We start from the raw sequence: 144179 nt of genomic DNA on the forward strand, positions 1-144179 counted from the left end.
ACCAGACCACATCCCAATGAGGAAAAGGAAATAGGGCGAACAAGCCTTCCTAAGTCCTTTAAACGTTATTTATATAACTATAGAAGTACAAGCATGCATTTAACGACGTAGAAGCATTTAATGAAGTAGAAGCACTTAACGAAGTAGTAGCATTTAAAGAAGTAGAAACATCTAACGAAGTAGAAGCATAACCAAGTAGTAGCATCTAACGAAGTAGAAGCATTTAACGAAGCAGAAGTATAGAACCATAAAAGAAAACTTTAACGGAAACTTTGGAAAACCTTCACACTTAAGAAAATTGTGACTTGTTATCCTTTTGTAAAATAAGCTTGAAGACCTTTGGGAATCCTTTGAAAACCTTTCATAAACAGTTTTGAATGTAATTTTGATAAAACAATATAAGTAAAGAAAAACCTTTGTTTAAAATACCGCTGTAACCGGTTTTGAAGTAAAACATACAGCACGAGAGATAATTTGAGAAAAGATTTAAACAAGTAGAAACGTTTTGGAAAAACCATCTATGGTATTATATTTGGTAAACAACTGAAAGTGTAATGAATCCTTGTGCATGCGGGTTATCAATCACATATGATTGATATGATAACTGGCATGTTTTAACTTGTATTCCCCCCCCCCCCATAAAAGTATGTAAAAACATTTAAAAGGTTAATTCAGGGGTATGAACTCACCTGTTGTAAGTGGATCGAACGAAAGTGTCGGTTGGGTGCTCGGTGTCAAGTAAAGACTTGAACACACTTAGTGACCTATTAACATATGATGACATATGTTTACATACAATTAGTAAATTAAATACTAATTAAACATGTATACACATCCTAATGAGCGGAAAACACTTTGGTCAAGTGCTAGGAGTGTCCCGGGTAACATCTAAGGGAGTGTATAGCCTACTTAGGGAGTTTACTCTTCAAGAGTAAACTGTTTATAGAGTTTACGACCCTAAGACCATATCCCCATGAGTTGACGACCGTAAACTCATGGGTGGTGTGCTCTAGGATGCTTCAAGGTCTTATATCATTCATAGAATTCGGCTAGGCCCAAATATAAGGCATATGAAGGGGTTTAAGGCTCTAAATGGACCATCTAAGGAGTTTATGTCCCTAAAAAAGGAGTTTACGGTCGTAAGCTCCTATATACTCATTCCTTTGGTGTATTAAGGTCTTAAATGGTAGAGAATAAAGTTCTATGCATTTTTCCAAGCCATATAGGGGAGTTAGGGCATCATTTGGGCACTTTTTGGGAATTTACGGCCCGTGGACCAATCCTAGGGGGGTTTACAACCGTAAACTCCTATGTCCAATGATTCTTTGATGTTTAATGCCTTTACTTCAATGGTGGTTGTTTCTAGACATTTTCCAAGGCCATATGAGGTGTTTGAGGGCATTTCTAACACCTTAAAAGGTGTTCACAGCCCTTGAAGAGGGGTTTACGGTCCAAGAGTGTTCATGGGCCATAAACTCATGTTTACTCTCCAAAATGCAAGGTTTTAGTGTTCTAAGCTCGAAGGTGTAAGTCCACAAGTCATATCTAAGCCCTAGGGGTACTTTAGAGGGGTTTTGGGGCTTAAAAACCCCACTTAAGGGTGTTCACGGTCCAAGAATGTTCTTGGGCCATAAACACATGGATTTGCCCCTAATTGATGTCTTAAAAACTAATATGTATGTTAACTAAGCTACAAAACAAGTTAGGATAGATTACTTACTAGTTTGGGGCTCGGAATGGGCATTTTTGGCTCGAAAACAAGTTGTATAGAGATAGTGTAGAGAAAGAGTGGAAAGAGTGTGAATGGAGTCCACTCCCCCTTATATAGGGGTTGAGCTTGTGGCTCAGTGGAAATCTACCCGATACTGACGTTAAACGGGGATTTTGGTCACACCCGATTAAATGGTCGTATTTTGACTTGGTTGAAACTAAAACTTTTCAAGGGATTAATGAGGGTGTTTCTAATTTGTTTCAACCCTTACTAAGTCATTTAAAAAGTCCCAAATTAATTAACCAGTCCAAAAGGTTAACGGACAGTTTAATAAAGCGAGGCTTGTTAACGGAAGGAGGGGTTAAAAATGACGGAATAAATTTCGGGTTGTCACATCATCCCCCCGTTAAAGGGAATTTCGTCCCAAAATTCAAGTTTAGGCAAGAAAGTAATCATGAAAAATCAGGTAGAGGTATGAGGGCACTTCCTATTCGGTTGGTCCTCGCACTCCCAAGTGAACTCTGGCCTGTGCTTGTCATTCCAACAAACCTTCACTTACGGGATGCGAATTCCGTCTCGTGCAGTTATCGATTTCCTATAGGTTCGTCTACGAAGTTAGGGTTCTCGATGGTTTCTATCAAGATGAGTGGGATACCAAGAGTGGCGTCGAAAATCACTTGTCAAGTCCAAGAAGTGGATCGATTCAGGGTGAAACTTATGGAGTTTCCGAAAGTAGTAGTGGTCTGACGAGGGTTGGACCAATTTTTGTAAAGAATCTCGGATGGTCCTAAGCTCTCGGAAGGGTAGAGCTTTTCAGTACTTAGAACACAGTGTACTTTTATGGCGAGATCATCACTGGCGTGATCGCCATTCTGAAGTTCCAAACGTTCTCTCTCATACTGAAAGTGTAGTCCTTCAGGTTGGTTCTTAGAAAGCTCGGGTTGTCCTTGGATTCGTGTTTCCTGTCATTTGGCTTTCAGAGGTTTTCTAGATCATCGGATGGATTGTATGTCTACAGTTATCTATTTGTTGTAGAGTGTCTATCTCAATCTTGTGCAAAAATGGACCTGCACTTCTGATTCCGGAGTTGTTTTCAAAAGAAACTCTCACATTCGGGGAGATAGGGTTTCACCAGATGAGTGCTTATAAAGTTTTTAAACTTTACATTATCTTCTAGTTAGCGCTTTTACAATATGATCCTCAATGGGAACGGATCATGCTCTTACTTGCCTTGCTGTTTCATTGTGACAACCCGATATTTCGAGTCAATGTAATGTAAAACCGATCAAATTTAGGTCAAAATGTAACCTTCCTAAAATCTTATTCGGATTAAATAAAGTAATAGGAATCATATCAAGGTTTGCGTACATAAAAAGAACGTCCAAATCTGACCTCGGACGAGGAAGTTATGAATTTTTGAAGAAATTCCTTAATCACGTCATTTTAATAAATAAATAATAAAAATGATTTCGGAATTTGCCAGCGGAATCTAAACGAAAGTTGTAGATCATGGTCTCACCTTCGCGTGGATATAAAGAACGTCAAAAACGGAGTTCGTATGAGAGAGATATGAATTTTTGAAGTTTATTTAAAATAAATAAGAATTTAATTATACATTCCCGGTAATATCCGAAGAGGAGTCATCGGATTGGACCGAAGTACGCCCTGCGTACCTTCGTACGCCCCGCGTACTGAGATCGAGGGTCTCGGATCATCCACGTCGCACTATCCGAAGAGTTCTAAACCGTCCGACCCGTCCGAAGCTCCGACCCGTCCGACCCGCTGTCCCGTCCGACCCGCCGTCCCATCCGACCCGCGTACCCAGCAACCCGTCCCATCCGAACCAAGGCAGTCGAGGCTTCGGTCATGCATGACGTACGCGTACGCGCTGCGTACGAGCGTACGCCCCGCGTTCGGAGGCGGTTCAGCCTTCCTATAAATAGGATGCGAGGCTTTCCGAAAATGTTGCTCATTCCTCTCCTCTCTCTCACAACTTTGTCTCGTTTTCCGTGCCCGTTATAACCCGAAGCTCTGGTCTTTTTGCTCAAGTCCCGAGGGTCGATTTTACTCCCGAGATTCCCGAGAATCCCGAGAAAAATCCGTTTTCTGAGACGAGACTCTGCCCGGTTTTCCATCTCGCTTTCTTCAATCAATCAAGTGAGTTTCATACCCCTTAATCAACCTGTTAAATATTCTAAATGCTTTTATATGCTTTAAAAAGGGGGGGGGATACAAGTTAAATACTTATAGTTATTGTTTCAACCACACGTGCTTGTACTAAACAAATGTGATTAATAACTAGGGAAATCAGTGGTTTTATCACTATTCAAACTATCTATCAAACTGTTTTACTTCTAAATGTTTTCCAAACCCATTTACTTTTCGAATTTACACTGCAACTGTGATTTAAGCAAATGTTCCTTATACTCAAACTGTTTTAATCAAATCTACACCTTCAAATGGTTTTATAGATTGACATCAAGTCAATCTTTCGTTAAAAATAATACTTATGTTTCAAATGCCTTATAAATACTTATTTATGCTTTTATATTACAAATTGCATGCCCATATATGTATAGACGTATAAATAATGTTTAAAGGGCTTAGGAAGGCTATCCACCTTGTTTCCTTTTCCTCGATTTGGATGTGGTCTGATAGGATTTCGGGTGACCATCCGAAGGTCGTTTCCATATTAATTATATATCAAATATACATATATAGACATAAAAGTACTTCCATAACCATACGTACTAAACACACTGTTAACAAGTTACCATCGGGGTAACACAGAATCACACTATTACAACTGCTAGATCAATGAGTCAGTTCATTCATGAGTCTATAATAGGAAGAGAATATATACAACTATACTACGAGAACATATACAACTATACTAGAACAAGAAACATTTCATCACACATGCAAGAATACGATAACAAATGTGATCCACTGTATCGGAGCATGCTTTAAATGTCATGGCCCGAGTTGTAGCCAGAATTCTCTTGGAGGGAGAGCGTTGAGTTTGCGTATAGATCTATACTGGATTGACTATCCTACACCTTGCTGCTAGCTACAGCCGGACCTGCAGGTCTGCGGGTGCCAAACGTCATTCCGTTATTACGACCGTTCTTTATGTCGTTGTTATCAGTCGATAGTATGGTGCAATTATCACATTATACCTTAATATAAATCCGGTTTAAGGTAGTAGTAATTAGTACAACAGTAGTTCTTATTATACAAAACTACAGTACTACAATGATTTACCCATTACATATTTTGGTGATAATCTCACTTAAGCATTAATGTACACACTATATTTTATCAAATGATAATTATACTTGGGTAATCACACACTTTTACAACAGACGAGTTAGCAAAACAGTTAAGCCTTGGTAGAAGGTTACTTTTATAGAAAATATAGGATTTTCTGAGAGATTCAAACTTTTGCAAATACTTTTAAACATTTATTTACATTTTTACAAACTTATACATTGGGACAAGTTCAAACGTTTTTGACAATGATCATTGACACTAAAATACTTATGAACTCACCAGCTTAATGCTGATAAACTCTTTCAAAATAACTTGTATTCTCAGGTCATCAGTAGACAGGTACCGATGCCAGCTTTTGAGATGATGGAGCGTACTCAAGACTCATCATTTTATTATTTTGATTTACGTTATATTTTTGGTGTCTAAAACTGTACAGAACACGCATGTATTAAATTTATATATTTAATGCAATGGATGATGTTGTTTGCCTATTTACATTTACTGTGTTGTGATTACCTTACATGACGTCCTCCGCCCCAGAACGTTTCCGCCGTTCTTGGTTTTGGGGTGTGACAGATTGGTATCAGAGCATTGTTTATAGTGAATTGAGTATATCAACCCATAAAAGATATACTAAACTGTAAACCCATTAGGGATTAAACTCTGACCAAGAGTCTATACTTTAAATAATAAAATATTTAACTAAGTATACTAGTCTGCATTCATACTAAAATAAGTGTCACAATGACAAGAACGAAAGTATTACGATTGTTAAATATCACAAGTGAGCTCGGGGATGTATGGTCAGTCCTGGGAATGGCATAGCCTGATCAACTATGCTGATCCTAGGAGTGATTAGCACATGCCTTAGAATGGTTGTGATAGGTTAGCAAGTCTAAGAACTTACCAACAATACCACAAGAAGATCAATAGAACTTAAACTTAAAATACTATAGGAGTATTTTGCGCTACTAGTTACACGTATACTATATTTTTATACCTCTATTCTCGCGTAGATCTTGATGGCTAGATATCCATCATGGCGACCCGTACTTTCCCAATGAAGGCAATGCCGGGTGGATCGATGAAGAGCCCGAAGTTAATCATCCAATCCCTTTGAATGATCACCTCGCAGAAGGCTTTTCAGATGGGTCCGACTCCGAGCCTGAAGTCAACGACCTACCGATTGTAGGTCAAGCCCCGAACAACAACCCTCGACCAACGTTTCCAGGTCCCGCACCCATATGGGCAAGCAACCTGAACCGCTGGAGTAATGATCAGGGACAACCCTTACCATACTTTGGAGACCGAACCTTTTACAACGTCAGTGATGGTGGCTCTACTGACCGAGCTCTGCCTGTCATTATCCGCAGAATAGCTCGTATTGTCGAGCAAGGTGGAGCAGCCGTCGACCGGGTCATAGAGATTGATGTCGACTCAGGTGTCAACACAGTCAGCATCCGCCATCTTGAAGAAGACATGGAACGGACCCGGAGGACAAATAAAACCCTGCTGTAGCAGTTGGCTGCCTCACGAGCTGAAATATTGGAACTTCGAGCTCGTCAGAGGACTCAGGATCGACCCATTCAAGAGGTGTTTCGTCAAGTATCCGACCGCAGTACTCGCCCGGGATTTTCCCATCGCCGTTGGTTGATGTCTAGTACAGCTCCGTCTTTTAATTAAAGTATAGCCTTTAACATCTGTGCTCCAAGTAGTGCTAGTGTGTAAAATGTTTCTAACTTCCGTACTCAAATTTGAAATCTAAGGGCTGTCAAACTTTTCTTTATGGTATGATGTATGACCTACTGTTAGGTCGATTTTCCCTGAACTTATTGTTGGGTTTTGAGCATTCTAACACTTCTAAGTGTACATGCAACCCTAAATACCTTGGATCTATGTTTTCTCTATTATACATGCAAATAAGAACATACAAGGTATTATCCTAATCTAGCATACAAAAACTATGAATGTAACAAGATAGAATACATACCTCTTGATGTAGCTTGATGTCTTCAAGCTTTAAGAGCTTAGCCCCAATAGTGTGGAAGCCTCAAGTGGAATCACAAATCACCAAGACACCTTGGAATACTTTAGAGAATATGATTACTTGGTTCTCTCTAGTGAAATTGGCTAGCCCTTCTTTAGTGTATCCACACTAGTGCCAATTTCACCAACCAAAGACATCTTTATATAGTATGGAGGATTAGGGTTAAACCCTAATACCCATGACCTTTCATTTCCTAGGATCCATGGGTTAAACACTCCATGGACTATCCATGAAAGCTTAGCCCAACCTAAATGAACTTGGCCCATTCCATATATATAAGAGTCCATATTTAATTAGTTCCTTTTGATCACTTAATTAATTATAAATTAATTCTTGATCAATACTAATTAAATAATATGATTCCATATTAATATATTAGAACTTATAATATATTAATATTAATCATAAACATACTATTCTCAAAAGATTATCCATATAAATTGTGTCGGTGAAGTGCAACCCAAATGGACCATGCCGGGTCGGGTCAAGTATATACCAAATATAGTTATGGACTTAGACATTAATCCAACAGTCTCCCACTTGGATAAGTCTAAAACTATTATTGCGTATGACTTCAAACCTAACTGGCAATCGTAGCTCTCAAAAGCTTCTGTCGTACTCTGACCTTGTAGATGAACTCTGACCTTTGTCAGTGACTTGTCCATTAGATAAGGGATCATATATTCCTCCATTCTAGATATCATATGGACTGAGACATGGATTATAATCATTCTCTCTGTCCATTTGTTGTTTCCCGATTTGCGATTTATGACGACTGACTAATTGAACGAATCAAATCAGTCCTGGCCCGGCCGAGCACTTCCATTTGTCATCATCAAATCATCGAGGGGCCCACAGATATCGCTTTTATCCCGAAGGTAAAAGGAACGGATAAACTTCGACTCATATGGCTTGTTCTACTACTTGTTGAATCATACACAAAGGCACGTTTTATAGCACCGAGTTACCAAATGCGTTTTCGTGCAATCAATGTACTATCAACTCATAGTAACAACTCATATCTCTAGGTTTGAAGAATATAAGATATTATCGTCTCATGATCACTCGTGATAAAATCCATGAAGTGATTCCAATGAGCGCGGGTTGAATCCAATACTCAGAACTTATGAGTACTCATGAGTGTTGTAGCCCTTTGTCCAACACCTTAGACCTCTACAAGCCAACCCATGACAGTCTTAATTCATATCTACTTCCAACATATGACCGACTGTGGATGGTTTGAATAACTTAGTCATTCCGGAAGAATAACCCAGTTTATTCGGGAAGTCAAAACATGCAAAGTGAAACACAATAATAATTGAATCCAATATGGTATCAAAACCTATGAACATAAATAAAACACCTTTTATTTATCACCATATGATTGCACATTATTCATTGTATACTGTTTCAGCTATCCACTTTATTCTTGAATTTAAAACAATAGTTGTCCCATGCTCCAAGCATGTACACTATGTTTTTCTAAACACTAGTCATGCCACACACCAAGTATGCATACTATGTTTGTCTATGATCCTTACTTTGTGAACTAGATCAATTGAACATAACTTCAATGATTCTCTTTTCACACTCCCAAATCCTTACCGCAAATGCAAGAATTCCAAATTCATGCCATTTACTGAAATCTGTTAGATTCTAAACTTATATGCATTGATCCTCTTGTAACGATTATGCACAAAGTCAGAAAGACTTGACCACAATCATTACAGAGTATTCCAAAGGAGATCAGCTCCTTGGAAACATCCTTCTTGCATTAAGTTTCCTAATCTTAAACAGATTGAAAATTCTAACTTTGAAACATTTCCAGATTCCATTTTGACTATCACTTCTGAACAAGAGTTGCCTCCTTACAGACTATGTCAATATGGTCCTTCAAGAATTATCACTATACTTCCAATTGTCCTTGAGCAACCAATCTTTGGTAAACCTTAGATTGTCCTCGACAATTGTTTAATCCTTTTAGTCATATCCAGTTCTAAACCTTTTCCCTTCTTAATGCCCCAGGCATTTGGAAAATTTTAGAACGGATGAATATAGCACATGTAATCGATCCTATATCCGAAGCATATGGGACACGATTCATGATGTCTTACATAAAGACTAAACCAGTCTTTTGCTATAATATTTCCATTTCAATTTGCCAAGTTCTCATAATTCAGATTATGAAAAGGGATGCCGTAATCATAATCGAATTTTAGAACGCAAATAATGGACCCATATACAAAATTTCCTTATGTTGAGCCATTCCAACATGAAAATCATATATATCCTTGACTAAATGATTAAAACCTCACGATCTAAGCTTATAGATTTGAGATGAAGCATAATTTCCTCTCCCTTAATTATAGCAAAACAACTTTTTCCCAATTGAAACTTTTGTTTTCTATAATTAACATTGCTAACTTGCAATACTTATCATAATTATCATGCTCCCACTAACATGATGATTATTAGCATAACACTTATGCTCCCACTAGCTTTGACATGTACTCAGAAATCAGCTGGACAGTCTAAAATTTAGATTCATACACCCTTTCCGTAGATAGCTCACCTGTGTGTCTAAGCAATTTCAAGAACCATGAAAAGGGATACCGTAATCATGGTCTCAATTGCTTAGGCATTTGCCATTTCTCACAAGTCCATGTTAGTGTGCCGGTTAACCACACGCGCTCCACTAACGACTTTTGAAAATGCAAATAACACAATTGATATCTTCGTAAAATCTACTTAGTGAAAGCGTTTCCTCACCATCATTTTCATGAATCGGAGAGAAACCTTATGACACTTAGATTTATATGGTGTATGAGTTCCTACCCATATGAATTTGTCAAACCATAATCACAAGACAAAGATAATGACAAATCCAAAACCATATGGATTGAACTCAATCTTAACTTCTTGCCACCTGGCAGCTCAAGGGCCTGCCATTGCTTCCAAGTTGTAATGCAACAAACTGAGAACTCTAAGAACTCATATGCAAAGCCAACTTTAACTGGAATGGGCACAGATATGTCAACACGATAGGTTATAAACCTCAAGTCGTGTGCTAGTGATGAACTTCAGGTTTTATTCTTGATTATTTCTTGAGACTTTCAAGACCTTTAAGACTCCCACTGTCCTCTTGACATATAAGACTCCCTTGTCAAACATCCAAGAGATAGTGCGGATTCTTATCAAGAAACACACTTTACCCAATTGGCCTAAGTTATCACAACTTACCAATTTCAAATGTACAAGAGTAGAAAACTTTTACTCTTACATTTGACAAGTGTTTTAAACCTTCTTTAAGACATGTCACTCAAATGACAATCTTGGAGTATGACTCTAAGACTTGTATTGGAACGAAGTATGACTCATCTTCTTGATTTAACCATTTCAACAATTCAAGTTCCTCTTCTTAGTCATAAGAATGCACTAAGATTTCCTTAGAGAACTAATTTTGATATGGTTTCTTAATCATTAAGATGATCACAAAACTGATACTAAAGTACTCTCCCATCTTTTCAGATATGAGAAACTTTTATCCTTCTGCCTAATTTGATTCTTCTTATTCGCCCTGCCATACATTGGAACCTTTTCCAATGTCTCAGAGTTACACTTAAGCTTGTAAGTATAATCATATTTACTGAGCTTTAGTAAACTATGACGAATAGTCTTATCAATCTTTTGTGGTGGACTTAATCAGTGCACAAGAATGTGTACTCGATCCCTTAGTCCTTTACTTGACTCACACATCCATGTGGCCGAGTAATTAGTCTTAATTTTCCAAAACTTGAAAGTTCTCATTCATCATGCTATACAACTTGCATGATTCCAAGTCCCGGTCCAATTGAAACTTGGGTGATGAGAATCTTTCCTTTATTTGGTAAATTTAGACATTACCACAAATGAAATAATCAATTTCATACTTCCACTCTTGCTACTAATGGAATCTTATAAGCAACAAAAAATTTCCACAGATGCCATTGTAAGGATATTTTAAAATAAATAAAATCAAAAATTTCCTTTTATTTTAAAACTTTGCGGAAAAACTATCCTTACAATCCATATGAAAACTTGTTGTTATCTATTCCTAAGCAATATCTCATAACTCCTAAGAAGTAGCTCAAGAATCCGATTTTTCAAACTATGCGATAGAAATCCATCTATGCGATCAGATTCAGCATATTCTTCCTTTAAGTTTCTTCACTTTCCTTTGATTCTTAAACCATCACCATGCGACCCGGTCACATCATGTATCAAGAATCTCAGAATAGAAACTTAACAGAGTTAGATAATGGATTTTACCTGAAGTAGAGTCAAACTTATTGACTTTAACATCCTTAGGTAAATTTGGCAGCTTCGCAACCAATGCCCTTTCTTTGGCAATACAAACATATGGACCCTTTGATAATGGTACACAGGACTATCACAGACTTAGCTTTTCTCTTTACCATTTGGTCAACCGAGTTGACTATAGCCGATCCCTTTCCATTGGGAAGAGAATGCTTTACTGGATATCCAATGTCATCATTGTCAATGTCCATAAAGTTTTAGGAAGTTGATCTTAACAAATAGATAAGATCATTAAGGGTCTTGTCATAGTCTTTTTCATAGGTGTCCCAAAAGAACTCACTATGTGACTTAGAAAGTAGTTGAACCACCAACTTTCTCAAGATTTTGACACCCAACTCTCCCGGCTTGTCAATATGTGACTACATCTCCAAGATGTGACCACACCTAGACCTTGCCTTGCCAATAGGGCCTGAGTGACCTTAAACTTTTCAAGAACTTGTGGGTTAGGGAGAATAATTTGAAGATGTGAAGAAGTATGATATCCATGGGACATCATCTTCATTAGGAAACCTTGTTTCAAGAGATTTGGGAAGATCATACGTGTCTAAACCAGACATCTTTTGGGAGATATTCAAGATAGTTGATTTTAAAGTCCTTAATATGACACCCAATATGAAAATATTAAGGCTAGGACCCAACAAACTATTTTATAACTTAGAAGAGGTATGCCGTAATCCAAGCTATAAAATATTTGAAGGTAGGTGAATGACGATTCACCAATTTCCACCAAGATAAACGAAATGTATTATTAGGTTTTAATTGGTTTTGAAACTCCTAGATCTTTGAGATTCATTGAACTTTTCAAAGGCATGTTTCAATCTCGAGTGTGCCCTTCAGGTTTTGTGACTGGGATGCCGAGGATCACAAAACAAGGTGTGAAGTAACCATGCAAATCACTTGGTACCCTTAATAAATTACCCCTCAATCGATGTGCCGGTTAACCACACACGCTCCATCGATACTATGATAAATATTAAGTCACCCTTTACCTACCTTGTTAAGTCCAAGTTAGTGTGCCGGTTAACCACACACGCTCCACTAACGACTTAGACAAAGTGTAAAGTGTAATTTCATGGGTTAGCACCTTATTCACATTTTTCCTAAGTAACTAAGATTGGGTATTATTAAGAGTTTAGTTACTTAGTATTATCATTAATACTTTTAATGAAGGGAGAATTCTAGTCCTGTCAAACCCGTTCGGCTAACGACCCTCCACCAGTCAAGCAAGCGGTGGGTGAGAGTGGACACCCATTAAGTTGCCATTTTATAGGCAACAACCTTATACCCACCTTATAGACCGGCTTCGTGAATGAGGCGTACTAGCGGTAAGACTGACTTTACTCTTATACATATATATATTATTAACTTATAATATTATAAAGTATAAGGGTTGAATTTTAACTTTTAAAATTCTAAGGGCTAACTTGGAATTAAAGTATTCATTAGAGAAAACTTTACAAATTCCAAAACTTGAGGGCAAGTTTTGAAACTATTTTCAAAACTAATTAATTCCATAACTTATGTGTTTAAAGTAGTTTTAATCCAAAAACTCTTCAAGTTCCATAACTTGAGGACAAGTTATGGAAGACTTTAAACTAATAAAAGAATTGACTTTTCTTTATTTTATAACTTATGGAATTAATTAAGGTTACACTTTTTTTTTATTTTATTTTATTTTATTAAATGAAGAGACTCTTGGTCCTCCATAACTTGAGGACAAGTTATGGAGTCATAAAACCATTTAATTAGAACTAGACTCTTCATTTTTGTAACCTTTGCCAATTTTTATGAGTTTTATGATTCTTAAATGTGACTTTTCATATAACTTGAGGACAAGTTACAAAAACACATTTTAGAATCAATTCTTAGATTAATTTGGATTAAAACCAACTATCACATAATTTTATTCATTAATCTAAATTTACTCATAAAACAAGGTAACACAAAAAACTTTTGGTGATCCATAACTTATTCTTAAGTTATGGAATCCTTTAAAACATTAACACCAAATTTTGTAACTCCAAAAAAAAAACACTTTGAATCAATTTTTTTTTTTTTTAAAACCTTTTCAAATCCATAACTTATGGAGGTTTCAAAAAAATAAAACTTTTTAGATCAAACTTTTAAAACTAATAAAATAATCATATTATTTTATCTTTTATTAAATTTGACCTAATTCAACTCATAAAGCAAATTATTCAAATTTTACAAATAATTAGTTTTTCACAAGAACAAGTAATTATCTTAAAATTTGACAAACTTCATGGTTTTTTTTTTTTTTTTTTTTCAACTTTGAAAATAAAATATTTGCATCAATATAACAGAAAACAACCCGTGGCTCTGATACCACTGTTGGGTTTTGAGCATTCTAACACTTCTAAGTGTACATGCAACCCTAAATACCTTGGATCTATGTTTTCTCTATTATACATGCAAATAAGAACATACAAGGTATTATCCTAATCTAGCATACAAAAACTATGAATGTAACAAGATAGAATACATACCTCTTGATGTAGCTTGATGTCTTCAAGCTTTAAGAGCTTAGCCCCAATAGTGTGGAAGCCTCAAGTGGAATCACAAATCACCAAGACACCTTGGAATACTTTAGAGAATATGATTACTTGGTTCTCTCTAGTGAAATTGGCTAGCCCTTCTTTAGTGTATCCACACTAGTGCCAATTTCACCAACCAAAGACATCTTTATATAGTATGGAGGATTAGGGTTAAACCCTAATACCCATGACCTTTCATTTCCTAGGATCCATGGGTTAAACACTCCATGGACTATCCATGAAAGCTTAGCCCAACCTAAATGAACTTGGCCCATTCCATATATATAAGAGTCCATATTTAATTAGTTCCTTTTGATCACTTAATTAATTATAAATTAATTCTTGATCAATACTAATTAAATAATATGATTCCATATTAATATATTAGAACTTATAATATATTAATATTAATCATAAACATACTATTCTCAAAAGATTATCCATATAAATTGTGTCGGTGAAGTGCAACCCAAATGGACCATGCCGGGTCGGGTCAAGTATATACCAAATATAGTTATGGACTTAGACATTAATCCAACACTTATTACATCAGTAATACCAGTAAATTTTTGAGATCTATCTATCTGGGGAAAAATCTATACACTTGTGCTTTCCCGCTAATAATGCTTGTTGTGGTTTCAAGCACCCTTTCAACTGTTGGACTATGTTTAGTTAGTCCATGTGTCACTCTCGCGTTGCTTACAAATTGATTCTTACCATCTTTCTTATCTTTTTAAACTTTCAGCTGAAGGATGCCTCCTCGCAAGTCTCCCAGGAATAGGAATAATCCTGCACCTCCACCACCTCCTCCGCCTCCGGTCATCGATACTGTAGCCCTGAATGCTGTTGTAGCTGCAGCAGTGGCAACTGCCATGGCTCAGTATCACTCTTCTGATGCCAGCAAAGGTGGAACCCCTGTGGAATCTATTCCGATCGAAATCCCTGTGCGCTCAAGGGAGTGCTCTTACAAGGATTTTACAAACTGCAAGCCGAAGCCTTTCTATGGCACCGGCGGAGTCATTGCTCTCTCGCAGTGGTTCGAGAAGACTGAATCAGTCTTCGAAATCTGTTCATGCCCTGCTGCGTGCAAGTTGAAATATGCCGCCTGCACCTTTGAGGGTAAAGCCCTAACGTGGTGGAACGGCCACGTCAAAGCCCTAACTCTCGTCGTAGCCAACGACATGGGCTGGGAAACAATGAAAGACCTCATGACTGAGGAATACTGCCCGAGGGGCGAGATCCAGAAACTGGAGCAGGAACTCTGGAACCTGTCGATGAAGGGCACCAATGTGGTCGCTTATACAGCCCGATTCAGCGAGCTGGTGGCCCTCTGCCCCAATACGGTTCCCACCGAGGGGAAGAAGATCGAGAGGTACATATGGGGACTAGTGCCTCCGTATCAGGGGAATGTGCTAGCGTCAAACCCCGCTACCTTCGACAGTGCCAAACGATTGGCACAACGACTCATTGACCATGGAGTCAAAACCTCTGCAACCACAACCACCCTAGCCATCCCGGAACCCTCCAAACCCGCCGATACTAAGCGGAAATTCTGGGATGAAAGGAAGAAGCAGCAGGCTGCCAAAAAGCAGCAACTGGTGGCAATTCATGCCGCAGTGACCCCTACGGCTACTACTGCCCCGGTTAGTCGGTATGCTGGAAGTTCGCCCAAGTGCACCAAATGCAGCTACCACCACAACGGCCCCTGCCATGAATTGCAGTGCTCTAACTGCAACAGGAAAGGACACACCGTCCGATTCTGTAAGTTCCCGGCACAACCTATCAACCAAGTCCCTGGCTCTGGCGCGAGCCCAACCTGCTATGGATGTGGCGAAGCAGGCCACTTTAAGAGGGACTGCCCCAAAGCGAGGAATGCTGGAGGAGCAGGGAGGGTACTGGCTATAGGCCACGGGGAAGCAGTTGCTGACCCGACAGTAGTAACCGGTACGTTCCTCCTCGATAACTCCTATGCATGCATTCTATTCGATAGTGGAGCGGAGCGAAGCTTCGTAAACCATAAATTTGCTCGCATGCTTAATCAACCACCGCATGCACTCAAAGAACTATTTACAGTAGAAATGGCTAATGGAAAAACTGAAAACACGAGTAGCATATACTTAGGTTGTACCCTAACCCTAGACAACCATTCATTTCCAATCGACCTCATGCCAGTCTCAATAAAAAGTTTCGACGTCATCATTGGCATGGACTGGTTAAGCCTCCATCGTGCCGACATCATGTGCTTCGAGAAAGCAGTCCGTCTAAACCTCCCGTCTAACGAAACTCTTATAGTCTATGGCGACAAACCCGGTGCAAGTCTTCGCATCATATCAAGTATTCAAGCACAGAAATACCTGCGTAAGGAATACCACGCATTCCTTGCTCACGTCGTCGACACGAACCTAGAAACGAAAGAACTAAAGAACCTCCCAGTAGTGAGCGACTTCCCCGACATTTTCCCAGAAGAACTACCCGGATTACCTCCGCAACGACAAGTCGAGTTCAGAATCGACTTAGTCCCAGGAGCTACCCCAGTAGCCAAGTCGCCCTACCGTTTAGCACCAGCCGAGATGCAAGAACTCTCTAGTCAACTTAACGAACTGCTCAGCAAGGGCTTTATAAGGCCAAGTTTCTCACCTTGGGGAGCACCGGTCTTGTTTGTTAAGAAGAAGGACGGATCCTTCCGTATGTGTATTGACTACAGAGAACTCAACAAACTGACGGTCAAGAATCGTTATCCTCTACCACGCATAGATGATCTATTCGACCAACTGCAAGGGGCGAACTATTTTTCTAAGATTGATCTGAGATCCGGATATCACCAGTTACGAGTGCTAGAGGAGGATGTGCCGAAGACCGCCTTCCGAACTCGTTACGGACATTACGAGTTCGTGGTGATGCCATTCGGATTGACCAATGCGCCCGCAGTCTTCATGGATCTGATGAATAGAGTATGCCGACCCTACTTGGATCAGTTCGTCATCGTTTTCATTGATGACATCCTAATCTATTCCCGAAGTAAGAAAGAACATGGCGATCATCTGCGACAAGTTCTAGGGACATTACGAAAAGAGAAACTTTATGCGAAGTTCTCGAAATGTGAATTTTGGATCCGAAGAGTCGAATTCTTAGGACACGTGGTAAGCGAAGAGGGAATCCACGTGGACCCATCCAAAATTAAGGCCATTGAGAACTGGTCAGCACCGAAGACTCCTACAGAAATTCGTCAATTTCTAGGTCTCGCTGGCTACTACCGCAGGTTCATTCAGAACTTCTCACGAATAGCGAAGCCTCTTACAACCCTAACCCAGAAAGGTGTGGCCTTTGACTGGGAAGAGAAACAAGAAAGAGCGTTCCAAACGCTCAAACGAGCCTTGTGCACCGCACCAATACTATCCCTTCCGGAAGGAATAGAAGACTTCGTAGTTTATTGCGATGCATCGAATCAAGGGCTCGGATGTGTTCTGATGCAGCGAGGTAAGGTCATCGCCTACGCCTCGAGACAATTGAAGACACACGAGGTTAACTACACGACCCACGATCTTGAACTAGGAGCAGTAGTGTTTGCTCTGAAGATCTGGAGACATTACTTGTATGGAACGAAGAGCACTATCTTTACCGACCACAAGAGTTTACAACACATTTTCGATCAGAAGGAGCTCAACATGAGACAACGACGATGGGTCGAGCTACTCAGTGATTACGAATGCGATATTCGTTATCATCCGGGTAAAGCCAACGTAGTAGCAGACGCCCTAAGTCGGAAGGAATATTCTGGTCGCAAAGTCAAGTCATTATCGATAACCATCCATTCACACCTAACTAAGCAAATTCAGGCGGCTCAACTTGAGGCCATGAAATCTGAAAATGTGTCAAGTGAATCCCTTAGAGGAATGGACAAGAGTTTAGAAGCCAAGGGTGACGGAGCTTTATATTTCATGAACCGGATCTGGACACCGAAGCATGGTGGCTTCCGAGACTTGGTCATGACCGAGGCGCACAACACTCGGTATTCCGTCCACCCAGGTTCAGATAAGATGTATCTGGATCTTAAGAAGCTATACTGGTGGCCTAATATGAAAGCAGAGATTGCTACCTTCATAAGTAAATGCCTTACTTGCGCAAAGGTTAAGGTCGAGTACCAGAAGCCCTCTGGTTTATTGCAGCAACCAGAGATCCCGGAATGGAAGTGGGAGCGGATCACTATGGATTTCATAACCAAGTTGCCCAAGACAACGGGTGGACTTGACACCATATGGGTCATCGTTGATAGATTGACCAAGTCTGCACACTTCCTGCCTATCAAAGAAACCGACAAGATGGAGAAGCTTACGAGAACATACATTAGGGAAATCGTACGGCTACATGGTGTACCTATGTCCATTATCTCCGATAGAGAAAGTAGGTTCACCTCAAGATTTTGGCAATCACTACAACATTCCCTAGGAACGAGGCTGGACATGAGCACAGCCTACCATCCTCAGACCGACGGACAGAGTGTGAGGACCATCCAAACTCTAGAAGATATGTTGCGAGCCTGCGTGATTGACTTTGGGAAGGCATGGGATACTCATTTACCCCTTGTCGAGTTTTCCTATAATAACAGTTATCACACGAGCATCAAGGTTGCTCCATTTGAAGCTCTCTACGGCCGTAAGTGCAGATCCCCTCTGTGCTGGGCTGAGGTGGGTGATACCCAATTAGCCAGGGGGCAAACTTCCGACAGTACTCTCACCGGTCCGAAGATCATTCGGGAAACAACAGAGAAAATCGTTCAGATCCGTGAACGATTGAAAGCCTCTAGAGACCGACAGAAGAGCTACGCTGATAAACGAAGGAAACCTTTGGAATTTCAGGTGGGAGACCGAGTCCTCCTCAAAGTCTCACCCTGGAAGGGCTTGATACGCTTCGGCAAGCGTGGAAAGCTTAATCCGAGGTACATAGGGCCTTTCGAGATTCTTGCAAGAGTCGGCCCCGTAGCTTACAAACTCGAACTACCAGACGCACTTCGTAACGTACATTCTACATTCCACGTATCTAACTTGAAAAAGTGTCTATCCGACGAGACTCTTGTAATCCCACTCGACGAGATCGAAATCAACGAGAGCCTCAACTTCGTGGAAGAACCTATAGAGATCATGGACCGTGAGGTCAAGCAGACAAAGCAAAGCCGTGTCCCTATCGTGAAGGTTCGCTGGAATGCCAAGCGAGGACCGGAATTCACTTGGGAACGTGAGGATCAGATGAAACTGAAATACCCTCACCTTTTTGCTTAGTTATTTGTAAATTCTAGCTTGCATAAAATTCTAATTTCGGGACGAAATTCCTTCTAACGGGGGGATGATGTGACAACCCGATATTTCGAGTCAATGTAATGTAAAACCGATCAAATTTAGGTCAAAATGTAACCTTCCTAAAATCTTATTCGGATTAAATAAAGTAATAGGAATCATATCAAGGTTTGCGTACATAAAAAGAACGTCCAAATCTGACCTCGGACGAGGAAGTTATGAATTTTTGAAGAAATTCCTTAATCACGTCATTTTAATAAATAAATAATAAAAATGATTTCGGAATTTGCCAGCGGAATCTAAACGAAAGTTGTAGATCATGGTCTCACCTTCGCGTGGATATAAAGAACGTCAAAAACGGAGTTCGTATGAGAGAGATATGAATTTTTGAAGTTTATTTAAAATAAATAAGAATTTAATTATAAATTCCCGGTAATATCCGAAGAGGAGTCATCGGATTGGACCGAAGTACGCCCTGCGTACCTTCGTACGCCCCGCGTACTGAGATCGAGGGTCTCGGATCGTCCACGTCGCACTATCCGAAGAGTTCTAAACCGTCCGACCCGTCCGAAGCTCCGACCCGTCCGACCCGCTGTCCCGTCCGACCCGCCGTCCCATCCGACCCGCGTACCCAGCAACCCGTCCCATCCGAACCAAGGCAGTCGAGGCTTCGGTCATGCATGACGTACGCGTACGCGCTGCGTACGAGCGTACGCCCCGCGTTCGGAGGCGGTTCAGCCTTCCTATAAATAGGATGCGAGGCTTTCCGAAAATGTTGCTCATTCCTCTCCTCTCTCTCACAACTTTGTCTCGTTTTCCGTGCCCGTTATAACCCGAAGCTCTGGTCTTTTTGCTCAAGTCCCGAGGGTCGATTTTACTCCCGAGATTCCCGAGAATCCCGAGAAAAATCCGTTTTCTGAGACGAGACTCTGCCCGGTTTTCCATCTCGCTTTCTTCAATCAATCAAGTGAGTTTCATACCCCTTAATCAACCTGTTAAATATTCTAAATGCTTTTATATGCTTTAAAAAGGGGGGGGGGGATACAAGTTAAATACTTATAGTTATTGTTTCAACCACACGTGCTTGTACTAAACAAATGTGATTAATAACTAGGGAAATCAGTGGTTTTATCACTATTCAAACTATCTATCAAACTGTTTTACTTCTAAATGTTTTCCAAACCCATTTACTTTTCGAATTTACACTGCAACTGTGATTTAAGCAAATGTTCCTTATACTCAAACTGTTTTAATCAAATCTACACCTTCAAATGGTTTTATAGATTGACATCAAGTCAATCTTTCGTTAAAAATAATACTTATGTTTCAAATGCCTTATAAATACTTATTTATGCTTTTATATTACAAATTGCATGCCCATATATGTATAGACGTATCAATAATGTTTAAAGGGCTTAGGAAGGCTATCCACCTTGTTTCCTTTTCCTCGATTTGGATGTGGTCTGATAGGATTTCGGGTGACCATCCGAAGGTCGTTTCCATATTAATTATATATCAAATATACATATATAGACATAAAAGTACTTCCATAATCATACGTACTAAACACACTGTTAACAAGTTACCATCGGGGTAACATAGAATCACACTATTACAACTGCTAGATCAATGAGTCAGTTCATTCATGAGTCTATAATAGGAAGAGAATATATACAACTATACTACGAGAACATATACAACTATACTAGAACAAGAAACATTTCATCACACATGCAAGAATACGATAACAAATGTGATCCACTGTATCGGAGCATGCCTTAAATGTCATGGCCCGAGTTGTAGCCAGAATTCTCTTGGAGGGAGAGCGTTGAGTTTGCGTATAGATCTATACTAGATTGACTATCCTACACCTTGCTGCTAGCTACAGCTGGACCTGCAGGTCTGCGGGTGCCAAACGTCATTCCGTTATTACGACCGTTCTTTATGTCGTTGTTATCAGTCGATAGTATGGTGCAATTATCACATTATACCTTAATATAAATCCGGTTTAAGGTAGTAGTAATTAGTACAACAGTAGTTCTTATTATACAAAACTACAGTACTACAATGATTTACCCATTACATATTTTGGTGATAATCTCACTTAAGCATTAATGTACACACTATATTTTATCAAATGATAATTATACTTGGGTAATCACACACTTTTACAACAGACGAGTTAGCAAAACAGTTAAGCCTTGGTAGAAGGTTACTTTTATAGAAAATATAGGATTTTCTGAGAGATTCAAACTTTTGCAAATACTTTTAAACATTTATTTACATTTTTACAAACTTATACATTGGGACAAGTTCAAACGTTTTTGACAATGATCATTGACACTAAAATACTTATGAACTCACCAGCTTAATGCTGATAAACTCTTTCAAAATAACTTGTATTCTCAGGTCATCAGTAGACAGGTACCGATGCCAGCTTTTGAGATGATGGAGCGTACTCAAGACTCATCATTTTATTATTTTGATTTACGTTATATTTTTGGTGTCTAAAACTGTACAGAACACGCATGTATTAAATTTATATATTTAATGCAATGGATGATGTTGTTTGCCTATTTACATTTACTGTGTTGTGATTACCTTACATGACGTCCTCCGCCCCAGAACGTTTCCGCCGTTCTTGGTTTTGGGGTGTGACATTCATGAACAGCAGGCTCTGCTCCGGGCTAACTCAATCCTTAGATATTTTCTGAAGTGTTGGACTATCTCGGTAGGTGGTTCTACTATATCTGCACGAGATAGTATCCTTGGAACACCTAAAAGTCTATTGAATCTCTAAGACACGCCCAATTCTCTAATGTGATGGTTTATTCCAGTTGCAGAAAGCGCGTGCTCTTGCATAACCCATCGACTAACACCTAGACTGGTGTCAAATCTATAATTTCTTCGGAATCTTGGTTATAAGGCTTAACGCAACCTACTTTCGCACTTAAATCAAGTATTCTTGGCTGCGGAGGTTGTCCTGTGGTTCATGGCATTCTAGTGTTCATTTCGGAGAATGCAGTCTATCATCTATAGGGCGACAGTGACTTTCTCCACGTAAGGAGGCGGAGTGTCCTAGGCACTACTCGTTGGTAACGGGATAGACGAAGCGCCTGAGTAGTGCGGACATCTTCTGCCACTACTCTTCTGAAGGTTCTGAGTTTTCTCGATCTAGGTCAAATCTAGTGAGTATAGGGTTCCATCACTCGGAACTTTCAATCTCTTCATCCACTCTTATCAAGGGTTAACGTATCGCAGCTCCTGGATATCTGGGATATCTGCTGAGATGCTTAATTCGGGGGATTAAGCGTGAGTGGATGGTTGTAGTCAATGTCCTTGACTCTTATGACTCATATTTTTTTACCAGCTGAGGGTGTTAGCTACTATGTGATGGGTTTTAGCCACAAGAACATCCTATGTGCTCATACAAACCCTAATGCTTGGATCTAGGTTTCTCTATTGTACATGCAATTCATCCAAGGCTATAAACCCTAGTTCTAGCATACAAGTAATCATATTAACATAAGAATGGGTTTAAGATATTACCATGATTGTTATGTAGCAAAAGCAATCTCAAATCCTCCTTGTATTGACTTTAGAAAGCTTAGAGTCACAAATGTCACTCCTCTAATGGTTCACAAACACCAAGAGCAAGAGGATGAAGAGCAGAAGAAAAGGAGGCTGCCCAAAACGTGTGGAAACCCTAGAAGGAAAGTTTTCCACGTTTTTGGGGCATAAGGGCTCTATATATAGTGAGGCTATTAGGGTTATCTAACAAGGAAACCCTAATTTGGATGCTTAAGCCCTAAGCAACCCATGGACTCCTTTCCTTAAAGGCCTTGGACGATTTCTAATGGGTTTCCCCATAGAATTCGTCCACTCCTTAATATAAGGCAATCCATAGCCCAAATTGCAATTATCTTATAATTATAATTCCAGTCCCTTAAGTTTAATTAATCTCTTTTAGTCACAAAACTAATTACCAATTAATTCTTGACTAATATTAATTAAACAATATGATTTCTCCTTTAATATATTATTCTCATAATATATTAATAAATCATATTTAATCCTTTCTCTCCATAATTAATCCTATCAAGTTGCTTTGGTGAAGGAAACCCAAAAGGACGATGCACCATCGGGTCAAGTACATACCAAAATAGTTATGGACTTAGACACTAATCCAACAGTCTCCCAATTGGATAAGTCTAATAACTATTCTGTGTATGACTTCAGATCCTGATATGCAATCGTAGCTTTCCAAAGCCGCTGTCAACTCTGATCCTATCAGATACACGTGTCCTTTAGATAAGAGATCATATATTCCTCCATTCTAGAAATCGTAAGAAATGATTTCTAATCATTCTCTCTGTACTAGTTCTCGACTTCCGATTTATGACGACTAACTAATTGAACAAATCAAATTAGCCCTAGCCCAGCCGAGCATTTACGTTTGTCATCACTAAATCATCGAGGGGCCCAAAAGATATCGCTTTTATCCTACTTTGGATAAAAGGAACGGATAAACTTTGATTCAATGCTCGCTTGTACTCACTCACCGAATCACAAACAACAATATGTTTTATGACACCAAGTTACTAGTGCGTTTACATATTATCAATGTGCAACCGATTTGCAAGATACAACTCACACATCTCGGTTCCAAGAATATAAGATGTTATCGTCTCACCAATAACTCATGATACAATTAATGGAGTGATCCAAGTAAGCGTGGGTTTAATCCAATGCTCTAATCATATTCATAAGCACTCACGAACATTGCAGCAAACATTTGCTTATGTCTAATACTCTTTAGACAATCCACACACCAATTCATGACAGTCTTTATTCATACCTACTTCCAACATATGAACGACTGTGGCCCGTTCGAATAATTTTACTGTTCTAAACCAATTAAATTATTCTGGAAGTCAAAACATGCAATGTGAAACACAAGGATAATACTAATCCCATATGGCATTAAACCTTTGAGCATAAATAAAACACCTTTTATTTATCACCATATCGATTACTCATTATTTGTTGTTTCGGGTAATCAACTTCTTACTTGAATTATTACACTTGTCCCATGCTCTTATCATGCACACAATGTTTACCTATGGTTCTTACTTTGTGAAATGTATCAAATGAACACATTTCCAATCATACTCATTTCACAATTCCCAACCCTTTTTTCATAAATGAAAGAATATCAAATTCTTGCCATTTATAGAATATGCTAGATTCTAACATTTTATGCAATGATCCTTTCGCAATGTCATAGCAAAAAAGTCACAAAGACTATTGCCAACGATATTACAAAGTCCTCTATCGGAGATTGTTACAATACAATTCCTTAGATATGATGTCTCTCACTCAAAGTACATTCCTTTGAACATCCTTTTGCATAAAAGTTTCTAATCCAGACATAGATTTTTAATATTCAATTCCCAATATGGACACGTTTCCATATTTTCCATATGACAACTCATTCTCAATAGAATCTTATCTATTCATGATAATGTCGATATGGACCATCCAATATCATGCTTCTAACTACTCACAAGCGACCAATCCTCGACGAACTATGGATTGTCCTTTGATAGTTGTTTAATTATCTTAATCAAAACCAATTCTTGTCCTTTTTCCCTCTAAATGCGCTAGACATTTGGAAAATTTTAGAATGGTCAAATATTATAGCATTTGCAATCCATCCTATACTCGAAGCGTATGGGACACGATGCATAATGTCTTACATGAAGATTCAATACTTTATCAATCTTCTGCCATAATATTTTATGTGTTACGTTCTCAAACTTTGAACTATGGAGAGGAATGTCGTAATCATAATCGAAATTTTGAGAACATACTATGTTTCCTTGACTAAATTATTAACATTCCACAACCTAAGCCTTTAGATTTGAAATGAAGCATAATATTCTCTCCCTTAATTATAGCAAAACAACTTTACAACTATTGCGACTTTGCAAAGTATAACTCTTGTTTTCTATAATTAATATTGCTAACTTGCAATACTTTCCATAATAATCATACAATCATAACATTTATGCTCCCACTATCATGATGATTATTATAAACATAACAGTTATGCTCCCACTAGCTTTGACATGTATTCAGAAACAGCTTAACTTTCAGAAAAACAATACTTATTGAATTTCTTAAGTTCATGTTTCTAATACCTAATGCTTTGATAATCCTTTATCAAGGCTTCTTATATTTATACACCTTTGCCTTAGATATTTCATATGTGTGTCTAAATAATTCAGACCAATTGCCAAATCTTACAATTTGAATCATGGAAAGGGATACCGTAACCATAATCGAATTTGAGAATCTAATTTTCACAATCACTATCTCCTTAAAATCTCTATTAGTGAAAGCATTTCCTCACAGTCATTTTCATGAAGGAGAGAATCTTATGATACTTAGATTTTAATGTTGTATGTGTTCCTATCCATGTCAATTTGTCAAAACCAAAGTTCACGACAAATTCAAACTCATATGGACCGAACTTTCTTAATCTTGACTTCTTGCCTTATGGTAACACAGCTGCCCACTATGTCTTTTATGCAGCTCACCTTTTCCTATCAATGTACTTTTCATTGATCAAGGTGCCTACCTTTTATGCGTTCAAATGAGAACTCATAGAAGTCACATGCATAATTAACTCAATTGGAATGGCACAGAAACAAAATAGTGTCAATACGATAGGTTGTAAACCTCAACTCGTGTGCTAGTGATGATCGATAAGGTCTATTTTGATTTGTTCTTGAAACCTTCAAGACCATTAAGACTCCGACTGACTCCTTGACATATAAGATTCTCTTGTCAATAAACATTTCTTAACAACCAAATATTCAAGAGTTAGTGTAGTTTTTATCAAAACACTTCATAAATTGGTCCTAGTTGGTCTTTGTCTTATACAAGACATCACAACTTTCCACATTTGATGAATGTTATAAACCTTCTTAATACTTATCACTCAATATCACAATCTTAACTCTAAGACTTGTTTTGGAACGAAGTATGATTGACTTCTCGATTTAACCATTTCTTCAATTCTTGATTCCTCTTCTTAGACATACAATTGTACTAAGACTCACTTAGAGGATCGATTGGGATATGGTTCTTAATCGTTAAGACCTATCATAAAGCATAAAAGGTACTCTCCCTTCTTCTTAGAATGGAGAAACATTTATCATTCTGCCTACTTGATTCTTCTTATTCGTTCTACTATTGATTTAAACTTTTTCAATCAATTCAAAATTACACTTAATCTTCTATGTATAATCATATTTACCAAAACCTTTAGTAAATCATGACGAATATTTTTGTTACTCTTATGGTGGACTTGATCAACACACAACTTTGTGTACTTGATCTCCTATTCCTTCACTTGACACTTTGTCAATGAATTAGTCTAATTTCCAAATATGAAATTTCTCATTCATCGTGCAACCAAGTTGCATGATTCCAGGTTTCTGTCCAATTGAAACTTGGGCGATGAGAAACTCTCCCTATTTGGTAAATTCTCGACATTTCCACAAATAATTAAGAATCAAATCCATTAATGCTAATAACATAAACATTCAAACATCAATTTTTCATACATGCCATTGCAAGGATGAATAAATAATATAAAATCAAAATTTATTTTATTGTGGAAAAAATTTGTCCTTACAATGCAATTCTTTAAAAACTATGCTTATACATATTTCTTAGCAATCTTATTCTAACTCTAAGTAGTAGCTCAAGAATTTAAACTTCAAGTAATGCGATCGAAATCCATTTCTTCACGGTTAGATTCTGCTCACTTCTTCCCTTAAGCTTCCTTTCTTTCCTTCGATTCTTCAAAACAACAATTGTAATCTTATCACATTATGTTTCAAGAATCTAGAATAGAAGCTTAAAAGAGTTAGTCAATGGATTTTACCTAACGCAAAGCCGTACGTTTTGGCTCCCATCTCTTAGATCTCTTAGGTAAATAGGGCAGCTTCCTCTCCAATGCCCCTTCTCTTGGCAATAAAAGCAAATTCATTCTTTTGGAACAGGACATGGAACTACTTCAAACATTGCCTTTCTCTTATGATCAAACCTTTCGATCATAGCATGTCTTTCGTTGCCATTGCCTATATCCATAGAGGTCTTGAATGTGGATTCACCAATTAACTTTGCTTTTCTATTGCGCCAAACCATTGTTGATTCAGCAGCAATAAGCATATAGGTGAGATCTATAAGGGTCACGTCGCAGTTCATCATATAGTACTCTCTTACGAAGTTACTATATGAGTTAGGAAGTGACTGAAGAACCCAATCAACTACCATCTCCTCACAGACAACGGATCCCAACATTCTTAACCTATCAATGCGTGACTTCATCCCTAGGACATGTGCACACACCGACTTTCCTTCTTTATGTTTACTTGCCAAAAAGGCTTGAGTGAGCTTGAACCTTTCAAGCCTTCGAACTCGTGGGTTAGGGAGAATAATTGGAGGAAGTGGAGGAAGTGAAGCATGATCTCTTGTTCCTCGATCAAATCATGGAATATCATCTTCATGTGGAATGCTTGTTCCACAGGATTTGGGAAGACCATAGTTGTCAAACTTTGACATCTACAAAACGGAAGAAAACGAATTCAAGTTAGTTGATTGATTGAGTCCTTAGTAAATCACCCAAATGAGATACTAAGGCTAGGACCCAACACAATACGCTACAACCTTGAAAAGGGATGTCGTAATCTAGTTGCAGAATATTTGAAGGTAAGTGAATGACGATTCACTAATTTCCACCACGAAAAACGAAAAAGAAATTTAAGTTTTGAATCTATGAAAACTCCTAGATACTTTGAGATTCATTGAACATTTCCCTCTAGTTTGTGACTGGGATGCCGAGGTTCACAAAGCGGGTGTGAATAACCATGCAAACTTACTTGGTGCCCTCACATGTTACAGTCACCTATTCGATGTGCCGGTAAACAACACACGCTCCACCGAACTATGACAAACATTGAGTCACCCTTTGCTACCTTTGCTTAGAACCATTTAGTGTGTCGGTTAACCACACATGCTCCACTAATGTCTTTGCAAGGGCACAAAGTGTAATTTAATGGAATTGTATCAATTCACTTTTGCCTAAGTAACTATGATTGGGAATTTGTAAAACATTTAGTTACTTTTGTACTTCATTATACTTATAATAGAAGGTTTTTTCCTATCCTACCCGTTCGGCTAATGGCCCTCCACTTGTCAAGAGTGCGGTGGGTAAGAGTGGATACCCATTCAATCGCCATTTTATAGGCAATTTCCTTAAACACCCCTTATAGACCAGCTTCGTAAATGAGGCCTACTAACGGTAAGACTGACTTTTACTCATACATATATATAATGTTAGACTTTTAATGTTATATATAGTATAGGGTGTACTTTACACTTTTAAAATACTAGGAGGTCAAATTTAACAATTATACTTTTAATTCAATTAAATTGTAAACTTAAACTTTTATGGATTTATTAAACCTCTTTTAATTATACACCTTAATTAATTAATAAAACCATAAGGGGGTGATTTGAACTTTTCAAAACAATACTAGGGTTTTAGAATTTCACATTCCTAAATTAAACCTTTTAATCAACTTTTAAATTCCAAAACTTGAGGGCAAGTTTTGAATCATTTCAAAACATTTAGGTTTAGAATTTAAATATACATCAAAATTAAACTTTTAATCAAAATTTAAATTCCAAAACTTGAGGGCAAGTTTTGAAACCTTTTCAAAACATTAGGGTTTCAACTATTTAAATTTCAAAACTAAACTTTTGAGTTTAAATTTAAACTATAAAACCTAAAGGGGAAAAATTGAAACTTTTCATAACACAAGGATCAAATAACAAATAATATAAATTAAACAATTAGTTTTGTCATTATCTATATTTGACCTAATTTCAATTTCATGCAAAATAAGTTAACCAATTAATACAAATAATTAACTTTAATCATATAAGGAAGTAAATACTTTATTAATTGATAAATATCTTCAATTAGATCAAGAATATACTCATATATATCATAAAATCGGATTTATAATGATCTAATATGATAAAGGCAAGCATCTCAAAGATAAACAGCAAGAAATCCCGAAATCCCCTCTTTCTGACGCTCAAACTCGCCGAGTACCCATATAGACTCGCCGAGTAGGGGCCTACTCGCCGAGTCCACAATGGGACTCGCCGAGTTCATGAGGCAGTTTCACAAAAATCGAATTTTTGAACTTGAACAAACATACAAGGCATCAATACAATAGAAACCAATCAAGGCTCTGATACCACTGATGGGTTTTAGCTATAAGAACATCCTATGTGATCATACAAACCCTAATGCTTGGATCTAGGTTTCTCTATTGTACATGCAATTCATCCAAGACTATAAACCCTAGTTCTAGCATACAAGTAATCATATTAACATAAGAATGGGTTTAAGATATTATCTTGATTGTTATGTAGCAATAACAATCTCAAATCCTCCTTGTATTGACTTTAGAAAGCTTAGAGTCACAAATGTCACTCCTCTAATGGTTCACAAACACCAAGAGCAAGAGGATGAAGAGAAGAAGAGAAGGAGGCTGACCAAAACGTGTGGAAACCCTAGAAGGAAGCTTGTCCACGTTTTTGGGGCATAAGGGCTCTATATGTAGTGAGGCTATTAGGGTTATCTAACAAGGAAACCCTAATTTGGATGCGTAAGCCCTAAGCAACCCATGGACTCCTTTCCTTAAAGGCCTTGGACGATTTCTAATGGGTTTCCCCATAGAATTTGTCCACTCCATAATATAAGGCAATCCATAGCCCAAATTGCAATTATCTTATAATTACAATTCCAGTCCCTTAAGTTTAATTAATCTCTTTTAGTCACAAAACTAATTACCATTTAATTCTTGACTAGCTAATATTAATTAAACAATATGAATTCTCCTTTAATATATTATTCTCATAATATATTAATAAATCATATTTAATCCTTTCTCTCCATAATTCATCCTATCAAGTTGCTTTGGTGAAGGAAACCCAAGAGGACCATGCACCATCGGGTCAAGTACATACCAAAATAGTTATGGACTTAGACACTAATCCAACACTATGTTGGCTTAACCGGGATGGCAACAAATTTCGGATGTGTGGTCATTATAGTAGCTCAACCCGCAGGGGTTCTCTTGACTCTAACTCCTATTCTAAGGAATAGGAAGAAGGGTTTTACTATGAGGTTCGTGGTAGAGCTCATACCTGGCTTAACCACTACTACTTGGTGTATGTAGGCCGTATATAATTGAGGTCGGCAGGATGTTCAGTTGTGCGACTCCACCCCAGACCCACAACCCAACGAGGAACAGGGAGTAGGGAGGAAGCACACATCTTAAATCTTTTTGATCTCAATTATATACCACCCTTATGCATATACTCAGTTATAGTGGTCAGTCCTATGAGTTCTATCCTCTTGATTCACGAACCTGATTGCGAGGTGCGAATGGTCTTTCAGGGGGATCTACGGAGTACGTTTCGGGTGGTTATCATCTTCTGGAATGCCTGCAGTGTCTTTCGCTTCGGTTCCAATCTGCCTAGGAAGGGTTTGGTTAACAGCGCGCGGTACCCTTTGATGGGTTTTGGCCATATGAACATTCCTATGTGCACATGCAAACCCTAATGCTTGAATCTAGGTTTCTCTAATTAAACATGCTTTGAATCCAAGACTTCTAATGACTAATTAGGTATAAGAACAATACAAAAACAGATCTAGAAGTTTACCTTTGAATCTCTTGTTTGATCTTGTTGTCTTGGAGATCTAGAGTCACAATTGCCACTCCTCTAATGGCTTACAAACACCAACTAGCAAGGAGGATGATTTGAGAGAGAGGAGAGGGATTAGAAATCGGACAGGGTTTCTTTGCTTTAGCAGAGGTGCCGATTTCCCTTGCCCTAGGGTCTATTTATACTTGTAAGGCTCCTAGGGTATCACCCTTAAACCCTAGTTAGATAATCTTTCCTTAAAGCAATCCAAATCCTTTCCAAGATAATGCCTTGAACGATTTGTGGCTTATCCCAAGCCCTAGAAATCGTCCAACCCTTATCCCTTAAGGATTTACAGCCGAAAGTGCAACTATCAAACAATTGACAATTTATACCCTCTTATTTAATTAATACTAATTCATCTACGACTTATATTAATCAAATAACAATATTATTATTCCTTATATTATTCTCATAATATATTAATAATATTTATTCTCTCATAATAAATCATCCTATCAAGTTGCTATGGTGAAGGCAACCCAAAAGACCATGCACAATCGGGTCACATACTTGCCTAATATAGTTGCAGCCTTAGACACTATTCCAACAGTCTCCCACTTGGATAAGTGTAGTAACTATATGCACAAGTACAATCCGATTCACAATCGTAGCTCTCAAAGACGCTGTCAAACTCTGATCTAATCAATCTTGTCCTTTAGATAAGGGATCGTACAGTCCTCTGTTAGATATCATGCTGACAATTTCTATGGAATGATTAGTCAAGCATTTAGGTTTCTCGATCTCTGATTTATTTTATATAGAACTTAATCAAACACATCAACTCAGTTCAGACCGGGCCCGGCATATAAGTCAAATAAAATCATCGAGCGGCCGAGATATCGCTTTGATCCTCTTGGGATAAAAGTAACAGATAAACTTCGACTTATGTGCATTTAATTATTCAATAATCAACTATACACAACAATGCGTTTTATAACACCGACTTACTGATGCGTTTTCGCATTATCAATGTACAACCAATTAACAAATAGCAAACCATATATCTAGGTTTTAAGACTATATGATATTATCGTCTTGCGATCACCCTTTTATATCATATTCCATAAGGTGATTCCAGCAAGCGCGGGTTTGTTCCAATGCTCAAAACCAGTTCCTAAGCACTCATGAACGTCGCAACAACCTTTTTCTATGTCTAATACCATTTAGACAATCTACACACCAGTTCACGACAATCTTCATTCATATCTACTTCCAACATATGAACGATTGTGGACAATTTGAATAATTCGATTATTCTTGATAAATTCAATTATTCTGGAACTCAAAACATGCAAAGAGAAACAATTGTTAAACAATTAACATAAGACAGTAACATTACTCATAAATAAAACTCTTTTATTTAATCATCAAATGTTAATTACATTTATCTATTACACGTTTCTAATACTATCTAATCTATGCTAATATCATCCTTCAGCCCAATACTCCTAGCATGCTGCAAGTGCTTAACCCTACTCAGTCCCTTCGTAAGCGGATCTGCCGGGTTATCTTCTTATGATATCCTCTTCACTACGAGTTGTCCTTCTTCTACATGATGTCTAATGAAGTGATATTTTCTGTCGATATGTCTTGATCTACCATGATCCCTCGGTTCCTTGGTCAAGGCAACCGCTCCTTTGTTATCACAGAAAATCTCCATGGGCTCCTTTATGGCAGGTACAACTCCAAGATCACTGATGAAGTTCTTCAGCCATATTGCCTCCTTCGACGCTTCGCTCGCTGCAATGTACTCTGATTCGCACGTTGAATCAGCTACGGTTTCCTGCTTGGAACTCTTCCATGTCACTGCTCCTCCATTCAGGGTAAAGACCCAGCCCGACTGCGAACGGTAGTCGTCCCTGTCGGTCTGAAAACTGGCGTCACTAGACCCTCGCACCTTCAAGTCATCACTCCCTCCGAGGACTAAGAACCATTCCTTCGTCCTCCGAAGGTATTTAAGGATATTCTTCACCGCAATCCAATGTGCTCTGCCAGGATTCCCTTGATATCTGCTAACCATGCTCAAAGCGAAGGCTACATCAGGGCGAGTACAAGTCATAGCGTACATGATTGAGCCAACTGCAGAAGCGTATGGTACTCGGCTCATTTTTATTATCTCAGCTTTGGTACTCGGACTTTGAGTCTTACTCAACTTGGCATTACTTTGTATCGATAATTCTCCCTTCTTCGAGTTTTCCATACTAAAACTTTTTAGTACTTTCTCTAAGTAAGTGTTCTGACTAACTCCTATTAGTCTCTTACTCCTTTCTCTTACTATCCTTATTCCCAAAATGTAAGAAGCGTCTCCGAGGTCCTTCATAGCGAAGCACTTCCCGAGCCAGGACTTAACCTCCTACATCGTTGGGATGCGTTTCCTATGAGAAGTATGTCATCGACATACAAAACGAGAAAGCTAACTATGCTCCCACTGGCTTTGACATATACACACGATTCATCTTCGCTTCGTACAAATCCAAACTCTTTGACTTTCTCATCAAAGCAAAGATTCCATCTGCGAGACGCTTGCTTAAGTCCATAAATGGACTTCTGAAGCTTACACACACTATTCAGATGCTTCGGATCCACAAACCCCTCTGGATGAGCCATGTAAACATCCTCAGCCAACTTCCTATTAAGGAAAGCGGTCTTGACATCCATTTGCCAAATCTCATAATCATGAAATGCAGCAATAGCTAGCATCACTCTAATAGATTTTATCTTCGCGACTGGTGATAAGGTCTCGTCATAGTCAACTCTGAGAGTTTGAGTAAATCCTTTGTGACAAATCGCGCTTTATATGTGTGTACGTTTCCATCCACGTCGGTCTTCTTCTTGAAGATCCATTTGTTGGGTTTTGAGCATTCTAACACTCCTAAGTGTACATGCAACCCTAAATACCTTGGATCTATGTTTTATCTATTATACATGCAAATAAGAACTTCCAAGGTATTACTCTAATCTAGCATACAAAACAATAACTATAGCAAGATAGAATACATACCTCTTTGGTGTAGACAATCTTCATGTAGCTTGAGTGCCTAGTGCCCCAAGTGTGACACCTCCAATGGAATCACAATCATCAAAACACTTGGAATGACTTGAGAGAATTCTACACTCTTCAAAATCGGCTAGCCCTTTCTTCACTATCTCTAGTGACCGATTTTTCCTCAATAATAAGATGCTTATATAGTTACACAATTAGGGTAAACTCTTAATTGTCATGGCTTTCCATTTCCTTGGATCCATGGGTACAAATACACCATGGAGCATCCATGGACCATCCTATGGGTTTTAGCCCAACTTGATTATCCATGGAGCATTAGCCCACTATACAAGTATGGATGATTTACACAATCAACCCATATATTTAATTAGTCTTCTTTTGATCACTTAATTAATCCTAGATTAATTCTTGATCAATACTAATTAAATAATCTTATTATTCTTATTATTAATATACTAGAACTTATAATATATTAATAACCATAAGTGTCTTATTTCTCTCATTCAAGTGCATGATGGTATGCAACCCAAATGGACCATGCCGGGTCGGGTCAAGTCTTACCAAATATAGTTATGGACTTAGACATTAATCCAACAGTCTCCCACTTGGATAAGTCTAAAACTATTATTGTGTATGACTTCAGGAACCAACTGGCAATCGTAGCTCTCAAAAGCTTCTGTCGAACTCTGACCTTGTAGATGAACTCTGACCTTTGTCAGTGACTTGTCCATTAGATAAGGGATCATATATTCCTCCATTCTAGATATCATATGGACTGAGACATGGATTATAATCATTCTCTCTGTCCATTTGTTGTTTCCCGATTTCCGATTTATGACGACTGACTAATTGAACAAATCAAATTAGTCCTGGCCCGGCCGAGCACTTCCATTTGTCATCATCAAATCATCGAGGGGCCCACAGATATCGCTTTTATCCCGAAGGTAAAAGGAACGGATAAACTTCGACTCATATGGCTTGTTCTACTACTTGTTGAATCATACACAAAAGCACGTTTTATAGCACAGAGTTACCAAATGCGGTTTCGTGCAATCAATGTACTATCAACTCATAGTAACAACTCATATCTCTAGGTTTGAAGAATATAAGATATTATCGTCTCATGATCACTCGTGATAAAATCCATGAAGTGATTCCAATGAGCGCGGGTTGAATCCAATACTCAGAACTTATGAGCACTCATGATTGTTGTAGCCTTGTCCAACACCTTAGACCTCTACAACCCATCATGACAGTCTTAATTCATATCTACTTCCAACATATGACCGACTGTGGATGGTTTGAATAACTTAGTCATTCCGGAAGAATAACCCAGTTTATTCGGGAAGTCAAAACCTGCAAAGTGAAACACAATAATAATTGAATCTAATATGGTATCAACCCTTTGAACATAAATAAAACACCTTTTATTTATCACCATATGATTACACATTATTCATTGTATACTGTTTCAGCTATCAACTTTATTCTTGAATTTAAAACAATAGTTGTCCCATGCTCCAAGCATGTACACTATGTTTTCTTAAACACTAGTCATGCCACACACCAAGTATGCATACTATGTTTGTCTATGATCTTTACTTTGTGAACTAGATCAATTGAACATAACTTCAATGATTCTCTTTTCACACTCCCAAATCCTTACTGCAAATGCAAGAATTCCAAATTCATGCCATTTACTGAAATCTGTTAGATTCGAAACTTATATGCATTGATCCTCTTGTAATGATTATGCACAAAGTCAGAAAGACTTGACAACAATCACTACAGAGTATTCCAAAAGAGATCAGCTCCTTGGAAACTTCCTTCTTGCATTAAGTTTCTTAATCTTAAACAGATTGAAAATTCTAACTTTGAAACATTTCCAGATTCCATTTTGACTATCACTTCTGAACAAGAGTTGCCTCCTTACAGATTATGTCAATATGGTCCTTCTAGAATTATCACTATACTTCCAACTGTCCTTGAGCAACCAATCTTTGGTAAACCTTAGATTGTTCTCGACAATTGTTTAATCCTTTTAGTCATATCCAGTTCTAAACCTTTTTCCCTTCTTAATGCCTTGGGCATTTGGAAAATTTTAGAACGGATGATTATAGCACATGTAATCGATCCTATATCCGAAGCATATGGGACACGATTCATGATGTCTCACATAAAGACTAAACCAGTCTTTTGCTATAATATGTCCATTTCTATTTGCCAAGTTCTCATAATTCAGATTATGAAAAGGGATGCCGTAATCATAATCGAATTTTAGAACGCAAATAATGGACCCGTATACAGAATTTCCTTATGTTGAGCCATTCCAACATGAAATTCATATATATCCTTGACTAAATGATTAAAACCTCACGATCTAAGCTTATAGATTTGAGATGAAGTATAATTTCCTCTCCCTTAATTATAGCAAAACAACTCTTTCCCAATTGAAACTTTTGTTTTCTATAATTAACATTGCTAACTTGCAATACTTATCATAATTATCATGCTCCCACTAACATGATGATTATTAGCATAAGACTTATGCTCCCACTAGCTTTGACATGTACTCAGAAATCAGCTGGACTTCTAGAAATCAATACTTCATTGACTTTCTTACCAAAGTTCAGATTTCTGATACTAGATTGTTTTGATAAGACTTTATCAAAATCATACACCTTCCCTTAGATAGCACACTTGTGTATCTAAACAATTATGAAGAGGGATGCCGTAATCATAATGTTTAGACCTTTTTGCCACTTCTCACAAGTCCATATTAGTGTGCCGGTTAACCACACGCGCTCCACTAACGACTTTGAGAATGCAAATATCACAATTGCTATCTAGCTAAAATCTACTTAGTGAAAGTGTTTCCTCACCATCATTTTCATGAATCAGAGAGAAACCTTATGACACTTAGATTTAATGGTGTATGAGTTCCTACCCATATGAACTGTCAAAATCATAATCATAAGACAAAGATAATGACAAATCCAAAACCATATGGATTGAACTCAATCTTAACTTCTTGCCACCTGGCAGCTCAAGGGCCTACCATTGCTTCCAAGTTGTTATGCAACAAATTGAGAACTCTAAGAACTCATATGCAAAGCCAACTTTAACTGGAATGGGCACAGATATGTCAACACGATAGGTTATAAACCTCAAGTCGTGTGCTAGTGAAGAACTTCAGGTTTTACTCTTGATTAGTTCTTAAGACTCCCACTGTCCTCTTGACATATAAGACTCCCTTGTCAAACATCCAAGAGATAGTGCGGATTCTAATCAAGAAAAACACTTCACACAATTGGCCTAAGTTGGTCTTTGTTTTATCCAAAACATCACAACTTACCAATTTCAAATGTACAAGAGTAGAAAACTTTTACTCTTACATTTGACAAGTGTTTTAAACCTTCTTTAAGACATGTCACTCAAATGACAATCTTGGAGTATGACTCTAAGACTTGTATTGGAACGAAGTATGACTCATCTTCTTGATTTAACCATTTCAACAATTCAAGTTCCTCTTCTTAGTCATAAGAATGCACTAAGATTTCCTTAGAGAACTAATTGTGATATGGTTTCTTAATCATTAAGATGATCACAAAACTGATACTAAAGTACTCTCCCATCTTTTCAGATTTGAGAAACTTTTATCCTTCTGCCTAATTTGATTCTTCTTATCGATCTTTTGTGGTGGACTTAATCAGTGCACAAGAATGTGTACTCGATCCCTTAGTCCTTTACTTGACTCACACATCCATGTGGCCGAGTAATTAGTCTTAATTTTCCAAAACTTGAAAGTTCTCATTCATCATGCTATACAACTTGCATGATTCCAAGTTCCGGTCCACTTGAAACTTGGGTGATGAGAATCTTTCCTTATTTGGTAAATTTAGACATTACCACAAATGAAAGAATCAATTTCATGTTTCCACTCTTGCTGTTAATGGAATCTTATAAGCAACAATTTTCTTTCCAAATGCCATTGTAAGGATATTTTAAAATAAATAAAATCAAAAATTTCCTTTTATTTTAAAACTTTGCGGAAAAACTTATCCTTACAATCCATATGAAAACTTGTTGTTATCTATTCCTAAGCAATATCTCATAACTCCTGAGAAGTAGCTCACGAATCCGATTTTTCAAACTATGCGATAGAAATCCATCTACGCCATCAGATTCATCATATTCTTTCTTTAAGTTTCTTCACTTTTCTTTGATTCTTAAAACATCACCATGTGACCCAGTCACATCATGTATCAGGAATCTCAGAATAGAAACTTAACAGAGTTAGATAGTGGTCTTTACCTGAAGTAGAGTCAAACTTATTGACTTTAACATCCTTAGGTAAATTTGGCAGCTTCGCAACCAATGCCCCTTCCTTTGGCAATATAAACATATGGACCCTTTGATAATGGTACAAGGGACTATCACAGACTTAGCTTTTCTCTTTACCATTTGGTCAACCGAGTTGACTATGGCCGATCCCTTTACCATTGGGAAGAGAATGCTTTTCTGGATTTCCTGTGTCACTATTGTCAATGTCCATCAAGTTTTAAGGAATTTGATCTTAACAAATAGATAAGATCATTAAGGGTCTTGTCATAGTCTGTTTCATAGGTGTCCCAAAGGAACTCACTATGTGACTTAGAAAGTGATTGAACCACCAACTTTCTCAAGACTTTGACACCCAACTCTCCCGTCTTGTCAATATGTGACTACATCTCCAAGATGTGTTCACACCTAGACCTTGCCTTGCCAATAGGGCTTGAGTGACCTTAAAATTTTCAAGAACTTGTGGGTTGGGGAGAATAATTGGAGGAGGAGAAAGAAGTATGATATCCATGGGACATTATCTTCGTTAGGAAACCTTGTTTCAAGAGATTTGGGAAGATCATAAGTGTCTAAACCAGACATCTTTTGGGAGATATTCAAGATAGTTGATCTTAAGTCCTTAATATGACACCCAATATGAAATATTAAGTCTAGGACCCAACAAACTATTTTATAACTTAGAAGAGGTATGCCGTAATCCAAGCTATAAAATATTTGAAGGTAGGTGAATGACGATTCACCAATTTCCACCAAGATAAACGAAATGTATTATTAGGTTTTAATTGGTTTTGAAACTCCTAGATCTTTGATATTCATTGAACTTTTCAAAGGCATGTTTCAATCTCGAGTGTGCCCTTCAGGTTTTGTGACTGGGATGCCGAGGATCACAAAACAAGGTGTGAAGTAACCATGCAAATCACTTGGTACCCTTAATAAATTACCCCTCAATCGATGTGCCGGTTAACCACACACGCTCCATCGATACTATGATAAATATTAAGTCACCCTTTACCTACCTTGTTAAGTCCAAGTTAGTGTGCCGGTTAACCACACACGCTCCACTAACGACTTAGACAAAGTGTAAAGTGTAATTTCATGGATTAGCACCTTATTCACATTTTTCCTAAGTAACTAAGATTGGGTATTATTAAGAGTTTAGTTACTTAGTATTTTTCATTAATACTTTTAATGAAGGGAGAATTCTAGTCCTGTCAAACCCGTTCGGCTAACGACCCTCCACCAGTCAAGCAAGCGGTGGGTGAGAGTGGACACCCATTAAGTTGCCATTTTATAGGCAACAACCTTATACCCACCTTATAGACCGGCTTCGTGAATGAGGCGTACTAGCGGTAAGACTGACTTTACTCTTATACATATATATATTATTAACTTATAATATTATAAAGTATAAGGGTTGAATTTTAACTTTTAAAATTCTAAGGGCTAACTTGGAATTAAAGTATTCATAAGTGAAAACTTTACAAATTCCAAAACTTGAGGGCAAGTTTTGAAACTATTCAAAACTAATTAATTCCATAACTTATGTGTTTAAAGTAGTTTTAATCCAAAAACTCTTCAAGTTCCATAACTTGAGGACAAGTTATGGAAGACTTTAAACTAATAAAAGAATTAACTTTTCTTTATTTTATAACTTATGGAATTAATTAAGGTTACACTTTTTTTTATTTTATTTTATTTTATTAAATGAAGAGACTCTTGGTACTCCATAACTTGATTATGGAGTCATAAAACCATTTAATTAGAACTAGACTCTTCATTTTTGTAACCTTTGCCAACTTTTATGAGTTTTAAGATTCATAAATGTGACTTATAAGTTACATAAACACATTTTATGAACTTCTTTTAGATTAATTTGGATTAAAACCAACTATCACATAATTTTATTCATTAATCTAAATTCACTCATAAAATAAGGTAACACAAAAAAACTTTTGGTGATCCATAACTTATTCTTAAGTTATGGAATCCTTTAAAACATTAACACCAAATTTTTTGTAACTCCATAAAACTTTGAATCAAAACTTTTTTTAAAACCTTTTCATATCCATAACTTATGGAGGTTTCAAAAAATAAAACTCTTTAGATCAAACTTTTAAAACTAATAAAATAATCATATTATTTTATCTTTTATTAAATTTGACCTAATTCAACTCATAAAGCAAATTATTCAAATTTTACAAATAATTAGTTTTTCACAAGAACAAGTAATTATCTTAAAATTTGACAAACTTCATGGTTTTTTTCCTTTTTTTCAACTTGGAAAATAAAATATTTGCATCAATATAACAGAAAACAACCCGTGGCTCTGATACCACTGTTGGGTTTTGAGCATTCTAACACTCCTAAGTGTACATGCAACCCTAAATACCTTGGATCTATGTTTTCTCTATTATACATGCAAATAAGAACTTCCAAGGTATTATTCTAATCTAGCATACAAAACAATAACTATAGCAAGATAGAATACATACCTCTTTGGTGTAGACAATCTTCATGTAGCTTGAGTGCCTAGTGCCCCAAGTGTGACACCTCAAATGGAATCACAATCATCAAAACACTTGGAATGACTTGAGAGAATTCTACACTCTTCAAAATCGGCTAGCCCTTTCTTCACTATCTCTAGTGACCGATTTTTCCTCAATAATAAGATGCTTATATAGTTACACAATTAGGGTAAACTCTTAATTGTCATGGCTTTCCATTTCCTTGGATCCATGGGTACAAATACACCATGGAGCATCCATGGACCATCCTATGGGTTTTAGCCCAACTTGATTATCCATGGAGCATTAGCCCACTATACAAGTATGGATGATTTACACAATCAACCCATATATTTAATTAGTCTTCTTTTGATCACTTAATTAATCCTAGATTAATTCTTGATCAATACTAATTAAATAATCTTATTATTCTTATTATTAATATACTAGAACTTATATTATATTAATAACCATAAGTGTCTTATTTCTCTCATTCAAGTGCATGATGGTATGCAACCCAAATGGACCATGCCGGGTCGGGTCAAGTCTTACCAAATATAGTTACGGACTTAGACATTAATCCAACACCATTTGCACCCAATGGTCTTACGTCCGGGCACATTTTCAACCAAATTCCAAACTTGGTTATCATACATGGATTGGATCTCACTATCCATTGCCTCTTTCCATTTCATAGACACCGGGCCTGCCATGGCTTCCTTATAGCTATTAGGTTCATCAAGGTTTATTAGTGTAGCATCACTAATATAAGTGTCCCCTTCGGTAGTAATATGAAAACCATAAAACTGGGGTTGAACTCTAACTCTTTCAGAACGTCTAAGAGGTAAGGACTCGTCAATCGGTTCAACCGGAGTTTCCTCCTCGGGTTGAGTGTCAGCGGTATAGGTTCCTTCATCTATCGACTCTTGAATCTCTTCAAGATCGATTTTCCTCCCACTGTCTCCTTGGCCTATGAGTTCTCGCTCTTGGAAAACTCCTCTCCTCATAACAAAGACAACATTGTCCTTCGGTCTATAGAAGAGATATCCAAAGGATTTCTACGAGTAGCCGATGAAAATATATCGCTCACTACGAGGTTCGATCTTGTCGTGAGTATCTCGTCTTACGAAAGCCTTGCAACCCCAAACCTTGATATGTGCTAACGAGGAAGCTTTCCATGTCCACATCTCATGAGGTGTTTTTGCAACCTTCTTAGTAGGGACTCGGTTAAGGATATGGGCGGCAATCTCTAAGGCATACCCCCAAAAAGAGATAGGTAGTGAAGCACGACTCATCATAGAGCAAACCATATCCAATAAGGTTCGATTACGCCTTTCTGCCACACCATTCAATTGTGGTGTCCTAGGAGGCATCAATTGTGAATCTATTCCACACTCCTTGAGATAATCGTGGAATTCAAGACTTAGGTACTCTCCTCCTCGATCGGATCTAAGCATCTTGATTTTCCTGCCCAATTGATTCTCCACTTCATTCTTGAACTCTTTGAACTTTTCAAAAGTTTCTGACTTTTTCTTGGTTCAATAGATATACCCATACCTACTATAGTCACCGGTAAAAGTCACGTAGAAGCGGTTCCCATCCTTCGTGGTTTATCTAAATGGTCCACATACATCGGTATGTATTAGGTCCAATAGACCCTCACCGCTTTCGCAAGAACCAGCGAATGGTTACTTAGTCATCTTTCCAAGCAAACAAGACTTGCATGTGTCATCTTCCCTAAGGTCGAATGACTCCAACACTCCATCCTTTTGGAGTTGGGCTATGCGTTTCTTGTTGACATGTCCAAGACGACAATGCCACAAGGATGCTTTATCCATACTATTGGAAGAATCTATGTTCAAAACATCATTTCCTAAGTTATCAACAATCATAACAGTTTCATAAATTCCATTACACGGTATTGCTTCAAAATAGAAGACACCATTTTGATAAGCCAAAATAGAACCATTCTCATTATTAAAAGAAAATCTAAAACCTTGTCTAAACAAACCTTGAAATGAAATGATGTTTCTAGCCATTTCTGGCGAATAACAACAATTGTTCAAATCTAAACTTAAACCATTCCTAAGCACTAAAGAATATACTCCAATCTTGGTCACAGGCGACGATCTTCTGTTCCCCATGATTAGATTAATCCTTCCATGCTCCACATCCCTATTTCTTCTTAGTCCCTGCACATTAGAACAAATGTGGTAACCACAAACGGTATCAAGAACCCAAGAAATAGCATGAGATGAATCATTAGATTTAATTTTGTATATACCTGTGAAAGATGGCTTGATCTTTCCTTCCTTGATGGCTTGCAGGTACTCTGGGCAGCTTCTCTTCCAATGTCCTATCTTTGTGGTAGTGGTGGCACTCTGCCTCCTTAGGGTTAGGGCAGGGCTTAGCAGGATCAACTTTGGTCCCACTAGAAGAGGCGCCATCTCGGGCTTTAACCTTGCGATAGTTCTTAGACGAAGCCTTCCTCTTCTTTCCCTTTCCTTGTCCAATAGCCAAACCAGGAGCAACGGGTGGATTGGGAGTTGGTGCCACAGACTTGTCCTTGAAGTTGCTCTCAGCGACGCTCAAGAGACCTTGCAGTTTGATTAGGGTGACCTCCTATTTGTTCATGTGGTAGGTCATCATAAATTGATTGTAGCTTGGAGGCAAAGAGTGAAGCACCATGACGATTTCCAAGTCTTCCCCAAAGTCAACATTCAACTTGCGAAGACGGTTGACATACCTTTGCATCTTTTGCAGGTGCACGGTAAGAGACTCTCCATGACCCATCTTAGCGGAAATCATGTTAGTGAAAATCTCATAACACTCTTGTCTCGCATTTTGGTGGTATCTCTCCAATAAGTCTTGGTGCATCTCGTACGGGTACATGTCCTCATAGGACTTTTGGAATTCGGAGTTCATAGTGGCTATCATGATGCAATGTACCTTCGTTGCATCACGCTCGTGAGCTTCAAAAGCGGTCATTTCAGCCTGGGTAGCGATTTCAAGGTTGATCTTTTCAAGCTTCTCATCGAGGACATACTCTTTGTCCTCATAGCAAGCAATAGTGCGAATGTATCTTATCCATTCGCTAAAGTTCGTCCCATCGAAAGTGACCTTTTGACAAAGGCTCATCAATGTGAATGAACTAGCAGCAGCGTTGTTTGCGTTCGACATCTACAAATAGAAAGGACAAAGATATATTAGAATATGAATCCCTAATTATCACCCAATAAGAAAAATTAGGGCTAGGATCCAACAACAATATTTACATATTAGAAAAGGGATGCCGTAATCTAATATGCAAACAATTTGAAGGTAAGTGAATGACAATTCACTAATTCTCCACCATGAAAACCTAACTTTAAGTTCTAAATGAATTTGAGAATTCCTAGGTTTAGATGAGATTCATTGAAACATTTCAATGGCATGTTTAAATCTCGATATGCCCCTCTTGTTTGTGACTGGGATACCGAGGATCACAAAGCGGGTGTGAATTACCATGCAAATTTACATGGCGCTTTCATTGTAACGATCACCTATTCGATGTGTCGGTAAACCACACACGCTCCATCGAACTATGATAAACAATGAATCACCCTTTGCCACCTTCGCTTAGAACCAATTAGTGTGCCGGTAAACCACACACACTCCATTAACTTCTTAGCAAGGTGCAAAGTGTAATTTCATGCGATTGCATCAATTCAATTTTCCTAAAGTAACTAAGATTGGGAAATTTTTTTAAAAAACATGTAGTTACTTTGTATTTCATATTATACTTTTAATGAGAGGATGAGGTTGCCCTATCCTACCCGTTCAGCTAACGACCCTCCACTGATCAAGCAAGCGGTATGTGTGAGTGTACACCCATTAAGCGCCATTTTATAGGCCGCAACCTTATACCCACCTTATAGATCGGCTTCGTGAATGAGGCCCACTAACGGTAAGACTAGCATTTTAGTTATATATATATATATATATATATATATATATATATATATATATATATATATATATATATATATATTAATCTTGTAATATTACATTAGTATAGGGTTGTATTTTTGTCACACCCCGAAAACCAAAGGCGGAAACGTTCCCGGGGTTGACTCCACGTTGAGTATCAAATCCAATGTACATAGTAATCACAGTAAACAACCATTACATTACATATATATGAAAGTTTACATTTGGTTCAAAAGTAAATTGTACAAAAGTTATACATATATCGTATGAACAAAAGAGACGAGTCTTCAGAGCACTCCGTCTTCACCAAAAGATATCGTCGGGTACCTGTCTAACTTGGACCTGAGAATACAAGCAGTTTGAAAATCAGCATAAAGCTGGTGAGTTCATAAGCGGTTTTGTTTTGTGAAAACGTTTCGGTTTCCTTTAGTTTTCTGAAAAAGATTTGATATCCAAGAAAATCCCATATTTTCTTATGTAAAGTAGTTAAGTGATCTTTCGTTACAGTTCTTGTTTCAAGATATATAAGTTAACCCCAGGAAAATCCCATATTTTCCTAAATGCAAGATTTATTGAATAACACATAGTATAGTTTAATATACAAAACTATATTTTAGACGAACTATAAATAGAAAGTATTTTGAAAACCTTGGGACTAACATCCCGAACCAGTTATAAGATAATTCGATAAAGACCATGGGATCACTATCCCGAAAGTAGATATAAGATAGCTTGATGAACCATGGGATCACTATCCCGAAATTAGATATATAGTAGTTTGATAAAATCATGGGATTATCATCCCGTATAAGATTTAGTTTTAACACCATGGATTTCCATCCCGAACGAGATATAGGCACAAGATCATGGGATTATCATCCCGAACGAAATATAGACATAAAACCATGGGATTATCATCCCAAACGAGATATAGATATAAAACCATGGGATTTCCATCCCGAACAAGATATAGATATAAAACAAACCCTAGCTGTGAATAAGTTTATATTAATACGTATTGTGAGTCGGGTAACCATACTGATACGACAACGAGACCTCCTTGACGTTAGTCAGACGTCGGACGATATACAGAATTTGTCACCCCAGGCGTGCCCGCCTAACTGTAGCTAGCAGTTAAGGTGTGGGATTGTCAGTCCCGAATAGATCTATTCACAAATTCCTCGCTCTCCCTCCAGGAGACTCTGGTTACACTTCCGGAGAGGATTTACTTGATCATCCATAAAGGGTAGTGACTATCTCACAAGCTAGTATTAAACTATTCACAGGATTCTCATACGATACCAAACATACAAAGATTTCAAGACATGATATAGTGAAAAATAGATACATACAATGAGACTATCTGGCAAAACATTCGAATGATATAGAGATAAACTGAATCAGACATAGTTTATCTAATAATTTAATACAGATATCAGTACGTGATAAAAAAGAGAAACATAGAACCCTAAATTATTCCCATAATAATTTGATTAGTTTGGTTATTTTCTTAACTAAAATCCATTTAGTTGAAATCGATAAATCATTCCTTATGCTCAACATAATACATAAGGAGTAAAAGATTTTATAAGTTTGCCAGATATTATTTGAAACACATAAACGTTATGATTTGAAAACAGTTATGGTTTGCTTGTATTCCCCCCCTGAAAACAGTTAAAAACAGTGAAAAAGGCGTAGGGGTATGAACTCACCGGACGAGAAATGTGACGATTTGGATGCTAAGAGTTGATCCGGGGCTTGTAAATACACGAGGTTCCTAATTATAATGTAAAGATACACATTTGTATCTAATTAGGACTTAGTTTATTCATATGTTAGGGACACTTGCTTCAAGTCGCGAAAACACTCCGATACGAGTGTTTGGAGGGACCCGGGTGGCGTTTAGGGAAGTGAAATGACACTAGGGACTTGGGACTTGAGTTTACTCCCCATGAGTAAACTAATATAAGAGTTTTGATCTAAAAACACCCATTCCCCATGATTTTACGGCCGTAAACTCATGGTGGGTGTGGTTTATGGTGCTAAATGACTTCATACACTTAGGGAATAATTTCTAGACTTGGCTTAAGGACTTGAAAGGATTTTAAAACATAAAATAGACCCTTTTATGGGAGTTTACGGCCTAGTATGGCTCCATGGCCGTAAACTCCTATTTTTCCAAGAAAATGATGTTAAATGGTTCCAAAACAAATCACATGTGATTTTAAAAATTCTCACAAGCCTAGAAATGAGTTTTTATGGGACGTATGAGGGATTTATGGAGTTTACGACCCATGAGACCCCTCTCATGGCCGTAAACTCTATTATATGATGCTACAAGGTGTTTCAAGGTCTAAAACTTGCATAGAAGGGCTTCTAAAATTCATCTAAAGGCTTTAGGGGTGTTTAGTTTGCATTCTAACACCAAAAATTTTGGAGTTTACGGCCCAAGAACAAGCCTTGGCCATAAACTCTTAAAAATCCCATAAATATTGTGTTTAAGGCTCTCAAACTATTTTTGGTCGGTCCCTTGATTTATTCCAAGGCTTTTGGTGGTGTTGGATGGCTTTCTAACACCTTAGAATTGGATTTATGCCAAGTTTTGAGGAGTTTACGGCCCAAGCATATGCCTTGGCCATAAACTCATCTAAATCCCTCAAAAATCATGTTTCAAGTGTCCAAATGCTAAAACCAAGGTCCTATAATTCATATCTAAGTCATAGAAGTGATTTGGGAGGGTTTAAGGGCATGAAAAACCCCATTTACATGAGTTTACGGCCTAAGCTTATGCCTTGGCCGTAAACTCCTTCAAATGACTCAAAATCAAAGTTTTAAATGTTCTAAGTCCATATCTTGAAGTCCCTTAGCCATATCTAAAGTCCAATTGAGTTTAGGAAGGAGTTTAAGGGCTAAAAAACTCTTCAAAATGGTGTTTACGGCCTAGGCAGCCTCCTGGGCCGTAAACTCACATATGAGGTCCAATTTCATGATTAAATGTCAAACTTGGAAGCTAAACATGCTATAGATTAAGGCTAGGAAGGTACCTTAAGGATTTGAGGCCTTAAAATTGAGTTTTGGACCCTTAATCTTTGGATTTAGGAGAGAGAGTAGAGAGAGAGTAGAGAGAGAAGGAAAAAGCTTCAAATGAGTGCTTAAACATGTTTATATAGTTCCTATAACTTGGACACGGTGGAATTCTACCCGATACTGGCCTTAAACGATGCTTTGGGTCGCACCCGATTGAGTTTCCGTCACCCGACGAGGATATTTTTAAAACTTAAGAAATAAATGTTTTGGGCTAAATACATGAGTTCCTAAATGATTTGGACCCTCATTGAATAATAATAAACATAAAATTTTAGTTAACTAAGCCCAAAAACGATATCAGGACATTTAAATTTCCGACGAGTTATATGGGCGGAACGGGGTTTCGGCGATGAACAACTTCGGGTTGTTACATTATCCCCCCGTTAGAGGGAATTTCGTCCCGAAATTCAAAGAATAAGATAAAGGTCATGGATTGGAATGAAACACGAATGGATTTGTTGCTTCGGATCTTCACTTTCTCGAGTGGAATTAGGTCTCTACTGGGCGTTCTAACAATTTCTCATTATCGGGACATGTCTTGGTTTCGTACTTTGACTCTCTCTCAATCTACGATAGCAAACTGCTTTCTCGTGGAAGTTCCAACTCTGAACGACTTCGGTTTCCTCAAAGGAATCACTAGGGTTTCGTTGGGTAGACGCTTCTAAAGATTCGAGACGTGATGGTCTAGATAGATATTACCAAATTCTAAGGGCATCCAAGACTTGAAGGTTGCAGAATTGATCTCTACGAAGATCTCGAAAGATCTGATGTGAGACTAAACTAGACGCTCGAAAGAAACTCCCGGGAATCCTTCGGGATAGGCATGCTAACTTCTCGTTTCTCAATAATCACAGAAATGAGGGATGCGTGATAATTCACATTGGGAAAACTTTTGAGTTCTAAGGTATAGAATGATACGAAAGTTTGATGCCGAAGATCACGAGAACAGGATCGAGGAAAAATCTAGACGAGCGACCCTTTCGAAAGTAAAGATAACCACATGAATGAGACTCGGTCATTTCATGTTAAACATAGCATCAAAGTATTTTCATGGAAAGTTTTCCCCTTTTTTAATTGAATGGAGCAAAATAGTCTTCCGAACTGAGGATTCAATCTATAGGTATGAAGTTAATGTTCTCTATCTCACTAGTTAGTCATCTCGACGATACACATTTCGATTACATACGAAGGATTGAGTTTAGAAAACGTTCAAATAGATAGATAACAGGTTTCCCTTTTGCACCCAAAATCGAAAAGAGTTGCAAGTATAAGAATTATCAAAGAGAAATATACCTGCGGCAGCAGAGGGATTTGTGGTTGTAGCTGTCTTGGGACAATTCCTTTTGAAGTGCCCAGCTTCACCACAATTGTAGCAGGCCGGACTGATTCCCGTTCCGGATGATTGATTCGTTGGCTTGGCTGGTTTTCTGCAGGTTCGTGCAGGATGGCCCTTATTGCCACAGTTGTCGCAGATCTTTTCGCGACATGGTCCAGGAATGCGGTGGTGGTAGTTGCACTTACCACACCAAGGAAGGGTACCAGTGTATCCACTGGCGGGAGTTTGGGCTGTGGAACCTACAGCTGAAACAGCGACAGGGGCAGTAGCAGCATGGACTGCTACCGTTTGCTGTTTCTTAGAAGACCCTTGCGTACTCTGGGCCTTCCGCTTGTTCCAGGATTTCTTTTTACTTCCACCTCCACTAGTGACTGGCTCGGGGGTAGTAGCTTCTTCATCAGAGTTGTCTTCGTGATCTATCAGGATTTTCGCAAGACATTTGGCACTGTCATATGTGTCTGGCTTCGCAGCCAAGACATTCCCCTTTGTTGGCTGGGTCAACCCCCAGATGAACCTCTCTATCTTTTTACTTTCCGGGGTAACCATTCCCGGACAAAGTAGCGCCAGATCATCAAATCTTGAGGTATAAGCAACTATGTCGGAACCCTTCATCTTAAGGTTCCAAAGTTCGTGTTCTAGCTTCTGAAGTTCGCCCCGAGGGAAGTACTCTGCGAGAAGAAGCTCCTTCATAGCTTCCCAGCCCATAGCATTGGCTACAAGTAAAGTTAAGGATTTGACTCGGCTATTCCACCAAGTCAAGGCTTTGTCTAGGAAAGTACAGGCAGCAAACTTGACTCTATCAGACTCCGAACAGCCACATATTTCAAAGATTGATTCGATTCTCTCGAACCATCGGGTTAAAGCAATGACACCCCCTGTGCCATCAAAGAATGTCGGTTTTGCGTTCATGAAGTCTTTATAAGAACCCCCTTTTTGGTGTCCTTGGCTATCATCTGGGTTTTGGGTTTCACTTCCCGAACCCCTAGAGTTCAGTTGAGGTAAGAGAGCTGATATAGTAGCAGAAATAGTTGCCTGAAGTGTTTCCAAATCAATTTGAATAGGAGGTGGTGGCGGAGGAGGATTGTTGTTGTTCGTTGAGCTGGGTCTCTTTCTTGGAGGCATCTTGATCTAAAAAGATCAGGAAAGAGAGGATCATAAGTCCGCTGAATTGAATCAAGAGATATGGGACAGGAGATATCTCATCAAGGCAAATATAGCATCATACAAAGCGATAAAGCAGAAAGGAGTTATCATGATAGAACATTTTATCACTAGAGAAATAATCAAGGAATAACGCGTATACGAGGATTTCGACAAAGGATCGGCTCGAGAAATACTCCCATAGTATTTCATGGTTCGCTGCAGCGACGATTCGTTGTTTGGGATATTGGGTAAGTTTTAGGTATGCCGCATACTACCGTCACTCCCAAGAACATGTTGGCCGTGTCTCGAATGAATATAGTTGGCCAGGCTATATTGACCCTAGACACGACTACATAACTGCCCAGGTTTAACCGCAGTGTACAACACCCATTTACTTATGTTTTGTTCTACTTGTAGTTACGGATTTCGACGGCTCGGCATACTTAAATACTTTTGAAAATACTTATATTTTGTAGGATACTTTTAGTTCAGAGCACTTAGGCCCCTTAATGTTTATAGTCTTATACCATGTAAGGTTTGGTATACTCTATTCACTATAAACAAGGGCTCTGATACCAATCTGTCACACCCCGAAAACCAAAGGCGGAAACGTTCCCGGGGTTGACTCCATGTTGAGTATCAAATCCAATGTACATAGTAATCACAGTAAACAACCATTACATTACATATATATGAAAGTTTACATTTGGTTCAAAAGTAAATTGTACAAAAGTTATACATATATCGTATGAACAAAAGAGATGAGTCTTCAGAGCACTCCGTCTTCACCAAAAGATATCGCCGGGTACCTGTCTAACTTGGACCTGAGAATACAAGCAGTTTGAAAATCAGCATAAAGCTGGTGAGTTCATAAGCGGTTTTGTTTTGTGAAAACGTTTCGGTTTCCTTTAGTTTTCTGAAAAGATTTGATATCCAAGAAAATCCCATATTTTCTTATGTAAAGTAGTTAAGTGATCTTTCGTTACAGTTCTTGTTTCAAGATATAAGTTAACCCCAGGAAAATCCCATATTTTCCTAAATGCAAGATTTATTGAATAACACATAGTATAGTTTAATATACAAAACTATATTTTAGACGAACTGTAAATAGAAAGTATTTTGAAAACCTTGGGACTAACTGTTGGATAAGGTGTCTAAGTCCATAACTATTTCGGGCTTGTACTTGACCCGACCCGGCATGGTCCATTTGGGTTGCATGGCACCATGCAATTGGATAGACTAAATGAGAGAAATAACACTTGGAGATTATTAATATATTATAAGTTCTAATATATTAATAATATTATTTGATTAGTTGATCAAAGAATTAATTTGGAATTAATTAAGTGATCAAAGGATAACTAATTAAATATATGGGTTGATTATGTAAATCATCCATATCTTGTATAGTGGGCTAAGAGGCTCCATGGATTATCAAGTTAGGTTCTACCCATAGGATGCTCCATGGGAGTTACAAACCCATGGGTCATGGAAATGAAGAGTCATGACACATTAGGGTTTACATGGTGTAACCCTAGAAGTGTCAACACTATATAAGAAGCATATTCTCCACCAAAATTGGCTAGTGAAAGGAAACTAGAGGGCTTGGCCGATTTTGAGAAAGTGTGTGTTATCTCAAGAGTCTTTCCAAGAGCATTTGGTGTTGTGTGAAGCATTTGAGGCATCACACTTGGGGTGCTAGGCTCACAAGGTTTCAAGGAACACAAGCAACAACAAGGTAAGTTATTCTATCTATGATTCAAGTTAAAATTGTTCCCCATGTATGCTAGATAGGAATATAACCTTGGAATTCAACTTTGCATGATAATTAGACAAACATAGATCCAAGGTTATTAGGGTTGCATGTACACTTAGGAAGTGTTAGAATGCTCAAAACCCATCAGTGGTATCAGAGCCTAGGCTTGTTTGTTTGTTATTTGTGCTTAAAAGTTGAAGAAAGTCGAAAATCTTGTTGTCTGACTGATGGACTCGGCGAGTCCATGGGGAGGACTCGACGAGTTCACGTGTATCTTCAACCTACTCGGCGAGTAGGTTTATGCACTCGGCGAGTAGGGTCGACAGAGTGCAGAATTTCGACTTGTGTTGCTGGAAATGGATTAGAATCATTACCCTAAAATGTTTTGGTACTTGAAAACTTATTTTAGAAGGTGTAATGTCTTTTCTAACTCATTTACAACAACAAATTACCAAAATTACAAAGATTAAATGTGATTTTGATTCTTGAAAGTGTTCATATTCATATTCTTGTTCTTATGATGTTTAGATGATCATAGGAATTATTTGTAACCTATGTGGTAGATTAATTCATGATCATAATGTGTTTTAATGGAGTCCATAACTTGTCCTCAAGTTATGGAAAACCAAAAGTCTCTTGGATTAAAAAACCACTAAAAGAACACAAGAGTTAGAAAAATGAAAAGTTCTCATTTTATTACTCTATTAAACTCATAAGTTACAAGAAATGAAAAGTTTTGAAAGATTACAAAACTTGCCCTCAAGTTTTGGAACAAGTAAAGTTAAGTTAAAACTTTAGTTCCAACCCCTAGAATTTTAAAAGTTAAAATTCAACCCTTATACTTATATTATTATGATTTAATAATTATATATATATGTATAAGAACAAAGTCGTCTTACCGCTAGTACGCCTCATTCACGAAGCCGGTCTATAAGGTGGGTATAAGGTTGTTGCCTATAAAATGGTGACTTAATGGGTGTCCACTCTCACCCACCGCTTGCTTGATCGGTGGAGGGTCGTTAGCCGAACGGGTAAGACAAGGACTTATTAATTCTCATTCAAAGTATGATGAATATTATAAAGTAACTAAATGTTTTATTAAATTCCCAATCTTAGTTACTTTAGGAAAAATGTGAATAAGGTGCTATTCCATGAAATTACACTTTACACTTTGATTAAGTCGTTGGTGGAGCGTGTGTGGTTAACCGGCACACTAACTTGGACTTAACAAGGTAGGTAAAGGGTGACTTAGGGTTTATTATAGTATCGATGGAGCGTGTGTGGTTAACCGGCACATCGATTGAGTGATAAACTTTAAGGGTACCAAGTGATTTGCATGGTTACTTCACACCTCGTTTTGTGATCCTCGGTATCCCAGTCACAAAACTTGGAGGGCACACTCGAGATTGAAACATGCCTTTGAAAAGTTCATTGAATCTCAAAGAATCTAGGAATTTCTAAGAACCATTCAAAAACCTAATACTAAAATATTGCGGTTTTCGTGGTGGAAATTGGTGAATCGTCATTCACCTACCTTTCAAATATGATATAGCTTAGATTACGGCATACCTCTTCTAAGTTATATTATATTGTGATTGGATCCTAGCCTTAATATTACATTTGGGTGTTTTATTAAGGACTCTCTTATATCTAAACTAATCTTGTCTTCTTTCCTTCAGATGTCTTTCAACAATGCTTCTGGCTCTAATCCTAATGGCTCCTTTTCCCTTATGAACTTGTGTGGGAAAGTCACCTTTGATGGATCCAACTTCAATGAGTGGATCAGAAACATCAGGATGATTACCCGCTACGAGGACAAAGAATATGTCCTTGACAAGGAGCTTAAGGAGATTGATGAGTCCACTGCAACTCCTTAGGAGATCGCTGAATTTCGGGCACATGAAAGGGATGCTACGAAAGTGGCTTGCATCATGATGGCCACGATGACAGCGGAACTCCAAAAGTCTTATGAGGATTTCTACCCTTATGAAATGCACCAAGATTTGATGGAAAGATACCATCAAAGTGCACGACAAGAGAGGTATGAAATCATCTGCTCCATGATAACAACCATGATGAAGGACGGGGAATCCGTCACGAGCCACATGCAGAAAATGCAAAGGTATGTGGATCGTTTGCTGAAGCTTAATGTGAACTTCCCGGAGGATCTTGCAATAGATATTATTTTGCATTCCTTACCATCGTGCTATGATCAATTCCACATGACATATCACATGAACAAGGAAGAAGTCACCCTCAGCAAACTTCAGGGACTTCTCAAGACCGCAGAAACAGGTCTTAAGGGGAAGTCGGTTGCTATCACTCCTACTCAAAACTCTACTCCGGTTTTGGCAATCGGGAAAAGTCGAGGGAGGAAGAGAAAGAGCTCTTCTAAGGGTACCAAGGCTCGGATCCTTGATGGCTCTTCTTCAAGTGGAACCAAGAACGGTTTCGTTACTCCTTCTTCTGACCCAAAAGAGGCTGAATGCTTCTATTGCCATGAAAAAGCTCATTGGAAGCGGAACTGCCCAAAATACCAGCAAGATGTGAAGGATGGGAAAGTTAAACCCAACCATGCAGGTATTTACACTATCATTTCTAATAACTCACCCCATTCTAATTCTTGGGTCCTTGATACCGGGTGTGGTATTCACATTTGTTGTGACTTGCAGGGACTAAGAAGAAGTGAGGATGTGGAGCAAGGAAGGATAAACTTGATCATGGGGAATAGGAAAGCTATACCTGTTACCAAGATTGGAGTTTATACTTTATCGCTAAGTAGTGGGTTTAGTTTAGATTTGAATAAGTGTTGTTATTCGCCAGGAATGGCAAGAAATATTATTTCCTTTCATGCTTTGTACAAACAAGGGTTTACCTTTTCATTTAATAATGAAGTTGGTTCTATAGATGTTTTCTATAATAATGTCTTTTATTTTAAAGCATTACCTTGTGATGGTGTGTATGAAGCTGTATCTGTTGTAGATAACTTGGGAAATAATGTTTTGTGTATTGATTCTACTAATAATAACTTGGATAAAGCATCTTTATGGCATTGTCGTCTTGGACATATAAGCAAGAAACGCATAGGCCAACTCCAAAAGGATGGAGTCTTGGAGTCGTTTGACCTAAAGTCAGATGATAGTTGCGAATCATGCTTACTTGGAAAAATGACAAAGTCACCCTTCACAGGATCGTGTGAAAGGGGTGAAGGTTTGTTGGACCTTATACACACGGATGTGTGTGGACCATTCAAACATGCCACAAGGGATGCTAATCGTTATTATTTGACTTTTACTGATGATTATAGTAGATATGGATATGTCTACTTGATCAAGCATAAGTCAGAGACTTTCGAGAGGTTTAAAGAATTTAAACAGGAAGTCGAGAATCAATTGGGCAGGAACATTAAGATGCTTCGATCCGATCGTGGTGGTGAGTATCTTAGTTCAGAGTTCCTCGACTATCTAAGGGAATGTGGGATAGTCTCACAATTGACACCTCCCAGGACACCACAGTTGAATGGTGTGGCTGAGAGGCGTAATCGAACCTTGTTAGATATGGTTCGTTCCATGATGAGTCGAGCTTCGCTACCAATCTCATTCTAGGGGTATGCCTTAGAGACTGCCGCCCATATTCTTAATCTAGTCCCTACAAAGAAAGTTGCCAAAACTCCTCACGAGATGTGGACTGGTAAAGTACCTAAACTAGACCACATCAAGATTTGGGGTTGCGAGGCTTTCGTGAGACGCGAGACTCATGATAAGCTCGAACCTCGAAGCGAGAGGTGTATTTTCATCGGTTACCCACAGCGATCCTTTGGTTACCTCTTCTACAGACCTAGTGACAATGTGGTCTTTGTAGCAAGAAGAGGAGTCTTTCAAGAAAGAGAGTTTATAAGCCAAGGAGACAGTGGGAGGCAAATTGATCTTGAAGAAATTCAAGAATCAAGCAGTGAAGGAACTTCAAACTCTAGCCCTCAACTTGAGGAGGAAACTCCTGTTGAGCCAATTGACAAATCTGTACCTCTGAGACGTTCCACGAGAGTTAGGAGTGCACCTGAGCATTACAATGGATTCCATATTACTGCAGAAGGTGAGACACTTATTAGTGATGAGACACTAGTAAGTCAAGATGACCCTAACAGCTACGAGGAAGCCATGGCAGGCCCCGAGTCTGCTAAATGGAAAGAGGCTATGGATAGCGAGATACAATCCATGTATGACAATCAAGTTTGGAACTTGGTTGAAAATGTACCAGGTCGTAAGACAGTAGGGTGCAAATGGGTCTTCAAGAAGAAGACCGACATGGATGGTAAAGTACACACTTATAAGGCTAGACTGGTTGCAAAGGGCTTCTCTCAAATTCCTGGAGTGGATTATGACGAGACCTTTTCTCCAGTAGCCAAGATTAAGTCTATTCGGGTTCTGTTAGCCATAGCTGCATTTCATGATTATGAAATATGGCAGATGGATGTCAAAACCGCTTTCCTTAATGGGAAGTTGGCTGAAGATGTTTACATGAGTCAGCCAGAGGGTTTTGTCAGCAACGAGTACCCTAATAGAGTGTGTAAGCTTGAGAAATCCATTTATGGATTGAAGCAAGCACCTCGCAGATGGAATCTTTGCTTTGATGAAAAGGTCAAGGAATTTGGCTTTTCTAGGAGTGAAGATGAATCTTGTGTGTATGTCAAGGCTAGTGGGAGTATAGTTAGCTTTTTGGTATTGTATGTGGATGACATACTACTCATAGGAAACGACATTCCAACCCTGCAGGAAGTAAAGTCCTGGCTTGGGAAGTTTTTCTCTATGAAGGACCTTGGTGAAGCTGCCTATATTCTAGGGATAAGAATCTTGAGAGATCGGAGTAAAAGACTAATTGGACTTAGTCAGAGTACCTACTTGGATAAGGTGCTGAAGAGATTCAGCATGCAGGATTCCAAGAAAGGAGAGTTACCCATCCAGAGTAACACCAGATTGAGTAAGACACAAAGCCCTAGCACTGAGGCTGAGATAGCAGAAATGAGTCGAACACCTTACGCTTCGGCTGTAGGATCGATCATGTATGCTATGACGTGTACTCGACCCGATGTAGCTTTTGCCTTGAGCATGGTTAGCAGGTATCAGGCGAACCCTGGCAAGGCACACTGGACCGCGGTAAAGAATATCCTCAAGTACCTACGGAGGACTAAGGACTGGGTCCTTACCCTCGGTGGGAGTGATGACTTGAGAGTTGTAGGGTATAGCGATGCTAGCTTCCAGACTGATAGGGATAATTTCCGCTCTCAGTCGGGCTGGGTCTTTACCCTAAACGGAGGAGCAATTTCTTGGAAGAGTTCCAAGCAAGAGACAGTGGCAGATTCTACTTGTGAATCAGAGTATATTGCAGCTAGCGAAGCAGCAAAGGAAGCGATATGGCTGAAGAACTTCATTGGAGACCTTGGAGTTGTACCAGCTATTAAAGAGCCAATGGAAATTTTCTGTGATAGTGAAAGTGCTGTTGCCTTAGCCAAGGAACCAAGGGATCACGGGAGATCCAGACACATCGACAGAAAATACCATTTCATCAGACATCGGATCGAAGAAGGACTCCTCGTGGCAAAGAGGGTATCATCGGATGAGAACCCAGCAGATCCCCTCACGAAGGGACTGAGTAGGGTTAAGCATCCCCAGCATGCTCGGAGCATAGGGCTGAAGGATGATATAAGTTTTAGTAGTTAGATAACCCAGAAATTTGTAAAGTGTAATTGACATTTGATGATGAATAAAAGGTGTTTTATTTATGAGTAAAGTGTTGCTATCTCTTGTCAATCGTTTACTATATTTCTTTTGCATGTTTTGACTTCCAGAATAATTTTGTTTGGTATAACATATTATTCAAACCTCCACAGTCGGTCATATGTTGGAAGTAGATATGAATCAAGACTGTCATGTTTGGTTGTAGAGGTCTTGGACAAGGCTACAACAATCATGAGTGCTCATAAGTTCTGAGCATTGGACTCAACCCACGCTCACTGGAATCACTTCATGGAATTTTATCTCGAGTGATCGTGAGACGGTAATATCATATAAGTCTTCAAACCTAGAGATATGATTTGTTACTTACGAGTTGGTTATGCATTGATCGTACGAAAACGCATTGGTAACTCGATGTTATAAAACGTACTTTTGTGTGTAATTCAATGAGTGGTAGAACAAACATATGAGTCGAAGTTTATCTGTTCCTTCTTGGATTAGAAGCTGATATCTGGGCCCCTCGATGATTTTGTTTTGACCCATGTACCGGGCCCGGTCAGAACTAAGTTGATGTGTTCAATTAAGTTCTATGTCAAGCAAATCGGAAATCGGGAAACAAACTGCTGGACAATAAGTAAGACATTGTTCCATGTATTTGTCCGGCTGATATCTAGAATGGAGGATTATATGATCACTTATCTTAAATGGCGTACCATCATCTTCTCAGTTCCGAGAGACCTTGAAAGAGCTACGATTGCCGGTCGGTTCCTGAAGTACTAGAGATATAGTTATTAGACTTATCCAAGTGGGAGACTGTTGGATAAGGTGTCTAAGTCCATAACTATTTCGGGCTTGTACTTGACCCGACCCGACCCGGCATGGTCCATTTGGGTTGCATGGCACCATGCAATTGGATAGACTAAATGAGAGAAATAACACTTGGAGATTATTAATATATTATAAGTTCTAATATATTAATAATATTATTTGATTAGTTGATCAAAGAATTAATTTGGAATTAATTAAGTGATCAAAGGATAACTAATTAAATATATGGGTTGATTATGTAAATCATCCATATCTTGTATAGTGGGCTAAGAGGCTCCATGGATTATCAAGTTGGGTTCTACCCATAGGATGCTCCATGGATGCTCCATGGGAGTTACAAACCCATGGGTCATGGAAATGAAGAGTCATGACACATTAGGGTTTACATGGTGTAACCCTAGAAGTGTCAACACTATATAAGAAGCATATTCTCCACCAAAATTGGCTAGTGAAAGGAAACTAGAGGGCTTGGCCGATTTTGAGAAAGTGTGTGTTATCTCAAGAGTCTTTCCAAGAGCATTTGGTGTTGTGTGAAGCATTTGAGGCATCACACTTGGGGTGCTAGGCTCACAAGGTTTCAAGGAACACAAGCAACAACAAGGTAAGTTATTCTATCTATGATTCAAGTTAAAATTGTTCCCCATGTATGCTAGATAGGAATATAACCTTGGAATTCAACTTTGCATGATAATTAGACAAACATAGATCCAAGGTTATTAGGGTTGCATGTACACTTAGGAAGTGTTAGAATGCTCAAAACCCATCACTAACATCCCGAACCAGTTATAAGATAATTCGATAAAGACCATGGGATCACTATCACGAAAGTAGATATAAGATAGCTTGATGAACCATGGGATCACTATCCCGAAATTAGATATATAGTAGTTTGATAAAATCATGGGATTATCATCCCGTATAAGATTTAGTTTTAACACCATGGGATTTCCATCCCGAATGAGATATAGGCACAAGATCATGGGATTATCATCCCGAACGAAATATAGACATAAAACCATGGGATTACCATCCCGAACGAGATATAGATATAAAACCATGGGATTTCAAACCCGAACAAGATATAGATATAAAACAAACCCTAGCTGTGAATAAGTTTATATTAATACGTATTGTGAGTCGGGTAACCATACTGATACGACAACCAGACCTCCTTGACGTTAGTCAAACCCTATGTGCACATGCAAACCCTAATGCTTGGATCTAGGTTTATCTAATTAAACATGCTTTGAATCCAAGACTTCAAATGACTAATTAGGTATAAGAACAATACAAAAACAGATCTAGAAGTTTACCTTTGAATCTCTTGTTTGATCTTGTCTTCTTGGAGCTCTAGAGTCACAATTGTCACTCCTCTAATGGCTTACAAATACCAACTAGCAAGGAGGATGATTTGAGAGAGAGGAGAGGGATTACAAATCGGCCAGGGTTTCTTTTCTTTAGCAGAGGTGCCGATTTCCCTTGCCCTAGGGGTTTATTTATACTTGTAAGGCTCCTAGGGTTTCACCCTTAAACCCTAGTTGGACAATATTTCCTTAAAGCAATCCAAATCCTTTCCAAGATAATGGTTTGAACAATTTGTGGCTTATCCCAAGCCCTAGAAATCGTCCAACCCTTATCCCTTAAGGATTTACAGCCCAAAGTGCAACTATCAAGCAATTGACAGTTTATACCCTCTTATTTAATTAATACTAATTAATCTATGACTTATATTAATCAAATAACAATATTATTATTCCTTATATTATTCTCATAATATATTAATAATATTTATTCTCTCATAATAAATCATCCTATCAAGTTGCTATGGTGAAGGCAACCCAAAAGGACCATGCACAATCGGGTCAAATACTTGCCTAATATAGTTGCAGCCTTAGACACTATTCCAACACCCTTCTCCTGGGTACTTCGAATGGTTTGAAATAAGCATGACGACTTATGGATCACATTAGTCTTTATTATTTTTATTTTGTTTAGGTTCGGAAGAACCTTTATTTGCCGAAATGGCTACAGTGAAAGTTCTTTTCACACAACACTAAGGATTTACACATGGTTGCACGAAGTCGAACCATGATTGATAGGGGCGTCGTAGTTGGCATACTTGGACATGACATAGAATGAGGATCGATAGGGTCATGTGCTGAACGGACACACAAGTTCTAGGCGTCTCGGGTTCGTCCCGTGTATCACTGTCGCGGATACTTGGACCGATAGAGTGGACGTGGAACTGTAGAGGGTCCTGAGTGTTTCTGAGTAGAGTACCTTTTCATGAATGGATTTTCATGAGCCCTTTCTATAATCGCCTAACATATACAAGTCATGTATAATTTAAGATGGGGAGGACTGTTGTCTGAGAGACTCCGCCCTAAATCGACAACCAAACGAGGAACAGGAAATGAGGCGGCATTCACCCACTCTAGGTCTATCCATCTCAATTATACATGGCCGTAAGGTATATATCTAGCCATTATAGTTTTACCTGATGAAATTTTAAATTTTATAACCATGCTGCGACTTTCACCTTAACAGGGAAGTAATTACATTTAGAATTAGCCTTGTAATGTTTTCGGTTAGTTATCTAAGATTGAGAGACGTACCAAAATCTACCGGGTTCCTTGATGCTTCTCCGTAAGCATTAGAGTTAGACTCCTCCTATGCCCTTGTCTTTTCTTTTAGTTGGATAGTCCTTCTTGAAGTGTCCAATCTCCCCACATAGACGGCAAACAGTATTGGTCGCCACATTGGTGGTTGATGTAATAAACTCTATCGGGGTTCTGCAGACGCGAGTAGTATGCCCCTTCATGTTGCACCTAGCACAAAAGAGTTCCTGGCATATACCATGATGATGGTAGCTACACTTGCTACAGTGGGGAAGGTTTCCTAGGTATGGTCTTCTTGAAGTCGGGATGGAAGGGCTGGCAGGGGTATTGACTGTCTCAGCTCGTTGCCCTTCGAAAGGTCCTTGAGCCGAGGTACTTCGTTCCTCATTCTTGAGCTTTCTCTTTAGTGGAGTTGGCTGAGGTTCTTGGGTGGTTGGGTATGCAAGTGTTGGTTGCCACTGTCCATTGCTAGGATCGGAAGTCTCGATAGGGCTCTTGCTAACATTGGAGTTGTTAGCATTCAGTTAAGCCATGACAGCTGCTATGGCTGCCGAGACTGCAGCCTGGAACGTAGCTTCATCGAATAGGAGAGTCGGTTTCTTGCCAGTGGATTGGTTACGCTTCTTCGGAGGCATGGTTTTCCTACACGGAAAGGAACACAGCTGGTGAGAGACGATGGTTACCCCTTAGACGTATCTATCCTTACTATATTAGGCATAAATTTTCCCGCGCCTTGGATATTGGTTGTCTGAGTGTCGACCTACATCCCTATGATATAGTCCGGGTATTCAAGGTAGGAGTATGAGTATCGGAAAAATGCATAAGATGGGTGTCGTTCCTACTAAGTTACCTTTATGCTAGGAAAGGTTCACCTTCCGGCTTGGAAAGATCTGAGAACAGTTCAGAATGAAGACCGCGGGAAGAAAGGCTCATGAAGACTTATGGCTAAATACTCTCAATAAAGGTGTGGGGATCCGCTTTAATCGTAGTACTTGCAACGGGAAAAGGCGATTTACCTAACACATAGTGTGAGTAGTGTAATCACTAACTCACTAAATTGTATTATTTTATGGGTGTATTAGCGTGACGAAAACGAGGAAAAGACACTTCTCGGGTTCCATGTACTAGCTCCCTCTGTCTACCTCATATCCTTGACTGGGACCGGTGTTGGTTTCCTTCGGGTAGTTACCTAGGGTTCTCTTCTCCTATAGACATATTGAATTTCTACTCCGTCTTACTTCCGATTCCGACTCTGGGTGTCATCACTTCATGATGAATGACTGGAAATCTCAGAAGTTTAGGCGAATTTCCCACCATGTCCGTAAAAAGGTATATGCACTTGGTGATTTCAATAGTCTCGATCTAGTTCATTTATTTCCGAACTGGAAATCTTCTCAATGAACCTCCTCTGGGTCTGAATCAACTCTTTTGCCGAGTACTGAAGTGGATAGGGTTTTCTACAGGGTTCGTTCGAGAATGGAAATGTCTAAAGAATCCTAAGAGATTATTAACATTTCACTGGGTGATCCATATCGAGTCCTGCTACAATTGAATAGGGTACACAAATTATATATAGCTTAGATCCGATAGGCCTTCGAATATGTGATACTACTCTATATCCACATCCCAAAGAGGAAAAGGAAGTAGAGCGAAACCACACATGATTAGTCTATGGGATCCTTATTATATATAACCTTGGGAGTATACTGTCTGTAATTGTAGGTATATCAATAAGGATCTTTTTAGTTCTTCACACAAGGTTATCTATGGATCCTAAAATACTTTTAATTTCTTGTTTGTTTCATATCTTCTGAATATGATTTTGGGATTAATGTGAGTCTTTTAGTATTCCAAAATACTCCCATAGTATTTTAAACTTTATGCTTGGCTCTAGCATTCCTAGTTGGTAAGTTTCAGACTCGTTGCAACACCACTATCACTCCTAAGCACACGTTCATCGCATCTCGAATAAATGTAGTTGATCAGGTTACATTTATTCCACCTTACGATTACATAACTGCCCAGGTTTGACGGTAATGCTCAACATCTGAAGACTTTTATTCTTGTTCTTCTTGTGATACTTGTGTTCGAGTGTTTAGATTCTAGATGTTCTTATACTTTGGTAAAATATGGTTATATTTTAAAGTATAATTTTTGGTCAGAGTTTTTTATCCCTATGTATTTATAGGCTGTATATCTTTTATGAATTGTTATACTTAGCTCACTATAAACAATGCTCTGATACCAATCTGTCACACCTCAAAAACGGAACGGCGGAAACGTTCTAGGTGGCTGACGTCATGTCAAGTATCACAACATATGCGGTATAGTAATCAAAGTACAATAACCATTGCATTAATAGTAATAGTTTTACATAAGTTACATTACATAGAGACATCAAAGTAATACAGAAACTAGTATAGATGCAGCTCGGTCCTGGGTGTACCTGTCTATTGTTGACCTGAGAATACAAGTTATTTTGAAAGCGAGTATCAGCATTTTTATAAATGCTGGTGAGTTCAAAAGTATTTAGTGTCATTTGTGTAAGTAAGCATTTTATCCAAAATAACTTTATATAAAGTAGTAGTTTAGAGTCTACAGTGTATTAGAGTCCTTTCCAGAAAATCCTATATTTTCTAAATAAAAGCAGTCTTCTACCAAGACTCGACAAAGTTATGTTTTAAAGAATAATTTTCCCGAAATACTATCATTACCCAAAATATGGTATATGACTTTAAAGAAAGTAGGAGAATATCACTAGTAAAAATACTAGGGGAAAATAACATATGCCTCAGCAGAAAATACTACTGACTAAGGCAAAAGAAATCATAGACTCCAGGAGAGTATCGAATGAATGATACGCCTGGCTCAGTCTAACTAAAGTAAACACAGACCCCAGACGGTATCAAATGATCGATACGGCTAGCAAGGTCTAAAACAAAGGGTGAATGTGAACTCGTATGTAACCATGCTGATCGACGTTAGAGTATCCGGTGACCCTCCAGTCACGCGTAGAGGTAGTGGCAGTAGTAGTAGTGGCTTTATGTCGCCCATAGGCCTTACCGGCACAGACTGTAGCTAGTAGTCAGGGTGTGGGAGTGTCAGTCCCGTATAGATCTATACACATGATGTTGGCTCTCCTTCCCGGAGACTCTGGTTACACAGCGTTGGCGCAATGAAGCGCCGTAGAGGGAAATAGTGTGTCACATTCTAAAGTAAGAGAGATAGAGAGAGATAAAGAGAGAGAGAGAGAGAGAGATAGAGTGAGAGATAGAGTCACCTAACTATTCCTATAATAGTTACTAGTGTCTTTGATCTATGAGTGACGAGTGGGAGGATGCCCTTGCTACCCAAGGGAAAGGAACTGATCGATGTAAACCTTTATGTCTATACATGTATACATAATATATAATTAATGTTTAAACGACCTTCGGACGGATATCCGATACCCACCAGACCACATCCCAACGAGCAAACAGAAATAGGGCGAACAAGCCTTCCTAAGTCCTTTAAACATTATTTATATAACTATACAAGTACATGCATGCATTTAACGACGTAGAAGCATTTAACGAAGTAGAAGCACTTAATGAAGTAGTAGCATTTAAAGAAGAAGAAACATCTAACGAAGTAGAAGCATAATGAAGTAGTAGCATCTAACGAAGTAGAAGCATTTAACGAAGCAGAAGTATAGAAGAATAGAAGAAAACTTTAACGAAAACTTTGGAAAACCTTCACACTTAGGAAAATTGTGACTTGTTATCCTTTTGGAAAATAAGCTAGAAGACCTTTGGGAATCCTTTGAAAACCATTCATAAACAGTTTTGAATGTAATTTTGATAAAACAATATAAATAAAGAAACACCTTTGTTTAAAATACCGTTGTAACTGGTTTTGAAGTAAAACATACAACATGAGAGATAATTTGAGAAAAGATTTAAACAAGTAAAAACGTTTTGGAAAAACCATCTATGGTATTATACTTGGTAAAAAACTAAAAGTGTAATGAATCCTTGTGCATACGGGTTATCAATCAGATATGATTGATATGATAACTGGCATGTTTTAACTTGTATTCCCCACATAAAAGTATGTAAAAACTTTTAAAAGGTTAATTCAGGGGTATGAACTCACCTGTTGTAAGTGGATCGAACGAAAGTGTCGGTTGGGTGCTTGGTGCCTAGTAAAAACTTGAACACACTTAGTGACCTATTAACATATGATGACATATGTTTACATACAATTAGTAAATAAAATACTAATTAAACACGTATACGCATCCTAATGAGCGGAAAACACTTTGGTCAAGTGCTAGGAGTGTCCCGGGTAATATCTAAGGGAGTGTATGGCCTACTTAGGGAGTTTACTCTTCAACAGTGAACTCTTTATAGAGTTTACAGCCCTAAGACCAAATACCCATGAGTTTATGACCGTAAACTCATGGGTGGTGTGTTCTAGGATGCTTCAAGGTCTTATATCATTCATAGAATTAGGCTAGGTCCAAATATAAGGCATATGAAGGGGTTTAAGGCTCTAAATGGACCATTTGAGGAGTTTAAGGCCCTAAACAAGGAGTTTACGGCTGTAAGCTCCTATATACTCATTCCTTTGGTGTATTAAGGTCTTAAATGGTAGAGAATAAAGTTTTATGCATTTTTCCAAGCCATATAGGGGAGTTAGGGCATCATTTGGGCACTTTTTGGGAGTTTACGGCCCATGGACCAATCCTAGGGGGGTTTATGACCGTAAACTCCTATGTCCAATGATTCTTTGATGTTTAATGCCTTTATTTCAATGGTGGTTGCTTCTAGACATTTTCCAAGGCCATAGGAGGTGTTTGAGGGCATTTTTAACACCTTAAAAGGTGTTCACGGCCCTTGAAGAGGGGTTTACGGTCCAAGAGTGTTCTTGGGCCGTAAACTCATATCTACTCTCGAAAATGCAAGGTTTTAGTGTTCTAATCTCGAAGGTGTAAGTGTTGGGTTTTGAGCATTCTAACACTTCCTAAGTGTACATGCAACCATAAATACCTTGGATCTATGTTTTCTCTATTATACATGCAAATAAGAACTTCCAAGGTATTATCCTAATCTAGCATACAAAACAATGACTATAGCAAGATAGAATACATACCTCTTTGATGTAGAAAGTCTTCATGAAGCTTGAGTGCCTAGTGCCCCAAGTGTGACACCTCAAATGGAATCACAATCATCAAAACACTTAGAATAACTTGAGAGAATTCTACACTCTTCAAAATCGGCTAGCCCTTTCTTCACTATCTCTAGTGGCCGATTTTTCCTCAATAATAAGATGCTTATATAGTTCCACAATTAGGGTAAACTCTTAATTGTCATGGCTTTCCATTTCCTTGGATCCATGGGTTCAAATACACCATGGAGCATCCATGGACCATCCTATGGGTTTTAGCCCAACTTGATTATCCATGGAGCATTAGCCCACTATACAAGTATGGATGATTTACACAATCAACCCATATATTTAATTAGTCTTCTTTTGATCACTTAATTAATCCTAGATTAATTCTTGATCAATACTAATTAAATAATCTTATTATTCTTATTATTAATATACTAGAACTTATAATATATTAATAACCATAAGTGTCTTATTTCTCTCATTATAGTCTATCCAAGTGCATGATGGTATGCAACCCAAATGGACCATGCCGGGTCGGGTCAAGTCTTACCAATTATAGTTATGGACTTAGACATTAATCCAACAATCTCCCACTTGGATAAGTCTAAAAATATTATTGCGTATGACTTCAGGAACCAACTGGCAATCGTAGCTCTCAAAAGCTTCTGTCGAACTCTGACCTTGTAGATGAACTCTGACCTTTGTCAGTGACTTGTCCATTAGATAAGGGATCATATATTCCTCCATTCTAGATATCATATGGACTGAGACATGGATTATAATCATTCTCTCTGTCCATTTGTTGTTTCCCGATTTCCGATTTATGACAACTGACTAATTGAACAAATCAAATCAGTCCTGGCCCGGCCGAGCACTTCCATTTGTCATCATCAAATCATCGAGGGGCCCACAGATATCGCTTTTATCCCGAAGGTAAAAGGAACGGATAAACTTCGACTCATATGGCTTGTTCTACTACTTGTTAAATCATACACAAAGGCACGTTTTATAGCACCGAGTTACCAAATGCGTTTTCGTGCTATCAATGTACTATCAACTCATAGTAACAACTCATATCTCTAGGTTTGAAGAATATAAGATATTATCGTCTCATGATCACTCGTGATAAAATCCATGAAGTGATTCCAATGAGCGCGGGTTGAATCCAATACTCAGAACTTATGAGCACTCATGATTGTTGTAGCCTTGTCCAACACCTTAGACCTCTACAACCCATCATGACAGTCTTAATTCATATCTACTTCCAAAATATGACCGACTGTGGATGGTTTGAATAACTTAGTCATTCCAGAAGAATAACCCAGTTTATTCATGAAGTCAAAACATGCAAAGTGAAACACAATAATAATTGAATCTAATATGGTATCAACCCTTTGAACAAAAATAAAACACCTTTTATTTATCACCATATGATTACACATTATTCATTGTATACTGTTTCAGCTATCAACTTTATTCTTGAATTTAAAACAATAGTTGTCCCATGCTCCAAGCATGTACACTATGTTTTCTAAACACTAGTCATGCCATACACCAAGTATGCATACTATGTTTGTCTATGATCTTTACTTTGTGAACTAGATCAATTGAACATTACTTCAAATGATTCTCTTTTTCACACTCCCAAATGCTTACTGCAAATGCAAGAATTCCAAATTCATGCCATTTACTGAAATCTGTTAGATTCTAAACTTATATGCATTGATCCTCTTGTAATTATTATGCACAAAGTCATAAAGACTTGACAACAAACATTACAGAGCATTCCAAAGGAGATCAGTTCCTTGGAAATATCCTTCTTGCATTAAGTTTCCTTAATCTTACACAGATTGAAAAATTCTAACTTTGAAACATTTCCAGATTCCATTTTGACTATCACTTCTGAACAAGAGTTGCCTCCTTACAGATTATGTCAATATGGTCCTTCTAGAATTATCACTATACTTCCAATTGTCCTTGAGCAACCAATCTTTGGTAAACCTTAGATTGTCCTCGACAATTGTTTAATCCTTTTAGTCATATCCAGTTCTAAACCTTTTCCCTTCTTAATGCCCCAGGCATTTGGAAAATTTTTAGAAAGGATGAATATAGCACATGTAATCGATCCTATATCCGAAGCATATGGGACACGATTCATGATGTCTCACATAAAGACTAAACCAGTCTTTTGCTATAACATTTCCATTTCTATTTGCCAAGTTCTCATATTTCAGATTATGAAAAGGGATGCCGTAATCATAATCGAATTTTAGAACGCAAATAATGGACCCGTATACAGAATTTCTTTATGTTGAGCCATTCCAACATGAAATTCATATATATCCTTGACTAAATGATTAAAACCTCACGATCTAAGCTTATAGATTTGAGATGAAGTATAATTTCCTCTCCTTTAATTATAGCAAAACAACTCTTTCCCAATTGAAACTTTTTGTTTTCTATAATTAACATTGCTAACTTGCAATACTTATCATAATTATCGTGCTCCCACTAACATGATGATTATTAGCATAACACTTATGCTCCCACTAGCTTTGACATGTACTCAGAAATCAGCTGGACTTCTAGAAATCAATACTTCATTGACTTTCTTACCAAAGTTCAGATTTCTGATGCTAGATTGTTTTGATAAAGCTGTATCAAAATCATACACCTTCCCTTAGATAGCACACTTGTGAGTCTAAACAATTATGAAGAGGTATGCCGTAATCATAATGGTTAGACCTTTTTGCCACTTCTCACAAGTCCAGGTTAGTGTGCCGGTTAACCACACGCGCTCCACTAACGACTTTGAGAATGCAAATATCACAATTGCTATCTAGATAAATCTACTTAGTGAAAGTGTTTCCTCACCATCATTTTCATGAATCGGAGAGAAACCTTATGACACTTAGATTTATATGGTGTATGTGTTCTTATCCATGTGAATTGTCAAAACCATAATCACAAGACAAAGATAATGACAAATCCAAACTCATATGGACCGAACTCAATCTTAACTTCTTGCCACCTGGCAGCTCAAGGGCCTGCCATTGCTTCCAAGTTGTTGTGCAACAAATTGAGAACTCTAAGAACTCATATGCAAAGCCAACTTTAACTGGAATGGGCACAGATATGTCAACACGATAGGTTATAAACCTCAAGTCGTGTGCTAGTGAAGAATTTCAGGTTCTATTCTTGATTAGTTCTTGAGACTTTCAAGACCTTTAAGACTCCCACTGTCCTCTTGACATATAAGACTCCCTTGTCAAACATCCAAGAGATAGTGCGGATTCTAATCAAGAAAAACACTTTACCCAATTGGCCTAAGTTGGTCTTTGTTTTATCCAAAACATCACAACTTACCAATTTCAAATGTACAAGAGTAGAAAAATTTTACTCTTACATTTGACAAGTGTTTTAAACCTTCTTTAAGACATGTCACTCAAATGACAATCTTGGAGTATGACTCTAAGACTTGTATTGGAACGAAGTATGACTCATCTTCTTGATTTAACCATTTCAACAATTCAAGTTCCTCTTCTTAGTCATAAGAATGCACTAAGATTTCCTTAGAGAACTAATTTTGATATGGTTTCTTAATCATTAAGATGATCACAAAACTGATACTAAAGTACTCTCCCATCTTTTCAGATATGAGAAACTTTTATCCTTCTGCCTAACTTGATTCTTCTTATTCGCCCTACCATACATTGGAACCTTTTCCAATGTCTCAGAGTTACACTTAAGCTTGTAAGTATAATCATATTTACTGAGCTTTAGTAAACTATGACGAATAGTCTTATCAATCTTTTGTGGTGGACTTAATCAGTGCACAAGAATGTGTACTCGATCCCTTAGTCCTTTACTTGACTCACACATCCATGTGGACGAGTAATTAGTCTTAATTTTCCAAAACTTGAAAGTTCTCATTCATCATGCTATACAACTTGTATGATTCCAAGTTCCGGTCCAATTGAAACTCGGGTGATGAGAATCTTTCCTTATTTGGTAAATTTAGACATTACCACAAATGAAAGAATCAATTTCATATTTCCACTCTTGCTCTTAATGGAATCTTATAAGCAACAATTTTTCCTCAAATGCCGTTGTAAGGATATTTTAAAATAAATAAAATAAAAAAATTTTCTTTTATTTTAAAACTTTTGCGGAAAACTTATCCTTACAATCCATATGAAAACTTGTTGTTATCTATTCGTTAAGCAATATCTCATAACTCCTAAGAAGTAGCTCAAGAATCCAATTTTTCAAACTATGCGATAGAAATCCATCTATGCCATCAGATTCAGCATATTCTTTCTTTAAGTTTCTTCACTTTTTCTTTGATTCTTAAAACATCACCATGTGACCCAGTCACATCATGTATCAAGAATCTCAGAATAGAAACTTAGCAGAGTTAGATAGTGGAATTTACCTGAAGTAGAGTCAAACTTATTGACTTTAACATCCTTAGGTAAATTTGGCAGCTTCGCAACCAATGCCCCTTCCTTTGGCAATCTAAACATATGGACCCTTTGATAATGCTACACGAGACTATCCAGACTTAGCTTTTCTCTTTACCATTTGGTCAACCGAGTTGACTATGGCCGATCCCTTTCCATTGGGAAGAGAGAGCTTTACTAGATATCCAATGTCATCATTGTCAATGTCCATAAAGTTTTAGGAAGTTGATCTTAACAAACAGATAAGATCATTAAGGGTCTTGTCATAGTCTGTTTCATAGGTGTTCCAAAGGAACTCACTATGTAACTTAGAAAGTGATTGAACCACCAACTTTCTCAAGACTTTGACACCCAACTCTCCCGGCTTGTCAATATGTGACTACATCTCCAAGATGTGACCACACCTAGACCTTGCCTTGCCAATAGGGCCTGAGTGACCTTAAACTTTTCAAGAACTTGTGGGTTGGGGAGAATAATTGGAGGAGGAGAAAGAAGTGTGATATCCATGGGACATCATCTTCATTAGGAAAGCTTGTTTCAAGAGATTTGGGAAGATCATAGGTGTCTATTACAGACATCTTTTGGGAGATATTCAAGATAGTTGATTTAAAGTCCTTAATATGACACCCAATATGAAATATTAAGGCTAGGACCCAACAAACTATTTTATAACTTAGAAGAGGTATGCCGTAATCCAAGCTATAAAATATTTGAAGGTAGGTGAATGACGATTCACCAATTTCCACCAAGATAAACGAAATGTATTATTAGGTTTTAATTGGTTTTGAAACTCCTAGATCTTTGAGATTCATTGAACTTTTCAAAGGCATGTTTCAATCTCGAGTGTGCCCTTCAGGTTTTGTGACTGGGATGCCGAGGATCACAAAACAAGGTGTGAAGTAACCATGCAAATCACTTGGTACCCTTAATAAATTACCCCTCAATCGATGTGCCGGTTAACCACACACGCTCCATCGATACTATGATAAATATTAAGTCACCCTTTACCTACCTTGTTAAGTCCAAGTTAGTGTGCCGGTTAACCACACACGCTCCACTAACGACTTAGACAAAGTGTAAAGTGTAATTTCATGGATTAGCACCTTATTCACATTTTTCCTAAGTAACTAAGATTGGGTATTATTAAGAGTTTAGTTACTTAGTATTTTTATTAATACTTTTAATGAAGGGAGAATTCTAGTCCTGTCAAACCCGTTCGGCTAACGACCCTCCACCAGTCAAGCAAGCGGTGGGTGAGAGTGGACACCCATTAAGTTGCCATTTTATAGGCAACAACCTTATACCCACCTTATAGACCGGCTTCGTGAATGAGGCGTACTAGCGGTAAGACTGACTTTACTCTTATACATATATATATTATTAACTTATAATATTATAAAGTATAAGGGTTGAATTTTAACTTTTAAAATTCTAAGGGCTAACTTGGAATTAAAGTATTCATACTTGAAAACTTTTAAAATTCCAAAACTTGAGGGCAAGTTTTGAAACTATTCAAAACTAATTAATTCCATAACTTATGTGTTTAAAGTAGTTTTAATCCAAAAACTCTTCAAGTTCCATAACTTGAGGACAAGTTATGGAAGACTTTAAACTAATAAAAGAATTAACTTTTCTTTATTTTATAACTTATGGAATTAATTAAGGTTACACTTTTTTTATTTTATTTTATTTTATTAAATGAAGAGACTCTTGGTCCTCCATAACTTGAGGACAAGTTATGGAGTCATAAAACCATTTAATTAGAACTAGACTCTTCATTTTTGTAACCTTTGCCAACTTTTATGAGTTTTAAGATTCATAAATGTGACTTATAAGTTACATAAACACATTTTATGAACTTCTTTTAGATTAATTTGGATTAAAACCAACTATCACATAATTTTATTCATTAATCTAAATTCACTCATAAAATAAGGTAACACAAAAAAACTTTTGGTGATCCATAACTTATTCTTAAGTTATGGAATCCTTTAAAACATTAACACCAAATTTTTTGTAACTCCATAAAACTTTGAATCAATTTTTTTAAAAACCTTTTCATATCCATAACTTATGGAGGTTTCAAAAAATAAAACTCTTTAGATCAAACTTTTAAAACTAATAAAATAATCATATTATTTTATCTTTTATTAAATTTGACCTAATTCAACTCATAAAGCAAATTATTCAAATTTTACAAATAATTAGTTTTTCACAAGAACAAGTAATTATTTTAAAATTTGACAAACTTCATGCTTTTTTTTCCTTTTTTTTCAACTTTGAAAATAAAATATTTGCATCAATATAACAGAAAACAACCCGTGGCTCTGATACCACTGTTGGGTTTTGAGCATTCTAACACTTCCTAAGTGTACATGCAACCCTAAATACCTTGGATCTATGTTTTCTCTATTATACATGCAAATAAGAACTTCCAAGGTATTATCCTAATCTAGCATACAAAACAATGACTATAGCAAGATAGAATACATACCTCTTTGATGTAGAAAGTCTTCATGAAGCTTGAGTGCCTAGTGCCCCAAGTGTGACACCTCAAATGGAATCACAATCATCAAAACACTTCGAATAACTTGAGAGAATTCTACACTCTTCAAAATCGGCTAGCCCTTTCTTCACTATCTCTAGTGGCCGATTTTTCCTCAATAATAAGATGCTTATATAGTTCCACAATTAGGGTAAACTCTTAATTGTCATGGCTTTCCATTTCCTTGGATCCATGGGTTCAAATACACCATGGAGCATCCATGGACCATCCTATGGGTTTTAGCCCAACTTGATTATCCATGGAGCATTAGCCCACTATACAAGTATGGATGATTTACACAATCAACCCATATATTTAATTAGTCTTCTTTTGATCACTTAATTAATCCTAGATTAATTCTTGATCAATACTAATTAAATAATCTTATTATTCTTATTATTAATATACTAGAACTTATAATATATTAATAACCATAAGTGTCTTATTTCTCTCATTATAGTCTATCCAAGTGCATGATGGTATGCAACCCAAATGGACCATGCCGGGTCGAGTCAAGTCTTACCAATTATAGTTATGGACTTAGACATTAATCCAACAGTAAGTCCACAAGTCATATCTAAGCCCTAGGGGGTAGTTTAGAGGGGTTTTGGGGCTTAAAAACCCCACTTGAGGGTGTTCACGGTCCAAGAATGTTCTTGGGCCATAAAAACTTGGATTTGCCCGTATTTGATGTCTTAAACACTATTTTGTATGTTAACTAAGCTACACAACAAGTTAGGATAGATTACTTACTAGTTTGGGGCTCGGAATAGGCGTTTTTGGCTCGAAAACAAGTTGTAGAGAGAGAGTGGAAAGAGTGTGACTGGATTCCACTCCCCCTTATATAGGGGTTGAGCTTGTGGTTCAGTGGAAATCTACCCGATACTAACATTAAACGGGGCTTTTGGTCGCACCCGATTAAATGGTCGTATCTTGACTTGGTTGAAACTAAAAAATTTCAAGGGATTAATGAGGGTGTTTCTAATTTGTTTCAACCCTTATTAAGTCATTTAAAAATTCCCAAATTAATTAACCAGTCCAAAAGGTTAACGGACAGTTTAGTAAAGCGAGGCTTATTAACGGAAGGAGGGGTTAAAAATGCCGAAATAAATTTCGGGTTATCACAAAAGGGTAGCCTATGCCAGTGAGATATAGAGTACTTGTGATCTAGGATCCAAGGAGGAGGACTTAGGGTGAATATTGATGCGGTGTAGGCGGTAGTATAAGGGCCCGTACTACCGAAGACATCGGAGCAGTGCGCACTCTAAGTAAGAATCCTTTGGCTACTAAGGAACAAGTAGGGTCGAGTTATCGAGTGCGAGCATGTTCGAATGAGTCTTTGATATTATTATGTTATATTTCAGAGACATCATGGTTGGGACACGCCACAGACCTGAGGCGAGCAGTGTGAGTGACGAGGAGCTACGTCAGATGATCCACGATGAGATGTCTACGGCGATCAGGGCCGAGATTCCGGAGATGTTTGGGTCTATCAGGACGACACTGATCGAGATTTGCGATGAGCGGTTTGTTGCGGTGACTGAGGCTGCATCTACAGCAGCAGTGGCTGCTGCCAGGCCTCAGGGAGGTGACTCATTGTTGTTCCGGCAGTTCAGCAACACGAAGCCACCTTAGTTTGATGGGACACAGGATCCGATCACTGCGTTGAGATGGATTGCTGATATTGAGGGATGCTTCTATACGTGTTCATGTCCGGAGCATCTGAGGGTACGGTTCGCTTTGAACCAGCTTCGCTTGGGAGCGAAGGATTCGTCGAAGTTCATGATGGCGAGCTTCACTCTTGCAGAGATTTTAGCGGTGACCTGGGAGAGGTTCACCAACATGTTTAGAGACAAGTATGTTCCCCCGGTGAAGAGGGAACGGTTGGTTCAGGAGTTCTTGACCCTCAAGCAGGGTAATGATTCGGTTACTATGGCCACACATAAGTTTCATGAGAGGGCGATGTTCTGCCCTAAGAAGGTGTCTACTAAGCAGGCATGGATGAGCCGGTATTTGGGCATTCTGAGGAGGGACATTCGAGAGTTCGTGTCGAACTCGACGTACCGGACATTTGCTGAGCTCCAGGAAAATGGCCGGAAGAGGGAGATTGAGTTGGAGACTCCGGCCAGGGAGGAGGCCGAATCTCAGAGGATGGATCGGCGGACGACTCAGTCTCAGCCAGCAGCCAAGCAGACCAAGTCCGCTGATTCGAGGACTGGAGGCCAGAAGGTCCGCACTTGCAGGAAGTGCGGCAAGGGTCATGAGGGGGCCTTTCAATCGGGTGCTTGCTACAAATGTGGCAAGGAGGGCCATATTGCCAAGGATTGCTGCAAGGGATTTATGGTTTGCTTTCATTGCAACCAGATTGGCCACCGGAAGGCCGAGTGTCCACAGTTGCATTAGGGGTCAACCCAGTGATCTGCACCTGCTGCTAGGGTTACCGACGTTCGCTCAGTGAATGCTGAGGCTCCAAAGGCTCATTGGAGAGCTTTCTAGTTGACTGCGGAGGAGGTTCGCGTAGCGCCTAATGTTGTGGCTGGTATGTATTCTGTATTTATCTTTTTTGTTGACATATTGTGCTTATATGATGATATGCGTAGGTACTTTTCTTGTGAGTTCTTTACTTGCTTTGGTGTTATTTGACTCGGGTGCGAGTCTGTCATTTGTTTCCTTGGGATTTAGTCAGCACATTAGTATCTGTCGAGAGGCGTTGAGTCAACCTCTGCGAGTTTCCATAGCTGAAAAGCGAGCAGTGTATGCTACGGATGTGATTCGAGGATGTATCCTTGAGATCTGCGGTGTGGAGTTCCCGATAGATCTGGTTCCGATTGCGTTGGGGGACGTGTGTGTTATAGTGGTCATGGATTGGATGACACGATTTGGAGCTGTTATAGACTGCGAGCGTTAGTTGGTGACGATACGAGACCCTAGTGGGGGAGTACTTACGGTGTATGGCGAAGGGAACCCGATGTGGATCAGCGTTTTGCTCAGCTTCCAGGGCGAGACATAGTTTGTAGCAGGGATGCAATGGATTCGTAGCCTATGTAATGGACACGCGAGTGACTACTGGGAGGCCAGGTTCGATTGATGAGGTTCTGATAGTGTGCGAGTTGCCGGATGTTTTTCCCGAGGAATTGTCGGGTGTTCCTCCCGAGAGGCAAGTGGAGTTCCGTATCGATTTGGTTCCGGGAGCAACACCTATCGCCAAGGCGCCTTATCGCCTCGTGCCGCCAGAGATGCAGGAGTTATGCTCGCAGCTTCAGGAGCTGCTGGGGAAGGGTTTTATTCGACTGAGAAGCTCGCCTTGGGGAGCATCGATCCTTTTTGTCAATAAAAAAGATGGTTCACTCCGAATGTGCATTGATTACCGTGAGTTGAACAAGTTGACGGTCAAGAACCATTATCCGTTGTCGAGGATCGATGATCGGTTCGATTAGTTGCGGGGGGCGTCTTGGTTCTCCAAGATAGACTTGAGCTCGGGTTATCATCAGATTAGGGTTCGGGATAAAGATATCCAGAAGACAACGTTCATAACTTGTTATGGGCATTACGAGCTCGTGGTGATGCCTTTTGGGCTCACCAATGCACCAGCCGCGTTCATGGATCTCATGAACAGGGTGTGCAGACCGATGCTGGATCGGTTGGTGATCGTATTCATTGATGATATTTTGGTGTATTCGAGGTATAGAGAACAACATGAGGATCATTTGAAGGAGATCCTTGGAGTTTTGAGATCGGAGAGGCTTTATGCCAAATTCTCCAATGCGAGTTCTGGTTACGAGAGGTCCAGTTCTGGGGACATCTCATCAACCAGAATGGGATATTGGTCGATCCATCCAAGATTGAGGCGGTCATGAGGTGGGAGGTGTTGAGATTGCCCACTAAGATCAGGAGCTTTCTAGGATTGGCCGACTATTATCGGAGATTTATTAAGGATTTCTCCAAGATCGCCGTGCCACTCACCAAGTTGACCCGGAAGGGTGTCGCTTTTTCATGGGGTCCGCAGCAGCAGACCTCATTTGAGACAATTCGCCAGAAGTTTTGAGATGCCCCCGGTGCTCTCACTCCCAGAAGGGATGGAGGATTTTGTGGTGTATTGTGATGCATCGATATCCGGGTTGGGAGCAGTGCTTATGCAGAGGGGGCATGTGATAGCATATGCATCGAGGCAGCTGAAGCCTCATGACTAGAGGTATCCCACCCACGACCTAGAGCTGGGGGCTGTGGTGTTCGCCCTCAAGATCTGGCGTCACTATCTGTATGGGGTTCGGTGTACCATATACACAGACCACAAAAGTTTGAAGTACTTGACGGATCAACCCAACCTGAATATGCGCCAGAGGAGATGGTTGGATGTGGTAAAGGATTATGATTGTGAGATCATGTACCATCCGGAAAAGGCTAATGTTGTAGCCAATGCCTTGAGCCGTAGGGCGGAGAGCGCCCTGATACAAGACGTTTGTATGAGGTTGACAGTGATGACTCCGGTGTTGGACACCATTCGAGGAGCCCAGGAGGAGGCCGTGAGACCGGAGAATTGCAAAAGGGAGCGGGTGATTGGGCAGGTATCGGAGTTCGTTACCGATTGTCGAGGACTTATGACTTTTCAGGGTCGGATTTGTGTATCGTTTTTGGGCGGAACGCATACCATCTTGATGGAGGAGGCCCATAGATTGAGGTTCTCGATCCATCACGGGGCCACTAAGATGTTTTCGGACCTGAAAAGGGAATATTGGTGGCCCTGTATGACGAGAGATGTCGCATGGTTCGTGGAGAGGTGCTTGACCTGTCCCAAGGTTAAGGCCGAGCACCAGCGTCCACATGGTAAGTTGCAGCCGTTGGAGATTCCTGAGTGGAAGTGGGAACAGATTGCCATGGATTTTATCACCAAATTGCCAACGACTGCAAGAGGTGTCGATGCGATTTGGGTGATTGTGGATAGGTTGACGAAGAGCGCTCACTTTCTTGCTATCAGTGAGAGCTCTTCTACTGAGAGGCTGGCAGAGTTGTACGCGAGGGAGGTGGTATCGCGACATGGAGTTCCAATCTCGATTGTTTCAGACCGAGATGTGCGTTTTACTTCCAGATTTTGGAAGAAGTTTCACGAGGAGTTGGGTACGAGGCTGCATTTCAGTACCGCATACCACCCACAGACGGACGGACAGAGTGAGCGGACGATTCAGACGCTCGAGGACATGCTTCGGTCATGCGTATTGGATTTCGGAGGGTGTTGGGACACGTATTTGCCCTTGGCTGAGTTTTCCTATAACAACAGCCATCATTCGAGCATTGGTATGCCACCCTTTGATCTGTTGTATGGGAGGAAGTGTCGGGCCCCCATTTGCTGGGGTGAAGTAGGGAAACATGTGATGGGTAGTACGGAGATAGTGCTTCGGACGACAGAGCAGATACAGCAGGTCAGACAGAGGTTGTTGACCGCTCAAAGTCACCAGAAAAGTTATGCAGATAGGAGACAATCCGAGCTCGAGTTTCAGATTGGGGATTTTGTACTCCTGAAGGTGTCTCCTTGGAAAGGAGTGATTCGATTCAAGAAGAGAGGCAAACTGGGGCCCCGGTATATTGGGCTGTTTAGAGTGATTGCGAGGGTAGGCAGAGTAGCATATCGATTGGAGCTACCTGCGGAGTTGAGCCAGATTCATGATACCTTCCACGTGTCTCAGTGGAGGAAGTGTATAGCCGATGAGTCGGAGGTAGTGCCACTTGAGGATATTCAAGTGGATGCGGGCCTGAATTATGCCAAGAGACCAATTGCGATTCGGGATCGGAAGATAAAGGTTCTGAGGAACAAGGAGGTACCGTTGGTGCAGGTTCAGTGGTAGCATCGGAAGGGGTCCGATCTGACATGGGAGTCAGAGTCAGAGATGCGGGAACAGCATCCGAAGTTGTTTTCGATATAAGACTTCGAGGGTGAAGTCTGGTTCTAGTGGGGAGAATTGTAACATCCTGAAATTCAGGTTCAACCATTTAACCCTTCTTCTTTTCCAATTTGTCATGTTAGGTCCCTTTATGTAAATGCTAAGCTTTTGAGTACGTTGGGCGTACTAAGGAGTACGTTGCGCGTACTCGCGCACTTATTTTGTACGCAGATTCATCCGGGTACGCTGGGCGTACATAAGGTTACGTCGGGCATAACCGACCCAGATGGAAAACCCTAATATGACTTGAGGGCTATAAAAGGAATGAGATGGTCTTGTCTCTCAGCCACCATCTCACAGAAAGAAACCCTAAGAGAGTTTTCCCTTTGTCCTTAGCTTGTGTGTGAGTGTTCTAAGCTTCAATGTGCCATTTCAAGGTGGTGAAAGAGAAGAGGAAGTCATTGTAGGAGCTAGAAGTTGGTGCACAAGAGTAGATCTGAGGTCTACAAAGGTTGGATCTTCTTCCTGAGGTATAAAGTTCAAAACTTGCCTTGTTATTTGTGTTGTGTGCTTCTTGGACCAAATTCTAGGGTTTTTGGTCTCAAGATGGAGACTTTATGAGCAAATAGTCTCCATTGGCCTAGATCTATCATATTTCTGGACTATATGAGTTGTATGTGTTGGATTAATGTCTAAGTCCATAACTATATTTGGTATGTACTTGACCCGACCCGGCATGGTCCATTTGGGTTGCACTTCACCGACACAATTTATATGGATAATCTTTTGAGAATAGTATGTTTATGATTAATATTAATATATTATAAGTTCTAATATATTAATATGGAATCATATTATTTAATTAGTATTGATCAAGAATTAATTTATAATTAATTAAGTGATCAAAAGGAACTAATTAAATATGGACTCTTATATATATGGAATGGGCCAAGTTCATTTAGGTTGGGCTAAGCTTTCATGGATAGTCCATGGAGTGTTTAACCCATGGATCCTAGGAAATGAAAGGTCATGGGTATTAGGGTTTAACCCTAATCCTCCATACTATATAAAGATGTCCTTGGTTGGTGAAATTGGCACTAGTGTGAATACACTAAAGAAGGGCTAGCCAATTTCACTAGAGAGAACCAAGTAATCATATTCTCTAAAGTATTCCAAGGTGTCTTGGTGATTTGTGATTCCACTTGAGGCTTCCACACTATTGGGGCTAAGATCTTAAAGCTTGAAGACATCAAGCTACATCAAGAGGTATGTATTCTATCTTGTTACATTCATAGTTTTTGTATGCTAGATTAGGATAATACCTTGGATGTTCTTATTTGCATGTATAATAGAGAAAACATAGATCCAAGGTATTTAGGGTTGCATGTACACTTAGGAAGTGTTAGAATGCTCAAAACCAACAGTGGTATCAGAGCCACGGGTTGTTTTCTATTATATTGATGCAAATATTTTATTTTCAAAGTTGAAAAAAAAACATGAAGTTTGTCAAATTTTAAGATAATTACTTGTTCTTGTGAAAAACTAATTATTTGTAAAATTTAAATAATTTGCTTTATGAGTTGAATTAGGTCAAATTTAATAAAAGATAAAATAATATGATTATTTTATTAGTTTTAAAAGTTTGATCTAAAGAGTTTTATTTTTTGAAACCTCCATAAGTTATGGATATGAAAAGGTTTTAAAAAAAAAAAAAAAATTGATTCAAAGTTTTCTTTTTGGAGTTACAAAATTTGGTGTTAATGTTTTAAAGGATTCCATAACTTAAGAATAAGTTATGGATCACCAAAAGTTTTTTGTGTTACCTTGTTTTATGAGTGAATTTAGATTAATGAATAAAATTATGTGATAGTTGGTTTTAATCCAAATTAATCTAAGAATTGATTCTAAAATGTGTTTTTGTAACTTGTCCTCAAGTTATATGAAAAGTCACATTTAAGAATCATAAAACTCATAAAAATTGGCAAAGGTTACAAAAATGAAGAGTCTAGTTCTAATTAAATGGTTTTATGACTCCATAACTTGTCCTCAAGTTATGGAGGACCAAGAGTCTCTTCATTTAATAAAATAAAATAAAATAAAATAAATGTGTAACCTTAATTAATTCCATAAGTTATAAAATAAAGAAAAGTTAATTCTTTTATTAGTTTAAAGTCTTCCATAACTTGTCCTCAAGTTATGGAACTTGAAGAGTTTTTGGATTAAAACTACTTTAAACACATAAGTTATGGAATTAATTAGTTTTGAATAGTTTCAAAACTTGCCCTCAAGTTTTGGATTTTTAAAGTTTTCACTTATGAATACTTTAATTCCAAGTTAGCCCTTAGAATTTTAAAAGTTAAAATTCAACCCTTATACTTTATAATATTATAAGTTAATAATATATATATATGTATAAGAGTAAAGTCAGTCTTACCGCTAGTACGCCTCATTCACGAAGCCGGTCTATAAGGTGGGTATAAGGTTGTTGCCTATAAAATGGCAACTTAATGGGTGTCCACTCTCACCCACCGCTTGCTTGACTGGTGGAGGGTCGTTAGCCGAACGGGTTTGACAGGACTAGAATTCTCCCTTCATTAAAAGTATTAATGATAATACTAAGTAACTAAACTCTTAATAATACCCAATCTTAGTTACTTAGGAAAAATGTGAATAAGGTGCTAACCCATGAAATTACACTTTACACTTTGTCTAAGTCGTTAGTGGAGCGTGTGTGGTTAACCGGCACACTAACTTGGACTTAACAAGGTAGGTAAAGGGTGACTTAATATTTATCATAGTATCGATGGAGCGTGTGTGGTTAACCGGCACATCGATTGAGGGGTAATTTATTAAGGGTACCAAGTGATTTGCATGGTTACTTCACACCTTGTTTGTGATCCTCGGCATCCCAGTCACAAAACCTGAAGGGCACACTCGAGATTGAAACATGCCTTTGAAAAGTTCAATGAATCTCAAAGATCTAGGAGTTTCAAAACCAATTAAAACCTAATAATTCATTTCGTTTATCTTGGTGGAAATTAGTGAATCGTCATTCACCTACCTTCAAATATTTTATAGCTTGGATTACGGCATACCTCTTCTAAGTTATAAAATAGTTTGTTGGGTCCTAGCCTTAATATTTCATATTAGGTGTCATATTAAGGACTTTAAATCAACTATCTTGAATATCTCCCAAAAGATGTCTGTAATAGACACCTATGATCTTCCCAAATCTAGTGAAACAAGGTTTCCTAAATGAAGATGATGTCCTTTGGAAATCATACTTCTTTCACCTCCTCCAATTGTTCTCCCCAACCCACAAGTTCTTGAAAAGTTTAAGGCCACTCAAGCCCTATTGGCAAGGCAAGGTCTAGGTGTGAACACATCTTGGAGATGTAGTCACATATTGACAAGCCGGGAGAGTTGGGTGTCAAAGTCTTGAGAAAGTTGGTGGTTCAATCACTTTCTAAGTCACATAGTGAGTTCCTTTGGGACACCTATGAAACAGACTATGACAAGACCCTTAATGATCTTATCTATTTGCTAAGATCAACTTCCTAAAACTTTATGGACATTGACAATGATGACATTGGATATCCAGTAAAGCATTCTCTTCCCAATAGAAAGGGATCGGCCATAGTCAACTCGGTTGACCAAATGGTAAAGAGAAAAGCTAAGTCTGTGATAGTCTCGTGTACCATTATCAAAGGGTCCATATGTTTATATTGCCAAGGGAAGGGGCATTGGTTGCGAAGCTGCCAAATTTACCTAAGGATGTTAAAGTCAATAAGTTTGACTCTACTTCAGGTAAAGACCACTATCTAACTCTGTTAAGTTTCTATTCTGAGATTCCTGATACATGATGTGACTGGGTCACATGTTGATGTTTTAAGAATCAAAGAAACGTGAAGATACTTAAAGAAAGAATATGCTGAATCTGATCGTGTAGATGGGTTTCTATCGCGTAGTTTGAAGATCGGATTCTTGAGCTACTTCTTAGGAGTTATGAGATATTGCTTAGGAATAGATAACAACAAGTTTTCATATGGATTGTAAGGATAAGTTTTTCCGCAAAGTTTTAAAATAAAAGAAAAATTTTTGATTTTATTTATTTTAAAATATCCTTACAATGGCTTTTGAGGAAAAATTGTTGCTTATATGATTCCATTAAGAGCAAGAGTGGAAATATGAAGTTGATTCTTTCATTTGTGGTAATGTCTATATTTACCAAATAAGGAAAGATTCTCATCAAGTGAAGGACTAAAGGATCGAGTACACAGTCTTGTGCACTGATTAAGTCCACCACAAAAGATCGATAAGATTATTCGTCATAGTTTACTAAAGCTCAGTAAATATGATTATAGTTACATGCTTAAGTGTAACTCTGAGACATTGGAAAAGGTTCCAATGTAAGGCAGAGCGAATAAGAAGAATCAAATTAGGCAGAAGGATAAAAGTTTCTCAAATCTGAAAAGATGGGAGAGTACTTTAGTATCAGTTTTTGTGATCATCTTAATGATTAAGAAACCATATCAAAATTTGTTCTCTAAGGAAATCTTAGTGCATTCTTATGACTAAGAAGAGGAACTTGAATTGTTGAAATGGTTAAATCAAGAAGATGAGTCATACTTCGTTCCAATACAAGTCTTAGAGTCATACTCCAAGATGGTCATTTGAGTGACATGTCTTAAAGAAGGTTTAAAACACTTGTCAAATGTAAGAGTAAAAGTTTTCTACTCTTGTACATTTGAAATTGGTAAGTTGTGATGTTTTGGATAAAACAAAGACCAACTTAGGCCAATTGGGTAAAGTGTTTTTCTTGATTAGAATCCGCACTATCTCTTGGATATTTGACAAGGGAGTCTTATATGTCAAGAGGACAGTGGGAGTCTTAAAGGTCTTGAAAGTCTCAAGAACTAATCAAGAATAAACCTGAAGTTCTTCACTAGCACACGACTTGAGGTTTATAACCTATCGTGTTGACATATTCTGTACTCATTCCAATTAAAGTTGGCTTTGCATATGAGTTCTTAGAGTTCTCAATTTGTTGCACAACTACTTGGAAGAAATGGCAGGCCCTTGAGCTGCCAGGTGGCAAGAAATTAAGATTGAGTTCAGTCCATATGAGTTTGGATTTATCATTATCCTTGTCTTGTGACTATGGTTTTGATAATTCACATGGATAAGAACACATACACCATTAAATCTAAGTGTCATAAGGTTTCTCTCTGATTCATGAAAATGATGGTGAGGAAACACTTTCACTAAGTAGATTTTAGCTAGATAGCAATTGTGATATTTGCATTCTCAAAGTCGTTAGTGGAGCGCGTGTGGTTAACCGGCACACTAATATGGACTTGTGAGAAGTGGCAAAAAAGGTCTAGCCATTATGATTACGGCATACCTCTTCATAATTGTTTAGACCCACAAGTGTGCTATCTAAGGGAAGGTGTATGATTTTGATAAAGTTTTATCAAAATAATCTAGTACCAGAAATATGAACTTTGGTAAGGAAGTCAGTTGATTTCTGAGTACATGTCAAAGCTAGTGGGAGCATAAGTGTTATGCTAATAATCATCATGTTAGTGGGAGCATGATAATTATGATAAGTATTGCAAGTTAGCAATGTTAATTATAGAAAACAAAAGGTTTCAATTGGGAAAAGTTGTTTTGCTATAATTAAGGGAGAGGAAATTATGCTTCATCTCAAATCTATAAGCTTAGATCGTGAGGTTTTAATCATTTAGTCAAGGATATATATGAATTTCATGTTGGAATGGCTCAACATAAGGAAATTCTGTATATGGGTCCATTATTTGCGTTCTAAAATTCGATTATGATTACGGCATCCCTTTTCATAATCTAAATTATGAGAACTTGGCAAATTGAAATGGAAATATTATAGCAAAAGACTGGTTTAGTCTTTATGTAAGACATCATGAATCGTGTCCCATATGCTTCGGATATAGGATCGATTACATGTGCTATATTCATCCGTTCTAAAATTTTCCAAATGCCTGGGGCATTAAGAAGGGAAAAGGTTTAGAACTGGATATGACTAAAAGGATTAAACAATTGTCGAGGACAATCTAAGGTTTACCAAAGATTGGTTACTCAAGGACAATTGAAAGTATAGTGATAATTCTGGAAGGACCATATTGACATAATCTGTAAGGAGGCAACTCTTGTTCAGAAGTGATAGTCAAAATGGAATCTGGAAATGTTTCAAAGTTAGAATTTTTCAATCTGTTTAAGATTAGGAAACTTAATGCAAGAAGGATGTTCCCAAGGACCTGATCTCCTTTGGAATGGTCTGTAATGGTTGTTGTCAAGTCCTTCTGACTTTGTGCATAATCATTACAAGAGGTTCAATGCATATAAGTTTAGAATCTAACACATTTCAGTAAATGGCATGAATTTGGAATTCTTGCATTTGCAGTAAGGATTTGGGAGTGTGAAATGAGAATCATTGAAGTTATGTTCAATTGATCTAGTTCACAAAGTAAAGATCATAGACAAACATAGTATGCATACTTGGTGTGTGGAATGACTAGTGTTTAGAAAAACATAGTGTACATGCTTGGAGCATGGGACAACTATTGTTTTAAATTCAAGAATAAAGTTGATAGCTGAAACAGTATACAATGAATAATGTGTAATCATATGGTGATAAATAAAAGGTGTTTTATTTATGTCCAAAGGGTTGATACCATATTGGATTCAATTATTATTGTGTTTCACTTTGCATGTTTTGACTTCCCGAATAAACTAGGTTATTCTTCCGGAATGACTAAGTTATTCAAACCATCCACAATCGGTCATATGTTGGAAGTAGATATGAATTAAGACTGTCATGGGTTGGCTTGTAGAGGTCTAAGTGATGGGTTTTGAGCATTATAACACTTCCTAAGTGTACATGCAACCCTAATAACCTTGGATCTATGTTTGTCTAATTATCATGCAAAGTTGAATTCCAAGGTTATATTCCTATCTAGCATACATGGGGAACAATTTTAACTTGAATCATAGATAGAATAACTTACCTTTTTGTTGCTTGTGTTCCTTGAAACCTTGTGAGCCTAGCACCCCAAGTGTGATGCCTCAAATGCTTCACACAACACCAAATGCTCTTGGAAAGACTCTTGAGATAACACACACTTTCTCAAAATCGGCCAAGCCCTCTAGTTTCCTTTCACTAGCCAATTTTGGTGGAGAATATGCTTCTTATATAGTGTTGACACTTCTAGGGTTACACCATGTAAACCCTAATGTGTCATGACTCTTCATTTCCATGACCCATGGGTTTGTAACTCCCATGGAGCATCCATGGAGCATCCTATGGGTAGAACCCAACTTGATAATCCATGGAGCCTCTTAGCCCACTATACAAGATATGGATGATTTACATAATCAACCCATATATTTAATTAGTTATCCTTTGATCACTTAATTAATTCCAAATTAATTCTTTGATCAACTAATCAAATAATATTATTAATATATTAGAACTTATAATATATTAATAATCTCCAAGTGTTATTTCTCTCATTTAGTCTATCCAATTGCATGGTGCCATGCAACCCAAATGGACCATGCCGGGTCGGGTCAAGTACAAGCCCGAAATAGTTATGGACTTAGACACCTTATCCAACAGTCTCCCACTTGGATAAGTCTAATAACTATATTTCTAGTACTTCAGGAACCGACCGGCAATCGTAGCTCTTTCAAGGTCTCTCGGAACTGAGAAGATGATGGTACGCCATTTAAGATAAGTGATCATATAATCCTCCGTTCTAGATATCAGCCGGACAAATACATGGAACAATGTCTTACTTATTGTCCAGCAGTTTGTTTCCCGATTTCCGATTTGCTTGACATAGAACTTAATTGAACACATCAACTTAGTTCTGACCGGGCCCGGTACATGGGTCAAAACAAAATCATCGAGGGGCCCAGATATCTGCTTCTAATCCAAGAAGGAATAGATAAACTTCGACTCATATGTTTGTTCTACCACTCATTGAATTACACACAAAAGTACGTTTTATAACATCGAGTTACCAATGCGTTTTCGTACGATCAATGCATAACCAACTCGTAAGTAACAAATCATATCTCTAGGTTTGAAGAATTATATGATATTACCGTCTCACGATCACTCGAGATAAAATTCCATGAAGTGATTCCAGTGAGCGTGGGTTGAGTCCAATGCTCAGAACTTATGAGCACTCATGATTGTTGTAGCCTTGTCCAAGACCTCTACAACCAAACATGACAGTCTTGATTCATATCTACTTCCAACATATGACCGACTGTGGAGGTTTGAATAATATGTTATACCAAACAAAATTATTCTGGAAGTCAAAACATGCAAAAGAAATATAGTAAACGATTGACAAGAGATAGCAACACTTTACTCATAAATAAAACACCTTTTATTCATCATCAAATGTCAATTACACTTTACAAATTTCTGGCTTATCTAACTACTAAAACTTATATCATCCTTCAGCCCTATGCTCCGAGCATGCTGGGGATGCTTAACCCTACTCAGTCCCTTCGTGAGGGGATCTGCTGGGTTCTCATCCGATGATACCCTCTTTGCCACGAGGAGTCCTTCTTCGATCCGATGTCGGATGAAATGGTATTTTCTGTCGATGTGTCTGGATCTCCCGTGATCCCTTGGTTCCTTGGCTAAGGCAACAACACTTTCACTATCACAGAAAATTTCCATTGGCTCTTTAATAGCTGGTACAACTCCAAGGTCTCCAATGAAGTTCTTCAGCCATATCGCTTCCTTTGCTGCTTCGCTAGCTGCAATATACTCTGATTCACAAGTAGAATCTGCCACTGTCTCTTGCTTGGAACTCTTCCAAGAAATTGCTCCTCCGTTTAGGGTAAAGACCCAGCCCGACTGAGAGCGGAAATTATCCCTATCAGTCTGGAAGCTAGCATCGCTATACCCTACAACTCTCAAGTCATCACTCCCACCGAGGGTAAGGACCCAGTCCTTAGTCCTCCGTAGGTACTTGAGGATATTCTTTACCGCAGTCCAGTGTGCCTTGCCAGGGTTCGCCTGATACCTGCTAACCATGCTCAAGGCAAAAGCTACATCGGGTCGAGTACACGTCATAGCATACATGATCGATCCTACAGCCGAAGCGTAAGGTGTTCGACTCATTTCTGCTATCTCAGCCTCAGTGCTAGGGCTTTGTGTCTTACTCAATCTGGTGTTACTCTGGATGGGTAACTCTCCTTTCTTGGAATCCTGCATGCTGAATCTCTTCAGCACCTTATCCAAGTAGGTACTCTGACTAAGTCCAATTAGTCTTTTACTCCGATCTCTCAAGATTCTTATCCCTAGAATATAGGCAGCTTCACCAAGGTCCTTCATAGCGAAACACTTCCCAAGCCAGGACTTTACTTCCTGCAGGGTTGGAATGTCGTTTCCTATGAGTAGTATGTCATCCACATACAATACCAAAAAGCTAACTATACTCCCACTAGCCTTGACATACACACAAGATTCATCTTCACTCCTAGAAAAGCCAAATTCCTTGACCTTTTCATCAAAGCAAAGATTCCATCTGCGAGGTGCTTGCTTCAATCCATAAATGGATTTCTCAAGCTTACACACTCTATTAGGGTACTCGTTGTTGACAAAACCCTCTGGCTGACTCATGTAAACATCTTCAGCCAACTTCCCATTAAGGAAAGCGGTTTTGACATCCATCTGCCATATTTCATAATCATGAAATGCAGCTATGGCTAACAGAACCCGAATAGACTTAATCTTGGCTACTGGAGAAAAGGTCTCATCATAATCCACTCCAGGAATTTGAGAGAAGCCCTTTGCAACCAGTCTAGCCTTATAAGTGTGTACTTTACCATCCATGTCGGTCTTCTTCTTGAAGACCCATTTGCACCCTACTGTCTTACGACCTGGTACATTTTCAACCAAGTTCCAAACTTGATTGTCATACATGGATTGTATCTCGCTATCCATAGCCTCTTTCCATTTAGCAGACTCGGGGCCTGCCATGGCTTCCTCGTAGCTGTTAGGGTCATCTTGACTTACTAGTGTCTCATCACTAATAAGTGTCTCACCTTCTGCAGTAATATGGAATCCATAGTAATGCTCAGGTGCACTCCTAACTCTCGTGGAACGTCTCAGAGGTACAGATTTGTCAATTGGCTCAACAGGAGTTTCCTCCTCAAGTTGAGGGCTAGAGTTTGAAGTTCCTTCACCGCTTGATTCTTGAATTTCTTCAAGATCAATTTGCCTCCCACTGTCTCCTTGGCTTATAAACTCTCTTTCTCGAAAGACTCCTCTTCTTGCTACAAAGACCACATTGTCACTAGGTCTGTAGAAGAGGTAACCAAAGGATCGCTGTGGGTAACCGATGAAAATACACCTCTCGCTTCAAGGTTCGAGCTTATCATGAGTCTCGTGTCTCACGAAAGCCTCGCAACCCCAAATCTTGATGTGGTCTAGTTTAGGTACTTTACCAGTCCACATCTCGTGAGAAGTTTTGGCAACTTTCTTTGTAGGGACTAGATTAAGAATATGGGCGGCAGTCTCTAAGGCATACCCCCAGAATGAGATTGGTAGCGAAGCTCGACTCATCATGGAACGAACCATATCTAACAAGGTTCGATTACGCCTCTCAGCCACACCATTCAACTGTGGTGTCCTGGGAGGTGTCAATTGTGAGACTATCCCACATTCCCTTAGATAGTCGAGGAACTCTGAACTAAGATACTCACCACCACGATCGGATCGAAGCATCTTAATGTTCCTGCCCAATTGATTCTCGACTTCCTGTTTAAATTCTTTAAACCTCTCGAAAGTCTTTGACTTATGCTTGATCAAGTAGACATATCCATATCTACTATAATCATCAGTAAAAGTCAAATAATAACGATTAGCATCCCTTGTGGCATGTTTGAATGGTCCACACACATCCGTGTGTATAAGGTCCAACAAACCTTCACCCCTTTCACACGATCCTGTGAAGGGTGACTTTGTCATTTTTCCAAGTAAGCATGATTCGCAACTATCATCTGACTTTAGGTCAAACGACTCCAAGACTTCATCCTTTTGGAGTTGGCCTATGCGTTTCTTGCTTATATGTCCAAGACGACAATGCCATAAAGATGCTTTATCCAAGTTATTATTAGTAGAATCAATACACAAAACATTATTTCCCAAGTTATCTACAACAGATACAGCTTCATACACACCATCACAAGGTAATGCTTTAAAATAAAAGACATTATTATAGAAAACATCTATAGAACCAACTTCATTATTAAATGAAAAGGTAAACCCTTGTTTGTACAAAGCATGAAAGGAAATAATATTTCTTGCCATTCCTGGCGAATAACAACACTTATTCAAATCTAAACTAAACCCACTACTTAGCGATAAAGTATAAACTCCAATCTTGGTAACAGGTATAGCTTTCCTATTCCCCATGATCAAGTTTATCCTTCCTTGCTCCACATCCTCACTTCTTCTTAGTCCCTGCAAGTCACAACAAATGTGAATACCACACCCGGTATCAAGGACCCAAGAATTAGAATGGGGTGAGTTATTAGAAATGATAGTGTAAATACCTGCATGGTTGGGTTTAACTTTCCCATCCTTCACATCTTGCTGGTATTTTGGGCAGTTCCGCTTCCAATGAGCTTTTTCATGGCAATAGAAGCATTCAGCCTCTTTTGGGTCAGAAGAAGGAGTAACGAAACCTTTCTTGGTTCCACTTGAAGAAGAGCCATCAAGGATCCGAGCCTTGGTACCCTTAGAAGAGCTCTTTCTCTTCCTCCCTCGACTTTTCCCGATTGCCAAAACCGGAGTAGAGTTTTGAGTAGGAGTGATAGCAACCGACTTCCCCTTAAGACCTGTTTCTGCGGTCTTGAGAAGTCCCTGAAGTTTGCTGAGGGTGACTTCTTCCTTGTTCATGTGATATGTCATGCGGAATTGATCATAGCACGATGGTAAGGAATGCAAAATAATATCTATTGCAAGATCCTCCGGGAAGTTCACATTAAGCTTCAGCAAACGATCCACATACCTTTGCATTTTCTGCATGTGGCTCGTGACGGATTCCCCGTCCTTCATCATGGTTGTTATCATGGAGCAGATGATTTCATACCTCTCTTGTCGTGCACTTTGATGGTATCTTTCCATCAAATCTTGGTGCATTTCATAAGGGTAGAAATCCTCATAAGACTTTTGGAGTTCCGCTGTCATCGTGGCCATCATGATGCAAGCCACTTTCGTAGCATCCCTTTCATGTGCCCGAAATTCAGCGATCTCCTGAGGAGTTGCAGTGGACTCATCAATCTCCTTAAGCTCCTTGTCAAGGACATATTCTTTGTCCTCGTAGCGGGTAATCATCCTGATGTTTCTGATCCACTCATTGAAGTTGGATCCATCAAAGGTGACTTTCCCACACAAGTTCATAAGGGAAAAGGAGCCATTAGGATTAGAGCCAGAAGCATTGTTGAAAGACATCTGAAAGAAAGAGGACAAGATTAGTTTAGATATAAGAGAGTCCTTAATAAAACACCCAAATGTAATATTAAGGCTAGGATCCAATCACAATATAATATAACTTAGAAGAGGTATGCCGTAATCTAAGCTATATCATATTTGAAAGGTAGGTGAATGACGATTCACCAATTTCCACCACGAAAACCGCAATATTTTAGTATTAGGTTTTTGAATGGTTCTTAGAAATTCCTAGATTCTTTGAGATTCAATGAACTTTTCAAAGGCATGTTTCAATCTCGAGTGTGCCCTCCAAGTTTTGTGACTGGGATACCGAGGATCACAAAACGAGGTGTGAAGTAACCATGCAAATCACTTGGTACCCTTAAAGTTTATCACTCAATCGATGTGCCGGTTAACCACACACGCTCCATCGATACTATAATAAACCCTAAGTCACCCTTTACCTACCTTGTTAAGTCCAAGTTAGTGTGCCGGTTAACCACACACGCTCCACCAACGACTTAATCAAAGTGTAAAGTGTAATTTCATGGAATAGCACCTTATTCACATTTTTCCTAAAGTAACTAAGATTGGGAATTTAATAAAACATTTAGTTACTTTATAATATTCATCATACTTTGAATGAGAATTAATAAGTCCTTGTCTTACCCGTTCGGCTAACGACCCTCCACCGATCAAGCAAGCGGTGGGTGAGAGTGGACACCCATTAAGTCACCATTTTATAGGCAACAACCTTATACCCACCTTATAGACCGGCTTCGTGAATGAGGCGTACTAGCGGTAAGACGACTTTGTTCTTATACATATATATATAATTATTAAATCATAATAATATAAGTATAAGGGTTGAATTTTAACTTTTAAAATTCTAGGGGTTGGAACTAAAGTTTTAACTTAACTTTACTTGTTCCAAAACTTGAGGGCAGGTTTTGTAATCTTTCAAAACTTTTCATTTCTTGTAACTTATGAGTTTAATAGAGTAATAAAATGAGAACTTTTCATTTTTCTAACTCTTGTGTTCTTTTAATGGTTTTTTAATCCAAGAGACTTTTGGTTTTCCATAACTTGAGGACAAGTTATGGACTCCATTAAAACACATTATGATCATGAATTAATCTACCACATAGGTTACAAATAATTCCTATGATCATCTAAACATCATAAGAACAAGAATATGAATATGAACACTTTCAAGAATCAAAATCACATTTAATCTTTGTAATTTTGATAATTTGTTGTTGTAAATGAGTTAGAAAAGACATTACACCTTCTAAAATAAGTTTTCAAGTACCAAAACATTTTAGGGTAATGATTCTAATCCATTTCCAGCAACACAAGTCGAAATTCTGCACTCTGTCGACCCTACTCGCCGAGTGCATAAACCTACTCGCCGAGTAGGTTGAAGATACATGTGAACTCGTCGAGTCCTCCCCATGGACTCGCCGAGTCCATCAGTCAGACAGCAAGATTTTCGACTTTCTTCAACTTTTAAGCACAAATAACAAACAAACAAGCCTAGGCTCTGATACCACTGATGGGTTTTGAGCATTCTAACACTTCCTAAGTGTACATGCAACCCTAATAACCTTGGATCTATGTTTGTCTAATTATCATGCAAAGTTGAATTCCAAGGTTATATTCCTATCTAGCATACATGGGGAACAATTTTAACTTGAATCATAGATAGAATAACTTACCTTGTTGTTGCTTGTGTTCCTTGAAACCTTGTGAGCCTAGCACCCCAAGTGTGATGCCTCAAATGCTTCACACAACACCAAATGCTCTTGGAAAGACTCTTGAGATAACACACACTTTCTCAAAATCGGCCAAGCCCTCTAGTTTCCTTTCACTAGCCAATTTTGGTGGAGAATATGCTTCTTATATAGTGTTGACACTTCTAGGGTTACACCATGTAAACCCTAATGTGTCATGACTCTTCATTTCCATGACCCATGGGTTTGTAACTCCCATGGAGCATCCATGGAGCATCCTATGGGTAGAACCCAACTTGATAATCCATGGAGCCTCTTAGCCCACTATACAAGATATGGATGATTTACATAATCAACCCATATATTTAATTAGTTATCCTTTGATCACTTAATTAATTCCAAATTAATTCTTTGATCAACTAATCAAATAATATTATTAATATATTAGAACTTATAATATATTAATAATCTCCAAGTGTTATTTCTCTCATTTAGTATATCCAATTGCATGGTGCCATGCAACCCAAATGGACCATGCCGGGTCGGGTCAAGTACAAGCCCGAAATAGTTATGGACTTAGACACCTTATCCAACACTAAGGTGTTGGACAAAGGGCTACAACACTCATGAGTGCTCATAAGTTCTGAGTATTGGATTCAACCCGCGCTCATTGGAATCACTTCATGGATTTTATCACGAGTGATCATGAGATGATAATATCTTATATTCTTCAAACCTAGAGATATGAGTTGTTACTATGAGTTGATAGTACATTGATTGCACGTAAACGCATTTGGTAACTCGGTGCTATAAAACGTGCCTTTGTGTATGATTCAACAAGTAGTAGAACAAGCCATATGAGTCGAAGTTTATCCATTCCTTTTACCTTCGGGATAAAAGCGATATCTGTGGGCCCCTCGATGATTTGATGATGACAAATGGAAGTGCTCGGCCGGGCCAGGACTGATTTGATTTGTTCAATTAGTCAGTCTTCATAAATCGGAAATCGGGAAACAACAAATGGACAGAGAGAATGATTATAATCCATGTCTCAGTCCATATGATATCTAGAATGGAGGCATATATGATCCCTTATCTAATGGACAAGTTCGTTGACAAGATCAGAGTTCGACAGCAACTTTAAGAGCTACGATTGCCAGTTAGGTTTGAAGTCATACGCAATAATAGTTTTAGACTTATCCAAGTGGGAGACTGTTGGATTAATGTCTAAGTCCATAACTATATTTGGTATGTACTTGACCCGACCCGGCATGGTCCATTTGGGTTGCACTTCACCGACACAATTTATATGGATAATCTTTTGAGAATAGTATGTTTATGATTAATATTAATATATTATAAGTTCTAATATATTAATATGGAATCATATTATTTAATTAGTATTGATCAAGAATTAATTTATAATTAATTAAGTGATCAAAAGGAGCTAATTAAATATGGACTCTTATATATATGGAATGGGCCAAGTTCATTTAGGTTGGGCTAAGCTTTCATGGATAGTCCATGGAGTGTTTAACCCATGGATCCTAGGAAATGAAAGGTCATGGGTATTAGGGTTTAACCCTAATCCTCCATACTATATAAAGATGTCCTTGGTTGGTGAAATTGGCACTAGTGTGAATACACTAAAGAAGGGCTAGCCAATTTCACTAGAGAGAACCAAGTAATCATATTCTCTAAAGTATTCCAAGGTGTCTTGGTGATTTGTGATTCCACTTGAGGCTTCCACACTATTGGGGCTAAGCTCTTAAAGCTTGAAGACATCAAGCTACATCAAGAGGTATGTATTCTATCTTGTTACATTCATAGTTTTTGTATGCTAGATTAGGATAATACCTTGGATGTTCTTATTTGCATGTATAATAGAGAAAACATAGATCCAAGGTATTTAGGGTTGCATGTACACTTAGGAAGTGTTAGAATGCTCAAAACCAACAGTATGTTCATAAAAATGCAATCTTGGACGTGAATGTTGAGCCATGCATGAGATCTAGACTTTTGGAGGAGAAAGGAAAGGTGTTAGAAGGTGTGGGAACCTTTATAGCCATGAAAAGGCTTAAAGGTTTCGACTTTATGGATTAAGAGGTATTAGAATGGCCAGATCTGGAATGTGAGGTTATGTCTTAACTGTTTAAGACACTAAAATGAAGAAACTAAGACATTGGGATTACGCTGTAATCCCAGTACGCGCCGCGTAGGGGGTCGCGTTCCCCGATTCTGGAGTGCAAGCGTATGCCTCGCGTACTGCTTGCGATTGACTTTTGTTGACTTTTAGGGTTTTGGTCAACATGTGGACTTTTGAGTCAGGGAGGGGTAAAATGGTCTTTTATCCTTCTGTGGGATTGTAGAAAGGGGTGTAGTATAGCCTTGAGAGCCGTTAATGATTTGGAATGATTATTTGTTGTGATTAGGCGAGGCTAGGTCGTTGTTTCGAGATTCAGAGATATCGAGCACGTGAGACGCTAGACATCATACGAGGTGAGTCTTCTCAATATACTGTACCTGGAAGGGTACCTATGTGTTACCGGAAGATCTGGTATGCTATGAGATATATGCATTGTATGCTATGAGTTGCCTGTTTCGTATGCGCTATGTATGTGATATGTATGATATGCTTGATATGGGCTAGAAGGAATTATGATATGGGCCGGAAGGCATTATGATGTGGACCGGAAGGTCAAGGAGTTATGGACCGGAAGGTCGACATGGGTAGGACCGAAAGGTTTACCGGGTTGGGACGGAAGTCCCCTGAGACACATGGACCGGGAGGTCGTGTGCAGTATGGCCTGGAAAGGCGTATGTGTGTAAGTGGTATATTGGGGAACTCACAAAGCTTCTTGCTTATAGTGTTTATGCGTAATGTGTTTCAGGTACTAGTAAAGACCGTGGGAAAGCGCCGGCATGACTCGTACACAAACATGCGGATTTGGATATGTTTGATCTTGGGATTGATATGTTTTGTATTATGACCATGTTACATTGGATTTTATGGTTTGTCTTGTATGAAATTATGTTTTAAAGAAATGAAAAATTGTTTTGAAAATTTACGTTGTTACATGGAAGTTAAAAGATCTTTCATAACAACTGGAAGAACATTATTTGATAAAACAATACGACCAGTTAAACAACAAAACTCATATGTTTCTGTATAAAATTTAATAGCACAACAATGAGGACAATCACTAACAATAGTCAACCAGGTAGTAGCCGAAGGAATAAGCTATAACAAATCTCTACCTGATGTATTAGAACAAATTTTCCTTTTGCTTCTATTATTTTTAGTTTCCAAAACAAAATATGGATTGTAACGTTGGCGCATCTTAATTTTTTTTCTTTCCACGTTAGGATAGCACGCTTTCTATACTCTTTCTTATTAATAACATTATTAAAATCCGTAGTCTCCCAATGGAAAACTAAATTTCCTATGCCATACACCAAATTTATTTAACCTCCATATAGTAACCTTTTACACCATATATACCTACAGAGAAAAAACAAACAATTTTACAGTTAAAAAAATAAGGATCATGTAAGATAGAAACAATTGAAGAGGAAGGAAAGAAAGCTGTCAAATTGATTATGCAATAGTAGATTTGATAGAAAACTACACCCTTTTACATTTACCTATAATGACCAGAAAACAAACAACATTGTCATTAAACCAAAAAACTGATCACTTGTTAGTGCAAGGCATATGTGATTCTTGTTTTAATATGAAACTGTTGGCATAATAGTTTGTTGGATTAACGTCTAAGTCCATAACTATATTTGGTAAGACTTGACCCGACCCGGCATGGTCCATTTGGGTTGCATACCATCATGCACTTGAATGAGAGAAATAAGACACTTATGGTTATTAATATATTATAAGTTCTAGTATATTAATAATAAGAATAATAAGATTATTTAATTAGTATTGATCAAGAATTAATCTAGGATTAATTAAGTGATCAAAAGAAGACTAATTAAATATATGGGTTGATTGTGTAAATCATCCATACTTGTATAGTGGGCTAATGCTCCATGGATAATCAAGTTGGGCTAAAACCCATAGGATGGTCCATGGATGCTCCATGGTGTATTTGTACCCATGGATCCAAGGAAATGGAAAGCCATGACAATTAAGAGTTTACCCTAATTGTGTAACTATATAAGCATCTTATTATTGAGGAAAAATCGGCCACTAGTAGTATTCAAGAAAGGGCTAGCCGATTTTGGTGAGTGTAGAATTCTCTCAAGTCATTCTAAGTGTTTTGATGATTGTGATTCCATTTGAGGTGTCACACTTGGGGCACTAAGCACTCAAGCTTCATGAAGACTTCCTACATCAAGAGGTATGTATTCTATCTTGTTACATTCATTGTTTTGTATGCTAGATTAGGATAATACCTTGGAAGTTCTTATTTGCATGTATAATAGAGAAAACATAGATCCAAGGTATTTAGGGTTGCATGTACACTTAGGAGTGTTAGAATGCTCAAAACCCAACATAGTTACCAATCCCAAAATGTTAAAATCAATTGCCATTAGTTAGCATATGTATAGTTGAAGACATTGAGAGAGACAAAACATAGTATCTGTACAGTAATAATGAATTGCAACAATGGTAAGTTTTAGTTTACTTTTCTACTTTACCAGTAAGATGTAGAGAAAATTGGGTGTGCAATGGATTCCAAGATTGAAGTAACGTAATGATTATAGTATATATTTTGCATCAAACATTTAGTCAAACACTTGGTGTGCATAAAAAAATCAGATGCTTATGTCACAAAATTTTAATAATTCCATGAAAATATATGAGAGAGGGTAGAAGGTCACATAAAATCGTCCAAAAAGAAGGACCAGTGGTACATGAAACATGTAACTATGGTTGAAAAAAGAAGAATTACCTTTGAAATATGTCTACTATGCAAATGAACTACACTCATTTAATTTTGAAGTCGCCAGCATGGCGTGAGGTGACCTGAAGATAGAAGGAAACTATCATACCACATGACCAAGGCGTGTAGAGGTGGAATTGATTTTCCAAAGAAGATGATGAAGCATGCAAAAAGGGAAGTTTCTCAATTGGAAGTGTAAAAGAGGCTACCAAACTGGAAAGAAAAACACTTATTTCATTTACCTGACAATCAGCTAAATTCGCCCTCAATTGGAAAAATTCTTTGTGTGTGTGGTTACCCTGTTCATCTATGGTCCTAAACCCAACCCCCAACAGATCATCTTCAATAACAAACCCAACAAAATGTAATTTGATAAGGGAAGTATACCTTTACCTGGCCACCAAAAGTCTTAGATGCAACCGACATTTTATAACACAAAATCGTTTGCACTTCACAACCATACCAAATCGGATGACGATCCCCAAACAATTCAACTTGGAATAAAACCCAATAACACATTAAAAGGAAGAAAGAAACTGAAATTATTGAAAAGAAACTTACTAGTTGGATAACAGACGACAATCCCTGGAAGTACGAAAGACACGTTTAGCAATTTAGACGCAATTATATGGGTACCTGATATTGATTTAGGGTTGTTGGAATTCGATGGAGAAATCAGACTGATACCTAATTGACATTAGTTTAAATCCTAAAAACCAATTAACCAGAGACGTGAAATTATACAAACCTTAACTAAAGAATGAAGATAAAATCGGCTTGAAGAGGATGTCAAATAAAGTCGGACGTGAAGAGGAAGTCAAGAGGGTGACTCACCCACAATCAAGGGGAGGTGGCAGTAAAAGGAACTCCAAGAATGGAAATCAACTTTGGAAACAACATTGTCAAGAAGAAAAATCCGCCTGCAAGTCTTCTACGTCATCGTGAGATTAGGCTGACCAGAAGCAAGCAGGCAAGATGCTTTCATCAGCAACCAAAAGATGTCGTTTCTGTAATCCCAATGTGATTTTATACTGATGTAGGGCTAAGAGGAGTTTAAGCAGCCAAGCAGCTTACTACCAAATGACCGAGACATGAGGAGTATTTGATGGGGAAGTTTCTCAGAGACGTGGATAGCTTAATGTTGTAGAAAAGGGTTTCACATATAAGTATATGATATATATGATATATATATATATATATATATATATATATATATATATATACATGTACATACATGTATATATATATAGGGAGTGGTTCAAATGAGAACCAAAAAAGGTTAAGAACCGTAAGAACCTCTAACTTTAGATGTTTATAAAGGGTTTAGGGTAACCCTAAACCCTAAACCCTAAACCCTTTATAAATATCTAAAATTATAGGTTCTTACGGTTCTTAACCATTTTTGGTTCTCATTTGAACCTTTTATATATATATATATATATATATATATATATATATATATATATATATATATATATATATATAATATGGTTTGATTACATTGTTGATTTGAATATTATAGGATTGGATGTTGAAATTTATTACATCATAAAAAATACATTGATCATATTGTCTAACTAGTGGACCAACGATATTTATTTTTTCACTTTAAATACTTATCATATTTTTTGTATTCACTATTATAATAATAATAATAATAATAATAATAATAATAATAATAATAATAATAATTCATTATATTATTTGATTTATTGTTCGTTATGGGTAGCTGTTGAAAATTTTGAATCATTTACAAAAAACTTCATCATCTTCTAACAATTGGAAATAATATATGTTTATTACTTTCAAGAACTTGATCATATTTTTTATAGTTTAATTTTATATTATGTATATTACTTATGCTTTTAGATGCATCTGTTGTCCTACCTGTATGTTATTTATATGTACTTCATGTAATTTCAGACAGATCGTAGTTACTGGATTTATCGAATTAAACGTTCAGATGATAAATACTTGTAATTTCTCCATTGTCTTGATGTTATGCATATCGAAAAAATTTTTTGTGAAAGTTTGATAGTCTTATTGTTGAACATCAAGGGAAAATCAAAAGACGAGGTTAGTGTTCGAGAATATAATGTTGATGCCATCAATTACTTACGGTCAGATCACAATGAAGGATTATGAATATCATACCCTAACGATAAGACTAGATGGTTTGGTCAGGCATATCAAATGTGGAGGGTAGCAAAAAGGCTAAGAAATAAAATAGTAAAGTGATTTTGGATATTTTATTTAAATATATTGATTTGTTATCTGTTTAAACAATGATAATTATTCCTAATTTATAAGATCTTGTCTAGGGTTGTTTTAAACTATGATGCTTATTCCTAATTTATAAGATCTTGCTTAGGGTTGTTTAGTTCATTATAAATATGGTGCACCATTTATTCTTATTTTTGAGCAATTAATAAAGTTGGTCAAAGAATACTTTGGAGATTACATGTTCTTGAATGCAGGCGTATCCGTTCTAACCCTATGGACCAAATTTGGTACCTATTAGCCACATACTTAGAAAATTAAAACAAACTATTTAATATGAAACATGAAAGATGATCCCAAATAGATTTTTTGTGAATATTCTTTTTTAGATGACTTAATTTAATTTTAATGGATTTGTAAGATGATGATAAACTTCTTAGAATATTTCAATTCTTATAATTTAACTAGATTGGGATCCAAAATGTCTCGACTTTTATATTCATAATAATATCGTTTTCTTTGTCATCCATGATTCTAATGAAATCGATATATGTTTTTTACAATCATGATTCTAATAGTACTGTTTTCTTTCTCATCCATGATGTATCTAATGAAATAGATACATCAGTGTCAACCATTAGTAAGCAACATGTGCATCCCATGAGAATTAAACAAAACAAAATTCATAACCTACTTGGCGTTATGGTTTTGGACTCTGATATCCCTACAAAAAAGAAGGTTTTCACTTCACTACCCTTCACTAACATCTTATTTTCGACATATTTTCTAATAATTAAAAAACGATTAATAATATTAAATGTAACTGTAACGACGTGAAAATTTAAAACAATTTTTCTTTCATTTTTCAACCATAACATATCTCATATAAATCATTTCAAAACACAAGTGTATCAAATGTTATCACGATAAAACATATCCCAGAATCTCAAATACAAAAATCCTCTATCAGTGTGTACTAATCATGTCGACGCCTTCCCGCGATCCTTGCTAGTACCTGAAACTCGTATCACATAACACTGTAAGCATAAATGCTTAGTGAGTTCCCCAAAATACAACATACAACGCATAAGCCACACGAGGCTATAGCTCTACGAGACCTTCCGATCAATGTGTTTAAGGGGCCTTCCAGTCCCACAATTTGAGTAGACCTTCCGGTCCTACTCCGTCGACCTTCCGGTCCATACCATATTGACCTTCCGGTCCATCTACTACTGACCTTCTGGTCCATACCATACTACTCATAACATACATAACATATACATATCACATGGAAATATATATATCACATACTCGTCATAGCACATAAGACCTTCCCGTCACACATAATTACCATTCAAGGTAAGGTTTAGTGAAAAGACTCACCTCGTATGACGTTTAGTATACTCTCGTTCTCGATATCCCCAATCTAGCCTCCTCCTATCAAAATGATAATATCTCAAATCAATACTCTCTTTATGTTCTCATCTCTTAAGAATGGGTAAAAGACCATTCTACCCTTCCACGACCTCTCTTGAATCAGTTTGACCAAAACCATAAGGTCAACGAAAGTCAACTCCAGTCAACGGTCCAACTTTGACCAGACTCGTCGAGTACACTCGGGTGACTCGGCGAGTCCACGTGTCCTCTGAATCCTCCTAAGGCCTCACTCAACTCGTCTAGTTAACCTTTCACTCAATGGGTTACCACTGATCACGAATCGCGGCGCAACCTGATCCGACTCGTCGAGTCCTCTAATGAACTCGGCGACTTTCCTCCATGGCAATTCTCAATTGACCTTCTAAGGTAAGCTCTATTTCTCTAACTTATAGATCTGACCTTCTAGCACCCAAAAGTTACGTAAAGGTTCAATCTTTATGTCCATGCACCACACATATAGCTTTATTTGATAAAATAACCCTTATAATGGTGTCTTAGGCTCAATACTCTTATGTGACTGCATAAAGCCAGGTTGTTGGGACTCTCTGGACCTCTCTAGGTCCAGATTTAATGTCTACGCCACAAAGGGACTCCACATATTCCATAACTCAACTAAAAAGGGGCAAGAAAACCCTAGATTCATGAGATCCACTATATAGATGAAAATAGGCATGGATTCATACCTCAAACATCAATCTTTGATGAGGTGATAGTAGATCTGAGCTCCCCAATTAGCCTAGCTTGAATCCCTTCCTTCCTTCTTGCAAGAATGCACTAAAGGTGATGAAATTAGCTCCTTCCCTCACACTTTATGTTCTCTGGTTGGTTTAGGGCATCTCAAGGGTGTGTGGCCGCAAATGAAGGCCATAAGGACCATTAAATAGGGCGCATGCCCAAAGATTTAGGGTTTCTGTCCACGGCGCGGATTCGTCCAGTCGACTTGCCGACTCGTCGAGTCCATTCATTGATCCGTGTCATCAGTCGCGTTTCTACTCGACGATTTTAGGCGTCAACTCATCGAGTCCCTCTTCTTAACTAAAATATAAATACTTAAAGTATGATACCCTCTCCGATGTTGCCACTGGACCTGAACTAGGGGCACCTCCTTATTCCTCATAACCTTGATCTTTCGATCCAAGATCGCAATCGACCTCTTAATGTAATTCAGGATTGCATCCACCTGAACATCCTCTAGCGGCACTACTTCTGTCTTGTCAGCTATACACTTCCTCAATTGGGATACATGGAAGGTATCATGGATCTGACTCAACTGCTCGGGTAGCTCTAAACGGTATGCTACCTTGCCCACTTTGGTGATCACCCTGAAAGGACCAATGTATCGGGGCCCCAACTTGCCCCTCTTCCTGTAAATGGAAAGTAGTTTGAAAACCTTGGGACTAACATCCCGTACTACATGTAGACTTAATACCATGGGACTATCATCCCGGACTATATACAAGATAATTTGATATACTTGAAAATATAGAATGAAAACCATGGGACTACCATCACGGACTAGATACAAGATAGTTTGTTAAAACCATTGTTAAAACCATGGGATTACTATCCCGAACTAGATATAAGATAGTTTGATAAAACCATGGGATTACTATCCCGAACTAGGTATAAGATAGTTTGATAAAACCATGGGATCACTATCCCGAACTAGATATAGACTCTAACCATAGCAATAACATCCTGCAATAGATATGAACCCTATAGACTAAAAACCATGGGATTACCATCCCGTACTAGATATAAGATCTAAAGATAGAAGATTTATATAAAATCAAATCGAAAACCAAAGCCGTGAATAAACTTATATTAATATGTATTGTGAGTCGGGTAACCATGCTGATATGACAACGAGACCTCCTTGACGCTTGTCAAACGTCGGACGATATCCAGAATTTGTCACCCCAGGCGTGCCCACCTAACTGTAGCTAACAGTTAAGGTGTGGGATTGTCAGTCCCGAATAGATCTATTCACAAATTCCTCGCTCTCCCTCCAGGAGACTCTGGTTACACTTCCGGGGAGGATTTACTGATCGTCCATAGAGGGTAGTGACGAACTCACAAGCTAGTACTAAACTATTCACAGGTTTCTCATACGATATCAACCATATAAAAGATTATGAAACATAATACAGTGAATACAGATACATACAATGAAACTATCTGGCAATACATTCAAATGATGCGGAGATAAACTGAATCAGACATAGTTTATCTAATAACTTTATACACATATCAATACATGATAAAACGAAAACTAAAGAACCCCAAATTATTCCCATAATAATTTGATTAGTTTGGTTATTTCCTTAACTAAAATTCATTTAGTTGTAGTTAGTAAATCATCCCTTATGCTCAGCATAATACATAAGGGGTAAAAGTGTTTATAAGTTTGCCAGATATTATTTGAAACATATCAATGTTATAATTCGAAAACAATTATAGTTTGCTTGTATTCCCCCCTGAAAACATTGAAAAACACGGAAAAAGCGTAGGGGTATGAACTCACCGGACGAGAAATGTGACGATTTCGGATGTTAAACGTTGGTTCGGGACTTGCAAACACACGAGGTTCCAATGTATAATGAAAAGATACACATTTGTATCTAATTAGAACTTAGATTATTTATTTGGTAGAGACAAACACTTCTAGTTGCGAAAACACTCCCTTACAAGTTTTTGGAGGGACCCGGGTGGCGTTTAAGGACTTGTATGACCGGGAAATGGAGTTTACTCTTCAAGAGTAAACTCATACAAGAGTTTTCGGCCCATAACACCCATTCCCCATGAGTTTACGGCCGTAAACTCATGGTGGGGTGGTTTATGGTGCAAAATGGCTTGAAACAATTAAGAGGGAATTTCTAGGGTTTGATTTAAGGCTTGGAATTAATTTAAAACACCAATGACAACACTTAAGGGAGTTTACGGCCCTAGCATGGAGCTTACGGCTGTAAACTCCTATACCCCCTTGAATAAGTGTTTTAATGTCTCCAAATTAATCACATGTGATTCTAATGATTTTTCCTAGCCATGTAGGGATTTTTGAGGGACTTTGGACAAGGTTTTTGGAGTTTACGGCCCATGAACCCCCCTCATGGCCGTGAACTCCCTTGATGTGTGTTTTATTATGTTTTAAGGTCCAATACTTGTTTGTAGACACTTCTAGAATTTATACCAAGTCTTTAGGTGTGTTAAAGTGGCATTTTAACACTTTTAGAGGAGTTTACTCCCCATGTTTGAAGGGTTTACGGTCCAAGCATAAGCCTTGGCCGTAAACTCTCATTTGTCCCTCAAAATTTATGTTGAAAGTGTTCTAAGGCTAAAACCAATATTCTAGAAGTCATATCTATGTCTTGTTGGGGTCTAGGAAGGGTTTTAGGGCTTAAAAACCCTCTAATTATGTGTTTACGGCCTAAGCTCCTTCCAGGGCCGTAAACTCATATACAAGGCCTTAATTAATGTTTTAATCCCGAATTTGAAGGTCAAATATGATATACAATGAGTTAAGGAAGGTACCTTAGGGATTTGAAGCCTTAAATTTGAGATTTGAAACCTTAAACTTGGATTTAGGAGAGAGGTTAGAGAGAGAGTAGAGAGAGGAAGCAAAAGCTTCAAATGAATGTTTAAACATGTTTAAATAGGTCCCAAATCTTGGACACGGAGGAATTCTACCCGATACCGGCATTAAACGGGGCTTTTGGTCGCACCCGATTAAGTTTCCGTTACTAGGTGGGGGCGTTTCTAAAATTTCTAAAATAAACATTTTGGGCTAATTTCGTGAGTTCCTAAAGGGTTTGGACACCCATTAGTATTAAATAAACACATAAGTTTAAATAATTTAGCCCAAAAATGAAATCGGAATGAATCGATAAACGGCGAGTTTACGGGTAGAACGGGTTTTCGGCGATGAACAACTTCAGGTTGTTACACTATCCGAGATACCGAGGTGAGTCTTCTCACTATACTATACCAGGAAGGGTACCTATGTGTGACCGGAAGGTCTTGTATGCTATGAGATGTATGTGTTATATGTTATGTGATATGTATGTGCTATGTATGTTATGTATGGTATGGACCGAAAGGTCAAGATGATATAGACCGGAAGGTCAAGAGGCTACGGACCGGAAGGTCGATACGGGTAGGACCGGAAGGTTTATCGGAGTTCAGGACAGAAGTCCCCTGAGACACTCGGATCGGAAGATCCCATAGAGTTTTGGCCTGGAAAGGCGTATGTGTGGTATGTGGTGTTTTGGGGAACTCACTAGGCATTTATGCTTATAGTGTTGTGTGATGTGTTTCAGGTACTATTGACGACTGCGGGAAGGCGCCGACATGATCAGTACACACACGAGGAGTTTTACATGTCATGATCTTGGGATGTAATGTTAAGGGTTGTTATGTGATACAATGATATTTTTATAACTATTATGAATGAAAGTATGTTTTTAAAATGTGAAAAATTGTTTCAAAAATTTATGTCGTTATAGGCTACTATGTGCTGTGTGTGGTATTTTGGGGAATTCACTAAGCATTTATGCTTACAGTGTTGTGTTATGTGTTTCAGGTACCAGTGAGGATCGCGGGAATGCGCCGACTTGATTAGTACACACACGAGGAGTTTTTACATATTATGATCTTGGGATGTGATGTTATGGATTGTTGTGATACAATGATATTTTTATAACAATTATGAAAGAAAGTGTGTTTTTAAATTGTGAAAAAGTTATTTGAAAATTTTGTGTGTTACACTTATACCCCCCTTTATAGACCGACTTCGTGAATGAGGCCTACTAACGGTAAAACGACTTGTTCTTATACACACACACACACACACACACACACACATATATATATATATATATATATATATATATATATATATATATATATATATATTATTTAATTATAATATTATAGAGTATAACGGTTGAATTTTATGTTTTAAAATTCTAGGGGTTGGAACTAAATTTTTAAAGTGACTTTACATGTTCCAAAACTTGAGGGTATGTTTTGTAACTTTCAAAACTTTTCATCTTTCATAACTTATGAGTTAATGGTTTATTAAAATGAGAGACTTTTCATTTTTTGTAACTTATGTGTTTTTTAATGGACTTTTGGTAATCCATAACTTGAGGACAAATTATGGATTCCATTAAAACATATCAAGATCGTGAATTAAACTAACAAACTATTTGCAAATAATTCCTATGATCTTCTGAACTCATAAGTTGATGAACATTCATATCAACAATTTCAAGAATCATAAATAAACCATAAAAAACTTGAAATTTTGATAATAACCTTTGAAAATGGATTAGCATAACCATTACACCATCTAAAACAAGTTTTATAAGACCAAAACACTTTAGGGTAATGTTTCTAGTCCATTTCCAGCAGCAAAACTCAAAAAACTACAAACTGGAAGACAAACTCATCGAGTTCTATAAGGAACTCATCAAGTTCATGTATTAACTCATGAACTCGGCGTGTTTTTGGCCAGAACTCGATGATTTTTCCAGTCTGGACAGATGTTGGTTTTGAAAAACAAGTTTGCATCAAGTATTCAGAAAACAAGCCTAGGCTCTGATACCACTGAAAGGGTTTTGAGCATTCTAACACTCATATGGTGTACATGCAACCCTAGAAACCTAGGATCTATGTTTTCTCTAAGATACATGCAAATAATAACTTTCCAAGGTTTACTTCCTAACTAACATGTTATGGGATACTTGAATCATAAAACACTAGTAGAATTACATACCTTTCAGTAGTCGTTGATTGCTTGGAGTTTGAGAGCCTAGCACCAAGAATGTGGATGCCTCAAATGGAAGTCACAAATCACCACAAACCTTGGAAACCTTTTGGGAGAGTATGAATACTTTTAGAAATCGGCCACCTTTTCTCACACACAACTAGTGTCATTTCAAGTGCCAAGGACTCCTTTATATAGTGTGGTGGATTAGGGTTACATCCATGTAAACCCTAATACCCATGACCTTTCATTTCCATGAGATCCATGGGTTAAAGCTCCATGGACTATCCATGGACTTACCATGCAAGTCTAGCCCATTCTAAATAAGCATTAGCCCACACTATATAAATACAAGAGTCCATATTTAACTATTCACACTTTTGATCACTTAATTAATTCTAGATTAATTTTAGATCAAGACTAATTAAATAATATGATAAGAGGTCTACCGAAGGGTAGCCTATGCCAGTGAGATATACAGTACTTGTGATCTGGGATCCAAGGAGGAGGACTTAGGGTGAATATTGATGCGGTGTAGACAGTAGTATAAGGGCCTGTACTACTCAAGACACTGGAGCAGTGCACACTCTAAGTAAGAATCCTTTGGGTACTAAGGAACAAGTAGGGCCGAGTTATCGAGTGCGAGCATGCTCGAGCGAGTCTTTCATATTATTATGTCATATTTCAGAGACATCATGGTTGGGACACGCCACAGACCTGAGGCAAGCGGTGTGAGTGACGAGGAGCTTCGTCAGATGATCCACGTTGAGGTGGCGGCGGCGATCAGGGCCGAGATTCCAAAGATGTTTCGGTCTATCAAGACCACACTGATTGAGACTTTCAATGAGCGGTATGTCGTGGTGATTGAGGCTGCTGCTGCTGCAGCTACCGCAGCTGTGGCTACTGTTAGGCCTCAGGGAGGTGACTCCTTGTTGTTTCGGGAGTTCAGCAACACGAAGCCACCCGAGTTTGATGGGACGTAGGATCCGATCGCTGCGATGAGATGGATTGTTGATATTGAGGGATGCTTCTATACGTGTTCATGTCCGAAGCATATGAGGGTTCGATTCACGTTGAACCATCTTCACTTCGGAGCGAAGGACTGGTGGAAGTTCGTGACGACAGGCTTCATAGTTGTAGAGATTTCAGAGGTGACCTGGGAGAGGCTCACCACCATGTTTAGAGATTAGTATGTTCCCCCGGTGGAGAGGGAACGGTTGGTTCAGGAGTTCTTGACCCTCAAGCAAGGTACTGATTTGGTTACTATGATTACCACGAAGTTTCAAAAGAGGACGATGTTCTGTCCTGAGCAGGTGTCTACTAAGCAGGCACGTATGAGCTGGTATTTGGGCGTTCTGAGGAGAGACATTCGGGAGTTCGTGTCAAACTCGACGTACCGGACATTTGCTGAGCTGCAGGAAAATGCCCAGAAGAGGGAGATTGAGTTGGAGACTAAGGGAAGGGAGGATGCCAAGTTTCATAGGGTGGATCGACGGTCGGCACAGTCTCAGCCAGCAACCAAGAAGACCAAGTCCACTGATTCGAGGTCTGGATGCCAGAAGGGCCGCACTTCTGGGAAGTGCGACAAGGGACGTGATGGGGTTTGTCAATCGGGTGCTTGCTACAAAGGTGGCAAGGAGGGTCATATCGCCAAGGATTTCCCCAATGGATTTATGGTTTGCTTTCATTGCAACCAGACTGGCCATCGGAAGGCCGAGTGCCCGCAGTTGCATCAGGGGATAGCACAGGGATCTGCGTCTGCTGCTAGGGTTACCGAGGTTCGGCCAGTGAAGGCTGAGACACCGAAGGCTCGTGGGAGAGCTTTCCAGTTGACAGCGGAGGAGGTCCGCGCAGCACCCGATGTTGTGGCAGGTATGTATTCTTTATTTATTTTTGTTGAGTTGAGATCTTATGCTTATATGATGATACGTAGGTACTTTTCTTGTGAATTATGTACCTGCTTTGCTGTTATTTGACTCGGGTGCGAGTCGGTCATTTTTTTCCTTGGCATTTAGTCAGCACATTAGTATCCGATGAGAGGTGTTGAGTTGACCTCTGCGAGTTTCTATAGCTGACGACCGAGCGGTGTATGCTACAGAAGTGATTCAAGGATGTGTACTTGAGATCTTCGGTGTGGAGTTCCCGATAGATCTAGTCCCGATTGCGATGGGGGATGTATGTGTTATAGTGGGCATGGATTGGTTGAGTTGATTTGGAGTTGTTATAGACTGCGAGCGTCAGTTGGTGACAGTACGAGACCCTAGTGGGGGAGTACTTACGGTGTACGGAGAGGGTACCCGATGTGGGTTAGCATTTTGTTCGGCTGCCAGGGCGAGACAGAGTTTGCAGCAGGGCTGCAACAGGTTCATAGCCTATGTGATGGACACGCGAGTGGCCGCTGGGAGGCCAAGTTCGATTGATGAGGTTCTGATAGTGTGTGAGTTCCCAGATGTTTTCCCCGAGGAATTCTCTGGTGTGCCTCCCGAGAGGCAAGTGGAGTTTTGTATCGATTTGGTTCCGGGAGCAGCACCTATCGCCAAGGTGCCTTATCACCTTGCACCGCCAGAGATGCAGGAGTTATCCTCGCAGCTTCAGGAGCTGCTGGGGAAGGGGTTTATTCGACCGAGTAGCTCGCCATTGGGAGCGCCGATCCTTTTTGTCAAGAAAAAGGATGGTTCACACCGGGATGTGTATTGATTACTGGTAGTTGAACAAGTTGACGGTCAAGAACCATTATCCGTTACCAAGGATCAACGATCTGTTTGATCAGTTGCGGGGGGCGTCTTGGTTCTCCAAGATAGACTTGAGGTCGGGTTACGATCAGATGAGGGTTCGGGATGAAGATGTCCAGAAGACGGCATTCAGAACTCGTTATGGGCATTACGAGTTTGTGGTGATGCCTTTTGGGCTCACCAATGCACCAGCAGCATTCATGGATCTCATGAACAGGGTGTGCAGGCCGATGCTGGATTGGTCGGTGATCGTGTTCATTGATGATATTTTGGTGTATTCGAGATCTAGAGAGCAGAATGAGGAGCATTTGATGGAGATCCTTGGAGTTCTGAGATTAGAGAGGCTTTATGCGAAATTCTCCAAGTGTGAGTTCTAGTTACGAGAGGTCCAGTTCTTGGGGCATCTCGTCAACCAGAATGGGATTTTGGTCAATATGGCCAAGATTGAGACGGTCATGAGGTGGGAGGTGCCAAGATCTCCCATCGAGATCAGGAGCTTTCTAGGATTGGCCGGCTATTATCGAAGGTTTATCAGGGATTTCTCCAAGATCGTCGTGCCACTGACCAGGTTGACTCGGAAGGGTGTTTCTTTTTCATGGGGACCGGAGCAGCAGACCTCGTTTGAGACACTTCGCCAGAGATTGTGCGAAGCCCCGATTCTAGCCCTCCCAGAAGGGATGGAGGATTTTGTGGTGTATTGTGACGCATCAATATAACTCACCCCATTCTAACTCTTGGGTCCTTGATACCGGTTGTGGTATTCATATCTGTTCTGCTTGATGGGTTTAGACAAACAATCCTATGTGTGCATGCGACCCTAGTATTGGATCTATGTTTTCACTTATTAGTTATACAGCTTTATGAACACAAAAAGAAACCTGGCATGCTACTATAATTTTCGAAATTCATATATAAAGCTAGAATACATACCCTTTTTGTTGTTATATAGCAATAACAACTAGTTCCTTGAATTTCCTTAGCTCTTGAAAGCAAGTACCACAAGTGTAGTACCTCTAATGGAGTCACAAACACCATATGCAACTTAGATGAAGAGGAGAAGAAAAGGAGGCACCAAAAACGGCTGGAAACCCTAATGGAAGTGTTATTCACGTTTTTGGGGCATAGGGGTCCTTTATATACATGTAGGCTATTAGGGTTTACAACTAGGAAACCCTAATTTGACTGCTTAGGCCCTAAGCAGCCCATGGACTCCTTAAACATATCCCTTGGACGATTTCTAATGGGCTACCCATAGAATTCGTCCAACCTATATATTATTTGGTGATCCATAGCCCAATTATAATTATCTTATAATTACAACTTCAGTCCCCTAAGTTTAATTAATCTCTTTTAGCCACAAAATTAATTAACAATTAATTCTTGACTAATATTAATTAAACAATATGATTTCTCCTTTAATATATTATTCTTATAATATATTAATAAATCATATTTAAACCTTTCTCTCCTTAAATCATCCTACATATTGCAATGGTGAAGGCAACCCAAAAGGACCATGCTCATAATCAGGTCAAGTACATACCAAAATAGTTATGGACTTAGACACTAATCCAACAGTCTCCCACTTGGATAAGTCTAATAACTATTTTCTATATGACTTCATAACCTGATCAGCAATCGTAACTTTCAAAAGCCGCTGTCAACTCTGATCTTATCAGATAGCGTGTCCTTTAGATAAGGGATTATATATTCCTCCATTCTCAAGATATCGTATAGACAAAAGACATGAGTTTCAATCATTCTCTCCATACTGTTTCCCGACTTCCGATTTATGACGACTAACAACAGACTACAATTGACACATCAACTTAGTCCCGGCTTGGCCAAGCGCTTAGGTGTCATCACTAAATCATCGAGAGGCCCATAGATATCGCTTTTATCCTACTTTGGGTAAAAGGAATGGATAAACTTCGACTCATATGCTCGCTTGCATTTATTGATCGAGTCACACACAACAATAAGTTTTATAACACCAAGTTACTGGTGCGTTTACTTATTATCAATGTGCAACCGACCAACAAATAACAACTCACATGTCTCGGTTTCAAGAATATACAATATTATCGTCTCACTAATCACTCGTGATAAAACCATGAAGTGACCTAAGTGAGCGTGGGTTTAATCCAATACTTTAATCTTATCAAAGCACTCACGAACTCTGCAGCAAACTTGTGCCATGTCTAAACACTTCAGACAATCTACAAACAGATTCATGACAGTCTTTATTCATACCTACTCCCAACGTATGACCAACTGTGGATGTTTGAATAACCTAGTTATTCTGGAAGTCAAAACATGCAAATTGAAACATGACAACATTACTTAATCCTATATGGCCCCAAACTTGTGAGAGTAAATAAAACCCTTCTATTTATCCACCATATTGATTACTCATTATTTATCATTTAATGTTTCGGATAATCAACTCATTTCTTGAATTATACCAACAATTGTCCCATGCTCTAAACATGCACACTTTGTTTCCTATGGTCCATGCTTTGTGAAATAGATCACCTGAAAACTTTTCCAATGATGCTCATTTCACAATTCCTTAATCCTAATTATTAGCGTAGGAACACAAGGTTCTTGCCACTACTAGAATATGCTAGATTCTAACATTTTATGCAGCGATCCCTTTGCAAAATCATAGCACAAAAGTCACCAAGACGTAGCTAATGAAATTACAAAGTACTTTCTTAGAAATTGTTACAAGACAATTCCATAGATGTGAAGTCTCACATTCAAAGTACATTCCTTTGAACATCCTTCTTGCATAAAAGTTTCTAATCTAGGCATAGACTCTCAATATCCAACTCCCAATATGGAAACATTTCCACATTTGCCATATGACAACTCATTCTTAATAGAATCTTATCTATTCATAATAATGTCGATATGGTCCATCCAATACCATACTTTCAACTACTTACAAGCGATCAATCCTCAGCGAACTTTGGATCATCCTTTGATAGTTGTTAAATTCTTTCAGTCAAAACCAATTCTATTCCTTTTTCCCTCTTAATGCGCTAGGCATTTGGAAAATTTTAGAATGGTAAAATACTATAGCATTTACAATCGATCCTATACCCGAAGCGTATGTGACACGATGCATAATGTCTTACATAAAGATATGATACTTTACCAATCTTTTGCCATAATATTTTATGTGTCATGTTCTCACAATTCGAACTATGAAGAGGGATGCCGTAATCATAATCGAATTTTAAGAACACACAATGTATCCTTTGACTGAAAATATTAAAATTTCTTAATCTAAGCTTTAGATTTTGAAACGGAGTATAATATTCTCTCCCTTAATTATAGCAAAACAACTTTTCAACCCATGCAACTTTGCAAATGGAATCTTTGTTTTTCTATAATTAATATTGCTAACTTGCAATACTCGCCATAACAATCATACAAGCATAACACTTATGCTCCCACTATCATGATGATTATCATATAAGCATAACATTTATGCTCCCACTAGCTTTGACATGTATTCAGAAAACAAATGAACTTTCAGAAAACAATGCCTATTGAATCTCTGAAATTCATATTTCTAATACCAGATGCTTCGATAAGCCTTTATCTAAGCTTCTTAACCTTATACACCTTTGCCTTAGATAGCTCATATGTGTGTTTAAACAATTCATAACTTATGTTACTAAGTTCCAAATGTTGAAACTAATTGCCAAATCTCATAATTCGAACTATGGAAAGGGATGCCGTAACCATAATCGAATTTGAGAATACAATTTTCACAATTGCTATCTTCTTAAAATCTCTCTTAGTGAAAGCATTTCCTCACAGTCATTTTCATGAAGGAGGGAATCTTATGACACTTAGATTTTATGGTGTATGAGTTCCTATCCATGTGAATTTGCCAAAAACAAGGTTTGCGACAAATCCAAACTCATATGGACTGAACTTTCTTAATCTTGATTTCTTGCCCTATGGTAACACGAGTGCCCACCATGCCTTCCAAGTAGTTTAGTAACTTGTCCTTACATATCAATTTACTTTCCATCGACTAAGGCTTTAGTGTGTATTCAAATGAGAACTCATAGAACTCATATACACAATTAACTCAATTGGAATGGCACAGAAACAAAAACAATGTCAGCACGATAGGTTGTAAACCTCAAGTCGTGTGCTAGTGATGATCGGTAAGGTTTATTCTTGATTTGTTCTTGAAACCTTTTCAAGACCATTAAGACTCCCACTGACTTCTTGACATATAAGATTCTCTTGTCAAGAAACATTTCTTGACAAACAAATATTCAAGAGTTAGTGAAGCATTTATCAAGACAAAACACTTCACACAATTGGTCCTAGTTGGTCTTTGTCTTATTCAAGACAGCACAACTTACCAATTTCAAATGTGCAAGAATAAGAAAACTTTTCCAAATTCTACATTTGATGAGTGTTATAAACCTACTTAAGACTTTTCACTCAATGTCACAATCTTGACTCTAAGACTTGATATTTGAACGAAGTATGATTGACTTATTGATATATCCATTTCTACAATACTTGATACCTCTTCTTAGACATGCAAATGCATTAAGACTCACTTAGAGGATCAATTGAGATATGGTTCTTAATCATTAAGACTTATCATAAAACACAATAAAAGGTACTCTCCCTTCTTCTTAGAATAGAGAAACTTTTATCTTTCTGCCTACTTGATTCTTCTTTATTCGTTCTACTATTCATTGAAACTTTTTCAATCAACTCAGAATTATACTTAATCTTATAAGTATAATCATATTTACTAAGCTTTAGTAAATCATGACGAATGTCTTTGTCACTCTTGTGGTGGACTTGATCAACACACAACCTTGTGTACTTGATCTCCTTGTCCTTTAATTGACACTTTGCCAAAGAATTAGTCTAAGTTTCCCAAATGTAAAAGTTTTTCATTCGTCATACAATACACATTGCATGATTCCAAGTTTCTGTCAAATTGAAACTTGGGTGATGAGAAACTCTCCTTACTTGGTAAATTCTTGACACTTCCACAAATAATACAATTAAGAATCAAATCCATTATTGCTAATAATAGAAACATTCAAACATTAATTTTTCATACATGCCATTGCAAGGATAAATAAATAAGATAAAATCAAAATTCATTTTATTGCGGAAAAAATTTGTCCTTACAATGTAATTCAATTGAAAAACTATGTTATTACATATTTCTTAACAATCTATTCTAACTCCAAGTAGTAGCTCAAGAATCCATTCTTCAAGTAATGCGATCGAAATCCATTTCTTCATGATCAGATTCAGCTCACTTCTTTTCTCAAGCTTCCTCTCTTTTCTTCGATCCTACAAAACATCAAAATGTAATCTTATCACATCATGTATTAAGAATCTAGAATAGGAACTTAAAAGAGTTAGTTAATGGATTTTACCTGAAGCAGAGTCATACGTCTTGACTCTCCCATCTCTTAGATCTCTCAGATAATTAGGGCAGCTTCGTTTCCAATGCCCCTTCTCTTGGCAATAAAAGCAAATAGACTCCTTTGGCACAACACATCGGACAATCACAGACTTAGTTCTTTCTGGACTTCCAATGTTGCCAGTGTCCATTGAAGTTTGGGAGTTTGATTCACAAGACAAATTTGCTTGACCAGCACGCCAAATCATTGCTGATTCAGCAGCTATAAGCAAGTAGGTGAGATCAATTAGGGTCACGTCGTGGTCCATCATATAGTACTCTCTAACGAACTCACTATATGATTTAGGAAGCGACTAAAGAACCCAGTCAACAGCCAACTCGCTTGAAATCTCGACACCCAACATGATTAACCTATCTATGTGTGACTTCATCTCTAAGACGTGTGCACACACAGGTTCCCCATCTTCGTGTTTACTTGCCAAAAGGGCTTGAGTGAGCTTGAACTTTTCAAGCCTTTGAACTTGTGGGTCAGGGAGAATCATTGGAGGAGGTGGAGGAAGTGAAGCACGACTCTCATTTCCTTGATCGTATCTCGGAACGTCATCTTCATTTGGAAAGCTCGTTCCAGAAGATTTGGGAAGACCATTGTAAGACGTAGACATCTACAAAATGGGAGAAAATTCAAGTTAAGTTGTTTATAATTCTTGATGTAACACCCAAATGAAACATCAAGCTAGGATCCAACACAATACTCTACAACCTAGAAGAGGGATGCCGTAATCTAGTTGTAAAATATTTGAAGGTAGGTAAATGACGATTTACCAATTTCCACCATGAAAAACGAAAAGGAAGATTAAGTTTTAAATGAATTGAAACTCCTAGATCTTTTGAGATTCATTGAACTTTTCAATGGCATGTTTAATCTCGATTATACCCTACTATTTGTGACTGGGATGTCGAGGATCACAAACAAGGTGTGAATAACCATACGAATCACGTGGTGCACCCAATGCTACAATCACCTAATCAATGTGCCGGTTAGCCACACACGCTCCATTGATCTATGATAAGCATCGAGCCACCCTTCGCCACCAATGTCATCCCCAAATTAGTGTGCCGGTTAACCACACACGCTCCACTAACGTTTGACAAGGGTACGAAGTGTAATTCCATGGGTTAGCATACAATTTCACATTTTGCCTAAAGTAACTATGATTTGGGAATTTGAAAAAAAAAACATTTAGTTACTTTGTACTTCATTATACTTATAATGGAAGGTTTCAGTCCTATCCTACCCGTTCGGCTAACGACCCTCCACTAGTCAAGAGTGCGGTGGGTAAGAGTGAATACCCATTCAATCGCCATTTTATAGGCAATTTCCTTAAACACCCCTTATAGACTACCTTCGTGAATGAGGCCTACTAACGGTAAGACTGAATTTTTTTTAGTTATACATATATAATATTAAACTTTTAATGTTATATATAGTATAAGGGTGTATTTTACACTTTTAAAATACTAGGTGGTTTAAATTATACTTTTAATTAACCAAAATCATTATGGATTTATTAAATCTCTTTTAATTATACACTTAATTAATTTAATAAAACCATAAGGGTTTAATTTGAACTTTTCAAAATCAGGGTTTTGGATTTTAGACTTTCAAAATTAACTTTTAATCAACAATTTAAATTCCAAAACTTGAGGGCAAGTTTTGAAACTCTTCAAAACAATTAGGTTTTAATCTCACTTAAAATTTTGAATTTGAGACATTTAAATTAAAATTTTAAATATTAAAACTGTTGATTTAATAATTACCATAAATTAAACAATTAATTTAAATTATTAAATCACAAGGGATTATCTAGATCATGAGGATAATTACCAATTATACATCTAAGATATCCAAATCCCTTGAATCCCTCTCTAAATCTCGAAAATAAGGGATGGGATAATTCAAGATCATTAATTACCATATTTAACAATTAAAAGATAATTACAAGATATGGGATTATCCAAATCCCTAAAATTTAGGATCTAACCTTGGGGAAGGAGGTAATTTCGAAATCCAAGGGTTGGAAAACCCTAGATTTCAAAATCTTGGAGGCTAAGGAAAGGATTTGGGAAACCCTAGCAAAAAAATCGCCATCTAGGGTTTAGCAACCCTAATTGCGAAAAATACCTAGCCTTTAGGGTTCATTAGCCATAAACCCTAATATGTCAAGTTCATAAATTTGAATAAAAGCTAATTGAAAACAAAAACCAATGGCTCTGATACCACTGATGGGTTTAGACAAACAATCCTATGTGTGCATGCAACCCTAGTATTGGATCTATGTTTTCACTTATTAGTTATACAGCTTTATGAACACAAAAAGAAACCTGGCATGCTACTATAATTTTCGAAATTCATATATAAAGCTAGAATACATACCCTTTTTGTTGTTATATAGCAATAACAACTAGTTCCTTGAATTTCCTTAGCTCTGGAAAGCAAGTACCACAAGTGTAGTACCTCTTATGGAGTCACAAACACCATATGCAACTTAGATGAAGAGGAGAAGAAAAGGAGGCACCAAAAACGGCTGGAAACCCTAATGGAAGTGTTATTCACGTTTTTGGGGCATAGGGGCCCTTTATATACATGTAGGCTATTAGGGTTTACAACTAGGAAACCCTAATTTGACTGCTTAGGCCCTAAGCAGCCCATGGACTCCTTAAACATATCCCTTGGACGATTTCTAATGGGCTACCCATAGAATTCGTCCAACCTATATATTATTTGGTGATCCATAGCCCAATTATAATTATCTTATAATTACAACTTCAGTCCCCTAAGTTTAATTAATCTCTTTTAGCCACAAAATTAATTAACAATTAATTCTTGACTAATATTAATTAAACAATATGATTTCTCCTTTAATATATTATTCTTATAATATATTAATAAATCATATTTAAACCTTTCTCTCCTTAAATCATCCTACATATTGCAATGGTGAAGGCAACCCAAAAGGACCATGCTCATAATCAGGTAAAGTACATACCAAAATAGTTATGGACTTAGACACTAATCCAACACTGCTTTGCAGGGACTAAGAAGAAGTGAGAATGTGGAGCAAGAAAGAATAGGAAAGCTTTACCTGTCACAAAGATTGGAGTTTATACTTTATCGCTAAGTAGTGGGTTTAGTTTAGATTTGAATAAGTGTTGTTATTTGCCAGAAATGGCAAGAAATATTATCGCTAAATTGTTTGACATTCACATGCTTTTAACAATGAATAGTTCCATATCATTATTGTTAAAGCACACTTTTGGCCCTTTAAAGAAAGGTTTACGGTCCAAGATGTTCTTGGGCCGTAAACTCTTTGATCTTGTTGTTTTCATATGATTTCTAGTGTATTAGACACATATCAAGCTCTATAATACACTTAGATAGAAGTACTCACGATTTGGGACGAAAGGCCGAAGATCCGTGAGAGAGAATTTGGCTTTTCTCTAGTTGGAAATGGAACAAATGAATAAATATGGCTAAGGACCATATATATACCCCTATGCTTTTTGGCAGAAAATATTTTATTTAGGCAGTGAACTCTAATATCATAGAGTTTTGGAATAATAGAGTTGCACATACCCTAGTGCATCCTCTCTGCTGATATCTTTTTAAGTGTAAATCCTGAAATACTCAAACTTATACCAAAAGTCTGAAAATTTACTGCATCCGTTCTAACTTCTATTGACTTGATATTGTTTGTACAGAATGGAAATTTCGGGTTGTCACACTCGTCGAGTCCACTATGGAACTCGCTGAGTTCATCAGTCAGGGGCACAAAAAACGATTTTCAAATGTTGAACAAATAAACAAGGCATCAATACAATAGAAAACAATCAAGGCTCTGATACCACTGATGGGTTTTAGCCATAAGTGATGGGTTTTGTACAAACAATCCTATATGTGCATGCAACCCTAGAACTGGATCTATGTTTTAATTGTTAGATACACAACATTATGAACACATAAAGAAACACTAATATGCCCTAGTATTTTCAAAATACACATAGAATATTAGATCACATACCTCTTGTTGTTATATTGCAATAACAACTCAAATCTTCAAACCCTAAGTCTTGAAAGCAAGTACCATAAGTGTAGTACCAAACACCAAGAGCAAATGGAGAGACAAGAGAGAGAGGGAGGAGGTATGAAATCGGCCCTAAGAACCCTTTAGGAAGGCATGGACGAATTCATGTGCCAAAGGGGTGTTTATCTAGGTGTAGAGATTAGGGTGTCAGTCATTATCCTTATCTAGTTGCTTGCCCACCAAGTAACAATAAGATAAGCCTTGAAAACCCTTTCTCCTTTATCCTTTGGACAATTTCAAGGATATCTTATCCCTTGAATTCCTCCAACCTATATCTAGGATAACCATTACCCTATTTTGTAACTATCACATAATTACAATTCAGCCCCTCTAGTTTAACTAATTACACTTGATCACTAAATTAATTATTGACCAATATTAATTAAACAAATATGATTTCTCCTATAATATATTATTCTTATAACATATTAATAAATCATAATAACCTCTTTCTCTATTATTTCCCCAGTCAAGTTGCCCTGGTGAAGGCAACCCAAAAGGACCATGCACAATCGGGTCAAGTACTTGACAAATATGGTTACGGGCTTAGACACTAATCCAACAGTCTCCCACTTGGATAAGTCTAGTAACCACAAATGCAAGTACAACTTGATTAGCAATCGTAGCTCTCAAAGATGTTGTCGAACGATGATCTTATTAGTAACCTGTCCTTTAGATAAGGGATCGTATATTCCTCCATTCTAGATATCGTATAGACGTGAGAAATGAATTGAAATCATTCTCTCAATCTATGTTTTGTTTCTTTCTTTTCGATTTACGACGACTGACTAATTGAACAAATCAAATTAGCCCTAGCCCGGCCGAGCATTTACGTTTGTCATCACTAAATCATCGAGGGGCCCACAAATATCGCTTTTATCCCACTTTGGGTAAAAGGAATGGATAAACTTTGACTCAGTGTTTGCTTGCACTCACTCACCAAATCACAGACAACAATAAGTTTTATAACACCAAGTTACTGGTGCGTTTACATATTATCAATGTGCAACCGATTCGCAAGATACAACTCACACATCTCGGTTTCAAGAATACAAGATATTATCATCTCACCAATCACTCGTGACAAAATTCATGATGCAATCTAGGTGAGCGTGGGTTTAATCCAATGCTCAAAGTCATATTCATAAGCACTCATGAACGTTGCAGCAAACCTTTGCTATGTCTAATACACTTTAGACAATCTACAAACCAATTCATGACAGTCTTCATTCATACCTACTTCCAACGTATGACCGACTGTGGACCGTTTGAAAAATTCGATTATTCTTAATAAACTCAATTATTCTGGAAGTCAAAACATGCAAAGAGAAACACAATGATAATACTTAATCTTATATGACCCCAAACTTGTGAGTATAAATAAAACACCTTTATTTAATCACCATATTGATTACTCATTATCCATTGTTTAATGTTTCAGATAATCAACTTTATAACTCAAATCATAACCACAATTGTCCCATTCTCCAAGCATGCACACTTTGGTTTCCTATGGTCCATACTTTGTGAAATAGATCAATTGGAAAAGTTTTCAAATGAAACTCATTTCACAATCCCCAATCCTTATAATTAGTGTAAGAATACCAAATTCTTGCCATCTCTTAGAATATGTCAAATTCTAATATTTTATGCAATGATCCTCTTGTGAAGTCACGGCACAAAAATCACATAGACTCGGCCAACGAAATCACAAGGTACTCTATCAAAACTGTTACAGAACAAATTTATAGATGTGATGTCTCTCACTCAAAGTACATTCCATTGAACATCCTTTTTCATAAAATTTTCTAATCTAGACATAAATTCTTAATTTCCAACTCCCAATTATGGAAACATTTCCATATTTACTATATGACAACTCTTTCTTAACAGAATCTTATCTATTCATAATAATAATGTTGATATGGTCCATTCAATACCATACTTCCAACTACTCACAAGCAACCAATCCTCAGTGAACTTTAGATCGTCCTTTGATAGTTGTTCAATTATCTTAGTCAAAACCGATTCTTGTCCTTTTTCCTTCTTAATGCGCTAGACATTTGGAAAAATTTATAATGGTCAAATATTATAGCATATGCAATTATTCCTATACCCGAAGTGTATGGGACATGACGCATAATATCTTACATAAAGATATGATGCTTTTGATGGGTTTTAGCCATAAGAACTTTCCTATGTGCGCATGCAAAACCCTAATGCTTGGATCTAGGCTTTCTAATTAAACATGCTTTGAATCCAAGGCTTCTAATGACTATTTAGGGATAAGAACAATGTTAAAACAGATCTAGAATCATACCTTTGAATTCCTTGTTGATCTTGTTGTCTTGGAGCTTCTAGAGTCACAATTGTCACTCCTCTAATGGCTTACAAACACCAAATAGCAAGGAGGATGATTTGGGAGAGAGGAGAGGGGAGGAATTCGGCCAGGGCTTCTCTACTCTAGGTGAAGTACCGATTTCCTTATGCCATAGGGTCTATTTATACTTGTAGACTCCTTAAGGGTTACAACCTAAACCCTAATTGGATAATCTTCTCTTAAAGCTATCCAAATCCATTCCTTAGATAACCCCTTGGACGATTTGAAGCTATCCCTAGCTTCTAGAATCCGTCCAATGCATATCAACATGGATTTACAGTCTAAAGTTTAACTATCAAACAATTGACAGTTTATACCCTCTTATTTAATTAATCTCTTTAAGTCACCAAATTAATTCCAATTAATTCTATAACTTATATTAATAAAATAACAATATTATTATTCTTTATATTATTCTCATAATATATTAATAATATTTACTCTCTCTTAATAAATCATCCTATCAAGTTGCTATGGTGAAGGCAACCCAAAAGGACCATGCACAATCGGGTCAAATGCTTGCCTAATATAGTTGCAACCTTAGACACTATTCCAACAGTCTCCCACTTGGATAAGTCTAGTAACTATATGCACAAGTACAATTCGGTTTGCTATCGTAGCTCTCAAAGACGCTGTCAAACTCTGATCTAATCAATCTTGTCTTTTAGATAAGGGATCGTACAGTCCTCTGTTAGATATCATGCTGACAATCCTATGGAATGGTTAGTCAAGCATTTATGTTTCTCGATCTCTGATTTATTTGACATAGAACTTAATCGAACACATCAATTCAGTTCTGACCGGGCCCGGCACATAAGTCAAATCAAATCATCGAGCGGCTGAGATATCGCTTTTACCTTCTTAAATAAAAGTTACAAATAAACATCGACTTATATGCATTTACTTATTCATTAACCAACTATGCACAACAATGCGTTTTATAACACCGAGTTACTGATGCGTTTTCGCATTATCAATGTACAATCAATTAACAAATAACAAACCATATATCTAAGTTTTAAGACTATATGATATTATCGTCTTGCGATCACCCCTTTATATCATATTCCATAAGGTGATTCCAGCAAGCGCGGGTTTGTTCCAATGCTCAAAACTAGTTCATAAGCACTCATGAACGTTGCAGCAACCCTTTGCTATGTCTAACACCATTTAAACAATCTACACACCAATTCATGACAATCTTCATTCATATCTACTTCCAACATATGAACGATTGTGGACAGTTTGAATAATTCGATTATTCCTAATAAACTCAATTATTCTGGAAGTCAAAACATGCTAAGTGAAACAATAGTTAAACAATTAACATAAGACAGTAACATTACTCATAAATAAAACTACTTTATTTAATCATCAAATGTTAATTACATTTATCTATTACACGCTTCTAATACTATCTAATCTATGCTAATATCATCCTTCAGCCCACTACTCCTAGCATGCTGCAAGTGTTTAACCTACTCAGTCCCTTCTTAAGCGGATCTGCTGGGTTATCTTCTGATGATATCCTCTTCACCACGAGTTGTCCTTCTTCTCCACGATGTCTAATGAAGTGATATTTTCTGTCGATATGTCTTGATCTACCATGATCCCTCGGTTCCTTGGTCAAGGCAACCGCTCCTTCGTTATCACAGAAAATCTCCATGGGCTCCTTTATGGCAAGTACAACTCCAAGATCACCGATGAAGTTCTTCAGCCATATTGCCTCCTTCGACGCTTCGCTCGCTGCAATGTACTCTGATTCGCACGTTGAATCAGCTACGGTTTCCTGCTTGGAGCTCTTCCATGTCACTGCTCCTCCATTCAGGGTAAAGACCCAGCCCGACTGCGAACCGTAGTTGTCCTTGTCGGTCTGAAAACTGGCGTCACTATACCCTCACACCTTCAAGTCATCACTCCCTCCGAGGACTAAGAACCATTCCTTCGTCCTCCAAAGGTACTTAAGGATATTCTTCACCGCAATCCAATGTGCTCTGCCAGGATTCCCTTGATATCTGCTAACCATGCTCAAAGCGAAGGCTACATCAGGGCGAGTACAAGTCATAGCGTACATGATTGAGCCAACTGCGGAAGCGTATGGTACTCGGCTCATTTCTGCTATCTCAGCTTCGATACTCAGACTTTGAGTCTTACTCAACTTGGCATTACTTTGTATCGGTAATTTTCCCTTCTTCGAGTTTTCCATACTAAAACGTTTTAGTACTTTCTCTAAGTAAGTATTCTGACTAAGTCCAATTAGTCTCTTACTTCTTTCTCTTACTATCCTTATTCCCAAAATGTAGGAAGCCTCTCCGAGGTCCTTCATAGAAAAGCACTTCTCGAGCTAGGACTTAACCTCCTACAGAGTCGGGATGTCGTTTCCTATGAGTAATATGTCATCGACATATAGAACGAGGAAGCTTACTATACTCCCACTGGCTTTGACATATACACATGATTCGTCTTCGCTTCGTACAAATCCAAACTCTTTGACTTTCTCATCGAAGCAAACATTCCCTCTGCGAGACGCTTGCTTAAGTCCATAAATGGACTTCTCAAGCTTACACACTCTATTTGGATGCTTCGGATCCATAAACCCCTCTGGCTGAGCCATGTAAACATCCTCAGCCAACTTTTCGTTAAGAAAAGTGGTCTTGACATCCATTTGCCAAATCTCATAATCATGAAATGCGGCAATAGATAGCATCACTCTAATAGATTTTATCTTCGCAACTGGTGAGAAGGTCTCATCATAGTCAACTCTGGGAGTTTGAGTAAAGCCCTTCGCAACCAATCACGCTTTATATGTGTGTACGTTTCCATCCACGTCGGTCTTCTTCTTGAAGATCCATTTGCACCCAACGGTCTTACGTCCGGGCACATAATCAACCAAACTCCAAACTTGGTTATCATACATGGATTGGATCTCGCTATCCATTGCCTCTTTCCATTTTGCAGACTCCGGGCCTGCCATGGCTTCCTTATAGCTATTACGTTCATTAAGATTTATTAGTGTACCATCACTAATATACGTGTCCCCTTCGGTAGTAATATGAAAACCATAAAACTGGGGATGAACTCTAACTTTATCGGACCGTCTAAGAGGTAAGGACTCGTCAATCGGTTCAATCGGAGTTTCCTCCTCGGGTTGAGTGCCAGCGGTAGAGGTTCCATCATCTATCGACTCTTGAATCTCTTCAAGCTCGATTTGCCTCCCACTGTCTCCTTGGCCTATGAGTTCTCGCTCTCGGAAAACTCCTCTCCTTGCAACGAAGACAACATTGTCCTTCGGTCTATAGAAGAGATATCCAAAAGATGTCTGCGGGTAGCCAATGAAAATACATCGCTCAGTTCGAGGTTCGAGCTTGTCATGAGTATCTTGTCTTAGGAAAGCCTTGCAACCCCAAACCTTGATATGTGCCAACGAGGGAGCTTTCCTTGTCCCCATCTCGTGAGGTGTTTTGGCAACCTTCTTAGTAGGTACTCGGTTAAGGATATGGGCGGCAGTCTCTAAGGCATACCCCCAAAAAGAGATAGGTAGTGAAGCACGACTCATCATAGAGCGAACCATATCCAATAAGGTTCGATTACACCTTTCTGCCACACCATTCAACTGCGGTGTCCTAGGAGGCGTCAATTGCGAAACTATTCCACACTCCTTGAGATAATCGTGGAATTCAAGACTTAGGTACTCTCCTCCTCGATCGGATCAAAGCATCTTGATTTTCCTGCCCAATTGATTCTCCACTTCATTCTTGAACTCTTTGAACTTTTCAAAGGTTTCTGACTTTTTCTTGATTAAATAGATATACACATATCTATTATAATCATCGGTAAAAGTCACGTAGAAGCGGTTCCCATCCTTCGTGGTTGATCTAAACGGTCCACATACATCGGTATGTATTAAGTCCAATAGACCCTCACCCCTTTCACACGTACTCGTGAAGGGTGACTTAGTCATCTTTCCAGGTAAACAAGACTCACATGTGTCATCTTCCCTAAGGTCGAATGACTCCAACACTCCATCCTTTTGGAGTTGGGCTATGCGTTTCTTGTTGACATGTCCAAGACGACAATGCCACAAGGATGCTTTATCCATACTAGTGGAAGAATCTATATTCAAAACATCATTTCCAAAGTTTGTTGGATTAATGTCTAAGTCCATAACTATAATTGGTAAGACTTGACCCGACCCGGCATGGTCCATTTGGGTTGCATACCATCATGCACTTGGATGAGAGAAATAAGACACTTATGGTTATTAATATATTATAAGTTCTAGTATATTAATAATAAGAATAATAAGAATAATGAGATTATTTAATTAGTATTGATCAAGAATTAATCTAGGATTAATTAAGTGATCAAAAGAAGACTAATTAAATATATGGGTTGATTGTGTAAATCATCCATACTTGTATAGTGGGCTAATGCTCCATGGATAATCAAGTTGGGCTAAAACCCATAGGATGGTCCATGGATGCTCCATGGTGTATTTGTACCCATGGATCCAAGGAAATGGAAAGTCATGACAATTAGGGTTTACCCTAATTGTAACACTATATAAAGATATTATTCTTGGCAAAATTGGCGACTAGTATTATTCTAGTGAGGGCTAGCCGATTTTGATGAGTGTAGAATTCTCTCAAGTCATTCCAAGTGTTTTGATGATTGTGATTCCATTTGAGGTGTCACACTTGGGGCACTAGGCACTCAAGCTTCATGAAGACTTCCTACACCAAAGAGGTATGTATTCTATCTTGCTAAAGTTATTGTTTTGTATGCTAGATTAGGATAATACCTTGGAAGTTCTTATTTGCATGTATAATAGAGAAAACATAGATCCAAGGTATTTAGGGTTGCATGTACACTTAGGAGTGTTAGAATGCTCAAAACCCAACAGTGGTATCAGAGCCACGGGTTGTTTTCTGTTATATTGATGCAAATATTTTATTTTCAAAGTTGAAAAAAAAAGGAAAAAAAAACATGAAGTTTGTCAAATTTTACGATAATTACTTGTTCTTGTGAAAAACTAATTATTTGTAAAATTTGAATAATTTGCTTTATGAGTTGAATTAGGTCAAATTTAATAAAAGATAAAATAATATGATTATTTTATTAGTTTTAAAAGTTTGATCTAAAGAGTTTTATTTTTTTGAAACCTCCATAAGTTATGGATATGAAAAGGTTTTTAAAAAAATTGATTCAAAGTTTTATGGAGTTACAAAAAATTTGGTGTTAATGTTTTAAAGGATTCCATAACTTAAGAATAAGTTATGGATCACCAAAAGTTTTTTTTGTGTTACCTTATTTTATGAGTGAATTTAGATTAATGAATAAAATTATGTGATAGTTGGTTTTAATCCAAATTAATCTAAAAGAAGTTCATAAAATGTGTTTATGTAACTTATAAGTCACATTTATGAATCTTAAAACTCATAAAAATTGGCAAAGGTTACAAAAATGAAGAGTCTAGTTCTAATTAAATGGTTTTATGACTCCATAACTTGTCCTCAAGTTATGGAGGACCAAGAGTCTCTTCATTTAATAAAATAAAATAAAATAAAAAAAGGTGTAACCTTAATTAATTCCATAAGTTATAAAATAAAGAAAAGTTAATTCTTTTATTAGTTTAAAGTCTTCCATAACTTGTCCTCAAGTTATGGAACTTGAAGAGTTTTTGGATTAAAACTACTTTAAACACATAAGTTGTGGAATTAATTAGTTTTGAATAGTTTCAAAACTTGCCCTCAAGTTTTGGAATTTGTAAAGTTTTCTCTTATGAATACTTTAATTCCAAGTTAGCCCTTAGAATTTTAAAAAGTTAAAATTCAACCCTTATACTTTATAATATTATAAGTTAATAATATATATATGTATAAGAGTAAAGTCAGTCTTACCGCTAGTACGCCTCATTCACGAAGCCGGTCTATAAGGTGGGTATAAGGTTGTTGCCTATAAAATGGCAACTTAATGGGTGTCCACTCTCACCCACCGCTTGCTTGACTGGTGGAGGGTCGTTAGCCGAACGGGTTTGACAGGACTAGAATTCTCCCTTCATTAAAAGTATTAATGAAAAATACTAAGTAACTAAACTCTTAATAATACCCAATCTTAGTTACTTAGGAAAAATGTGAATAAGGTGCTAATCCATGAAATTACACTTTACACTTTGTCTAAGTCGTTAGTGGAGCGTGTGTGGTTAACCGGCACACTAACTTGGACTTAACAAGGTAGGTAAAGGGTGACTTAATATTTATCATAGTATCGATGGAGCGTGTGTGGTTAACCGGCACATCGATTGAGGGGTAATTTATTAAGGGTACCAAGTGATTTGCATGGTTACTTCACACCTTGTTTTGTGAACCTCGGCATCCCAGTCACAAAACCTGAAGGGCACACTCGAGATTGAAACATGCCTTTGAAAAGTTCAATGAATCTCAAAGATCTAGGAGTTTCAAAACCAATTAAAACCTAATAATACATTTCGTTTATCTTGGTGGAAATTGGTGAATCGTCATTCACCTACCTTCAAATATTTTATAGCTTGGATTACGGCATACCTCTTTTAAGTTATAAAATAGTTTGTTGGGTCCTAGCCTTAATATTTCATATTGGGTGTCATATTAAGGACTTAAGATCAACTATCTTGAATATCTCCCAAAAGATGTCTGGTTTAGACACTTATGATCTTCCCAAATCTCTTGAAACAAGGTTTCCTAATGAAGATGATGTCCCATGGATATCATACTTCTTTCTCCTCCTCCAATTATTCTCCCTAACCCACAAGTTCTTGAAAAGTTTAAGGTCACTCAAGCCCTATTGGCAAGGCAAGGTCTAGGTGTGAACACATCTTGGAGATGTAGTCACATATTGACAAGCCGGGAGAGTTGGGTGTCAAAGTCTTGAGAAAGTTGGTGGTTCAATCACTTTCTAAGTCACATAGTGAGTTCCTTTGGGACACCTATGAAACAGACTATGACAAGACCCTTAAATGATCTTATCTATTTGTTAAGATCAACCTTCTTAAAACTTGATGGACATTGACAATAGTGACACAGGAAATCCCGGAAAGCATTCTCTTCCCAATGGAAAGGGATCGGCCATAGTCAACTCGGTTGACCAAATGGTAAAGAGAAATGCTAAGTCTGTGACAGTCTCGTGTACCATTATCAAAGGGTCCATATGTTTATATTGCCAAAGGAAGGGGCATTGGATGCGAAGCTGCCAAATTTACCTAAGGATGTTAAAGTCAATAAGTTTGACTCTACTTCAGGTAAAGTCCACTATCGAACTCTGCTAAGTTTCTATTCTGAGATTCTTGATACATGATGTGACTGGGTCACATGGTGATGTTTAAGAATGAAAGAAAAGTGAAGAAACTTAAAGAAAGAATATGCTGAATCTGATCGCGTAGATGGATTTCTATCGCATAGTTTGAAGATCGGATTCTTGAGCTACTTCTTTGGAGTTATGATATATTGCTAAGGAATAGATAACAACAAGTTTTCATATGGATTGTAAGGATAAGTTTTTCCGCAAAGTTTTAAAAATGAAAGGAAAATTTTTGATTTTATTTATTTTAAAATATCCTTACAATGGCATTTGTGGAAATTTTTGTTGCTTATAAGATTCCATTAATAGCAAGAGTGGAAGTATGAAATTGATTCTTTCATTTGTGGTAATGTCTAAATTTACCAAATAAGGAAAGATTCTCATCACCCAAGTTTCATTTGGACCGGAACTTGGAATCATGCAAGCTGTATAGCATGATGAATGAGAACTTTCAAGCATTGGAAAAATAAGACTAATTACTTGTTCACATGGATGTGTGAGTCAAGTAAAGGACTAAGGGATCGAGTACATAGTCTTGTGCACTGATTAAGTCCTCCACAAAAGATCGATAAGAAGAATCAAATTAGGCAGAAGGATAAAAGTTTCTCATATCTGAAAAGATGGGAGAGTACTTTAGTATCAGTTTTGTGATCATCTTAATGATTAAGAAACCATAGCACAATTAGTTCTCTAAGGAAATCTTAGTGCATTCTTATGACTAAGAAGAGGAACTTGAATTGTTGAAATGGTTAAATCAAGAAGATGAGTCATACTTCGTTCCAATACAAGTCTTAGAGTCATACTCCAAGATTGTCATTTGAGTGACATGTCTTAAAGAAGGTTTAAAACACTTGTCAAATGTAAGAGTAAAAGTTTTCTACTCTTGTACATTTGAAATTGGTAAGTTGTGATGTTTTGGATAAAACAAAGACCAACTTAGGCCAATTGTGTGAAGTGTTTGTCTTGATTAGAATCCTCACTATCTCTTGGATATTTGACAAGGGAGTCTTATAGGTCAAGAGGACAGTGGGAGTCTTAAAGGTCTTGAAAGTCTCAAGAACTAATCAAGAATAAAACCTAAAGTTCTTCTCTAGCACACAATTTGAGGTTTATAATCTATTGTGTTGACATATCTGTGCCCATTCCAGTTAAAGTTGCCTTTGCATATGAGTTCTTAGAGTTCTCAGTTTGTTGCATAAACAACTTGGAAGCAATGGCAGTCCCTTGAGCTACCAGGTGGCAAGAAATTAAGATTGAGTTCAGTCCATATGAGTTTGGATTTGTCATTATCCTTGTCTTGTGACTATGATTTTGACAATTCACATGGATAAGAATACATACACCAGTAAATCTAAGTGTCATAAGGTTTCTCTCCGATTCATGAAAATGATGGTGAGGAAACACTTTCACTAAGTAGATTTTATCTAGATAGCAATTGTGATATTTGCATTCTCAAAGTCGTTAGTGGAGCGCGTGTGGTTAACCGGCACACTAACCTGGACTTGTGAGAAGTGGCAAAAAGGTCTAAACATTATGATTACGGCATCCCTCTTCATAATTGTTTAGATACACAAGTGTGCTATCTAAGGGAAGGTGTATGATTTTGATAAAGACTTATCAAAACAATCTAGTATCAGAAATTTGAACTTTGGTAAGAAAGTCAGCTGATTTCTGAGTACATGTCAAAGCTAGTGGGAGCATAAGTGTTATGCTAATAATCATCATGTTAGTGGGAGCATGATAATTATGATAAGTGTTGCAAGTTAGCAATGTTAATTATAGAAAACAAAAGTTTCAATTGGGAAAAAGTTGTTTTGCTATAATTAAGGGAGAGGAAATTATACTTCATCTCAAATCTATAAGCTTAGATCTTGAGGTTTTAATCATTTAGTCAAGGATATATATATGAATTTCATGTTGGAATGACTCAACATAAGGAAATTCTGTATATGAGTCCATTATTTGCGTTCTAAAATTCGATTATGATTATGGCATCCCTTTTCATAATCTGAATTATGAGAACTTGGCAAATTGAAATGGAAATGTTATAGCAAAAGACTGGTTTAGTCTTTATGTGAGACATCATGAATCGTGTCCCATATGCTTCGGATATAGGATCGATTACATGTGCTATAATCATCCGTTCTAAAATTTTCCAAATGCCTGGGGCATTAAGAAGGGAAAAGGTTTAGAACTGGATATGACTAAAAGGATTAAACAATTGTCGAGGACAATCTAAGGTTTACCAAAGATTGGTTGCTCAAGGACAGTTGGAAGTATAGTGATAATTCTGGAAGGACCATATTGACATAGTCTGTAAGGAGGCAACTCTTGTTCAGAAGTGATGGTCAAAATGGAATCTGGAAATGTTTCAAAGATAGAATTTTCAATCTGTGTAAGATTAAGGAAACTTAATGCAAGAAGGATATTTCCAAGGAGTTGATCTCCTTTGGAATGCTCTGTAATGTTTGTTGTCAAGTCTTTATGACTTTGTGCATAATCATTACAAGAGTATCAATGCATATAAGTTTAGAATCTAACAGATTTCAGTAAATGGCATGAATTTGGAATTCTTGCATTTGCAGTAAGGATTTGGGAGTGTGAAAAGAGAATCATTGAAGTTATGTTCAATGGATCTAGTTCACAAAGTAAAGATCATAGACAAACATAGTATGCATACTTGGTGTATGGCATAACTAGTGTTTAAGAAAACATAGTGTACATGCTTGGAGCATGGGACAACTATTGTTTTAAATTCAAGAATAAAGTTGATAGCTGAAACAGTATACAATGAATAATGTGTAATCATATGGTGATAAATAAAAGGTGTTTTATTTATGTTCAAAGGGTTGATACCATATTGGATTCTATTATTATTGTGTTTCACTTTGCATGTTTTGACTTCCCGAATAAACTGGGTTATTCTTCCGGAATGACTAAGTTATTCAAACCATCCACAGTCGGTCATATGTTGGAAGTAGATATGAATTAAGACTGTCATGATGGGTTGTAGAGGTCTAAGGTGTTGGACAAGGCTACAGCAATCATGAGTGCTCATAAGTTCTGAGTATTGGATTCAACCCGCGCTCATTGGAATCACTTCATGGATTTTATCACGAGTGATCATGAGACGATAATATCTTATATTCTTCAAACCTAGAGATATGAGTTGTTACTATGAGTTGATAGTACATTGATAGCACGAAAATGCATTTGGTAACTCGGTGCTATAAAACGTGCCTTTGTGTATGATTCAACAAGTAGTAGAACAAGCCATATGAGTCGAAGTTTATCCATTCCTTTTACCTTCGGGATAAAAGCGATATCTGTGGGCCCCTCGATGATTTGATGATGACAAATGGAAGTGCTCGGCTGGGCCAGGACTGATTTGATTTGTTCAATTAGTCAGTCGTCATAAATCGGAAATCGGGAAACAACAAATGGACAGAGAGAATGATTATAATCCATGTCTCAGTCCATATGATATCTAGAATGGAGGAATATATGATCCCTTATCTAATGGACAAGTCACTGACAAAGGTCAGAGTTCATCTACAAGGTCAGAGTTCGACAGAAGCTTTTGAGAGCTACGATTGCCGGTCGGTTCTTGAAGTCATTCGCAATAATAGTTTTAGACTTATCCAAGTGGGAGACTGTTGGATTAATGTCTAAGTCCATAACTATAATTGGTAAGACTTGACCCGACCCGGCATGGTCCATTTGGGTTGCATACCATCATGCACTTGGATGAGAGAAATAAGACACTTATGGTTATTAATATATTATAAGTTCTAGTATATTAATAATAAGAATAATAAGAATAATGAGATTATTTAATTAGTATTGATCAAGAATTAATCTAGGATTAATTAAGTGATCAAAAGAAGACTAATTAAATATATGGGTTGATTGTGTAAATCATCCATACTTGTATAGTGGGCTAATGCTCCATGGATAATCAAGTTGGGCTAAAACCCATAGGATGGTCCATGGATGCTCCATGGTGTATTTGTACCCATGGATCCAAGGAAATGGAAAGTCATGACAATTAGGGTTTACCCTAATTGTAACACTATATAAAGATATGATTCTTGGCAAAATTGGCGACTAGTATTATTCTAGTGAGGGCTAGCCGATTTTGATGAGTGTAGAATTCTCTCAAGTCATTCCAAGTGTTTTGATGATTGTGATTCCATTTGAGGTGTTACACTTGGGGAAATAGGCACTCAAGCTTCATGAAGACTTCCTACACCAAAGAGGTATGTATTCTATCTTGCTAAAGTTATTGTTTTGTATGCTAGATTAGGATAATACCTTGGAAGTTCTTATTTGCATGTATAATAGAGAAAACATAGATCCAAGGTATTTAGGGTTGCATGTACACTTAGGAGTGTTAGAATGCTCAAAACCCAACAAAGTTATCAACAATCATAACAGTTTCATAAATTCCATTACATGGTATAGCTTCAAAGTAAAAGACACCATTTAGATAAGCCAAAATAGAACCATTCTCATTATTAAAAGAAAATCTAAAACTTTGTCTATATAAACCATGAAATGAAATGATGTTTCTAGCCATTTCTGGCGAATAGCAACAATTGTTCAAATCTAAACATAAATTATTCCTAAGCACCAAAGAATACACTCCAATCTTGGTCACAGGCAACGATCTTCTGTTCCCCATGATTAGATTGATCCTTATTTGCTCCACATCCCTACTTCTTCTTAGTCCCTGCACATTAGAAAAAATGTGATAACCACAACCGGTATCAAGAACCCAAGAAATAGCATGATTAGAATCGTTAGATTTAATTGTATATATACCTGCGAAAGATGGCTTGATCTTTCCTTCCTTGATGGCTTGCTGGTATTCTGGGCAGCTTCTCTTCTAATGTCCTATCTTGTGGCAGTGGTGGCACTCTGCCTCCTTCTGGTTAGGGCAGGGCTTAGTGGGATCAACTTTGGTCCCACTAGAAGAGGCACCATCTCGGGCTTTAACCTTGCGATAGTTCTTAGACGAGGCCTTCCTCTTCTTTCCCTTTCCTTGACCAATAGCCAAGACAGGAGCAGCGGGTGGATTGGGAGTTGGTGCAATAGACTTGTCTTTGAAGGTTCTCTCGGTGACCCTCAAGAGACCTTGGAGTTTGCTTAGGGTGACCTCCCCTTTGTTCATGTGGTAGGTCATCCTAAATTGGTTGTACATCAGAGGCAAAGAGTGAAGCACCATGTCGATCGCCAAGTCTTCCCCAAAGTTAACATTTAACTTGCGAAGGCGGTCGACATACCTTTGCATCTTTTGCAGGTGCATGGTAAGAGACTCTCCATGACCCATCTTAGCGGAAATCATGTTAGTGAAAATCTCATAATGCTCTTGTCTCGCGTTTTGGTGGTATCTCTCCAATAAGTCTTGATGTATCTCGTACGGGTACATGTCCTCGTAGGACTTTTGGAATTCGGACTTCATGGTGGCTATCATGATGCAATGTACCTTCGTTGCATCTCGCTCATGAGTTTCAAAAGCGGTAATTTCAGCCGGAGTAGCAATTTCAGGGTTGATTTTCTCGAGCTTCTCATCGAGGACATACTCCTTATCCTCATAGCAAGCAATGGTGCGAATGTATCTTATCCATTCGCTAAAGTTCGTTCCATCGAAGGTGACCTTTTGGCAAAGGCTCATCAACGTGAAAGAACTAGCAGCAGCGTTGTTTGCGTTCGACATCTACAAATAGAAAGCACAAAGATAGATTAGAATAAGAATCCCTAATTATCACCCAATAAGAAAAATTAGGGCTTGGATCCAACAACAACATTTACATATTAGAAGAGGGATGCCGTAATCTAACATGCAGATAAATTGAAGGTAAGTGAATGACGATTCACTAATTCTCCGCCATAAAAACTAACTGTAAGTCCTAAATGTATTGAGAATTCCTAGGTTCGGATGAGATTCATTGAAACTATTCAATGGCATGTTTAAATCTCGATATGCCCCTCTTGTTTGTGACTTGGATACCGAGGATCACAAAGCGGGTGTGAATTACCATGCAAATTCACATGGTGCCTTCATTGTAACGATCACCTATTCGATGTGCCGATAAACCACACACGCTCCATCGAACTATGATAAACAATGAATCACCCTTTTCCACCTTTGCTTAGAACCAATTAGTGTGCCGGTAAACCACACACGCTCCTCTAACTTCTTAGCAAGGGTGCAAAGTGTAATTTCATGGGATTGCATCAATTCACTTTTCCTAAAGTAACTAAGATTGGGAAATTTTAAAAATGTGTAGTTACTTTGTATTACTTATTATACTTTTAATGAGAGGAAGAGGTTGCCCTATCCTACCCGTTCGGCTAACGACCCTCCACCGATCAAGCAAGCAGTGGGTGTGAGTGTACACCCATTAAGCGCCATTTTATAGGCCACAACCTTATACCCACCTTATAGATCGGCTTTGTGAATGTGGCCTACTAACGGTAAGATTAGCATTTTAGTTATACACACACACACACACACACACATATATATATATATATATATATATATATATATATATATATATATATATATATATTATTCTTGTAATATTATATTAGTATAGGGTTGTATTTTAAACCTTTTAAAAATCTAGGGTTTGAAATTTAAGTTGTCTAAATTAAAACCTTTTAATCACAAAATATAAATTTCAAAATTTGAGGACAAGTTTTAAACATTTAAAACATGGAGGATCAAATAACAAATAATTTCAATTAACAATTAATTTCCTAATTATCTATATTTGATTTATTCAAGATTTCTTTCAAGATAATTGTTGGATATAGTGTCTAAGTCCATAACTATATTTGGTATGTACTTGACCCGACCCAGCATGGTCCATTTGGGTTGCACTTCACCTGAACAATTTATGGATAATATTTGAGAATAGTACAAGTTATGATTTATTAATATATTATAAGTTCTAATATATTAATATAAGATCATATTATTTAATTAGTAGTGATCTATAATTAATCTAGGATTAATTTAGAGATCAAAGATATTACTAATTAAATATGGGCTTCTATATTTATATAGTGTGGGCTAGTGCTTATTTGGAATGGGCTAGGCTTGCATGGGAAAAGTCCATGGATACTCCATGGAGCTTTAACCCATGGATCTCATGGAAATGAAGAGACATGGGTATTAGGGTTTACATGGAAGTAACCCTAATCCATCACACTATATAAAGGAGGCTTTGGTTCTTGAAATCACACTAGTTGACACTTATTGAGGTGAGGGCCGATTTCAAGATAGTAGTGACTATTCTCTCAAAGTTCCAAGTTTGTGGTGATTTGTGATTTCCACTTGAGGCATCCACACTATTGGTGCTAGGCTCTAAAACTCCAAGCAATCAACTACAACTTCAAGGTAAGTATTGCTACTAGCTTCATTTGATTCATGTTCCCCATGCCATGCTAGTTAGGATATGAACCTTGGAAAAATAATTATTTTCATGTATCTTAGACAAACATAGATCCAAGGTTTATTAGGGTTGCATGTACACTTAGGAAGTGTTAGAATGCTCAAAACCCAACAGTGGTATCGGAGCCTAGGCTTGTTTGTTTGATACTTGTTGCAATATTATGGAGAAAGTCGAAAAACTTGCTGTCTGACTGCTGGACTCGGCGAGTCCATGGGGGGACTCGACGAGTTCACTTGTATCTTCAACCTACTCGTCGAGTAGGTTCATGCACTCGGCGAGTAGGGTCGACAGAGTCCAGATTTTTTACTTAAGTTGCTGGAAATGGATTAGAAACATTACCCTAAACTGTTTTGGTACTTGAAAACTTGTTTTAGTTGGTGTAATGTCTTGCTAATTCATTTACAACAACTAGTTATCAAAATTACAAAGTTTTAAATGTGATTTTGATTCATGAAAGTGTTCATATTCATGTTCTTGTTCTTATGATGTTTAGATGATCATAGGAATTATTTGTAACCTATGTGGTAGTTTAATTCTTGATCATAATGTGTTTTAATGGTATCCATAACTTGTCCTCAAGTTATGGAAAACCAAAAGTCACTTGAGTTAAAAACCATTAAAAAGAACACAAGAGTTAGAAAAATGAAGAGTCTTCATTTTATTACTCTAATAAACTCATAAGTTACAAGAAATGAAAAGTTTTGAAAGTTTACAAAACTTGCTCTCAAGTTTTGGAACAAGTAAAGTCAAGTTAAACTTTAGTTCCAACCCTTAGAATTTTAAAAAAGTTAAAATATATGTATAGTTACTAGACTTATCCAAGTGGGAGACTGTTTGATATAGTGTCTAAGTCCATAACTATATTTGGTATGTACTTGACCCGACCAGGCATGGTCCATTTGGGTTGCACTTCACCCGAACAATTTATGGATAATATTTGAGAATAGTACAAGTTATGATTTATTAATATATTATAAGTTCTAATATATTAATATAAGATCATATTATTTAATTAGTAGTGATCTATAATTAATCTAGGATTAATTTAGAGATCAAAGATATTACAAATTAAATATGGGCTTCTATATTTATATAGTGTGGGCTAGTGCTTATTTGGAATGGGCTAGGCTTGCATGGGAAAAGTCCATGGATACTCCATGGAGCTTTAACCCATGGATCTCATGGAAATGAAGAGACATGGGTATTAGGGTTTACATGGAAGTAACCCTAATCCATCACACTATATAAAGGAGGCTTTGGTTCTTGAAATCACACTAGTTGACACTTGTTGAGGTGAGGGCCGATTTCAAGGTAGTAGTGACTATTCTCTCAAAGTTCCAAGTTTGTGGTGATTTGTGATTTCCACTTGAGGCATCCACACTATTGGTGCTAGGCTCTAAAACTCCAAGCAATTAACTACAACTTCAAGGTAAGTATTTCTACTAGCTTCATTTGATTCATGTTCCCATGCCATGCTAGTTAGGATATGAACCTTGGAAAAATAATTATTTGCATGTATCTTAGACAAGCATAGATCAAAGGTTTATTAGGGTTGCATGTACACTTAGGAAGTGTTAGAATGCTCAAAACCCAACAATAATTACCAAAGTGATCAAAATAATTAATTAATTATCATGTAAGGAAATTAAATATTTTATTAGTTGATAAATATCTTTAATTAGATCAAGATTATAGTCATATATATCAAAAAATCGGATTAGGGTTGATCTAATATGCTTAAGGTAAGTTTCCTTAAGATAATCATGAAGAAATCCCGAATCTGGCCATTCCTAACACTTGGACTCGCCGAGTGCATCAAGGGACTCGCCGAGTCCACTATGGAACTCGCCGAGTCCATGACTCAGAAACACAAAAATCGAATTTTGCAGTTAATTTTCAAACAATTAAGCAACAATTTAATGAAAACCAAGCTAGTCTCTGATACCACTGATGGGTTTTATCCATAAGAACTTTCCTATGTGCGCATGCAAAACCCTAATGCTTGGATCTAGGCTTTCTAATTAAACATGCTTTGAATCCAAGGCTTCTAATGACTATTTAGGAATAAGAACAATGTTAAAACAGATCTAGAATCGTACCTTTGAATTCCTTGTTGATCTTGTTGTCTTGGAGCTTCTAGAGTCACAATTGTCACTCCTCTAATGGCTTACAAACACCAAATAGCAAGGAGGATGATTTGGGAGAGAGGAGAGGGGAGGAATTCGGCCAGGGCTTCTCTACTTTAGGTGAAGTACCGATTTCCTTATGCCATAGGGTCTATTTATACTTGTAGACTCCTTAAGGGTTACAACCTAAACCCTAATTGGATAATCTTCTCTTAAAGTTATCCAAATCCATTCCTTAGATAACCCCTTGGACGATTTGAAGCTATCCCTAGCTTCTAGAATCCGTCCAATGCATATCAATATGGATTTACAGTCTGAATTTTAACTATCAAACAATTGACAGTTTATACCCTCTTATTTAATTAATCTCTTTAAGTCACCAAATTAATTCCAATTAATTCTATGACGTATATTAATCAAATAACAATATTATTAATCTTTATATTATTCTCATAATATATTAATAATATTTACTCTCTCTTAATAAATCATCCTATCAAGTTGCTATGGTGAAGGCAACCCAAAAGGACCATGCACAACCGGGTCAAATACATGCCTAATATAGTTGCAGCCTTAGACACTATTCCAACAACTTTATCAATCTTCTACCATAATATTTTATGTGTCACGTTCTCACTATTTGAACTCTGAAGAGGAATTTCTTAATCATAATCGAAATATGAGAACACACTATGTATCCTTGACTAAACTTATTAACATTCCACAATCTAAGCCTTTAGATTTGAAATGAAGCATAATATTCTCTCCCTTAATTATAGCAAAACAACTTTTCAACCCTTACGACTTTGCAAAGTATAACTCTTGTTTTCTATGATTAATATTGCTAACTAGCAATACTTACCATAATAATCATGCTCCCACTTACATGATGATTATTTCTTTACCAACATAACACTTATGCTCCCACTAGCTTCGACATGTATTCAGAAATCAGCTGAACTTCTAGAAAACAATTTCTTAAGTTCATATTTCTAATACTAGATGCTTTGATAAGACTTTACCTAAGCTTCTCAAACTCATACACTTTTCCTTGGACAGCTCATATGTATATGTCTAAACGATTCTAGGACTCATATCAATAAGTATAAAATGTTCAGACCCATTTGCCATTTCCCACAATTCGAACTATGAAGAGGTATGCCATAACCATAGTTGAATTTGAGAAACCCAAATCACATAACGCTATCTTCAAAATCTCTCTTAGTGAAAGTGCTTCCTCACAACCATTTTCATGAATGAGAGAAACCTTATGACACTTAGATTTTGTGGTGTATACATTCCCATCCATGTGAATTCGTCATAACCATAATCACAAGACAATGTTAGCGACAAATTCAAACTTCTTATGGATAGAACTTGTTCTTCTTAATTTCTTGCCATCAAGACTCCCACCATTACTTCCAAGTTATTGAACAGCCCACCCCTTCATTTCAATGTACTTTCCATTGAACAAGGTGCCTTGCCCCTATACAACCCATTGAGAACTCGTAGAACTCACATGCATAATTAACTCAACTGGAATGGCATAAAAACAAAATTAGTGTCAACACGATAGGTTGTAAACCTCAAGTTATGTGCTAGGGATGATTGATAAGGTTTATTCTTGATTTGTTCTTGAAACCTTTTCAAGACAATTAAGACTCCCACCGACTCCTTGACATATAAGATTCTCTTGTCAAGAAACATTTATTGACAAACAAATATTCAAGAGTTAGTGTAGCTTTTATCTACACAAACACTTCACATTGATCCTAGTGTTGGATAAGGTGTCTAAGTCCATAACTTATTTGGTACATACTTGACCCGACCCGGCATGGTCCATTTGGGTTGCACTTCACCCAAACGATTTATGGATAATTTTATGAGAATTGTATACTTACGATTTATTAATATATTATAAGTTATAATATATTAATATGAAGTCATGTTATTTAATTAGTTTTAGTCTTAAATTAATTATGAATTAATTTAGAGATTAAAAAGAAGTCTGATTAAATTATGGGCTATTATATTTTATATAGTGTGGGCTAATACTCATTTGTTAATGGGCTAAGCTAATATGAAAGTCCATGGATGATCCATGGAGCTTTTAACCCATGTATCCTTGGAAAGGAAAAGACATGGGTTATTAGGGTTTCACTATATAAAGAAGCATATGATGCAAGAAATGACACTAGTAGTGTGAGACTTAGTGGTGGCCGATTCCACAAGAAAGTATACTACTCTCTCAAAGTTTTCCAAGTGTTTGTGGTGATTTATGATTCCATATGAGGCATTCACACTATTGGTGTTTGGCTCTCAAACTCCAAACAATCAACCATCATCAAAAGGTATGTATTTCTACTACTACTTTTATGATTCATAATCCTTATGCTATGCTAGTTAGGAAGAAACCTTGGAAGTTATTATTTGCATGTATTTTAGAAGAAAACATAGATCCAAGGTTTATTAGGGTTGCATGCACACTTAGGAAGTGTTAGATTGCTCAAAACCCAACAGTGGTATCAGAGACTAGGCTTGTTTTCTTGAATACTTGATGCAGATTGCTGAAAATCGAAGTCTATGTGCTGTCTGCACAGCAGACTCGCCAAGTCCATGAAGGGACTTGACGAGTCCAAGACAAAAATTCATCCAACTCGGCGAGTTGGTTCATGCACTCGACGAGTTGGAACCCCAGACAGCATATCTTCGAGTTTTGGTGCTGGAATTGGTCTAGTATCATTACCTTAAACTGTTTTGGACTCATAAAACCTGTTTTTGATGTGGTAATGATGATGGTGGACCAATTTCAAAGTTATAATAAAAATTTCAAGTTTATATGTGTTCATATGATTCTTGAAACTGTTGATGTGGATGTTCATGTTCATATGAGTTTTGTTAGATCATAGGAATTATTTGCAAATTGTTTGTTAGTTAATTCTTGATCTTAATGTGTTTTAATGGAATTCATAATTAGTCCTCAAGTTATGGAATTCCAAAAGTTTTTTCTCTTAAATGTTTTTTTTAAGAACTCATAAGTTACACTTTAGAAGAGTTTTTCTAATAAATGCTTTTATGGACTTCATAACTTGTCCTCAAGTTATGGATTTCCAAGAGACTCTTCATTAAAAGTATTAAACAGTTAATTAAAACTCATAAGTTATGAATATCCAAAAGTTTATGAATTGTTCAAAACTTGCCCTCAAGTTTTGGAATTTGTAAAGTCTCACACAAACTTTAATTCCAGACCTTAGAAGTTTTAAAAGTTAAAATTCTACACTTATACTATTTATAACATTAATGGTTAATTATATATATATATATATATATATATATATATATATATATATATATATATATATGTATAAGAACAAGTCGTTTTACCGTTAGTAGGCCTCATTCACGAAGTCGGTCTATAAGGTGGGTATAAGGTTGTTGCCTACAAAATGGCGACTTAATGGGTGTCCACTCTCACCCCCCGCTTGCTTGATCGGTGGAGGGTCGTTAGCCGAACGGGTAGGACAATGACTTTAAATTCTCATTAAAAGTATGATGAATATTATAAAGTAACTAAATGTTTTACTTAATTCCCAATCTTAGTTACTTTAGGAAAAATGTGAATTTGGTGCTAGCCCTTGGAATTCACACTTTGTACCTTACCAAGTCGTTGGTGGAGCGTGTGTGGTTAACCGGCACACTAACTTGGACTAGTAAGGATCACAATGGGTGACTTAATGTTTGTCATAGATCAATGGAGCGTGTGTGGTTAACCGGCACATTGATTGGGTGATAATATTAAGGGTGCCAAGTGAATTGGTATGGTTATTCACACCTTGTTTTGTGATCCTCGGCATCCCAGTCACAAAATTTGAGAGGGCACACTCGAGATTGAAACATGCCATTCAAAAGTTCAATGAATCTCAAAAGATCTAGGAATTTCAAATCCAATTAAAACCTAATAAATTATTTCGTTTTTCATGGTGGAAATTGGTGAATCGTCATTCGCCTACCTTCAAATATTTTATAGCTTGGATTACGGCATCCCTCTTCCAAATTATAAAATATTGTGTTGGGTCCTAGCCTTAATATTTCATATTGGGTGTTATATTAAGGACTTTGAATCAACTAACTTGATTATCTCCCATTATAGATGTCTGGTTCAGACAACTATGATCTTCCCAAATCTCTTGAAGATGGTGTCCCTCAACATCATGCTTCACTTCCTCCAATTATTCTCCCTCACCCACAAGTTCTTGAAAAGTTTAAAGTCACTCAATCCCTATTGGCAAGCATAGTCTATGTGTGCTCACATCTTGGAGATAAAGTCACATATTGACAAGCCGGGAGAGTTGGGTGTCAAAGTCTCGTGAAAGTTGGATGTTCAATCACTTTCTTAGTAACATAGTGAGTCTTTTTGGGACTACTATGAGACAGACTATGGCATGACGCTCCATGATGTTATCTATTTGCTTGGTGTTGTGGAATCAACAATGATTTGTTACACCAGTAAAGCAAATTTGATTAAAAGAACAGCTTACCAAGTCTTAAATGGACATTGA

The sequence above is a fragment of the Lactuca sativa genome, chromosome 8 (genome assembly GCF_002870075.4).
Source record: "Lactuca sativa cultivar Salinas chromosome 8, Lsat_Salinas_v11, whole genome shotgun sequence".
In the NCBI taxonomy this organism is placed as follows: domain Eukaryota; kingdom Viridiplantae; phylum Streptophyta; class Magnoliopsida; order Asterales; family Asteraceae; genus Lactuca; species Lactuca sativa.